General features: G+C 37.6%; 6 protein-coding genes and 1 long non-coding RNA gene across 7 annotated transcripts in view; 1 reads left to right on the forward strand and 6 right to left on the reverse strand.

Moving 5' to 3' along the window:
• Positions 1 to 4,480: 4,480 nt before the first annotated feature.
• On the reverse strand, positions 4,481 to 16,024 carry LOC140170686 (lactadherin-like). The gene is made up of 7 exons (XM_072193929.1): positions 15,909 to 16,024; positions 14,942 to 15,205; positions 12,374 to 12,727; positions 11,588 to 11,916; positions 7,925 to 8,120; positions 7,264 to 7,517; positions 4,481 to 4,652 (listed from the first exon to the last, which is right to left on the reverse strand). The coding sequence occupies exons 1-7, from the start codon at positions 15,949 to 15,951 to the stop codon at positions 4,500 to 4,502; spliced, it is 1,593 nt and encodes a 530-aa protein (XP_072050030.1). The 5' UTR covers positions 15,952 to 16,024; the 3' UTR covers positions 4,481 to 4,499.
• A 7,707-nt stretch (positions 16,025 to 23,731) lies between these two features.
• On the reverse strand, positions 23,732 to 28,463 carry LOC140172023 (lactadherin-like). Its single transcript, XM_072195370.1, has 5 exons — positions 28,106 to 28,463; positions 27,626 to 27,954; positions 27,048 to 27,249; positions 24,411 to 24,691; positions 23,732 to 23,893 (listed from the first exon to the last, which is right to left on the reverse strand). Exons 1-5 carry the CDS (start codon positions 28,461 to 28,463, stop codon positions 23,732 to 23,734), a joined length of 1,332 nt encoding a protein of 443 aa, XP_072051471.1.
• A 26,267-nt stretch (positions 28,464 to 54,730) lies between these two features.
• On the reverse strand, positions 54,731 to 75,561 carry LOC140172024 (uncharacterized). Its single transcript, XM_072195371.1, has 7 exons — positions 75,474 to 75,561; positions 62,130 to 62,354; positions 61,011 to 61,523; positions 60,577 to 60,902; positions 60,105 to 60,300; positions 57,316 to 57,569; positions 54,731 to 54,883 (listed from the first exon to the last, which is right to left on the reverse strand). The coding sequence occupies exons 1-7, from the start codon at positions 75,559 to 75,561 to the stop codon at positions 54,731 to 54,733; spliced, it is 1,755 nt and encodes a 584-aa protein (XP_072051472.1).
• An 8,668-nt stretch (positions 75,562 to 84,229) lies between these two features.
• LOC140172025 (lactadherin-like) lies at positions 84,230 to 91,487 on the reverse strand. Its single transcript, XM_072195372.1, has 6 exons — positions 91,155 to 91,487; positions 87,744 to 87,882; positions 87,289 to 87,611; positions 86,716 to 86,914; positions 84,709 to 84,971; positions 84,230 to 84,391 (listed from the first exon to the last, which is right to left on the reverse strand). Exons 1-6 carry the CDS (start codon positions 91,284 to 91,286, stop codon positions 84,230 to 84,232), a joined length of 1,218 nt encoding a protein of 405 aa, XP_072051473.1. The 5' UTR covers positions 91,287 to 91,487.
• Positions 91,488 to 91,891: 404 nt separating this feature from the next.
• Positions 91,892 to 93,445, reverse strand: LOC140170688 (uncharacterized). The gene is made up of 3 exons (XR_011861569.1): positions 93,230 to 93,445; positions 92,404 to 92,499; positions 91,892 to 91,975 (listed from the first exon to the last, which is right to left on the reverse strand). It is a non-coding gene; the product is annotated as an uncharacterized lncRNA (long non-coding RNA).
• An 18,410-nt stretch (positions 93,446 to 111,855) lies between these two features.
• LOC140171932 (uncharacterized) lies at positions 111,856 to 129,970 on the forward strand. Its single transcript, XM_072195278.1, has 9 exons — positions 111,856 to 112,033; positions 115,893 to 116,141; positions 116,754 to 116,928; positions 121,341 to 121,459; positions 122,132 to 122,419; positions 123,320 to 123,550; positions 124,388 to 124,571; positions 125,744 to 125,865; positions 126,931 to 129,970. The coding sequence occupies exons 1-9, from the start codon at positions 111,961 to 111,963 to the stop codon at positions 127,185 to 127,187; spliced, it is 1,698 nt and encodes a 565-aa protein (XP_072051379.1). The 5' UTR covers positions 111,856 to 111,960; the 3' UTR covers positions 127,188 to 129,970.
• A 13,111-nt stretch (positions 129,971 to 143,081) lies between these two features.
• The window catches only part of LOC140170689 (uncharacterized), a 1,111-nt gene continuing 13 nt past the window's right edge, over positions 143,082 to 144,179 (reverse strand). The window contains exons 1-2 of the mRNA XM_072193930.1: positions 143,799 to 144,179; positions 143,082 to 143,709 (exon numbers count right to left, since the gene is read on the reverse strand). The exon at positions 143,799 to 144,179 is cut by the window's right edge and continues 13 nt beyond it. Of these exons, the coding sequence (XP_072050031.1) occupies positions 143,374 to 143,709; positions 143,799 to 144,179 (717 nt within the window). The 3' untranslated portion in view covers positions 143,082 to 143,373. The remainder of the gene's footprint in view (positions 143,710 to 143,798) is intronic.

The following is a 144,179-nucleotide window of genomic DNA, read 5'->3' on the forward strand; positions in this document are numbered from 1 at the left end:
TTTATATTTTGTTACCTTTTTCCCCAATTCTAATACAATAATGTGAAAAAGAAGAAATTGACTGTAACATTATTTTTTGCTCTAAATAATAGAGGACATATGGATATTTCATACATGTGAACAGTGAACAAAAATCATATCATATTGTGGTGAAATTTGGGCTAAAACATGCTTTTTTCAAAAAGTTTCAAAATTTTTAAACCTAAATATGGCCATTTTTATTTTATATTTTTGGAGCGAAAATGTAATTTATTTGACATAGAAATGTATATCAACGTATTGAGCTGGATATGTTTGCATTAAAAAAGTTACAGAGACATATTTCTGTGACCCATAGGTTTTGACCTATGACCTGCAGAAAACCACAAGCCATTGAGGTATCACAATACGCAGAACAAAATTCTCCATCCATCCAGGGAAGTGCAAATCAAACACTTTCCTTGGTAAGTTAGTTTTAGTGTCGTTCAAAAATTGCTTTTGTTTTAAGTTTTTTGAGCTCAGCATACTATAAAAGTAAAATGATTTAATTTCGCGTAGGTTGGCATTTTACGAATAATTTGAAATAAAGCTTTTAGGGTACTGAATTCTGTATAGATGACTTCATGATAACAAATCTAATTGATGTATTGTTACTTTCTATATGAAAACAGTTTCAAAATCATGCAAGCTTCTGTCACAAATAAATATATTAAATTGAGTACATACCAATTATGGTGATAACGGTAGAAAACATTCGTCTGCAAAACATATTCATTCGCTTTTGAACTTCTGTAGATATAGATGATGCTGAGAGCTAAATAAAGATTCCAGAAAGACCAGATGTCGATATCCGATGTAGATAATAGACAATGCTATGTTACATCATTGTTAGTTGGTTTAAAATGGCTAAGCAGTATCAAGATTATCACCTATACAAGCAACTGCAACGATGACGTCAAATTAATTCCGATGAATAATAAAACTTTTTAGTTAAAACAGTTTGTTTTCAGTAAAACTGTACAAAATCGCGACTCTCAAACGCAGTACGCAGGTATGATATGGAATATACACATACCTTGCCTCCGTATGATTCATTGGTTTACATATTGCGTCAAGGGAATAGCGGCACAGTGTTATGCAAGATTGGGCTGACGATTTTTCTATCATAGAAGTAAACGAATACGACGCAATGTGGGTGTCTTCCTGCCTTGCTTGTCGGGTTTTATTTTTGTATGTAGAAACCAATGGATACGATACGAATTGGGCGTATTTTAAGAATTTTTTGTCAGTGACCATGGTGACATATAGTACTCGTCTCGCATATTCACATTGATAAAGGAAATGTAATAGGCTTACCTCAAACCGTCTGACCTATTTTGTACCATTAATGTCGTTTTATTAGTTGATCATTATGGATGATTAATTTGACGCATTGAAATTTGTGCCATTTATATCGTTTTATTAATTGATCATTACGGATGATTAATTTGAGGCATTGAAATTCTTTCAGAAATGACAATGACATAATGTAGGCTGAACAAGTAATCTATTACACAGCACCCAAGTAATCTATTACACAGCACCCCCATGGACAAAACCTGATGAAAGTGCAATAGGTCATGTGTCATAAACTGGGGTACCTTAGTGTTACAAAGTACAAAATGAAATGTTTCAAAATTAAAAATTGGGGGTACAACACCTCCACCCTTCGCAGTCCGTGTTACAAAATATGGGTCAGTAGTTTTAGTTTCGCTTTGCCGGTGTGCTATGAATATAAAAAACACTTCTAAAAGACATACTATGTATACATCAATAAAATTTCTGAAAAGAGGATTTAATTCATAATAAAAAAAATATATAAAAACGACCTATCCCACATTTGGGTTATTTTGAGAAAATAGGCCTTTTTGTGCGAATTTTCAATACAATACATAACAATTTCACATCTTAAAACACTGATTCATGTTTGTAATAATGACCTTTGGTGACAGCAGCGCCCTCTATTTTTACCAAAATGTGGGATAGGTCGTTCTTATATTGAGCCCCTCAATTAAGAAGACTGTTACACGAAGTAACCGTACCTTGAGGTTGATTGATAAACTAAGACTCTTCCAGATCTTTGACATACTCTGAGTTGTTGTCCTTGCCATAGCTAATCTCAGATGTGCTATCACCTTTGTTGCCTATCATTGAACCCAGGTATTCAAATTGTTTAACCTTCTCGATATTTTTACCATCTATCAAAAAGTCCTCTCAAGTTCCAGCAGTTCTTCTCTACTGCTGGATATTGGGGTGGTATCATCAGTATAGCGTAGATTTGTGATACTGCTACCGCCAAATTTGACTCCACCAGTAAACCCGTCCAAAGCTTCTCTCATGATGTCTTCTGAATAAACGTTAAACAGGTTTGGTGACAATATGCAGCCCTGTCTCAGCCCTCTTCCAATCTTGAACCATTCGGTATCTCTATTACTTGTCCTGACTGCAGATTCCTGGTCCTCATATTGTTGACTAATAAGATCAATAATGTAACCAGGGAATCCCATCCTTCTCATTAGTATGCAAAATTCAAAAATTGCTAGGGTGTTGGTGAAAATATTGTGGAATAAAGCAAAGTCGCTCAATAACAATAAGGTTACATACGAGTTCAAAATAAAATTCATATTAAACTAAACGTGACTTCTCTCTAGTCCGAATGGTCGCTGTCCGAAGGTTCTCTAGTCCGAAGAGTCGCTAGTCCGAAAACCAAATTAAGTTCGCTAATCCGAAGGTTCTCTAGTCCGAATATAGAATAAGAGTTAGGGTTAGGGTAAGTGTTAGTGTTAGGCTTAGCAAGCTTTATTCTATATTCGGGCTAGAGAACCTTATTTATTATTTGGACTAGCGAACCCGATATTCCGACTGGTGAACCCTTTTCAGAGTTCGGACTAGCGAATGGTAAATTACGTTTTCGGACTAGCGAACCTTCGGACTAAGGAGCCTTCGGACTAGGGAAACTTCGGACTAGAGAGTTGTCCCCAAACTAAACCCGATTTGCAAACTATGCAAAATCTTTCTTCCCGAGACACACCTTCGTTCCTACCAACCTCAATTTTTATATTCAACATGCCAAGCATTAATTTTGACAGAATTATTTTTAACAAGCAATCTTCTTTAAATAATAGCAATCGATGTGCGAATGGCAAATAAACACTTTTTGCTCATGAACACCTGAATACGTCAAACACTTCTGAGGGCAAGGCAAGCAATGATCATGACTGACGAACTACGGGAGCTTAATCCCCTTGCCCGTTGAATTTGTTTATAAACTTCATTTCGCAAACTGAACTTTTGTACGCCATGAGCACACATAAATAAATATAAGCTTAAAAATTATTTTAACCTAATTCAGTCATTAATTTTCAACAACATATGGGGTGTTTTGTTCCCAAACCAGACTTATTGGTAAATAATTGCACCAATTGCTCGTTCCGACCGGTAACGATGCGCAATACCATATTAACCGTAAGTTAAGTGTTATTATTTGAGTACTCTTCCAATGATCATACTTGATAGACCTACTGCCAAGCGATAACTAAGGATGCATTTTAAGGGCTTCTTTTCTATCAAACTTGCAATCTTATCCTCGCAATCGATGCCAATCCCCATTTTCCTGTTAAATGTCGTGACATTGCCACCATTTGCCATCTTTTTGGTACAAGATATCCAGCTTACTGGGTCTTTCTTAAAATCCCTAAAAACTTTTTGCAAGTTTACTCTTACAATGAACTCTTTTTACCATTGTCGCCCATGAACACCAAAATGGGGCATTCCAGTTGGTATCCACACACCCCCTATGCAATAGATGACCTTAATCGTCCACACAGTGAGTGTGAATTTCAAATGCAGTTACCTGAATAGGCGATTCCATTTGAAATCTACATTCCCCATATGGGAGATTAAGGTCATTTTTTTATAGGAGTGTATGGATTTAAACTGAAAATATCTATATAATGGGACTAGTGGAATTTCAAACTGTTCCTTAAACCGATGTTAAGCTCTCCAAAGAAAACTCACTTTTTCAGGTTGACAATTTTTCAGATTCATGTTTTCCTCATGTTTCTTGTTCCATATTTGCTCTCGTTTTTGTCAATTTTTGTTTTTGATATTTTAAACACTGGTTAGGTAATACATGTGTGCAAGTTGTGCCGTGTAATTTTGGAAGGAGTACTTTTTTTTAGTGAAAATGCATATTTTTGGCCATCGACCTTCGAATTGACCAACTTTGGTTAAAATCTAACAAATCATATGGCTATAATGGCTCATTATGTGATTGACAGAATAAAAACTGCAGAGAAACAGACCCTTAAATGCTACACCTTGACTAAGGAAAAAATATCAAATTAACATTTACAATATTCTATTTTACACACCTTACACTATGTCGTATCCTTTTTAAAACTCTCTTGTTATATTTACATGACCATCTTTACAAATAAATACATTTTCTACTTGTGTGACTTTAATGTAAAGGCACACAGTTATCCTGACATGCATGGTCCTAGTATTTCCATTCTCAATTTGCAATAGTTACCAGGGCAAACAGTGGGTGTTACTATGATGTAGCTGGTTTCCACCGGTTCTTCAAAGATAATGCTGACAGGTGCGTCCCCATCAAAGTTGGCTTCAAACTCCTATATACAACAAACATGACAAGGAAAAAATCACGTAGTTTACAACTATTATCTAAAGGGTTCAAAAGAAATAACTCCCCCTAAAATTACAAAACATTTCTTTGCATAACTTGACATACATTTGGTCAATTTAAAAGATTTAAAAACCTGTGAATAGAAGAATAATTTTGCTACCCTCTCAATTTTCTTTTTTTTAAAAATCATTTTTGTTGGTTAAAATTCATCACATTCTCCAAAAATGATGCTTTCAGAAAAAGTTGCACTTTTCAACATCCTATACATGTAATGTACAAAAACGTTCTCGATATCAATGTGATCAATGTTTTGATTGATTTAATTGTTAGTTTATTTTCTTAAATTTTATGTATCCGATTACTCAGTCACCCGTGCAATCATCTTTCAGCATAAAACAATGATTCATTGACATTAATTTTGACATAAATGGAGTTTTCAGTCGGTGTTTCAAAAATGGTAAAATCACTATAGGAGTAGAAATAACGTTTGTAGATGATGCTTATTTCTTTCGTTGGCTAGAAGAGATGAAAAATTTACTTGCAAATGGTAGACTGAAACAGTTGCAAAGGTCTATAACAACGGCTCTCTTGAATAACGCGTACATGACAAAGAAGAAATGGCCAACAGATATTGGAGGTTGGAGGTCAGCATCCAGCCATTTAACTGCATGCAGCCAATCGCTTGTGGCCACGTCATGAGTGTTAAACCTTTATCCAAGAAATCCACCATTTTAAATCAAAATGCATCTGCTGCAACCGACTCAATACAGGTACATGTTCACCCTTTTGGTCAAATGTATGCGTGGAGAGCTTATTTCTCATTCCTAGTGATTTTATCATTTTGAAACCACTGCTGATTAAAAGTTTCGAAGAAAATCTCATTTTACGTGAAAATTAAGTTCAACAAATCTTTGTTTTGCACAGAATGATGGGTGCATGGGTGCCTGACTGATCAGAGACAGAAAGGTGAAGGAAAAAACTAAGAATTAAATCAACCTTAACATTAATATCGAGAACGTTTTGCACATAATGTGGTAAAGCATCATTTTTGGAAAATGTGATTATTTTTGACCAAAAATATTGTTTTTGCAAATGAAACAACTTTGGGAGGGTTGCAAAACGATTCCTCTATTCATAGCTTTTTGAATTTTTCAAATCAACAAAATGTACGTCAAGTTGTGCAAAGAAATGTTTTGTACTTTTAGGGGGGGGGGGAGTTATTTCTTTTGAACCCTGTATTTACTCAATACACTCACCATGATCAGCTAGTAATAGGTGGGACTTGATGGGACAATGGTACATTGATATAGAATGTAGTACACACAGCTGCGCGCAGCACTTTTGCGCTTTGCGTATTGCGTGACTGACGCTCGCTTTTGTGAATTCACGCAGATTACAAAAACTTTACGAAAAGCCTCAATGTTCCTTCGGATGCGTGTTAGATATTGTAAATTAAAGATTTGAATCAATCTATAATTAAAGACAGAGATACAAACAATTTATCGCGTCTGATGTCACTGTCAATTACGATCCTTGATTGGTTTACACAGGTTAATCAGCGCGTAAAAGGAAGACCGATCTATCTGGTGCTGATCGGAGAAAAGGAATAGCAGCAAATGGCGAAAAATACGTACTTTTACAAGGCAAAAAGCAGCTTTTCTAGGCATTGTGTACATGGTGCCTTCGCCAAAAAAAAAAAGTTTTCCACTATAAAGGCCTAACTTTTGAGATGGTTTGAATGTTTCAAGGTGCAAAATTAACAATACGGCGCCCGGTTATAAATCCGCGTTCAGTAAGTCATCATCACGACACTTGTAAACAAACCGTGTTCGAGTTTGATTGACAGATGACGTCAGACGCGATAAATTGTCTTTATCTTTGTCTTTCATTATAATGCCAATGCCTATGGGCGAAACGAATCCCCTCACTCAAGTGTAGCAGGTGTGCGGATTGAGTAAAAAGATAATTATCAAAGGATGAGGGGGGGGGGGGATACAAATTGGACAGAATCTATGACCAGATTATTTCAAAATGGCAACTTACAGATGTAGCAACGTCATCACAGCCACCAAGGACTGCCGACATCTAGAAACAGTACAGTCATTGCAGAGTGAACAAGGTTCCTGACAGCGGCGTAGCTGGGTTTTTTTACAAGGCTTATTGATAAGCTACGCCACTGGTTCCTGATAGGAATTGAAATGTATCGAGTTAACGCAACCAGGATCAGCTCCCCGAGTTCCGTACGGGTTACAACGAGACTATTAGCAGTAAGTTCCTTGTCCAGGGGAATTTCACGCTAACTCAAATTTTCCACGAGAGCGTACTAGGCACCGCCAGGGTTCGAACCCGCAACCTCTAGCACCATAGTCGAACGCCTTAACGATTGAGCTAACTTGACTTGAATTGATATGTTTAGATACATTTCAAACCAATTCGCAAAGCAATATTATCTGCTTTCGTGAGAGTTGTTTTTAATGCTTTCAGCTGAGCGCAAAAATGAGAATTGATTTAAAACTCATTCACATACTAGTAGCTTCTCCTCAATTTTCATTCATAATGGTTTCACGTCTACAATCGCGTTTGTAAATCCTATATACCTGTGATCCAAACATGGGTGAGCTGTCCGCCTCAATGATGCAACGTTCTACCCACTGGTCACCGCTGCCTTGTATAATGATGCCAGAAATGTTGACTTTCTGGTTCCAAGTAACTCCTATCGAATTTGAAGGCGGTGCATCCCAATAACTTCCATTATGAAGTCTTGCAAAATTCTTGGAGGCAATGTTATAAGAGACGAAGATCTGTCCCTCATAAATTTGTTGACTTTCCATTCCGAGCGGTTTGACGCAACCTGTGACATTCAGAAATATATATACTCATTGGTGAGATTGCAAATATGAATCTACATTATTCAAAATGACGGCCTATAAATTATTCGGCCTAGCAAGGTGTAAGGGTGAGATGAAATAAAGCATAAATTTTATTATTCGTCATTTATGTTAAGGGGTGTTTGTGAAGTCTGATGGTGTCAGATGCAACGTAGCAAGTTTTAATAAAAGTAAGTTCCAGAAACGATCTAATTCCCACGCCCTGCAAAATATGTGAATCGTCATCTTAATTTTTTTGTACTTGGCCGCTGAAGCACTACTGGTATTAAGCAGTCTCAACTTTAATGGGGACCTGCACAGTGAAGTCACATCCGTATCTTAACTAAACGTCCCAAGTGTGAATTTATAGCTGCTTTTATGTATCACTTACCGCACTCTTGAGTATTCTCGCATCCTAGTATTTCCATTCTCAGAGCACAGTCTGAGATCGTTATCTGATTACCATTAGCCAGGTCCTTTGTTATTTCCATACAATCTTGTGGTTGTACACGTATAACACTTGTAATCACTGGTCTCTCAAACATGAGCGTCGTGTGTGATTCGGGATCGTCAATCCAAGCAGATTCCTATAGTGAATAAATGTATTAAGAGTGAATTTACTTATGAGGCGATCATAGGAAATTTTATTTAAAAGGGCCTCATTCAGGTGGACAGTGCATACCTGTGTATATATAATGACAAGAAGAAACACTTCGACGTTTTCTTTACTTAGAAATCACCAAGAATAATTATATTAGTCATTCTTCAGATTATTAGTTGCTGTTTTGAGCAAGAAATAATAAACATGTTGGTTAATTTCTTAATTGGTTAATACTTCAGAAGATACAATTCCTCTCGTTTGTAGGGCGCTATGCATCATTTCGACGATATCGAAGCCTTCTTCTTCTTCTTCAGATTACGGCTCAACACTCCAGGTGGAGAAAAGCGAGTCGGATATTGTGTGTGCGCTAGTGCTTGATACTTGCTACTGGAAGTGGTTCTGTAGCTGTTGTTTACATGCTTTTGGATCTTCTATGCTGATGATTTGTTGTGGTAAATTATTCCAGTCTATGAGAGTCCTAGGTATGAATGAGTATTTAAAACAGTCTTTTGAGGAGTATAGTTCTATAAATGACTTGGTATGTGACCTCCTGGTGGCGCGCTTGACCGGGTGCAGCAGCTTTCGAACTGGTATGGATAAGTAACCCTCGTAGGCCTTTTGGAAGACAGTCAGACGAGCGATCTTTCTTCTCTCCGCTAGTGTTCTCCAGTTTAAAGTTCGTAATCATGACAGATACACTGCTGCTGCTTTTCTCTCATGACAGATACACTGCTGCGCCTATCGTAATCTCTCTTGACAAAGCGGGCTGCTCGTTTTTGTACGGCTTCTATCTGGTGGATTTGGGCTGCTGTGTGTGGATCCCATACTGCTGCACAATACTCAAGTGTTGAACGATAAGCCAGATCTTTAATGTCTTCAGTGCACCCGTGTAAATTTCTTTTTGTAAAGCCCAATGATCTGTTCCCCCTTGCTGTCATGTGGTCAATGTGTTTGTTCCATTTCATATTATTTGTAATTTCGACACCCAAATATGAGTGCGAGTCTGTTTCCTGGAGGGTGGCTCCATCCAGTAAATATGTATGAGTTCTCGGGGTATGTGAATGTGTTATTTTCAAGGTAAAACATTTTTCACAATTAAATTTTATTTGCCATGTGTGCTCCCACTCAACTAGTCGGTCAAGGTCAGTCTGTAAGAGGTATGCGTCTTTGTCACCAGAAATGGTTCTGTAGATCACGCAATCGTCTGCGAATAATCGTACATTGGAGGTGAGATTGTCAGGTAGATCGTTGATGTACAGTAAAAATAGCAACGGACCAAGCACAGTGCCTTGCGGAACGCCGGATTTGACACTGGTCCAGTCCGAGCATTCACCTCCTATAACTACCCTCTGCTTCCGGAGCATCAGGAAGTTAGAAATCCAGTCGTAAGTCGGTCCTCGTATTCAGTAATGGTCAAGTTTCAGCATAAGTCTTTTGTGTGGCACCACATCAAAAGCTTTGCTGAAATCCATAATCACAACGTCCGTCTGTCCTTTTTTGTCCAAAGTTTTCACAAAGTCGTAGGTCGTAAGTATCAGCTGGGACTCGCACGAACGATTACGGCGAAAGCCATGTTGAAAGTCAGTCAAAATCTCGTGCTTGTCTAAATGGAGCATGATGTTCGAATGAAGTACATGCTCCATTACCTTGCAGCAAATAGACGTCAGAGAAACCGGTCTATAGTTGGAAGGCTTCGTGCGGTCCCCTTTCTTGAAGATGTTCGCGCAGATTGCCTGTCTCAAGAGAATGTCTAAAGATGGGGGTCAAGGCTGGAGCGATTTCAACAGCCCCCATCTTTATTATGCGTGCCGGCACGCCGTCGGGTCCTGTCGCTTTCCCGGGGTCAAGGTCGGTCAACAACTTCACCACACCTTTAACAGTGATGTTTATATCTGGCATACGAGTTACATTTTGTTTGTTTATCTTTGGCATGTTGGTAATATTCTCCTGTGTGAATACTGATTCAAACTGCTGGTTCAATATGTTGGCTTTTTTGTTGTTATCCGACACCAACTGACCATTTAATTTCAGGGTTGAAATACCAAAAGAGTCAGTTTTTAGACTCTTTATAAAAGCCCAGAATTTCTTGTTGGAAACAGCACATAATATAATTTCGGAACTTACCACGTGTCAGACGGTTCACAAACTTCCTTAGGGAACGAAATGTTTCCCAATATTCGGAAGAGTCTGACTCCTTAGCACGATTGTAGGCTTTGTGCTTTTTCCTAAGGGCACTTTTGGTCTTACGATGAAGCCATGGTATGTTCTTTAACTAGAAGACATCATCTTCGAGGGAATATTTGCATCCATTAAAGCAGTTATCCTATTTTTTGAAATCAGTCCATAGCTCATCCACAGATACAAGGTCATGAGCAATATCTTCAAAATCATTACTGATTTCACAGAGGTCATTTTTGATTGCCTCCCAATTAGCCTTGTTGTAAAGAAACACTTTTCTAGGCTTACTTCTGTTGATGATGGGATTTGTGTTGATGGTAATCAGGGAAATGCCATCATAATCACTCATGCCCGGTAATACCGAGACTTTCTCTACCAGGGTAGGGTTTGAAGCAAAAACAGGTCCAAAATATTTGCTCCACGTGTGGGCTTTCTAACCATTGGTCTAGCCCAAATTCATTTGAAATATCAATCAGACTACGGCATAAGCCAGGTTTCGGGCACTTGGGCAATATGGCCTGGTTTTCCCAATCGATATGGGATAAATTAAAATCGCTCCCAGTCATATGTTGTGCCCCTTTGTCAAATCGATTTTTGACAATGATGTTTGTAGGCGTTCAAGGACCTCGCTACCTGGCTTATAAAAGGCTCCGACAAGGATAGACTTAGACCCAACAATTTCTAATTGAGCCCAAAGGATCTCACATTGTTCATCCAAGTCCACCCGATGTGAGGCTATGAGATCACTCTTCATGGCGATAAAAACACCGCCATGAGACCTGTCATTATCGCCTAGTGGCCTATCTTTTCTAATGACAGTGTATCCCGTTGGGACGATCTCACTATTACTCACACCTTCAAATAACCAAGATTCCGTGCCGATTAGGGTATCTGGTTGATGAGTGTCAAGGCATATGGCTAGTTCGGCCACTTTGTTTTTTACGCTTTGGAAATTTATTACCATCACCTTCATCTGCTTGGATTTTTTAGGACAGTTTGGACGTGATTTGTCAGACCATTTGGTACGTTTTCCACCTGTATGCGTACTATCGGAACATTTTGTATTTATGGGCGACGATGTTGCAAGAGGTGGATTGGCAGCAATTGGGGTTTTGATGTCCTCTTCACTACTGATAGAAGACAGTGTGCCAACTTTAGCCTACTTTATTTTATATTCTTAAACCGGGAATGTTCAATGTTATTTGATTACCGGAGGAGTGAGCCTAAGGTAGAAACAATCGAAGCAACGAATCCGTGGATCCCATACAAACTCACCAGACTAGAATTGACGCTCTCGAAGTTTCGTCCATTAATCTGCACTTTGATAAAGTCGTGGTGTATCCAATGTTGCTTAAATCCTTGTATTATGATCCCTGACACTCTCTTCCCAAACCCAACATACACCTGTACCCAAGGGTTGGTATCGCTACTATCAGGCACCCAATATCGACCATGGTCTAGCCTGACTCTTTGTGCGCTATGTTTTTGTTCAATTGTATTGGTATTCGAGTTGATGATTTTATAGGTTCCACGAGATGAAACTGCAATTCTTCTATCCTTGATATCATGGCTTTCCATTCCAAGCGCATGCGGAGTTGTACATCCTAGTAGAATGAAACAAAAATAAATCATTTCGAAAATTATTCTGAACTATATAGCTTTGGAACCGAAACTCAGAAGATTTCACATATATATTTGCAAATATGGGAAGCACGGTGGCCCAATGGTTAGGGCGCAAGCTTCATAATCGAAAGGCTGCGGGTTCGAGCCCTACCACAGCCAGTGTGTTGCGTCCTTGAGCAAGATAGCTTAATTCCCAATTGCTTCACTCCACCCAGGTGTAAAATGGGGAGCTGCTGGGGTACACAATCTAAGTCGCTGCGAGTACCTGCGCATCAGTTGCTGACTTGGTGAAGCGGAAACGATTCTGATATATCCTAATGGCAGAGGAATAATTGTTGAAGTGTGCTGATAATTAGGCCATGCCTAGCTGAAGCGCACGTTAAATCAAACAACATTTATTTATTTATTTTAAGTAATGCATTTTGTTACTTTTCTCACCTGCGATCTGCCCACTAGAACATCTAGTGTGTTGTGTAACAGTCACCTTTTCAGTTATCGCTGAGTCCGATGTCTCGACGGTGGTCATATTGTTTGTTTTAGGGCTAGTTGTTGTCATGGTGATAGTATTATGGCTAGTTGCTGTCTTAGTGGTAGTCCTAGGGCTAGTTGCGGTCATGGTGGCAGTCTTAGGGCTAGTTGTGGTGTTAGTGGTAGTCTTAGAGCTAATTGCGGTGTTAATGGTAGTCTTACGGATAGTTGCGGTCATGGTGGTAGTCTTGGGGCTAGTTACGGTGTTAGTGGTAGTCTTAGGGCTAGCTGCGGTATTGTTGGTAGTCTTAGAGCTAGTTACATCTGAAATCAATTATTATACGACACTTATTAGAATGTGAACAAATATCTTTGTGTTTCCGCATACCGACGAATGGCATATTACTATAAACCAGCACTTACAGGATGCATCAAAATGATTGGTACCAATCAGTTTCGGTGGTTATTGAAAATAGAAAGATTCGAGCCAGGTTTACCAACTTGGTGTGGGGAACAAGACAAAGACAAGATAAAAACTAATGCAGTAAAAACCATGAATGTACACTGTTGCTGCACTAGTAAAAATCCAAAACCACAGGGATAGTAGACAAACATAAATACAAATACAACCGACGTTTCAAGCAGATAAACTGCCCTTCCTCAGGGACAAACAACAAAAAATATATACAGCGAATAATTGAATCTAGTTACAAGTGATAGCAAGCATAAAAAATAATAAAATCATAGCAAATAATTAAACCAAGGTAGCAAGTAAAAAGAAAGAGAGCAAGGTATACCAACTTGATGTGGGGAAACAAAATACAGACTAGACGGTATGCAGAGGGGGACAAAAACAACAAAAGTAGGCATTGGCATAGAAATTACCAATTCCAAGGCCTACAGAAGTGTTAGACCTGCAAAAACAACACGGATCAATAGGAACACAAAAGTGCACTGGAACAAGTGATGAAAATCACTATGCGCATAAACAGACATAGAGAACCAAACAACCAATGTAGGTACAGGCAAAGTTCGATGACCAAAAATTGCCAATTAGCCCACAGAAGTGTCAGGAAAACAGTACAAAAGTGTACAATGATGAAAATCACTGTGCACATAAGCAGACCAAACAGACAACAACAAAAAAACGACGTTTCGAGCAGATAAACTGCTCTTCTTCAGGGACAGACAACAAAATATAAAATCAAACAGCGAAAACTACATGCTGTAGTTTAAAAACAAATTCAAGTCAAAAACTGAAGGCAAGTTCGAATAGAAGGTAGCAAACACGACAACAAGCTCAGAGGAAAATAAGCTGTGTCTTTACTCTATGAAGGCAAGTTCACTACGTTCCACTGCACTTTGGTATTCCTATTGATCCGTGTTGTTTTTGCAGGTCTAACACTTCTGTAGGCCTTGGAATTGGTATTTTTTGGGTATCGAACTTTACCTACTTCTATGCCTACTTTTGTTATTTTTGTCCCCTCTGCATACCGTCTAGTCTGTATTTTGTTTCCCCACATCAAGTTGGTATACCTTGCTCATTCAAGGTATCCTCTTGCATCAGTTATTGATCCTTGATGTGTTTTGTGTCCTCGTCCGTTGGATTCACCATTACCCACTTTTTCAAGGTAGCAAGCAAAATATCACAGAGCCAAAAATACAGCGTCTCTACAGAAAGAGAGATGGCAAGTGTCTCTGCTCGAATTTTTGTTTAAGTTTGTCTACTATCCCTGTGGTTTGGGAGTTTTACTAGTGCAGCAACAGTACTCATGGTTTACATACTGCATTAGTTTTTATCTTGTCTTTATCTTGCTCCCCACACCAAGTTGGTATACCTGGCTCGAATATTTCTATTTTTATATATTCTAGGTATCCTCTTGTATCATCCTTTGATCCTTGGTGTGTTTTGTACCTTGTCCCTTGGAGGCGCCATTACCTACTTTGTGGTTATTGAAAAGCCTGCTTCTTCCAAATGTAACATAAAGTATTCATGAAATTACCATAATTTCTTGTTATATGACTGTTTTTGACATTAATCATCTAATTATGAGAATCCTATATTGCAATTTGATTTAGCAGTTATGTCTATTATCACTCAAAACTGCTTGGTACCAACCATTTTGTACAGCCTGCATTACCCGTGCCTGACCGCGACAAAAACGGTTTTGCACGGCAACATCATAACATCATCGCCCTCTACAGACGGTATAATACAAAGGGATTATTATTGTAATTATTGTAGCAATATGAACTTATATTTGTTCGTACCAGAAATCGAGAAAGTATCAGAATATACAGACAAGAGCCTGTTTGTTGTAAAAATCAAATAAACTCAAAATTTACTCAATAGAAAACGTTAACAAACACATTCATGTCGAAGCGTCTAATATTGAAGTAAACCTATGTAAAAGCACTTGAACCTTACGGAAACGAATCTCAAACAATCACATTGTTAACTTAAACAATGCACCTTAAAAATGAAGAATTGCAAAACGAATAAAAGCAAACAAACAAATACGGTTATAAATAACTTACATTCATCTTTACAATCCAATAATTGTCTTAAACTGTCTGGATCATCATTGTTAACGAATTGCAATGGATTGTCGATATAAAAACGCTTTTCCAATCCCTCCTTTGATACGGTATTTTGTCCCCCAAATAGTATCTTGGTACAAGTACACCGGTCATTGAGGGTATCCGATAAGAACCACCGTAGCTTGTTGCCGCGATTGGGATCTGGTTGTTTGCTTATGAAACACGTAATTGCGTTAGATGTGTAGAGCACAAGACTAAACACTGGAAAATTGAAAATGAAAAAAAATACAGTATTCAAAAACTGAAGAAGAAGCAAAAGTTGTGAATTGTAATTACAACCTGGACTTTATTTTATATTTTGATGTTGCTGCAGCTTACTCCTGTTGCATGGTCGAATATGTGTTTGTTCTTTTTTTCTAAATAAATGAATACAGTATTAGTAATAAATAGAGATTATCAACGCAAGGAAACAAGGCATATGCACTTTTTGAAGAAAAACCAATGGTATTTAAATCTGTATATTATTACACGAATTCGGAGCCATGCATACTGTTATCACTGATGAGGAATGTGCCTTCGAAAAAAACTAAAGGTAGAAAACATAATGTGGTAAAATTGGTTTGCTCAACTTTAATGCCTGGAAATTAATTGCATAAATTCCCATGTACGTTTGTATGATACGTTTTAAAAGCATGTCAGTCAGAGCATAAATAAAATCATTATACATACCAATTGCAGTGACGAGGGTATAAACTGCATGCAAGGCAAGACATTGTAATTCACTTGTTTTACATTAAGATATTGGTAAAAATTTGTCGCTGGTATAAATGGAATTATAATACATACCAATTACAGTGACCAGGGTAGAAACTGCATGCTGGCAAAACATTGTAAATACTTGACGTTTTATATTCAGATATTGGTAAAAAATTGTCGCTGGTATAAATAAAATCATTATACATACCAATGGCAGTGACGAGGGTGGAAACTGCATGCCGGCAAGACATTGTAGTTCACTTGTTTTACATTCAGATATTGGTAAAAATTTGTCGCTGGTTACTAGAAATTTATAATTGCAACCAAAAGGTAGCACATATGCTTGACAACATCATTGGATAAATTAATGCAGCAAAATGGAATGATTGTGTTGAACATTGAGAAACTGAGGATAACACTGCGCCCAAAATGTTAATTCGGGTGTAATCCTTCCTGATTGTGATGCCTTTCAGATTTGTCTCTCATCTGTGAAACATAAATTGGGCGACTTGTCAAAGTCATCCTTTTCCTTAATTATGACAAAATCGAGACGCCTTGCCACTTAACAGTCCTCATCGACAGATTGCTATGGATACGCAATAACAAAAGCAATACCAAACTCTTACAACTCAATTAAAACATGCACTAAGATTCAAGATGAATTAACAATAAATATATGACTTCCATACAATCATCTACACTTCATAGCATTCTTATACTTAGTGAAAATGTCATTAAGTAATTAGGTCTACTTCTGCATACATTACAGGCAAGTACCTTAACCATTATGCCACTCTCTCTTTAAGCTAAACACGAATCAATATGTTGTCTATTAGGCAGCATTTTGAGACCTTGACCCTCAAACAGACCCCCGAAATGATCGTATAGGGGATACAAATTAGTTTTATTCCAATAACACTTTCACATTATTCGACTGGCCCCACGGATAGTAAAAATCCCTTGAACTTGAGGTACAATTTGCATTTTATTACATCCCTGTACAAAAGTCAAATTAAGCTGTTGAGCTTCATAACTTGGTAATTATTATTATATGTCGTATGCGCACATAATGTTTCATTTTTGTGATCCTGACAAATAATTTGATATGTTCTTTAGCGAATTTGGAACATGTTTAATTTTTGCCCTCTATATGATCATGTAGGAGTATTTTGGGTGGCATTTTTAGGGTCACGGAGTTCCAATACAGCTTAGCAGATAAAATAGTTTAATTCAGCATTCCCGAATGAACAAAAATAATTTGGTTGCCAGCTTTTACGAGAACTTGCCGCTTGACGATTAAATAAGCATACATATTTCCAAACTAGAACCAGTGTAGAATAATGTTATTGTTGTGGTATATTTATATTGTTTAAGCGAAATAAAATATAAGGCTTTTAAAAAAGCTTCAGAGTTTTAAATGTTTCATGAGAAACCGTTTCCAGAAAAGAATATATCGATTCAATTCAATTCAATTTTATCATAAAATGACAAATTGCATAATATATTACAATATGATATAAACAAATATTGCAAAAGCACATTTCATTTGTCATTTACCCATGTGCATGATTTTTCTCAAGAGATAACGCCTCAAGAACCTCAAGACCTTTGGAAATATAAATGCAATTTTTTGCTTCCATGTTGATATTTATATAATATTGAATGGCTTTGAGTGTGATACAAGAATATATGTTTCTATCGAGTGCAATATATTCTTGTATCACACGAAAATAAGCCATTTAATATTATTATTATTAAATATATCAGGCTTTCTCTCCGCGGTAAGTGAAAATGTAAGCTTACCTAGCCACCGGGCCTAACCAATGCGTAGCCCTTGTAATTAATGTAAGCTTACCTTTTGACCTTGTTTTTTGCTCTTTCCTTCCCCAAAGACAAATTCAAAAAATATACAGGTTTATTTGTAGACGGGGATTATATTTGCTAAGTAATTCATCATCCAGAATTGCTGCAAAATAAGTTTTTAGTTTTACTTGTAACTGAGGATAACACTGCGCCCAAAATGTTAATTCGGGTGTAATCCTTCCTGATTGTGATGCCTTTCAGATTTGTCTCTCATCTGTGAAACATAAATTGGGCGACTTGTCAAAGTCATCCTTTTCCTTAATTATGACAAAATCGAGACGCCTAGCCACTTAACAGTCCTCATCGACAGATTGCTATGGATACGCAATAACCAAAGCAATACCAAACTCTTACAACTCAATTAAAACATGCACTAAGATTCAAGATGAATTAACAATAAATATATGACTTCCATACAATCATCTACACTTCATAGCATTCTTATACTTAGTGGAAATGTCATTAAGTAATTAGGTCTACTTCTGCATACATTAAAGGCAAGTACCTTAACCATTATGCCACTCTCTCTTTAAGCTAAACACGAATCAATATGTTGTCTATTAGGCAGCATTTTGAGACCTTGACCCTCAAAAAGTCCCCCGAAATGATCGTATAGGGGATAAAAATTAGTTTTATTCCAATAACACTTTCAAATTATTCGCCTGGCCCCACGGATAGTAAAAATCCCTTGAACTTGAGGTACAATTTGCATTTTATTACATCCCTGTACAAAAGTCAAATTAAGCTGTTGAGCTTCATAACTTGGTAATTATTATTATATGTCGTATGCGCACATAATGTTTCATTTTTGTGATCCTGACAAATAATTTGATATGTTCTTTAGCGAATTTGGAACATGTTTAATTTTTGCCCTCTATATGATCATGTAGGAGTATTTTGGGTGGCATTTTTAGGGTCACGGAGTTCCAATACAGCTTAGCAGATAAAATAGTTTAATTCAGCATTCCCGAATGAACAAAAATAATTTGGTTGCCAGCTTTTACGAGAACTTGCCGCTTGACGATTAAATAAGCATACATATTTCCAAACTAGAACCAGTGTAGAATAATGTTATTGTTGTGGTATATTTATATTGTTTAAGCGAAATAAAATATAAGGCTTTTAAAAAAGCTTCAGAGTTTTAAATGTTTCATGAGAAACCGTTTCCAGAAAAGAATATATCGATTCAATTCAATTCAATTTTATCATAAAATGACAAATTGCATAATATATTACAATATGATATAAACAAATATTGCAAAAGCACATTTCATTTGTCATTTACCCATGTGCATGATTTTTCTCAAGAGATAACGCCTCAAGAACCTCAAGACCTTTGGAAATATAAATGCAATTTTTTGCTTCCATGTTGATATTTATATAATATTGAATGGCTTTGAGTGTGATACAAGAATATATATGTTTCTATCGAGTGCAATATATTCTTGTATCACACGAAAATAAGCCATTTAATATTATTATTATTAAATATATCAGGCTTGCTCTCCGCGGTAAGTGAAAATGTAAGCTTACCTAGCCACCGGGCCTAACCAATGCGTAGCCCTTGTAATTAATGTAAGCTTACCTTTTGACCTTGTTTTCTGCTCTTTCCTTCCCCAAAGACAAATTCAAAAAATATACAGGTTTATTTGTAGACGTGGATTATATTTGCTAAGTAATTCATCATCCAGAATTGCTGCAAATTAAGTTTTTAGTTTTACTTGTTTATAAAATCTCCTGTGAGCCGGTAAGACCTTACGGTGGCCTGTTGTTGTGTTGTTGTATTGTGATGCATGTTGGTGCTGTCAGGTGCCGCGACCATGGTGACGCGCGATGGCGTACGCGATACGCGTATGGACGATGCACAATATTATTTTTGAATCGCACAATATCATTTTTAATATTGTTCACATCGGGGTACTCTTGTTGGATAATAACAAATACGTGTTTTTATTATATCGATAAAAAGCCTTAAATGAAAATAATAATAATAAATATCATACTTTGCTAAATGGATCAAACTGTAAAACCGGACAAATTGTGGCGCCTGTCATTCTACTCGCCTCAAAGCACAAACCACTGAAAGAAAGGTTTTATTCCATGCATCCAAACCATTCATTCATTCTCTCACAATCTCACCCAAACAGAAAAAAACCCACCAAAAAACAAACACGAGCTCAAATGCAGACTAGCCTTACATACATAAACACATACACCCTCACACACAATTATAAAGTAGTCACCAACACAACGCTCACCGTCACATGTTTATAAGTTAGTAAGTTAAGTAAGTTCCAGCAATAGCTTATGTACATATTTAATTGATTAAAGTTGACAGCTAGGAACATGTGACAAACCTCAAATTAATGTATGTGGGGTAATCCGGGTATGTACAGGTTGGGGGTGTGTTTGGTGTGAGTGTGCGATTGTGGTGTGGGGTGTGACGTATGGAGTAGTGGGGAATGTGTGTGCGGGGTGTTGTATAGGGGTTTCATACACTCTTATATCAAAGCAGCCAATCAGAAAAGCTGTTAGAAAAGTACGAAACATGCATTGATTGTGTATATTGTGCACTCCGCGTACTACGCCCAGTGTTTCTCGCGCGTTCACGTCGCGTAGGATTGATTCATTTTTCGGGCGGGTTGAGGCATTTAGATTTGGTTCTGTTTTCCAACATTTTTAGTGATAATTTGTTATATAAAAAAAGTAAAAATCACGTGTTTTTTCTTCTCGTGTATGAAATAGATTAATAAACTTGTATTACTTATTGCTCGAGAAATTAGACAAAATAATGCTCTTGTGCTGATGTTGATGCGTCTAATGCACTCCCCCCTTCGGGGCTCGTGCATTAGACGCATCAACATCAGCACGCGTGCATTATTTTGTCTAATTTCTCTCCCAATAAGTAATACGCGTTCATTAACCTATAATTCTATGTAACAATGTGTACGGTGTTATTATAAACTTATTTTTGTGCGGACATCCAACGACATGAAAACGTCTGTTCTTGTTTTCCTTTGCCTACTGCATAGTATTACGAGATTTTTGAACTGATGTTCGCACACACATTTGGGGTAGGTTTGTGAGTATAGGAGTTGATGGGGGGAGGGTGCGTATGTGAGTGTCCATGCGTATAATGTTGATGTGAATGCCCAGATGAAACATTATATCACTGGAAACATAATCTGTTCAAAAAAGTTGTTATAAACGCTATATCAGTGATCCTAGCGAAAGTGTAACTTGTAGGATTGGCTTAACAGTGACAGATACGTCAATCAAATTGTTATTAGGTATTTTGGTCTTGGCTAAAAAGAAGAGGGCGAGATGACCGAGTGGTTAAGGCGTTGCGCTGCCGGCCGGGAGATACGATCGACGAGGGTTCGAGCCTTGGGCTTGCCTTAGGTGAAAATTCTCTTCCCTCCCAAAAAGTTCCTATATGGTCGGGAATCCTTCAATTAAGTTCAGTAGTTTAATTTCAGAATTTAATTGAAGAATTTCTTCTCGCCCCATACACCGCCTAGCACGTGCAGATATAGGTAGTGTATGTGCTTCGTCCGTGATTCGGAAGTCATGTAAAGCCTTTGGTCCCGTGTTCAGGAGGATTCATCCCTGTGCACGTAAAAGTGTCGGAGCTATTCGAAAAGAGTAGGGGGATCATCCCCGGTTCTGATATCTGCACTCAACCCTCTAGGTTTAAGAGGACAAGATGGGCGCGATACAACTGTACATAGGTTGTCTACCCATAAAATCCTGTAGAATGTAGAAAAGAAAATTGCGGGGTTGATAATTATTTCTAAGCTCCATTCAATTGCATGTAGCTCCGTACGGACTAACTCCCCAAACGCTGACCAAAATTTAACATTTTACTTTTATAATCATTTGCAGGGAATGTTATGGACACGTTCTCTTTACCAAATTGCCAAAATCAGATTCTTTTGATGATTTTTATGTTTAGCAGCTTTAGCTTTAGCTAATCACTGATAGACAATATAAGTTACTCTTTTCACTGGTCACCTTGACAATGCCTAATTAACTCTATGCTTCTCGAAATCACCACAAACCACATCCAGAACAAAATCTCTGAACTGTAAAACGCTTGATCCCCATACAAGCTCTATCTTGATTTTACCAAAATAATATTCCTTTTACTCATGTTTATCCAAATAGTAGAAGTACTTTGAAATGACAAAGTGCTGCTTCCTGTAAAACCGCCATCGAGAAATATTCTATATTTGTGTCAAGACTATACAATTTTTACCTAGGACTTCCCCCTTTTCCAAACATTAGCCACGGTTGTTTGATGGCATGTAAAACTGAGTAATTTTTAAGAAAAGTTGAACAAAGATGTCGCTATTTATCTTGTTTGCATCTTTGTTACCTATATGATATGATGATGGTGAAATAAAACTTGAACTTGAACTTGTTTGCATCTTTACAAAGGGTATAAAAACTTGTAAAATGGTATTAGAACATCAGCAAACAGACGACAAGTCAGATGACAAGAAAATTTTCAAAAAAAAATTGATCATGAAATGTAAGGTATAACTCATATTATTTGGCTAATTTAAATTTAAAATATATGTACATAGCGCCCTCAAGTTGCACACACATGTACAGTTTATTATAGCCTAGAATTAAAATTACCTCAAAAAGCAGAAAGAGATGAATAATTTGATATAGAAACAAAATCTATGTTAAATTTTTTTTTAAATTGCTACAAAATATTTATGTATATGTGACGTGTCATGTCAAAAGGAGACACTTTTGGGCAGGTTATCAATTTTGAGGTTTTTACATATCTTAAATATAGAGATATTTTGCTCCACAGCGCCATTTTCCCCAATGAAATCAGACATTCCTTAGCGAAGATATTGAGTTCGTAAGTTATGGTATTATGAAATTGGAAATTGAGATATCGGCCTTTAAAAATATTATTGACAATGTTGAGAGTAGGAGTTACCTGGCAAAATGTCTCAAAAATACAAGATGCCAGTTATATTCCGGTCTGCAACTATCAGACAATATTTTAAACATTAATAACATCACAAATTCGCAACAAACCCAAATTGTGAAAAAATCACCCCGGGTAGATTTTTGGCTATTTCTCCATTTACGATTTGACATGACACGTCCCATATACAGTTTATTCGTGTGATAGCTGTTGGTATTATTCAGGTCTAGATTATTGAACATTATAATAATGTTTTGTTAGAAAAATTAATAAATGATCACATCAAACAACCGTGTAGCCAAGTATTATCTATGCCCGTGCAACGGAGCATAGATATTGTATTTGTTGTGTTTAGTCTTCTGGTTCTCCTCCTAGAGGTCATACCTGGTATAATGGTGGTCCATGACCTCAAGTTGTAACCTATGGTAGCCACGACCCCAGAGGTCTAAGCTCATAGTCTAAATGAACGAATATGTGTACCACTTTAAATACAAGAATTCTCTTTTCATCATCACCATTCTACATAACGCAATAGGAGATGCGTGTATTCCTATGTACTTTAAATCCGGCCACAATCAATATTGATAAAATTCCCTGAAAAGGAAATGGTGTGGGCGGCATGGAGTATACAAGATTCCTTTGTGTTAACCGCTGAAAGGGACACCTCGTTTTGGGCTTATTTGTTAAATAATATTTTGTATGGAACATATTAATTGCATTATTTCTCAAGCGTTTACACAGCAAATGCAATTAAAGGGGTATTCCTTGATTTTTAATTAAGTTTTTTTATATTTTAGTCTGTATACTGATAGCCCCTTTAGCATTAAGCATATTACGGGGTGTCAGGATGGATTAAGGGGGTTAATCGCTTAAAGGGACACTTCGTTTTGGGCTTAAAGGGGTAATCAACAAATTATACGCAGATTTACATAGATTTACTAGATAAACAGCGTGTCCCGTGGGTAGTTTGTCAACTTCAAACAAACAAATCATCTCCAAAATAAGGCCTTATCAATAGAAAAATATAGTCTTTTAAATTCTGTCTGCAATTATACATATGAATCAACCTCCGTTTACGCGCTAATAATAAACCAATCACCGGCTATGGGGAGTTTGACGGACAGAATCGTCAGATGCGAACGTATATCTTCCTCCTCACTATATCCCTCTCATAAGTGTATCGTGGCAAACACAGTCACACTAATGTTAGAAAGAAATTAAGGCGAAGAGTTATTATGACAAGGTCCTAGTATTTCCATTCTCACTCTGCATAAACCATTATGACAATCATTGGGTATAACTTTAATGTAGCCGGATTCCAGTGGCTCCTCAAAGATAATAGTGACGGGTGTATACCAATCAAAGTTAGCTGCATAACCCTGCAACAAAACAAATGATTTCACATTGTTTGTTAGGTTTAGTGAAATAGTGATCGTGCTTGGAAAAAGTTATAAATTTTGATGGTGGTATCAAAGGGACACATTCCGCCACAAAATCTTACTTATTACCTGACTCTGACTTATGTAAATCTGCGTATAATTTGTTTATTTGTTTTAGAATTGAAGAGCTTATTTCCAAACCGTGTTAAGTCCACAACCATATGTTTCCCAATTACTTGTGTGATACAATCACAATCACTTTGACAAGTTTGATATTAGCAACAATGAGTTGTACCATCAACAGGCCATTAGTTACCCCAACCATGCTGGTTAACAATATGCAGACTATTGTTCTCATTTGGGAATCAAAGGCCTCACACAGTATTGTTACTGTGCATTCAGCCACTCTTTGCTTTGTAGTGGTGCATCCAACTGAAATTGTAATACCTGTAGCATCACAACTCATTGTGGACTTAACATGGTTTGGTAATAAGCTCATCAATTGATGAAAGCTTACTTGTGGCTGAATGGCCATCGGGGAAGCATTATCCACCTCAATGGTACAGTGTTTCACCCAAGAAGAGCTACCATTAGCTACTCTATTGCCTTGCATGATGATGCCAAAGATGTTGACCCTTTTGTTAAAATTGATTTGTATCCAAGGACTTGGACTAAGATAGGCAAACCAATGACTACTATGATGAAGCCTTGAATTATTTCGGTAGTTAGCGTTAGTAGATACGAAAATTTGACTTTCTTTAATCCCGCCATTCTCCATACCAAGTGGTTTTAAACAACCTGTAAGATTTAAAAGTATCGATTCAGATATTTAAACTGTTTTCATCCCCTTCTTGGCAGAGCACTAAAAATGTTTAAAATACTATAAATTATTCTATTCTAATTCAAAATCTAAAAGAATGCAATAATTTAAAGGCATTGTAGAAACAAGGGAAGAGGCTTACGCATCATACAGTGGAACTTGGAAACATTCAAACATTAGCCTTTTTGAAGCATGACGTACACAATAGGAGGGCAGTATTCAATATGGGTAAAACCCGTCAAAATCAAAAGCCTTTAACCAATTTGTGCAGCGCCATCCTATTGTGTCCGTCATAACTCTAAAAGGCTAATTACAAACTAGCGCACGAGATCAAATTAATGATGCTAAATCGTTATTCTTAATATTTATATCAATGTACAGGGGAAAGAAGAATTACACATCGCAAACAAACATAATTAAACATTAGGCTGGCGGGTAAGCATTATTAATTAATGATCTCGTACACTGGTATATATAATGTGTTACCCTGACTGCCCATATCCATAAATACCAGACTTGAGTTATGTTTATTAGGGACAGTCTGTGTGTGTAGCTCAGGGGTTAGAGCGCTGGCCCGACAAGTGAGAGGTCTGGGTGTTCAGGTCCCCGCACAGGCAGGTATGTCCGGAGTTTTTACTATGGTATATCTGCCTGTGCATGTCATGTTTCCATTTGTAAATTCATGTTTAATTATGCTAGTGTGCAATGCGTAATCCCATGTACATTGTAGAATTGTAGAATGCTTATTCAAGAGACAAATACGTCCTTAACAATAACAACTATAGAACAGTAGATGGCTAAAATATTATGGCTCATTCGGAAAGATGTTTATATTTCAGCGTATTACAGAGAACATTAACCGTCAAATTTATATCAATTCAATTCAAAAATTCGTTCAGCTGATAAGATTATTTAACTATTTCTTCTTATTCATATACATGTATAACTCGGTCAACATAATATGTCTCCAATTGTTCAACTCCACGCGTTACAGACCAAAGTGCACATTTCCGGGCGTTTTTCCATCATGAGGATATTATTATACAATACTAATGTTCCATATTTGGTACAATCCTGGAATGAATATATGATCTAATTGTAGCACCACGTGTCACATGTCTGACCACTTATCGATAAGACAGGGAGTCTAATACGTGCATACGTGTCCATGGAGGGTGAAAGTGGGGTTTGCTTACTTGCGACCACTCAAACACACCTTTGGGATGCGCGACAATAATCGTTTCAATGGGTACCAATTTCGGAGTAGGCACATATAATAACTTTTGATAACTTATTCATAACCGCATGAATATAAGCGAAGCATGTGATCCAATCAAAAGAAATCTATTTCCTGACCGCACACTTATTACGCGGTCATTTAAAACTCACAATGTCTCCTGCAACACGGTGTTCGTCACAGATACGCGCTACAATGACTTCTGCACGCGCGTGCATGTATACGCTAAGCGTTATGGCAACGCACATATTTAGCCGCTAAAACACTAGAGGTAATGCAAACTCAATTTAATTGGGACTTAACTAAACGTAGCACAGCGTCTACAGCAGGTAAATAATAATTTTTTTTCTGCAATGAATCACGTGGAATTGTAATAACACCATCATGTAACACTATAAAAATAAGCTGAGCTATAGGCCTATTACTCCATTGGAGAGCGACGGGCGATTGGTATTTCACCAATAAGGTAGCACGCTTTTCCGAACGCAAGAAAAGGGGTCATATCTGATTGGCTAGAAACCAATCGCTAGATCGCAGAGTCATGTAGTACAAACTCAGATGTTGAGATGTATTCAATTCCATTTAAATCAATATTCTATTATTGACGCAGATAAAGGAAGTTATATAGTGTTTCACTATGCTTCAATGTACTTAAGAATTGACAACCTTGTATATTCGATAGCCAGAGAAACAGTTGAATATACACATTATTATCGGTCGATTTAAAAACGTTTCGGTGGAATTGCAGTTAAATATATGTGTTAAAAGAATATGATAATCGTATCTTAGTTAATTGAACTTCCAGTGAGTTAATTGAAAACAAAACAACCAAAAAAAAGACAACAAATCGAATTTTCTTGTGTTAGCAGATGTGTCATTTCAGCTAATGAATGGAAACTCTGCGGTATCTCATATCGTTCAAATGATGTGCTTAGCCTGACTCGCTCGGCCTGTCTCGAACAAAATCGCCATACGTAGCTGTTGAAGTACTAGTGGATTCGCCGTACTATCACGGCAATTTTTGACCCGAAGATATAGGGAGGATGACGCTGTGCGTCGCAAATGTGAATTTCTGGCTGATTTCATGTATCACTTACTACATGCTTGAGTATTCTCGCATCCCAGTATTTCCATTTTTAGAGCACAGTCTGAGATCTGTGTCTGAATCTGATTACCAATAGTCAGATCCTTTGTTATTTCCAAACAATCTCGTGGTTGTAGACGTATAACACTCGTAACTACTGGACTGCCAAACATGAGCGTCGAGTGTGCTTCAGGATCGTCAGTCCAGGCAGATTCCTATAGTGAGTAAATGTATTAAGAGCGCATTTTCTTAGTAGGTAACTATATTAAATTTTATCTGAAAGGGCCCAATTCTGGTGGACAGTACAATCATTTGAATATCCTATATATATAATGAAAAGTAAAACTATGTTGATGTTTTCTCTATTAACCAATCACCAAGAATAATTATATCGGTAATTCTTCCAATAATTACATTAGTTGCTGTCTCCTCTTGTTTACAGCGCACTATGCTGAAAAGCATCATTTTGACGATATCGAAGCCTAGCCTACTATATTTTATATTCATAACTTGGGAATTTTAAATTCAATTTGATTCCCGGAGGAGTGAACCTCAGGTAAAAACAAATTATTGGTTCCCACACAAACTTACCAGACTAGCATTGATGTTCTCGAAGTTGTGTCCATTAACCTGCACTTTGATAAAGTCGTGACGTGTCCAGTGTTGCTTAAATCCTTGTATTATGATCCCTGACACTATCTTCCCTAAACCAACATACACCTGTACCCAAGGGCTGGGATCATCATTACGAGGCACCCAATAGAGAAAATGATCTAGTCTAGCTCTTTGTGCGCTATCATGCTGTTTATTAACACCTCCGGAGTAGGCGATTCTATAAGTTCCACGAGATGAAACCACGATTCTTCTGTCAGTGATATTGTGGCTTTCCATTCCAAGCGCGCGCGTGGTTGTACATGATTCTAGCAGAAGGAAACAAACAATAACTTTATAAAACGGAGGTTATAGATGGACCGCATGTATGTCTGCAATTTATGTAGAATCGAAAGTCAAAAGAGGTCATCTGTGTACATCGTTTATTAGAGTAATGTATAGATTTGTTTCTTTTCTCACCTCCGATCTGCTCACATCTAGTATGTTGTATTGTAGCAGTCACTTCTTCAGTTATCGTTAAGTCAGATTTCTCGAGTGTGTACATAGTGGTAGTCTTACTCCGGCTCGTTGCGGTCATGGTGGTAGTCTTAGGGCTATTTTCTGTCATGGTGGTAGTCTTTGGGCTAGTTGCGGTCTTGGTGGTAATCTTAGGGCTAGTTTCTGTCATGGTGGTAGTCTTAGGGCTAGTTGCGGTCATGGTGGTAGTCTTAGGGCTAGTTGTGGTCATGGTGGTAGTCTTAGGGCTAGTTGTGGTCATGGTGGCAGTCTTAGGGCTTGTTGCGGTCATTGTGGTAGTTTTAGGGTTAGTTGCGGCCATGGTGGCAGTCTTTGGGCTAGTTGTGGTTTTAGTGATAATCTTAGAGCTAGTTACATCTGAAAATAGATATATATATATTATACGACAATGATTAGAATGTGAACAAATATCGTTGTATTTCCGCGTACTGTCGAATGTCAGATATAAAGTATAGACCATCACCAACAGGCGGTATCAAAATGATTGGTACCAAATAAACACAGCCAAATTAAAAAGTCGCCACTAGTTCCATCTCTATTTATGAGTCTGATGAGTTTATGGCAAAATAATTTATACAATAATTTTCTATACACTTTCCTTCGAAGGTTGATACCAAATTTGATATCAAAAGTTTAATCATCGTGAGCATAGGAACCAATGTTTGGAAATTCTTGCAATTTTAAAAATGACAAATTACGAATTGACCACGCAAAAGTCAATGCATGGTATCAGCTTATTATGTGGCCCGAACCTACCCGTACAGGAATCATTGTACACTTGCTGCGCACAATTAATCAGCGGGGTATTTGATTGCATTTTGACATGCATGGGTAAAACTTTAATGACAATGAAATTAGGCCTCTCAAATGCGTGTAGATGTGTAGATGTTGATTAACCTGCCGGCCTATTTAGGCGACGTAATTCGTGGCACTCACGCTAGCTGCGTGATACAACTCCCTATGTCATTTTTAAAATGGCACGAATTTCCAAACAACGGTTCCTATGCTCACGATGATTAATCTTTTGATATCAAATTTGGTATCAACCTTCGACGGAAAGTGTATAAACTCATCAGACTCTGATTAAATGGGGATGGAACTAGTGGCGACTTTTTAATTTGGCTGTGTTTAGCTTTGGTGGTTATTGAAAAGGCTGCTTCTTCCAAATGCAACATAGGACCTTCATGAAATTACCAAAATTGTATTCTACAAATCATATACTTTGAAAACTTGCTTGATTTATTGTTTTTAATAAGTTATGTACGTTTATAAAAGTGTTGTTTTTTTAGTCCTCTTTGCAATATACCTCAAGAACCACATGACCTATAAAAGTTTATCTGTGATATTTGAATTATTCTACACACTCGCTATGAAATGATCAATGCAATGTTTGCCAACGCTCACTACCATTCGCACGATGCTGTGAACTACCAAATCGCAATAGTTTAAAATAGTTGCTAACCTTAATCAACAACTTATGCGGATTCTATGTTGCATTTTGATGTGGCAGTCACTAGAACTGAAGGGTACCAACCATTTTGTACAGCCTATATTACCCGTGCCTTACGTGATACGTCTTAATATATATATACAGCGACCGCGACGAAAACGGTTTTGCATGGCAACATTACAACAATGTCGCCCTCTACAGACGGTATAAAACAAAGGGATTATTGATACTATCTCGATTCGTCCGTATGCAATAACCACAATGCATAATCTACGATATAACCAGGCGGATGATAGGGCGAATGGCGAAACGACATAACATTATATTTGTCAACATATTACCAAACAAGGCATACTGCAGTTACTGTCCGTTTTCCAATACACAATACACAGTGCTCTCACCATTGACGCGCGACCTTTACAAATAATGTATGTTAGAAGTATAGGCATTTGCCTAGTTAGCATCTCTGTGTGAAAAATAACCGGCCAATATTTAAAGTATTCTCCAAACATCCAGCAAATATATTTCTCTAACATGACCTAAAATTACAGCTAGGTTAGATGTTTAGAAATATTCGCACTTTGGTAAAATATGAGTGAGGGAAAGGCATAGCTAGCCAACTCCCCGTGTTAATTGAATGGAGATTTGACCGAAAATATTGGTAACGGACCGCTCACTTCTGAAGGATGCCACAAAAAAACCTAGCTAATTTAGATGTTTGGAAGTATTCGCACTTTTGTGTTTTAGGAAGGATATGTAAACGACAGATAACACCAAAAATATGAAGAAATAATTTCCAAACCGTGTTAAATCAACAATCATTATGTTGCTCATTTTCAAGAATGCTGGTTAACAATAAGCAGACTATTGTCTCATTTCGTGAACAAAGGCCCACATACCATTGTTACCTTACGTTTCCTTTATAATCGGTTACCCAACTGAAACTATAATACCAGCTTATTGCAATACCGCACAGGTAAAACAGAAACATGTGTACAACCAGAGAAGATCTGATTTAATCAGTTGGGCTGTATTCAATGAGTGTTATCTTGGTTTAATAGCTTTTAATGGGGTTTAAGTCCTGCAAAGGTCGTGGTGAATTCTACTGTAGACATGACTGCATCATGGTATACAAACATTATTACAATGGAAAAGGATTATTAGATAGACTTATAATGTTGTACAGTATAACCGGGGCGGACTGGCTTTTTGAATCGGACGTGGCGTATTGATTCATATGGTTTCTCTCGTGTGTCAGCTTTACTTGTCTCGATATTTGAGTGCAAACACCGCTAGGTCATGCTTCTCCACGTTTCGTCTTAAAGTTACGTCAGGAAACGAGAAACAAAATCATATCTAATATTGAAGTAGGACATAATGTTAAAACACTTGAACCTTAATGAAATTTGAAACAATCAATCGCTTTCTTAAACTTCTAACTAAAAGTGAAAAGGGAATAATTGCCAAAACAAGTACCAAACAGACAAACAAACAAACAATACTATTGTAAATATATATATATATATATATATATTTTAAATGTATATTAAAGAAAGCTGGAAAGCACATTTGAAAAATAAAACTTACTTTCATCTTTACAAGCCAATACTTGTCTTAAAACGTCTGGATCATCATTGTTGACGAATTGCAATGGATTATCGGTATAGAAACGATTTTCCAACCCCTCCTTTGATACGGTATTTATTCCCCCTAACCTTATCTTGGTACAAGTACACAGGTCATCGCGGTTGTTCACTAAGACCCATCGTAGTTTGTTGCCTTGGTGGGGATCTGGTTGTCGGCTAATGTAGCATGCAATTGCGTTACATGTGTAGAGCAGCAGACTAAAAACTGGCAAATGTAGAATGAAAAAAAAAGGTATCAAAAAGAAAGAAAGAAAAAAAAGACGAAGAAAAAAACAAAAACAAAAACAAAAACAATAACACCGATCAACAAAGCATTTGTAATTATAATGTGGACTTATATGTTTTGTTGTGTTATTCATGTACATGCCCTATTATTACATAGTCAAAACGAATTAGAAACCATGGATATGTAAGTAAAAAGCGCTTACGCAAATGACTAAAGGTGGGTACCCCAATTGACAGCTTGGGATGGTATGAAAAATGAAATTAGATGAGTGATGTATCACCGGAAGTACCATATTAGTCACTGTTATACACACTGTTGCTTCTAATTTTAACACAACTGGAGCAATTAAACTCAAAAACATGCAATAAGAATGTTTGAGTGCAAGGTTTCCATATGTTAAGGTAGAAAACAGAATATTATGGTAAATCGGTCCGCCCAACTTTAACGCCGGGGTATATAAATTCCCATGTACGTTTGCATGAGAAGTTTTGATATCTGGTTTAGTCAGAGTATAAATAATAAAATCATTATACATACCAATTGCAGTGACTAGAGTAGAAAATGCTCGCCTGCAATACATGGTAACTCACAGATATTGGTAAAAAGTTGTCGCTGGTTATTAGAAATTTATAATTACAATCAAAATGGAAAGGAAGTGCTGAACAATAAGAAACTGAATAAAACACTGCGCCCAAACTGTTGATTCGGGTGTAATCCTTCCTGTTTGTTATGCATTTCAGAGTTGTCTCTTATCTATGAAATATAAATTGGGCGCAATATCTAAGTCATCCTGTGCTCCGTCTGAATGAGTTTTTCATTAGTTTTAATAAAATTGAGAGGCCATGCGACACATCACTTAACAGCAGAAAATATTACCAGCACCAGAACACTAATTGACTCGGATCCAAACGTTGCGTCTATCCATAGTATAGCCTAATGAAATTGTCCTTATCGATAGATTGCTATGGATACGCAATAACAACAGCTATATCAATCTCTTAAAACTCAATTAAAGCATGCACTAAGATTCCAGATGATACAGGCTGTATCACAATGATTGGTACCCCCATCAGTAATGATGGTTATTGAAAAGCATATTTCTTCCCAATACATTGTCGGATCTTCTTGAAATGACCATTATTGTTAATTACAGCAATCAACAAATTATGTTGATCCTATGTTTGCATATTGATGTGGCAGTTGTTTACACATCACTGAAAACTGATGGGTACCAATCATTTTGATACAGCTTGTAGGACTTCATACAATCATCTACACTTCATAGCATTCTTATACTTAGTGGAAATGCCATTAAGTAATTAGGTCTACTTTTACATCCATTTAGGAAATTTAAATAAAGAACAGAATAGACTGGTTCTGTTGGGGAAAAAAGGATCGTATAGGGGGTAAAAAGTGTTATTCCAATAACACTTTCAAATTATTCACCTGGCCCACGTATCCCAGAAATGTTAAGTTTGAAAGCGTACGATCTACAGTTAAGATGTTATGGGGCACAGAAGGTGTAAGGTCGATTTACTGTGCATAGGTCGAATGTCAAAGTTGTTCCAAAATAGTGTAGTGATTTCAGTACTTTAGCATACAGGGTGTATCAAAATGATTGGTACCCATCAATTTTGATATTTACTGAAAATCCTGTCTCTTCCAAATACAACATTGGATACTCTTGAGATGTCCAAAATGTATAGTTTATGACTTTTTTTACAATTACTCTACAAATTTTCTCGATCTTATGTTGAATTTTGAGGTGTCAGGCTCATCCATTACCAATGAAAACTGACGGGTACCAATCATTTTGATACAGCTTGTATAACACGGTAAGTAGATAAATATAAGTAGGATTCAATAGGATTCTATGGCATTTGTGTTTATTCATCATCTAGGCCTATATTCTAAACTTCACATCGCAGATAGTAAAAGCCATTCTAGAACTAGAACCAGTATAGAAAAATGTTATTGTTGCGGTTATTTATATTGTTTAAGCGAAATAAAATATATAAGGCTTGTTAAAAGCTTCAAAGCTTTGAACGTTTCATGAGAAACCTTTTCCAGTAAAGAATATATCGATTCAATGCTAACTTGAACTTATTGGCTTCCATGTTAATATTTATATAATATTGAATGTCTTTGAGTGTCATACAAGAATATATTTTTCTATCGAGTGCAATATATTCTTGTATCACACGAAAATAAGCCATTCAATATTATTATTATTATTATTTATATCAGGCTTTCTCTCCGCGGTAAAGTGAAAATTTAAGCTTACCTTTTGACCTTCTTGTTTTCTGCTCTTTCCTTCCCCAAAGACAAATTCGGAAAATATAGAGGTTTATTTGGATTATATTTCCTAGGTAATTCATCATCCAGAATTGCCGCAAATCAAGTTTTTAGTTTTACTTGTTTATAAAATCTCCTGTGAGCCGGTAAGGCCTTACTAGACTAGGAGCCCAGACAATTTATTCAGCTGAGAAGACACAAAAGGTTTGATGGCCTGATTATGTTAGTATGGGCTAAGATTCAATATTCCATATTGCTGCCGGGTCACAGCCGCAGCCTGTACGTTCAGCCTGGGGGTTACAAAATAGGGGGCCAAAAAAAAAAAGCATTTATTCAGCTCAAGAGACACATAGACAAAACTTGTTGAATGGATCAACATGGATGAATCTTTTTGCATAGGAACTATTATACATTGGGGTGCACAAAAATAACAATGACAGCAACTTTTTCCTGTACGGGGGCCCAGACAGTAGCCTCAAAGGGCCCGATGTCCCATAACTGATTTATTCAGCTAAAGAGACACATGGATGAATCTTTTTGCATTGTGACTATTACCTATTGGGGTTTACAAAATACCAATGACAGCAACTTTTTTTTCCTGTACAGGGGCCCAGACAGTAGCCTCAAAGGGCCCGATATCCCATAACTGGTTATTCAGCTGAAGAGACACATGGATGAATCTTTTTGCATTGTAACTATTACCCATTGGGGTTTTCACATATACTAATGACAGCAAATTTTTCCTGTACGGGGGCCCATACAGTAGCCTCAAAGGGCCCGATGTCCCATAACTGATTTATTCAGCTAAAGAGACACATGGATGAATCTTTTTGCATTGTGACTAGGCCTATTACCCATTGGAGTTTACAAAAATACCAATGACAGCAACTTTTTCCTGTACGGGGGCCCAAACAGTAGCCTCAAAGGGCCCGATATCCCATAACTGGTTATTCAGGTGAAGAGACACATGGATGAATCGTTTTGCATTGTAACTATTACCCATCGGGGTTTACAAAAATACCAATGACAGCAACTTTTTCCTGTACGGGGGCCCAGACAGTAGCCTCAAAGGGCCCGATGTCCCATAACTGGTTATTCATGTGAAGAGACACATGGATGAATCTTTTTGCATTGTAACTATTACCCATTGGGGTTTACAAAAATACCAATGACAGCAACTTTTTCCTGTACGGGGGCTCAGACAGTAGCCTCAAAGGCGCCGATGTCCCATAAGTAATTAATCCAGCTGAAGAGACACATGGATGAAGCTTTTTGCATTGGAACTATTACCCATTGGGGTTTACAAAAATACCAATGACACCAACTTTTTCCTGTACGGGGGCTCGGACAGTAGCCTCAAAGGCCCCAATGTCCCATGTTAACACCCTGTTTTGTAAGTCCACCAGAGTTAAATTGATGTACCAGTGCTGAAGGCTAGGCGTCAAGTCTACACTACATCAAAAAGTCAAAGATTCTAGGAAGCTTCTTAGGAATCTGCAACCAGATACACGCGCATATGTTTTTGCAAGCGCTCATTATCTTGCATAACTTGCAAGACCACTCAGCCTGCTGTTTGAGCTTTGCTTCTCCAAGGGAGTTTTCCCAAGCCAATGGAAGACTGCATCTGTCATCCCTATTCACAACAGAGGTTTGAAGTCTAATCCACCTATGTACCGCCCCATCTCTGTTCTGCATCATTAGCAAGATCGTGGAGGCTGTTGTACAGAATCCACTTCAGAAGTATCTCCTTGGAAATCAACTGATATCAGATAGACAGTTTCGATTTAGACCACAGCACAGCACACATTCTGACCCAAGTGTGGTCCAACTCCCTGTACCGAGGCAACAAGCTGCGTCTGGTTGCCCTGGATATCAAAGGAGCATTTGACAATGTCTGACCATTATGGCCTTTGCTCGAAACTCATAGCAAAAGGAGTATCCGGCAAGCTGCTCAGCTGGATTAGGAACTACCTGATAGATCGTTCCATCAAAGTTGTCTTATCTGACCAGTCATCAAGTACTTCCTCCATCAATGCATCAGTGTCCCAGGGGTTAATACTGGGCCCACTTCTGTTCCCTGTCTTCATTGATGACCTGGGTGATGAGAGTAAAATCCAACTCTACCTCTACGCAGATGATTCTACCTTGTTTTGTGAGATTACATCTAGAGACAACATAATATAACACAACATTATACATAATAGACATTTATGGAGCGTCCACAAGAGAATATATGGTACATGGACCAGAGACATAAACTAATACAAACAATACAAAGCATAATACATGTCAAGACAATTTTGATAGGAGCATGAAAAAACTACTTGAACAGGTATGTTTTCAGATTTGCTTTGATTGGCTTCCCTGATGTCACGAGGTAGGAAATTCCATATCCGGGGTGCACATGATTCAAATGAATGATCACCAGTACGTGGATTGGTTTTGGTTGAGATAGAAGTGTTTTGTCCTTTGACGAATTAACGAGTGGCATACACAGATGTTTGAACCGAAATCAGATCTTGGACTATGCATTGAGGGAGGCAGTTGAAGGCAAAGAAGAGCAGCTTGGATTCCAGCTGGAGAAGAGAAGAAGTAGACGGATCTGAAGTGCTAACAGATTTAGATTTTGCAGACGATATCGCCCTATTGTCTGAGGAAATCCACCAAGCACAAGAGCTACTGCAAAGGGTTGAATCATCTGTTGGAAAAGTAGGCCTCAAAATGAACGCTTCAAAAACTAAATTCATGTCTTTCAACCAACATCAACAGATATCTATCCAGACAAACAATGGCACCAAACTAGAAGAGGTGAGCGACTTCAAGTATCTGGGTGCACTGGATAGCACTGAAAAAGATGTAAAACACGCAATGCAGCTGCATGGAGAGCATGTAACAGCCTCAACAAAATCTGGAGGTCAACTCTCCCAAAGAAATTCAAGATCCGTTTATTTGCTGCTACCGTCGAATCCGTTCTAACATATGGATGTGAAGCATGGACTATGTCTCCCAGACTATGTAAAGAACTTGATGGTTGCTACACAAGAATGCTTAGAAAAGTATACAACATCAATTGGAAGCAGCACATCACGAACAAAGAGCTGTATGGTGACCTACCGAAACTTTCACAGAAGATCAGAGAGAGGAGGACACGTTTCGCTGGACACGCGTACAGAAGCAAAAATGAACCTGTAGCTAAGCTGATCCATTGGACACCAAAACATGGAAACAGAAAACCTGGTAGACCCCCTCTATCATACGTGGATGTATTGAAACAGGACACTGGACTGGATTTTATGGATTTGGGAACGGCCATGCAGGACAGAAGGGTTTGGCGTGCTGTTGTAGTTCGAGGACACCACTCATCTTAAGCAAGTAAGCAAGATCTTGACGATATGATGGAGATTGTAAATGGAGGCATTTGAACACGTAGACCAGTAGTTTAAACTTGATACGTTAACGAATTGGCAGCCAATGAAGGAGACGTAGTAAAGGAGCACGGGGCACACCGACACCGCCTGGCTAATAATTATTTGGTGCAGAAGGGACACTAAAATGAATACACGGGTTCGATACACGTGAATTGCTATGCACGATTTTGATATCAGACGAAAATCTTCTGATACCGGGTTAGAAAATGATGAATATCTCCCGTCATGATTTTTTCTCAAGAAACCAGATTTGGTCTCATAAACTTGGAAATACGTGTTGAACAGATATGATAGTCGCTAGAATGCGCTTTGAAAATTGGCCGTGCGCTTTGAACTCAAAATTTGACCATTTTATATTGCGTTGGTCCTGTTATGGACTACAGCGTGCAGCGTGTAGTACAGCTGCACTCACTGTAGGCAGTATAAAAGTCGATGACCATTGACCTCAATGGGGTATACAAGCTTAATCACGCACAACCAAGATCGATTACCCGGCTATTGTGAGTAGCCTTAGTTATGTCCCTCGACTAATTATTAGTTTAAAAGAGCTTTAAAGGTTTGAACCAAATGGCTAATCGTGGCTGTGGATTTAACCTACCATGGCGATTCCTGCCATGAAGATATAGGGTCGAAGACACTGTGCGGGGAGGGTCTCGGCCAACAAGCATAATCAATCTGGCGGTCCTATTCCGAATGCGTTTTAAACGCGTTAAGTCACCTTCATTGGCACCATAGAGCAAAACATTACCATACATGTAGTCAATCCGGGAGATAATGAGCGACCGAACAGCAAGTTTACAAGCATCTTGTATTAAGTAACGGGGGATGCTAACACATTTAATGATGGAAGACATTTTGGACTTTCATCAAATATGTTGCTAAGGTTCCGCAAAGACTTAGTAGGTGTTATTGTTACATTACCAAGAGTCAGAGTGATATTATTAAGTCGGGCAGGGAACCCCGAAGAAACAGCAACGAAGACTTCGGTTTTAGCCTCGTTTAACTGCAATTTGTACAAAGTCACCCACTGCTTGATTTCAGAAATGCAGGATTGTAGGTTCTTCAAGGCAAGTTGACACGCTTCATCTATTCTCAGATCAAAGCTTATGTAAATGTGCGTGTCGTCGGCGTAAATGTGAAAGTAGACACCATTTGCACGAAGAGGTTTTCCAATCAGGTGAGTGTAAGCACTGTATAAAAACAACCCTGAGGTCGTTACTGCTAGCCTGAACAGAGACCTGGAAAAAATGAGGATCTGGGCAGACAGATGGAAGGTGACCTTTGAGCCATTGAAATGTAAGGCAATGACAACATCAATAAATAGGAATCCAACCAAGTTAGATCTTCTGTTTGGACCGCCAAACTTGCTGAGAAGGAGGAGCTGGAGATCCTGAGAGTCACAGTCGACAGCAAGCTGACCTGGACGAGGCAAATTTCTAACATCTCATCCAGAGCAGGACAGAAGCTGGGCGCTCTGAGGAGAGTTGCAAATAAACTTGATGTCAGAGGCAGAGCAACTGTTTACAAGGCTCAAGTTCACAGTGTGATGGAATACACCTCACTGTCTCGGATGAGTGCCAGCGCCACCACTCTAGGATTACAAGACTCTATCCAGAGATGGGCCCTTCGAATCATAGACGTGAGTTAATGAAGTACAAAGCTGAACATCACATATCTCCATCAAAGACGTCAAGTGGCTGCAGCAACAGTCCTCTACAAAATGCACATCAGTTTTTGCCCACCAGATCTGAAGGCACTGCTACCAAAGCCATTTGTAGTCAGAAGAGCTACCCATAAGCGGGGAGGGGTGGATTACGGGCCCGGGGTTAAAATGAACGCACATGCTCCCTTTGATCAGCGATGACATGCAGGTCTTTATAAGTGTGTGTGAGCGGGCGGGGGGGCATGTTAATAACAATAGTGGCGTAAATTTCTTTGTGACATTGGGGATGGAAGTTGGTGTAAAATCCTTGAAAACATGTTGAAGCGGAGCGAAAGTAGCATGTTTAGATGCAACATGATATTAAGTTTCTTGAACGAATTCTGTGATTTGACAATTTCAAGCTCAAATAATCAAAACATGAACATTGAAAGGGACAAATGCACGTGAAGCGCGCACAAATATGTAACCTTCATAAATACCAATGTCCACAGTAGACGTACAGCTACTTCATCAATACCAATATCAGCAGTAGATAGCTACTTCATTAACAACAATATCAGAAGTAGGTAACTACTTCACCAATACCACTATCAGCAGTAGTATAGACAGCTTCTTCATCAATTCCAATATCAGCAGAACCTAGTTACTTCATCAATACCAATATCAGCAATAGATATCTCCTTCGTAGCGTATTTTAACGCCTCATTCAGCACACTGCGACTTTATTCCCGCATCTTATACCAATTTGAAAGGGAAAGGAGAGCATTTCAAAATTGACACATTTGGGATATATTTTTCCTTCAGGGCCATTCCCACTGCATTTTAAACGGCTCGCTACATCTGGCTGAATAACAAGTTATGGGACATCGGGCCTTTTGAGGCCACTGTCTGGGCCCCCGTACAGGAAAAAGTTGCTGTCATTGGTATTTTTGTAAACCCCAGTGGGTAATAGTTCCACTGTAAAAAGATTTATCCATGTGTCTCTTCAGCTGAATAACCAGTTATAGGACATCGGACCCTTTGAGGCTGCTGTCTGGGCCCCCGTACAGGAAAAAGTTGCTGTCATTGGTATTTTTGTAAACACCAGTGAGTAATACATGTAGTTCAACTGCAAAAAGATTAATCCATGTGTCTCTTCACCTGAATAACCAGTTATGGGACATCGAGCCCTTTGAGGCTACTGTCTGGCCCCCGTACAGGAAACAGTTGCTGTCATTGGTATTTTTGTAAACCCCAATGGGTAATAGTCACAATGCAAAAAGATTCATCCATGTGTCTCTTCAGCTGAATAACCAGTTATGGGACATCGGGCCCTTTGAGGCTACTGTCTGGGCCCCTGTACAGGAAAAAGTTGCTGTCATTGGTATTTTTGTAAACCCCAATGGGTAATAGTCACAATGCAAACAGATTCATCCATGTGTCTCTTCAGCTGAATAAATCAGTTATGGGACATCGGGCCCTTTGAGGCTACTGTCTGGGCCCCCTGTACAGGAAAAGTTGCTGTCATTGGTATTTTTGTAAACCCCGATGGGTAATAGTTCCAATGCAAAAAGATTCATCCATGTGTCTCTTCAGCTGAATAACACCATATGGGCGGGCCCCTTTGGGGCTGTCTGGGCCCCCGTACAGGCCCAAATTGCTGTCATTGTAATAGGCATAAAAAGTATCCTCCTGGGAGTGATATCCAACAAGTTTTGTCCATGTGTCTCTTGAGCTGAATAAATGCTTTTTTGGCCCCCTATTTTGTAACCCCCAGGCTGAACGTACAGGCTGTGACCCGGCAGCAATATGGAATATTGAATCTTGGCCCTATATACTAACATAACCAGGTCATCAAAACTTTTGTGTCTTCTCAGCTGAATAAATTGTCTGGGCTCCTAGTCTATACGGTGGCCTGTTGTTGTGTTGTTGTATTGTGATGCGTATTGGTGTTGTCAGGTGCCGTGACTATGGTGACGCGCGATGGCGTACGCGATACGCGTATGGACGATGTACAATATTATTTTTGAATCGCACAATATCATTTTTAATATTGTTCAAATCGGGGTACTCTTGTTGGATAATAACAAATACGTGTTTTTATTGTATCGATAAAAGCCTTAAATGAAAATAATAATAATAAATATCATACTTTGCTAAATGGATCAAACTGGAAAACCGGAAAAATTGTGGCGCCTGTCATTCTACTCGCCTCAAAGCACATACCACTAAAAGAAAGGTTTTATTCCATGCATCCAAACCATTCATTCATTCTCTCACAATCTCACCCAAACAAAAAAACACCACCAAAAACAAACACAAGCTCTAATGCAGACTAGCCTTACATGCATAAACATATACACCCTCACACACAATTACAAAGGAAAGTAGTCAACAACACAACGGCCACCGTCACATGTTTATACACACTCCACTTTTCATAGCCCCATCACACCCCACCAGTTCGCTGCCGTGTACACCCATACTTGGCAACTCACTAACTGCTCACAACCTCCCCCACCCCATTGTCACCGGTGCGTGTGAGCTAATGTGTAATTTCCAGCAATAGCTTGTGGGGTACAATTTAATTGATTAAAGTTGACAGCTACGAACATGTGACAAACCTCAAATTAATGTATATGGGGTGTGTTTGGTGTGAGTGTGCCATTGTGGTGTGGGGTGTAACGTATGGAGTAGTGGGGAATGTGTGTGCGGGGTATTGTATAGGGGTTTCTATGTAACATTGTGTACGGTGGAATACAAAGTTCGTTTTTCAAAACCAATTAAATACTGTTTTTACTGACCTGACAGTTTCGAGTGTTAGCTTTCAGACTGTTTTCTAGTCTGACGGGTGTAGTTCTTTTTTAAACCCGTAACTGTGTCCGTTTCTTTCGTGTGTTCACATAGTCTCGTGGAAAATCGTCGCCCCGTTTCACCCACATACGACTGATCGCAAATAGAACAAGGGATTTCATATACACAGTCTGTTGTAGAGTCCGGATCCCTCTTGTCCTTGGGGTGGACGAGCATTGGCCTTCTCCGATAATCCGCTGACATAAGGTATAACTACCAGTCCTTTGGATTTCTCGCTGTTTTCACTTTTCTCAGATGTTTTCATAGTCTTTTTATTTGCAATCTGTTGTTTCACCTTCTTAAAGCACCAATTTGGATAGCCACAGAGACTAAGTGCTGTTTTGATCTTTTCTGCTTCTTGTTGTTTGTCATCCTCGTCCGAAACTATATTATTCATCCTGTCCATTAAAGTTCGGACAACGCCCAGCTTGTGGTGAACTGGATGATGAGACTAAAAATTCAGATATTGGTATGTGTGCGAAGCTTTGCGGTAAATGAGCAATTTCACTTAAACGTCTGGCTTTCTGACTATGAGTGTGTCGAGGAATGGTATTTTACCGTCATGTTCTTTTTCGTAAGTGAATTTTATGCTGTCCGTGGGGTCTGTGCTGTTGAGGTGATCAGTAAGGTTGTCAACTTGATCAGATTTTACAATCTCCAAAACATCATCCACGTACCTTTTCCACATACGCGGTTTACACTCAAGGGGGACGGACGCGATAGCTTTTTCTTCCAAAAACTCAATGACTGTATAAATTGGCCACCACCGGGGAAACGGGGCTGCCCATGGCCGCGCCAAATCTTTGTTTGAAAATGTTGCCCCAAAACAGAAAGTATGTGGTTGTGAGGACGAAACGCAAAAGTTCAATGACATCGTCCACTGAAAGTAGGGTGCGGTCTTTCAACGTAGTGTCTTGCTGAAGTCTGTTCTTTATTACTTCCAGCGACTCAGTGATGGGCGTGTTGGTAAACAATGAAACAACGTCATGAGAGTTGAATATCTCACCTTCCTCAATGAAAACTTCTGCCATATCCTCAGCGAGATTTTTTTGAATTTAACACATGATGTTCTGTTGTGCCGACTAACGGTGCCAGTATGTCAGCCAAGGCTCGGGAAGTTTGATATGCAATGGAACCAGTATAGTCAACAATTGGTCTGACTATACTGGTTCCATGAAATGAAATGAAATGAAATGAAATGAAATGAAATGACTTTGTTGCCTTCTTTGTTAATTTTAGGCGTGGCGTAAATTCTGGGGATATTCTCCGCATTGGGGTAAAGATAGTCATACTGTGCTCTGGCGATCTTATTCTCAGTTTTAAATCTAGTTAGAATAGAAACCAACTCACATTTGTATATGGCAGTAGGATCTTTTGTTAGCGCTTCGTATGTCTTTTCATTACTGAGCATGTTGTTAAGCTTCTGTTTATATTCCTCAGTGTCCTTAACCACAGTGGCCTTGCCTTTATCCGCAGGCAAAATAAGGATTGATTCATCTTTTTAAGATCGTAAATCGCTTGACGTCCCTCCTTGGAAATGTTTGACTTCGGTGGTTTTGCAATACGAAGCGCGTTGGCCATCTCCGATCTGAGCACAGTCGCTTCATTTTGCGGTAGTTTGTAACATGCAAGCTCCGTAGCAACAATATACTCATCGTAGGGGATTTTGTTCGGTGATGGAGCAAAATTCAAGCCCTTGGCGAGAACACGTTTTTGTGGATCAGTAAGCTTATGCTTCGACAGGTTCACGACCCATTTTTTGAGTTGTTCACCTCCTAATTCCGGATTTTCAAACATATTCCTTCTCTTTGAAGACTGTTGTAATCGCTCCAATTTTTGTTGATGTCGCCATTTTGTCTTTCGGAACTCGCTCTCTGATTTCCGCGTCACGTGATCGGTCACCTGTTGTTTTGTGTTTTCCGATACCCACAAAAAATAAGTCATCCTCGATTTGCGATTTCTTGCACTTAACGTCCGTAATTTTGTTATTGATTACCCGGATACGTTCCCGAATTAGCTGGGTTTGTGCCTTTTTGACAATAAAATTTTCCACGAGACTATGTGAACACATGAAAGAAACGGACAAAGTTACGGGTTTAAAAAAGAACTTCTAAAAGACATATTATCTACCCATCAAGTTTTATTACACCTCTTAATAAAGATCAATGTGTGGGGATGGGGAAAACATAACTTTTATTCGCCCATGGACACCTGCATATTGCAGGCACTATCCTGACTGAAGAACTCGTACCTATAAGTAGTAGTACTCGCTTCGATTACTCCAATACGCTACACGAACAGAAACTTATTATTATCAAACAGGATGCCATTCTTTGTTATATTCCTTAACTTGTTTTCAGTGACCTTGTCAATGCCTAATTCACTCTATGCTTCAGAACGGTAAACTGTATATCCGTCTTACACGCTTTTTCAATGGGAAATGAACTTTGCAGCTTGGATGATGTCACGAGAGATTAGCATTTATTCCGTATTGCAAAGCCTGTAATGACGGATATGCAGTCGACCGGCCTCGCTTCTCGAAATCCCCATAAACCACATCCAGAACAAAATCTCTGAACCGTAACACTCTTTCACCAAAATAATATTCCTTTTACTCATGTTCACCCTAAGTACTTTACAATGACAAAGTGTTGCTTTCTTTAAAACCGCCATCAAGAAATATTCTATATTTGTGTCAAGACTACACAATTTATACCTATGACTTCCCTTTTTCCAAGCATTAGCCACGTATTAACATTTGTATTAAAAATCAACGGAACTTTCGTACCATATGTTACCAGTTTACCTTCAATATACCAAACATCGTTGACCTATGAACATTTTTCATCATAGCGCCCTCTTGAAAGGTCTGACACATAACAAACTATATAGTTTTGGAGTCCTCATGACCACACGAGTAATTAAGTAATTAGATATATTACTTGACATAATTGGAGCATTCTGAAAATTTGACCCCATGTAACTTTGATTGACCCCTCCCCGGAATGCCCGGAAGTTTCAGGAGGTGAGCCCAAGCTAAATTAATTCAGAATCAATCAAAGATCCCAAAATAACTTTCAAATCTTTGTTCTATGAATTGGTCACGAACTCTACACTACGGTCTTCTACTATACAAACCCAAACAACATGAACGATGCCTGCCCCCTCATTTATTATGTTTGGCACCACTTGCCCCCCCCCCCCAAATGAAAATATCTAGTTACGCCACTACCTCCCCCACTGCATCCGTATCATGGTAAACACAATCACGGTAATGTTATAAAGAAATTAAGGCGCAGCTTTATCATGACATGGCCCTAGTATTTCCATTCTCACTCTGCAGAAACCATAATGGCAATCAGTGGGTATTACTTTAATGTAGCTGGATTCCAATGATTCCTCAAAGACAATAGTGACGGGTGTATGCCAATCAAAATTGGCTGCATATCCCTGAAACAAAACAAATTGTTTCACATTGTTTGTTAGCTTTAGTGAAATAGTAATCGTGCTGGGAAAAGGTTATACATTTTGACGGTGGTATCAAAGGGACACATTCCGCCACAAAATCTTACTTATTACCTGACTTATTTAAATCTGCGTATTTGTTTATTTGTTTTAGAATTGAAGAGCTTATTTCCAAACCGTGTTAAGTCCACAACCTTATTTTTCTCAATTACTTGTGTGATACAATCACAATTACTTTGACAAGTTTGATATTAGCAACAATGAGTTGTACCATTAACAAGCCATTGTTTACCCCAACAATGCTGGTTAACAATATGCAGACTATTGTTCTCATTTGGGAAGGCCTCACACAGTATTGTTACTGTGCATCCATCCACTGTTTGCTTTGTAGTAGTGCATCCAACTGGAATTATATTACCTGTAGCATCACAACATTGTGGACTTACCATGGTTTGGTAATAAGCTCATGAATTGATGAAAGCTTACTTGTGGCTGAATGGCCATCGGCGAAGCATTATCCACCTCAATGGTACAGTGTTTCACCCAATAAGAGTAACCACTTGCTTTATTGCCTTGTATGATGATGCCAGAGATGTTAACCCTTTTGTTAAAATTGATTTGTATCCAAGGACTTGAAATAAGGTTGGCAAACCAATGACTACTATGATGAAGCCTTGACTTATTTCGGAGGTGATGGAAAGAAGAGACGGAGATCTCGCTTTCCACAATCCCGCCATTCTCCATACCAAGTGGTTTTAAACAACCTGTAAGATTTAAAATTTAAGTATCATTTTCACTGTTTTTATTCCCTTCTTGGTGAAACACTAAAATTTGTAAGATTTAAAATTTAAAAGTATCATTTCAACTGTTTTTATTCCCTTCTTGGCGAAACACTAAAATTTGTTAAAATGATACAATAAGTCGAAATCTAAAAGAATGCAATTTTATTCGACAGCATAAGGCGTATTCAGAGGACCAATTATGCGACCATAACTATTAACAACTATGAAAATGGGTTACTTTAATTAAAATGTCCATGGAGGGTCAAAGTGTGTTTTGTTTACTTGCGATCGCTCAATCACACCTTTGGGATGCGCGACAATAATCGTGTCAATAAGTACCAATTTCGAAGTAGATGCTTCAATACACATAAAATAACTTTTGATACACTCGTATAAAGCGGTCACAGGTTCGTAACCCGATCGACAGCATCACCCTTTCCACGATTTTTCTCATTGTTGATGTATTTTTGGTATCATATCATAGATCATATTCATATTTTTCTCTACCATCCTAAAAGGTGTCGCTCCAAATCGATGTACTAGTATTTAGGAAAAACAGACGACTTGTGGTGAACAGTTTTAGCAAACTTTTACACCCTAGGGAATCTGGGTAAGCAAGGGATGAAACCTCGAGTCATTTCACTCCGATACCAGTTCGCTCGGAAAAATAGATACAAATATCAGGGCTCGACTTTTACACACGCCCATACGCCAATGGCGTGTACTTTTGCTTTCGGGCGTGTAACTTTAAAAGTGCACGTCCGACTGGCGTGTGGAATTTTGACACTCATAGGTATTTGGTAATTTAGCCTAAACATCGCCAATTTGGCTCACAATTTTTAGTTTCAATATGGCAAAAAAATTTCGCGCGCATTAGTACTATAAACTGGATTTGTCACCAAAAGGTGATGGATTCACTGTACTTCCAGAAAGGTTTTCAAACTCCCCCATGTCAAAAAGAAATCTACGCCAATGTTAATGAAGAACAAGTCACAAACAGGGCTCACATCTAAATTGTTACATGCTACTTTGTATTAACAATTATGGTACTATGTATTAACAATTACTAGACTATCGTCTTCTATTTCGCATTTATTGTAACATTATTTCCTTCAAAAATTCGGTCTTGTAAAATTTCTGTCGGGCGTGTAACTTTTTAGAGTTACACGCCCGACGGGCTAGTGCCAAAATAGGTTAATGTCGAACCCTAAAAAATATAAAGGGTTATGGTTAGTGTTAGCGATAGGTCAGAGCTAGGGTTAGAGTCGGGCTCATAATTAGGGTTATTGTTACGGCTCAGATTACGGCTAATGTTATAGGTTAATCTAAATGTGAAGTTTATGGTTATCTGAGGATTAAATAAATTAATGCCACTTCGCGCCGCATCGCGCGCTACAGATGTTTCGCCATTGATCTCGCGTATATCATACGCGGCCGCCACTATCTCGAGGCGGAATGAGGTCATTCTGCCTCGAGACATGCATTATATGCGTCATATTTATATGTGAAGTGTCATCTTTTTATTGTATTTAGCCGCTGATACACTAGAGCTAAAACAAACTCAATTTAAAAGGGACTTGTAAACAACAAAAAACGTCATCTGCACAGAGCATCCACATCAATATCATAAATAAGCATCGCAAATGTTAATTTTTGGCTGACTTCATGTATCACTTACCACATTCTTGAGTATTCTCGCATCCCAGTATTTCCATTTTTAGAGCACAGTCTGAGATCTGTGTCTGAATCTGATTACCAATAGTCAGGTCCTTTGTTATTTCCATACACTCTTGTGGTTGTACACGTATAACATTCGTAAGTACTGGACTGTCAAACATGAGCGTCGCGTGTGCTTCAGGATCGTCAGTCCAAGCAGATACCTACAGTGAGTAAAATGTATTGACATGATTTAGAGCGCATTTTCTTATGAGGTAATCATATTACATGTTAACATTCTGGTGGACACTACAATCCTTTGCATTATATCCTATAATAAAAGCAAAACTATATTGATATTATCTCTAGTATAACCAATCACCAAAAATATCTGTAATTCTTCCGATAATTAGTTGATGTTTCGAGCAATAAATAATAAAGTTAGTTAATTCGTTAAATTCGTCATAAAATACCATTCCTCTCATTTGCAGTGCGCTATGCTGAAAAGCATCATTTTGCCGAAATAGAAGACTAGTCTACTATATACATTTTATATTCATACATTTGGCATTGTCAAATCAATTTGATTTCCGGAGGAGTGAACCTAGGATAAAAAAAGCATGGGTTCCCACACAAACTTACCAGACTAGCATTGATGCTCTTTAAGTTGCGTCCATTAACCTGTACTTTGACAAAGTCGTGACGTGTCCAATGTTGCTTAAATCCTTGTATTATGACCCCTGACACAATCTTCCCTAAACCAACATACACTTGTACCCAAGGGCTGGGATCATCATTACGAGGCACCCAATAGAGAAAATGATCTAGTCTAGCTCTTTGTGCGCTATCATACTGCTCATTAACGCCGCTAGAGTAGGTGATACTATAAGTTCCACGAGATGAAACCACAATTCTTCTGTTAGTGATATTGTGGCTTTTCATTCCAAGCGCTCGCGTGGTTGTACATAATTCTAGCAAAATGAAACAAAAATAAAATGATCCGAAAACGGAGGTTATAGATTTTTGTAGAATCGATTTCACGTATATTGTGTACATCTGTTATAAAAGTAATGCATGGATATGTTTCCTTTCTCACCTCCGATCTGTTCACATCTAGTATGTTGTATTGTAGCAGTCACTTCTTCAGTTATCGTTAAGTCAGATGTCTCGAGTGTGTTCATAGTGGTAGTCTTACTCCGGCTAGTTGCGGTCATGTTGTTGGTCTTGGGGCTAGTTTCTGTCATGGTGGTAGTCTTTGGGCTAGTTGCTGTCATGTTGGTAGTCTTAGGGTTAGTTTCTGTCCTGGTGGTAGTCTTTGGGTTAGTTGCGATCTTATTGGTAGTCTTGGAGCTCGTTTCTGTCATGGTGGTAGTCTTAGGGCTAGTTGTATCTGAAATTAAATATTATACGACACTTGTGAAAAATATCTTTGTGTTTTTGCATACCGACGAGTAGCATATTACTATAAACCTTACTATATTATACCGCAACAAAAACGGTTTTGCATGGGAAAATTGCAAAATGACGCTCCATCTGACATGGAAGTGATGATGTAACATCTAACTACCATAGCAATATGGTCAAACAATTTTGGAATATATCGCCCTGCACTACCTGTATATCCGCAATGATAGATTGAATACAATACCACTCTCTTCAAAGATACTAATGTTACAGGTGCGAGTGATCGGCATGATATGAATATTCTATAGAATTACGGTCCAGTTCCTTGAGTCGTCGTCCTAAAAGAATACGATCTCCGAAAAGTTTTTCGATTAATGCATTTTAAAATTTCTCAAAAAGTAAAAATAGTAGTTTAACAAATAACGGTTAAAATGAAAGCCATTATTGGGGGCATAATTATCGTATCGTTATTAAAGACCTGACACCAATGTAAATATTTGTTTCGATGACCCAAGTTCATAGTCATTTACGCTAACGCTCCTTTCTACAGATCGCCTGGAATTGCATATTTAGGTTTCAACGATTTCCCGAAAAAAGGTGGTGTGTTCTTGAAAAGCATTTCCACTTGGAATGTTGATAGTTTATGTTGATATTACTGTTCGCGATTTTAATGTATGCACTCTGAAAATTTTCATTGCATTTTACATGCTAGAAATGTCGCTTGTATAAATACCGATATTTTTGACAGTATCGGAATTTGTAACCAATATATCAAACCGCATTTAATCCACATTATTTCCCAAGACTTTGAAGAAAGCATTGATACCATATCAGACTGCTGGTGGTGAACAGATTTTAAACTAGAATTAAAAGACCAGTTTGTTATTTACAGGTTGTTTATTATCGACAAAGAATACGTATTTTCTGCTTGAGTTTCTCGTGTAAGGGCCAATAATATATCAAAAATATTTTTTTTTGAGTGTTTTCCCACTACAGATAAAAGTCATGCACATGGGGAAAAGACGCTTCTTATATCAAACCTTGAGATCTCCTCTATTTGCCGTTGAATTGATGATGTAACAGGATTAGCAATATATCACCCTTCACTACAAGTAGGTTGCACTCATTACCTGTGCATGTCTGCAATGGATTGAATACAGTACTGCTCTTTTCAAACATATTAATCTTACGAGTGCGAGTAGGTCTTTATACCTGTTCTTTGACATCTATGGTTCAATGCAGAGTTACCGCGAGAACGTACGTATGCAGGACAAAACATTCAAACATTGTTTTAACCTATTGGTATGGTAGTTAATTCTGTTACATCATCACTTCTAAGGCGAATAGAACTCATAACATTTTCCTTATGTGCCATCTTTATTTGTCTCGATATTTGAGTGCAAACACTGCATGACTTCCCTCCGTTTCGCCTTTAAGCTACCGTACTCAATATAGAAAACTCATGTCTATTATTGAAGTGAGAGTTGGAGTGTTAAAACACTTGGACCATATAGAAACAAATTTCAAACAATCACATTCTTAAACTTCTAACTTAAGTAATGCAATGCACCATAAAAGAATTGCAAAGCAAATAAACAAATACACAAGTACAATAAAGAAATAAATATTTTAAATTTAAAAAAGAAAGCTGGCAAGTGCATTTGGAAAAATAAAACTTACTTTCATCTTTACAACCCAACAATTGTCTAAAAATGTCTAGATCATCATTGTTCACCAATCCCTCCTCCTTTGATTCGGCATTTTGTCCCCCAAACCGTATCTCGGTACAAGAACATCCGTCGTCACGGGTGTCCGCTAAGACCCACCGTAGCTCGTTGCCGCGATCAGTATCTGATTGTTGGCTTATGTAGCATGCCATTGCGTTACTTGTGTAGAGCACCAGACTAAACACTGGAAATGGAAACAATAGAGTATTCATTAAGATATTCTATTTTTTATTGTCAATATTGAATTGCTTGGTTATATAAACAAATCATATTTGCCAAAATATGTATTTAAATGTAGTTTCTATCAAACTATGGGTCAAATTTTGGCCCAACTCCTGTATCTCAGATTCGGCAAATGCCAACGCCGATAGGCTTGTGCTTCATACTTATCATCTCGACACACGGGCGTCAAAATCACATCACGATGAGTCGGGGCCTCCAAAGTTTGGCCTGGCCCAAGGCCTTAATAAAGGTAAATTATTATAAAGGTAAATTCGGCTCTGCGTCGACAGCCAGCGTGAACTGTTATTTACATAATTTACATAATCTGTGAACATGGTTTGAAATGTGTTGCTTGTCGTTTTTTAGAATTGTTGTTAAAAAACAGTGATTATCCTTATTTTACCTATGAAAATTGAGAGTTGCAGAAAGCAGTTATTTTTCTCACATTATATATCTCAGTGAAATTCTAGGCTCAGGATGTTATGAAATAAGGAAATTTGATGAGTGGTATGTCACCACAAATACAATCCATGTATACTGCTAGTTACACATTGTTTTGCTTCTAATTTTAACAATACTGAAGCAATTGAACTCAAAATCATGCGATAATAATGTTTGAGTCAAAAGCCTCAATATGTCAAGGCAAAAAACATAATGTGGTAAGATCGGTCCGGGTAACTTTATACCGGGACAATTACAATAAATTCCCATGTATGTTTGTATGAGAAGTTTTGAAATCAGGTCAGAGTATAATTAAAATCATTATACATACCAATTGCAGTGATCAGAGCAGAAACTGCACGCCGGCAAGCCATGGTAATTCACTTAACATTAAGATATTGTTAAAAACTGGTTGCTGGTTACTAGAAATTTATTATTACAATCAAAATGTAGCACAATTACTTGACAACATCATCGTTTGAATTGATGCAGATAAATGAGAAGATTGCGCAGAACATTGAGAAATTGTATACAACACTGCGTCCAAAATATTGATTCAGGTGTAATCCGTCCTGTTTGCATTTCAGATTGGTCTCTTATCTATGAAACCTAAATTTGGCACCTTGTCAACGTCATTTTTTGCTGCGCCTTGATGAGCTATCCCTAATTGTAATAAAACCAAGACACATTGCCACGCCATTTAACAGCCAGAGGAATTGTCAATACTGTATTAAAATTTGACTCGGACCCAAACGTTGCGTCTATAGTTAGTACAGTAACCTTATGAAATTGTCTTCATCTGCAGATTTCTATGGATACGCAATGAAAAAAGCTATATCAATTAGAATTCAATTAAAGATGCATCAGCATTTAATGTAGGAGATCATGCATTAATCTATATATAATTCATAAGCATTCTTGTACTTCTTAATCCAGTGGAAATGTCATTAAGTAATTAAGACTACATCTATATCCATTAAGACAATTTACAAAAGACCAGTAGATGTTAATGTGGTACATTTCTGTTGTTTAATCGAAATGAAACGTATAAGGCTTTTTAAAAGCGTTAACTTTTTTTAAAAGTATTTTATTCGAATTATTTGCTTCTAAAAAATTGTATAATTCTAAAATATGAATTTGAAAAAAGGTTATCGAAGCAGACCAATAATAATCCATTTTGGAATTATGGTCATTTATTAAGGGTGTAATTCCTTTTTTTATGTGTACTTCTTCCTGTGCGTTAATGTTATTAGCCATCTTGCAAAAAACAATTTTACAATGTTTGAATATCACCGAATTGCAAACCCGGATGTAGAATGACTGGATTTCGAACAGAATATGTCGAAGATTTTATGGCAAGACGCAAATGGGTGTACAGGGATATAAGATTGACCAATCGGAGACGTCGCTCTCTTTCAAGCACGTGGCCAGACGGTTTGTTTAGTGGCAAAGGAGCACGAACCGCCTGAATATTCCGACGAGTAGGACCTTTTTTTTTTCTAAGTTTAATACCAGACAATACTCAGCTCAGATTAGCACCATCTCACATATGGCGCAAGAAAGACGAATCGCGAAAGTCCAGTCCGCCCGCGGTCACTGGATTTTTGTGGTAAATATTTCCTGAGTGATCAGAGTGTCTCATATCCCTGATCAAAGTCAGAGTATAGTTGGTAACTAAGAAAAAACAGGTCCTACTCGTAGGACTAGCCTGGAACCGAGACTTCTTGAAATCTTTACAAACAAATCTTAATGTGTGAAAGCAAAAGTACGTTATTCTAAAATCCACTGTAAGTATGCTGTTCTTCAATATGTCACCAAAAGCACATACCAGTAACCCATAGGTATCGGTTACTGGTGCACACCAGTAGCCGATAGCTATCGAGATAGCACTATATGGCAGTAACTGATAGGTATCGTGTATATTGCATTTAATGCACAGCAAAAATAGTGCCCTCTGTTGGACCAGCGCGGTTCCCGCACCATAGCTGAACCACGGGGTTCAGCTATCAATCGTTAATAAAACGTTTATATTTCACATAATAGAATATAGAAAGTAGTATTTTTATCAATTAAAAACCGAAGTGAGGTATGGGACTGGTTATGGGTGGCTACGGGGCGTTCAAACAATAAACACTAACCGCGAAATGTTGATATCAAACTAGTTTACTAAACGCGAAATATGGATATCCAACAAGATGAAACTATAAATTAGCCCCCGATAGAGGGCAGGGCCTGAAGCATGAGGGAAATTATGGGGTAAAAAGTAAGAAAAAGCTAAAAATGTTAAAGGGGTGACAGGCTGTCTATACTGACGGTAGAGACAGCAATGAGTTACCTTAATGTAACCTCACACAAAAATAATATAATAACAAACATTTATATAGCGCAATATGTCTGCGATCCCAGAGCGCTTTACAAAACAAATCAACTAATATTCACACTCTAAAAATACCTTAAATGTACACAAAAATATAATGCAAAATATGAGTCAAATAGGTGAAACGAGGCAATTTACATGAAACCCCTATAAAATCTACACCCTAGAAATACCTTAAATCTACACAACAATTAATATAATGCAAAACATGAGAAAAATAGGTGGAACGGGGCAATTTACATGACACCATGACACGGGATTCATATCAAAAGTCCCCGAAAATCCAAGTAGTGGAACAGTGTCTAATTTGCATTAATCCAAATTGACCGCTTATGCAGGGGTAAAATTATAGAGTTTATAGTATAGTTTGACCTATTTCCGAAGTACATTTCTTGATTATAGGGGAAAAGTTCAAATGTCAAAATTTGGAAAACATTGAAATACCAAACAAATTTTGTCTGATTCTTGGTGTTCATGTTTCTTGTTCCATGTTTTTTCTAATTTTTTTAACGTTTTTGCCCCTTTAATTTTAAACACTGGCTATAAGCAGTGAATGTGTGTAAGTAATGTCATTGTGCCGTGTAATTTGTGGTGGGAGTACCATTTTTAGTGGAAAATCATATTTTTGGTCATCGACGCTCAAATCGAGTTTTTCACGTAAGATTTGTGGTACCGCAACGGTCATTATGGTCCACTTTGGTCAAAATCCAACAAATCATATGGCTATAGTGGCTCATTATGTGATTGACAGAATAAGAACTGCCGAGAAACAGACCCTCAGCAAATGCTATGCATTGACTAAGTAAAGATATCAAATTAACATTTACAATATTCTATATTTTTACACACTTTTCAGTATATTATAATTCTTAAAATGTCGTTTTATATATACATGACCATCTTTACAAATGGATCAATGTTCTCCTTTTGTGACTTTAATGTGAAGGCGCAGAATTATCCTGACATGCACGGTCCTAGTATTTCCATTCTCAATTTGCAATAGCCATTATAACAAACAGTAGGTTTCACTCTGATGTTGCGGGTTTCCACCGGTTCTTCAAAGATAATGCTGACAGGTGCGTACCCATCAAAGTTGGCTTCAAACTCCTATATGCAACAAACACGATAAAGAAAAAAAACACGCAGCCTGTTAGTTTACAATTGAAGAGCTTGTTTCCGAACCATGTTAAGTCCACAAACACATGTTTCTGATTTACCGTGCGATATCTCAATGGATTGTGATGTATAGATAGTAATAATTTCAATCGGATGCACCATTACAAAGCAAACAGTGGATGGGTACACAGTAACAATACTATGTGAGGCCTTTGATTCCCAAATGAGAACAATAGTCTGCATATTATTTGTTAAGCTGCATTGTTGTGGTAAATAGTGGCTTGTTGATGGTACAACTCATTGTTGCCAATGTCAAACTTGTCAAAGTAATTGTAATTGTACCACACAAGTAAATGAGAAACATGTGGTTGTGGACTTGACATGGTTTGGAATCAAGCTCTTAAGCTTGTATCTATTTGCTTGATACTTCTACTTGAGTGATAGAAGTGTCGAGCCATCACAACCCCCTCCCCTCCCCACACACACAAATGCACAATAGTTTGACCCAAGTGTTTGATTTAGTGTTCTTTTTGGTTTTTGTCATTTGTCATTTCATTGAATGTACTTTGTGGTGCACCCGAAACACACATATTATGTACACGAAACACAATGGATATGCTGTATTACAGCATACGTATGGGCACGGTGTACCCTGTTGTCAAAATACGTAGTACGTATTTTAAATTTGTAACATAATTAATAAATAACATTAACCCTAAACCCTAAACCTAACCCTAACCCTAAACCCTAACCCTAAACTCTAATCCCTAACCCTAAACCCTAACCCTAAACCCTAAACCCTAATCCTAATCCTAACCCTAAACCCTAAACCCTAACCCTAACCCTAACCCTAACCCTAACCCTAACCCTAACCCTAAACCCTAACCCTAAACCCATATCCTAACCCTAAACCCTAACCCTAAACTCTAACCCTAATCCCTAACCATAACTCTACCTTTTTCTTTTACTTTTTACCCCATAATTTCCCTTCACGGTTAGTGCTTCTTTGTAGCCCTGCGGGGCAAACTAGTTGGATATCCACATTTCGCGGTTAGTGGTTCTTTTTAAAGTCGCGTAGCCACCCCCAACCGACCCCATACCTCACTTCGATTATTAACTAATAAAAATAATAGTTTCCATATTCTATGTTGTCAACATTTAAAAATACTTACTAAAGTGAACTTTAACAACAGAGGGCGCTACAATCTGATTAACCATTAGTGTGTGCTATTTAGAATAACAAAACATTTGGACGACACCTCTTACGTAGACCATTTCAACAGTAGACCATTTCAACGTAGACCATTTCAACAGTCATCCATGTTGATGTCAATTTACTAATTTGTAAAAGACCCACTCGTTACAACAAATGCATATCGTTAGATATGAATGGATTATTTGGTATTTCGTCATAATTATAACTCATATTCTGAAAGCTAAATAATTAAGGTTTCAGGTAAGGGGAGATATGATTGAAGACTCATTCAATTAGTCTCTCGGTAGGCCTACTCAATATAGTAGTGATGTCATTGCTTTTTCGCTTTGCGCGGTTAACATTACGCGAGAGATTCAATACTGCGAGCAGCGAAATACGCTTCTACGTCACTACCGAACTTGCGTCGAACCAATGTGAAGTGGTTTCGCTCAACAGGAAAAAGGAGTATTGAATTGGAAAAAGTTAATCTTCATTGAATTTTGCTAATCGTTTGGCTAATCGGTAATAATAATAATAAAAAACAACAACATAAATAAAATATAAAATAAATAAATAAATAAATATAAATAAATAAATAAATAAATAAATAAATAAATAAATAAATAAATAAATAAATAAATAAATAAATAAATAAATAAATAAATAAATAAATAAATAAATAAATAAATAAATAAATAAATAAATAAATAAATTTCGGAATTTATATAGCGCTTTTTCCAGAGGATTCAAAGCGCTGTAATTTCGCTGCGTGGTGAATCATCACAATCAGATTGCATCAAGTAGGCTAGTTGCAGCCGAACCCAGCGCAAACCTATCCGTACTTAGATTGTAACATCCACCCATTTTCTGCACGCTCCCCAAAATCCATTGGGTGAAGGAAGTTTTTGATAACGAAATAACTAATCGCCGATTTTGAAAGCAGGAGGAAACCGGAGATCCCGGAGAAAACCTGCGAGAGTGAGCCGGGATCGGGATAAACCAAATGCACATGAGTCCTTGGGCCGCGCCGGGGCTTGAACCCGGGACCTCCCAAACACAACAAACACATACGCTACAACATAATGACATTACCGGGGAAAATGAACTTTCACAATCAACCACAACTTGCACGATGATTTGTCAATTTGTCTAGGGTGGGGGAGGGAAGCAACGATTTTCTCGTGCCATGCAGTCGGTACGCCTCCACAATTTTCTTTCTAAATCCTACCTGTGATCCAAACATAGCTGAGCTGTCCGCCTCTATAATGCAACGTTCTACCCAATGGTCACCGCTACCCTGTATTACAATGCCAGAAATGTTGAATTTCTGGTTCAAAATAACTTTTATCCAATTCGAAGGCGAGGCAGGCCAAAATTGCCCATTATGAAGTCTTGCGTAATTCTTTTTCGAATCATTCGAGGAGACGAAGATCTGCGGCTCATGAATTTGATGACTTTCCATTCCAAGTGGTTTGACACAGCCTGTGAGATTACAGATATGAAATTAGATCATGTGTCAAAACGACGGCGTAGCAGGTGTCCAGGTAAGATGACACAAAACTTGAAATGTTCTTATTCTTAGTAGGCCTATCTATTAGGGTGTATTTGTTTCAGGCCGTGTGGTCTCTTGAGCATCTCCTCATTTAAATTGTGCTTTGTTGTTACACAGCCGTATATGCATATATGGTATTTTTTATTTGGGTTCATTAAGGTCATTAAGGGGTCATTTCCGGTATAAAACGAAATACCTTTAAAATTCATCTTCTCCCACAAATTACGTAGGACAGTAATGCCACTTGCACACATGCATTGTTATTACCCAGTGTCTATGTAGTGTACACAGATTTGGGGTCAAAGGTCATTAAGGGGTCACTTCTGGTATAAAACGAAATAACTTCAAACATTTTATCAGCCAAGAAAAATATAGCACAGAGACGGTACATTCACACATGAATCGATGTTACTAAGTGTATACGTGGTATTTTTTTATTTGGGGTAAAAGGTCATTAAGGGGTCACTTCCGGTCTGAGACAAAAAACCTCCAAAATGTCCCCTCTGCCACAAATAACATGGCAAAGTGATGCCACGTGCACACATACATTGACATTAGCCAAGATGCAATCTTAGACGTCTAAGATGCATTCTTAGGCGTCTAAGATGCAATCTTAGGCGTCTAAGAATTTCGCGGTGCCATTTTCAAAATATTGCTCTATGTTTTCAAAAGCTTGAATGGACTGGCACCAGATTATTTATCATCTTGTCTCACATTGTACAGTCAATCTCGTCCTGGACTTCGCTCATCATCAGATAGCACACGTCTCACAGAGCCCACATTTTCTCACAAATCTCTCAACTCTGCCGCTGATAAATGTTTTTCGCTCGCAGCACCAGGTTTATGGAATAAATTACCCATCAGTAACCGAACTTCCAGCTCATTACACAGTTTTAAAAAAGGTCTCAAAACACATCTCTTTCAATAGTAACCTTTTCACTCAGATTATTGATAATTGTTTTTGCTTGTAAATCTTATGTTGTTGTTGTATTATTATGAGCTGTGGTCTAAATGAAATGGCGCAATATAAAAGCCCAGTGTATGTATGTATGTATAATCTTCTTGATGACCAGATCCCATGCGTTAGGCAAGTTGTGTCTCAGTCCTCCTACTGGTAAAACAATCACAAATTTAATGGGGATGTGTAAAAAAGCCATATCCGTATCTTAACTAAACGTATCAAGTGTGAATTTCTAGCTGGACGCTAACACCCCGCCGCCAACGGCCAATACGCGTAGCGAACAAGGAACAAAGTCGGGTAATCCTGATGATATATGGCAGTGTACAGAGAATTTCCCGTATGACTTTGTCATGAGATAGCAAGATAACGGGCGGTCATTAGCTCAAATAAACGGATATACATGAAGATAGATCATTAAAGTATGAATTTCTGCAGTTCATTCTTGTATTGGACTGTTATTGAGTTTAAGGGCCAATTAAAAAAAAAAATATAAAGAAGCCGTGACGTCACACCATTGTTTAAAATATTATTATTTGCCCCTGGGGGACCCACTCAGATATATAGGAGCTACGTATACGTTTTGGGAATCAGGGGTTTCACCCCTGTAAATCGCCTCATTATAATTTGTATAATGCTACATGTGACTTTGTATATATCGTAGCTGGAAAGAGCAGAACCAGACGCTGCTGAAGAGACTGCAATTATTTGACTTGAATATATCATTTCTAAAATTCCCGTATTTGTTCAAATGTTTTCGTGGTTCAGTGGTAGAATTCTCGCCTGCCACGCGGTAATTTTTTTCACGTCCATTTTAACTCCAAAATTATTTGTTTTTATGTGAAAATGTATACATTACATTGGGAAATATATTTTGTGCACTTTTTTTCTGTAACGGGGCCAATAAAGGGGCGAAATAAATACAAAACAAGACCTTATCTTCTCAAGCATGATACGAGGAACATGAAAACTCATTTTTTTTAGTTTACAAAAATCATAAAATAAATGAAACATGTTTTTAAACATTAAAATGTACATAATGATATACACAATTAAAAAAAAAAATCAGGGTCGAATTAAAACAAAAAGAATGAGATATATTATCAAGAATGATGGGCGTAGTGGTATGGCGACCGGAATACGGCAACGGTGCTGCATGTTTCTGGATGCCGGACCATAATGCAATTCACACAATGAGTGGCTTGCTGATTGTGCTAATTATTCACATTTACGCTGAAAATATTCTCGTTTTCTCACATAGATGCATAAATGGGACGATATTTGATATTGTATGTAAGTTTGAAGACAATCCATATCCTAAACCAGTTAAGGTAACCCCCTTTAAATGATCGGCCACCGTTGTCTGCCAAACCCTTGAACATTGGCGCCATGGCTACAAAGCGCATAGCTCTGTAGCCATGGGGCACCTATACATCCTAATCCGAAACCACCGCTGCTCACCACAACCCCAAAAACCATTGTTCATCTGGTTTCACGTATCACTTACCGCAGTCTTGAGTATTCTTGCATCCCAGTATTTCCATTCTCAGAGCACAATCTGATATATGTATCTGATTACCATTAGCCAGGTTCTTTGTTATTGGCAAACAATCTTGCGGTTGTATACGTATAACACTCGTAATCACTGGATCCTCAAACATGAGCGTCGTGTGTGATTCGGGATCGTAAATCCAGGCAGATTCCTACAGTGAATAAATATATTACGTGCTCGGAAATCAACGTTTGCACAGTATTTTTCTGGGACATGAGTGCACACCAGACATATCGAATTGCATTCTGAATACGAGGACTGTCCTGATATCAAGTAATTTTGATTTTGTGGTACTTTTGAAGCCTAGCATACTTTATTTTATATTCTTAAACCTGGAATGTTCAATTTTATTTGATTACTGGAGGAGTGAACCTAAGGTAGAAACAATGGAAGCAACGAATCCGTGAAGATCACACACACAACTCACCGGACTAGCATTGACGCTCTCGAAGTTTCGTCCATTAACCTGCACTTTGATAAAGTCGGGGCGTGTCCAGTGTTGCTTAAATCCTTGTATAATGATCCCTGACACCATCTTCCCTAAACCAACATACACCTGCACCCAAGGATTGGGATCGTCATTACGAGGCGCCCAATATAGAAGATGGTCTATTCTGGCTCTTTGTGCGCTATCATACTGTTCATTAGCGCCGCTAGAGTAGGCGATAGTATAAGTTCCACGAGATGAAACTACGATTCTTCTGTCAGTGATATTGTGGGTATACATTCCTAGGGCATGCGGAGTTGTGCAGGCTAGAAGGAAACGAAAATAAATTATTAAGAAAAAATATTTTCAACTAGCTTTGGAACCGAATTATACATGTTTTATAAAGTAATACATGGATTTGTTACTTTTCTCACCTACGATCTGCCCACTGGTACAGCTACTTTGTTGTTGTGTAACAGTCACTTTTTCCGTTATTGGTGTGTCAGATGTTTCGACTACGGTCTTAGTGGTAGTACTAGGGCTGGTTTCTTTCATGGTGCTAGCCTTAGAGCTCGTTGCGGTCAAGATGGTAGTCTTGGTAGTAGTCTCAGGGCTAGTTGCGGCCGTGGTGGTAGTTTTAGGGCTAGTTGCTGTCATGGTTGTAGTCTTAGGGGTAGTTGCGGTCACGGTGACAGTCTTAGGACTAGTTGTGGTTTTAGTGGTAGTCGTAGGGCTAGTTGCGGTCATGGTAGTAGTCGTAGGGCTAGTTGTGGTCATGGTGGTAGTCCTAGGGCTAGTTGCGGTCTTAGTGGTAGTCCTAGTGCTAGTTGCGGTCTTAGTGGTAGTCCTAGGGCTAGTTGTGGTCGTAGTCCTAGGGCTATTTGCGGTCTTAGTGGTAGTCCTAGGGCTAGTTGCTTTCTTGGTGGTAGTCTTAGAGCCAGTTACAACTGAAATCAATTATTATAAGACACTTATTAGAATGTGAAAAAAATATATCAAAGTGTAAGTTACGAACGATTTTGAGACTATAACTAATCACATGGTCCAATAATTTAGCAATCAGACGCGTAATATACAATGCATTCTATAAGTGAACGAAATTACCCCTATGCCAATTTGGAACCTGAATATGGACTTTCTACTTGTGGGGCTCGTATAGAGGCCAATAATATACCAAAATTAAGTTTTGAGTGGTTTCCCCCTCCCGATAGAAATCATGCACATGGGGGAAATGACACCGTTTAGATCAAGCGTCGGGATCTCATAGGTTATGCTTCTCTCCGTTCCGCCTTAAAGTTAAGTCGTACCGTACTCGATATAGAAAACGGCAGAAAACGACAAACAAGTAAGACATACAATAAATGTGTGTTAAAAAACTTGAACCTTATTGAAATTTCAAACAATCAATCAATTTTCTTGAACTTCTTACTTAAGTCAAGAACCTCAAAAGTCAAAATGGAAGAATTGCCAAAACAAACAAACAATACGATTGTAAATAAATAAATATTTTAAATTTAGTAAATAAAGCAGGAATAATACTAAATAACACTTACTTTCATCTTTACAAGCCAATTGCAATGGAATGTCGGTATGGAAACGCTTTTCTAACCCCTCCTTTGATATGGTATTTATTCCCCCAAACCGTATTTTGGTACAAGTACACTGGTCATCGCAGGTGTCCACTAAGACCCATCGTAGTTTGTTGTTATGGTTAGGATCTGATTGTTGGCTTATGTAGCATGCAATTGCGTTACATGTGCAGAGAATCAGACTAAACACTGGCAAATGTAGAATGAAAATAAATAGTATCAATAAAAGAAAGGAAAAAAAGAAGCAAAACAACAAACCACAACAACACCGATCAACAAAGTATTTGTAATTACAATGTGGACTTATCTTATATTTTGTTGTTATACATGCACATACCCCCCCAGCGGCTTCCTTCTGCTACAGGGTTGAATATGCATTTGTCTTTTTTTTTTATATAATCATAAATACGGTGTTCGTAGTAAACAGGGATTATTCTTAATCGTACCAACGCAAGGAAACAGGACATTATGCACTTTTTAAAGACAAAATTGTAACTAAATGAAATCTGTATATTATTACATAGTAAAAGCGAATTTGAAACCATGCATATCTTTACAACTGTAATATCACTGATATGTAAATGAAAAGCGTCTATGCAAATGACCAAAGGTGGGTGCCCCAATTGACAGCCTCATCCCTTTATGTACAAAATCGAGTTTTGGCACCAGAATAAAGCTCTTTTTTCTCATATTACCTAAGTGAGAAATTCTAAGATGAGTGGTGTATGACCCAGATACCACATTAGTCACTGTTATACACATTGTTGCTTCTAATATTAACATATCTGTGGAAATTGAACTCATAAACATGCAATAAAAAATTTCGAGTGTAAGGCCTCCATTATGTTAAGGTGGACAACAGAACTTTAATGCCTGGATAATTACTAGCGTAAACTCGTTTGTACGTTTTTATGGGAAGTTTTTATACCAGGTTAGTCAGAGTATAAATAAAATCATTATACATACCAATTGCAGAGACTATAGTAGAAAACGCTCGCCGGTAAGACATGGTAACTCACAATCAAAATGGAAAGGAAGTGCTGAACAATAAGAAACTGTATATAACACTGCGCCCAAACTGTTGATTCGGGTGTAATCCTTCCTGTTTGTTATGCATTTCAGAGTTGTCTCTCATCTATGAAGCAAAAAAGTGGGCGCCTTGTCAAAGTCATCCTTTGTTCCGTCTGGATGAGTTTTTCATCAATTTTAATAAAATTGAGAGGCCTTGCCACACATCACTTAACAGCGGGAAATAAATATTACCAACACCAAAACACTAATTGACACCGATCCAAACGTCGCGTCTATCGATGTATAGTCTAATGGAATTTTTCTCATCGACAAATTGCTATGGATACGCAATGACAACAGCTATACCAATCTCTTAGAAACTCAATTAAAGCATGCACTAAGATTCAAGATGCATCAGCATGAAATATAGGACTTCAATTTATTTATTATAATTTATTCTTATTATTATTATCTAGTGAAAATGCCACTAAGTAATTAACTCTACTTCGGATCCATTAAGATAATTACCAAAAGAATATTAGATGCTATTGTAGTGATAATATTCAACAACATGCAGCACACCATTCACTCCTCTCACAAACTCACCCCTACAGAACATTTACTCAGTAAACCAAAACCCAACCAAAAACACAAACGCTCATGCAAACTGGTCTTACAACATTATAAACATATTATACACTCACTCATTTCAAAGTAGTAACCAACTCAACACTCATAGATGGTCCCGTGTCACAACCTGGGGTACCTTTGTGTTACATAGTAAAAAAAATGAAATGTTTCAAACATTTTACCTACACGTCTCATTTGAAGTGGTTCATCCTCCTGAGCATTTTGACACCTTTTTTTTATGGAAATCGGTTAAAAATGAGAGAGTGCGGGCAAAAACTAATCACAAAGTAGGTGGGATTTAACCCCACCTCTTTTTCCCCATTTACAATAATTCTGAGCAAGTATTAATTTTTTAAATGACCTTCTGTATTTATTTACTTGGTTTAGATGTCTGGGAGTTCATTCAGACATTTTTTACTAGATTCAATTTTTTAATGGGGGTTTTAGATCAAATTTACGATACGAATCCCTCCTAATCCTCCTCCTTCTAAGCATCAACCACCCTTTGCACTTTTCATGCCAAACGTCATAAGAAAATATATATATATTATTATTTTAAAACAGGATAAAAACATGAGTAATATAGAATAAATTACCTTCAATTTAAGACCTACTTGGATCTTCTAAGTGAAGGAATACTCAAGCGACACTGTTTTGAAGTCCAAGCTGCACATCAAAATGTAACAAAACCACCTTTTTGGGTACCCCAGTATATGACACAGGATCAGATACAGGTTCATACACTACTCCACTGTCACAGTCACACCTCACCAAACCACCACCAGTCACCCTTATGGAAAGGTTTGACTACAAAACGATTATCTTATAAACGCATCTATGCACAGTTTCTACCTCGATACACCTGAGCACACAATTCATCCAGGCACAGAGAATCTAGCAATGCAATGTCTCTACACTGCATAGTCTGGTTTACACTACACGGTTCAGTGCATAGTATCATAAGAGCTATGGAGCTTCTAGCTGGTGACTAGTGGAAAATACGGCATCTGTGATTGGTAATGTTTGACAAGTGTGTCCAGAGGAATTTTAAGCTTATCAATTTTTCAACGAGAGCGTAATGGGCACCGCCTGGGTTCGAACCCGCAAGCTCTTGCACCATAGTCGAACGCCTTATCAGTTGAGCCAACTTGACTGCAATATTCTTCACATATCAACATTGCCAAGAGATAACAAGGGGCGCAAACCACCAAATAAATCATTTGCTTTCGCTACCAATGTTTTATTAATTGAAAAATTTCACAAGAGTGCTTATTACCAATTACAATAGTGAATCTATACACAGATTCTACACCTACAGTTTGTAAAAAGTGCAATCAAACACATTATAAAATTACAGATTTAATTTATCATTACCACGAAATACCACAAAAATGCAGTGCGCTGTAAATGTTACTAAATTTCAATAATTGTGTATTTACAATGTCGTTTACAATAGTAGACTTTAAAATATTACATTCATAATACTTAGACCCCAAGACCGACAGGGCAAAAGTCACATCTACTTTATAATAAAATGTTGCATGATTTCGCTACATTAACGGGTTATGCCATTTTAAATCGACTTTCGAAAAGTTTTTTGATACATTCATTGATTTCTCAAAAAGTAAAAATCGCAGTTTAACAAATAACGGTTCAAATGAAAGCCATTATTGGGGGCTAATTGTTGTATCACTATGATAGGCCTGACACCAATATAAACACTTGTTTCGGTGACCCAAGTTCATGGTCATTTCTGCTCACGCACTTTTTTACAGATGGCCTGGAATTTCATATTTCGGTTTCAGCGATTGCCCGAAAGAGGTGGTATGTTTTTGAAAAGCGTTTCCGCTTGGAATGTAGATAGTTATTGTTGCTATTACTCTTCGCGATTTTAATTTATACCCTCTTTAGCCGACAATTTTCAATGCATTTTACACAATAGATACGTCGCTTGCATAAATACCTCTATTTTTAACAGTATCTTTTTTGTCAACCAACATAACATCAAAAAGAGTTCTCAAGACTTTGATGAGACCATAGATACCAAATCGGACTACATGTGATGAACAGATTTTACACTAGAATCAAAAGAACCAGCGTAGGCCCTCTCAAAATGTACTTTTTTAAATATCGCGTTGTGATAAAAATGACTGCCTTTTCCTTGTTTTGTATAACAAGGAAAAGCTTTACTTACCTCAAACTTCAAACGTAGTGCTGTCTCAGTGTCCGTTACTGGTTAGTATTATTCCGATTAAGCGATTTTCATGATTTAGGCCTACTTAGCCTACATTTGAGCAACTATTTGCCCACACTGTGTACGAATATATTCCAAATATGGCGCTGCATTCAGTATCACACTAAACGACAAGGTTATACTAAGATGTGTAAGACTTTCTGACACTATATTCACGGTTGTTCTAATGGCTATTCAAACTTATGACAAATTTGGCTGCTTTGCGTTGTTCAATACCATTTCACCTAGTCTTGGTACCAGCCGGTTTGTGCTCCTCCGTCACTAACGGTGACGGAGGAGCACAAACTCGGCTGGTACCGAGACTACATTCACAGACGCCGACAAAATATCACTGCGTGTCCCGTCATTAGTTTTTCACCATTAAGTCTATAAAATGTATACAAAGTAAGGTTTCAATAGCAGGAAACTTTTTTGGCTGAGGACACCATGTCCGTAAGGCATAAATATGTTGTTTTTTTCTCCCGATAGGTATTAGTGATCGCGGCGCCATTATCGTGATTATTGGGGATTCCTTTTTGTGATGAAGGCACCAGCCGAAATGTCAGTAATCAAGAATAAAAAGAACATAACTCTGAACTCCCCCGGGGAGATGATGTAGTTTGCGACACTCATACCCCCTGGAATAGTGCATGATGGGAAAGAGGGAAAAAGGTCTATTGAAGCAGGCCTCAGTTTAGCGAACTTTGTGTAGTTTAATGCGATGCGAGTGCAAGCGCCGCTCAGACTGTGAAGGTTTCTGGATACCGAATATGGGTTTAGATTAGGCCTATATCATGTCCTCTAGGCCATATAATTTATTTTTGGAAAGGAAAGTCTAATCTCGGAGCCTATTCAATTGAGAAGGGACTGGATTTTGTCATAATAATATAAAAATTAATACTTAATGCCTCGCGATTTTTTGATATCCAGCCATAGTATTTTAATTGATTAAACTGAACATAAAGCTATATCTTTACTAGCTTCATGCACTAATTTGCAGACCCTTGCCCGGCCTTCTACATGTAGTGAGTACCACATTAGATTGTGTTTACAAGAAATAATAAGCGCTGCCTCCTCGAAATTTCTTATGCCATCAGCTTTGATGATTAAATATTATCTACAACTCGGCACCTGTGTTCAAGGCCTTTCTTTTATCTATTGACCTCAAAAGAAAGGATTAGAATGATCAGAATGCCGTCCCTGACCCCTTTCCACACATTAATAATGAGTCGGTAAGGGAACGTGCTACCGTTATACTTCAATGAGTACGTATGGCTACTACGCAGTTCAATGGCCTTATTGTGATCTGGCGGGAGTTTTAAAAGCACGGTCCCTGACTGCGTGGGCATATTTCCGGACAAGGAACAATAGAGACCAATTGCCTGGCAATGACGTCACATGTAATCCCAGTCTATAGTGTGATTAGTACGATCAGTACGAAAAGTCCAATGCGATTATTAATGTATTTTCTAAAATTAAAAGAACCACTTTTTAGCGGGAATTTTTGTAAGTTACACAGCTGAAGTTGTGAAAGGGTTGAAAGACTACAATATTACGGCTTAAACAAGAATTTCTTTGTTTGGTCGTTATTCCTATAGACGCATCCCTTAAAAAGAGAACAGTAACAGGTGTGTTGTCATCAAAGTTGGCGCGTTATGCTGTAACAAATGACAAACAAACAAACGAACACACAAACAAACAAACAAACAAACAAATAAACAAACAAACAAACAAGCAAACAAACAAAATTTTCGTTAGATCAAGATTATACTTGACGTGGACAAGACAAATCATTGACTGTGCTCTTACAAGAATGTTTTTACTTTTAAACAATTTTATTGGAAAGGGAGGGACACAATGTAGAGTCGATGTGGTAGTACATAATTATAGCTTGTAATCAAAGCCCTTAAGATATATTCATAACCTCTTAAATATAAGCAATGTCTGTGATCAAACAATTATTTCATTATTTGAAAACACGCGGAACCAAACGTAAGTATTAAATTTATATCTCACAGTTGGCCGCTAAGTACGTAATTGTATAAGATAAATAACCAGAAAAAAAAAATTGTTTCGACCGCCGATGCTGCTTCGATGCTTGTTATTTATAAACTGACATCTACATAATCAGGTTTAATTTTTAGGCCGTTAAATTGCAAATATTGCCCCGGTATTAAGGGAACAAATCAAAAGTTTGATGGCGTCATGTAAACGAAAATCTTTTTGTTAAGAAGCTGAGCCTCTCCCTCAAGCCTTGTAATGGTAAAATGTTGGATATTTCAACTCGGAAGGTCAACTTTGACCGATATTTTACGTAATCGGACTTTATAACCCCCTCCCCATAACGAAAGGACTTTCGTTTATAGGACGTTATCGAACGTTTGGTTTGTTCCCTAACTTATACGATTGGGAATAATTCCTATTTAGTTTTAATACAAATCACGACTACTGGTGATATGAATAATTTTTTCCATAAAACTTTTTGTGTGTGTGCTGAGAAAATGCATGCATTTCTTGGTAGCAAAATAACCACTTTTCATAACCATCATTGATGGTTGTATACATTTTAAGTACATAACAAAAGTATTATAACGGCTTACCTGGTCCAAAGCTTTTCACAAAACCCGGTGTAAAGTTCAATTACCTTTTCCCGCCAAAATCTAGTACGATTCAATTGCAGTCAGTATTTTTGTGTAGCGCATGATGTCAACTACCTATAGAAAAAGTACACCTTTGCTCCCCCAGGTGGTACCTCCCAACCCCCGCTATACTATAACTTAATAATATTAAACAACGTGCAGTGCATTTTTTGCCAAAAATAGCTCATGTTATGAGCAGGGACAAGTGATTTGCGCGGAACCTTTTCCGCGCAATTGCCTATTTTTTCCTATGGGCAGGGATACATGATTTGCACTGAAAAAAAGTTCCGCGCAATTGACTATTTTTTTCCGCGCAAATCACTTGTCCCTGGTTATAAGTGTACATAATTCAATGTATTCGCCATATTTGGAACGTTCGACTAGCATCTTCGGCAGATTGTGATCCTATGATGATATCTTGTCTACAATCGGGATATCGCTCACTCATGACGTCATATGATTGACACGATCAGTTATCCCTTACAGCTGATTTGGAACTGCCAGCGGTGGATTTGTGTTCACTGATCCTTTTCTCGAGTTTCCTGGCTGATTCGCCTATATAACTAGCATCGCAATGAGCGAAAGTGATCTCGTACACAATTCCAGACTGTTTAATGGGTTCTGTCTTGTTTTTAGGGGCTACTATTAAAGCACTCCTAAGCGTATTTTTAGGTTTGAAGCTGGTAGATACTGCGGTCCTAAACACTCGGCTTCCCAGAAAGACCTTCTATGTAAGGCACAGCATCACCATCTGCTGAAGACGCTAGTCGAACTAGTGAAAACGTTCCAGTTCCACTCATATAATGTTTTACCTTTACAACCGAGGAGTTCAAAACGCATGCTGATGTATGTGTACCAGGCGATAGGGACTAGTCTGATATAAGCTGATGTAACTTGTGAAGGAAAAATATTGGTGACAATCGTAGTTTGGTCGGTATTTCCATTAAATATCTGTAACAGAGTACTAGATTTCAATCTCAAAAATAACAAAATGCAATTCACATTATGTTCTTGTAAACAAATCAAAATAAATGTTAGGGAACTGGTGTTAAACATACTTTAATACATACATCGTACCACTTCCTCAAATCGAATATCCAATTCTTCCATCAGCTTCTTGTTGGAGCTTGACGCTGGTGGCGATTGCAGTGGCAATGAGGGAAATCAATTCATCACTTTTTACTACATATTTATGACCCCAAACCAACGCCGCCAGCGTCAAGTTCCAACAAAAAGTAGACACGGAGGATCGAGAGAATTGGTCATTCAATTTGAGAAAGTGCAACAATGTATCACGAAACTCTCATTGAGGTATGTTTAACATACTTATTTACTCAATATTTCTTTCGATTTGTTTACATGCACTTGATTTATATAACGCGTACAACTCATGAATTAATAACGTGTGACACCAATAATTATTATGATATTATGTTATCATGTAGTGGTCCAGGTTAGATGGATCTTATACTACATTCTTGTTACAGAAATAGCTCAAATTGTAAAAAAAAATCATTATTTCTGTTTTGTATTCGCTTTAAGGTGGTACTACACCCCTTGATAAATTAGTGACTATTTTTGCATTTTTCTCAAAAATTATAACACACTGGTTACAAAAGTTACGTATATTATAGGGGCAAGGATTCCAGTTACTAAACTGGAATTTTAGTGACTCAAGACAAGCGGTACGTTATTTATGATAATAAAAGAGGTACCGCTAGAATGTACCTCATTTCTTAACATATATAATGAACCACTTATCTTGAATCACTGAAATTTCAGTGAAGTAATTAGATTCCTTGCTCCTATAATATACATAACTTTTGTTACCAGTGTGTAGTTATTTTTTGAGAAAAATGCAAAATTAGTCACACAATTTGTCATGGGTGTAATACCACGTTAATACTAAAGAAGAATACGACACTCATTATTTTAAAATACAGGTGAAGATAAAAGCTAACCACATCGTCCTGATCGTTGGTGTGCTGAACAAACGTCAAGAGATAGCATCATTACTGTATTGAATTTTGAATTGGGTCACCCATTGGGCTCTCTCTGCTCTTCCTTGAATCTTTACGCCAGTAACCAACATTGAATCGCCAAGCTCTACCTGGATCCATTGGTGGGCATCGTTAGATAAGGCACTCCATGCTCCAGTAGTACCGCTTTGTGCAGGGCGATTTAGACGAGCATTGCTGCTTACTAGCGACTGAAAAATATAAAAGTTGACAGTCGGTCATTTCAAATGTTGAGTTTTAGTTTTGGTTTTGGTTTTGGTCACGTGATTTCCTGTTATCCTGCCTAACCACTTCAAGATATTGGATTCTTTGTTTCTACCTTTTGTTAAAAACTTAACATTTGTATCATGCAGATTCTGTTTTCGTTTCAGTTTCTTATATGTGGTGTGAAGAAGAATATTATTTGGTTTGAAGTTACCTGATCTAAGTATACAAAAGAAATGTTTAACTTTCGCAGTGCAATATTCGCGAGGAGAGAACGAGCATGGCAATCTACATTGAAAGACGTGGTTTACAAAATCGAATAAGCCATGGCTATTTTAGCTGTGAAAATAATTATATAGACCATCGAAATATTTGCATTCGACATTACAAAAGGGGCGACCATTGTAATTGTAGGTGTTATAAACAAAATCGATTCATGTCCTTAATCCCATGTACCAGAATCGATGGAAGGCCATTATATGACTTCCAATAAGCTAATGACTTTTACTGAAGCATTTTTTTAGGAGAGCTCGAGATAGAGGATATATCGAATGTAGGGGGAGGGGGGGGAAGGAGACACTTAGGGAAGAGGTGGTTATATAGCGTCACCCTCATGACCAAAGTGCTTAAGTCATTATTACATGTTTATCATTTGCAATTTTGATTTTCTGAGTAATAAACCCATAATTAATCAAATTATCATGTATGATCCAGTGTGCATGTTTATCTCTTTCAATAGTTTAATGATTAGAAAGTTCCATGAAAGAAGTCTTAGATATTTTTATATAGTCCAAATATTTAATAAAATTATGCATTTAATTAATTATAAATTATATCATTAATGATGACAATAATATGATTCTGCTATAAATCTAAATAATTTGGGATGTGTAGCATATATGACAGATCACAGATTTGACAGCCCCCAATTAATGGCCAAATAAGTGAAGTCAACAAATTTGAAATCTATTTTGACATTTTTCACATTTTACATGTATTTAATATTTGACTGGACTCGGACCGGACTCGGCTTCGAGTCCGAGTCCTTTTGTGTCCGAGTCCGAGCCGAGCCGAGTCTTTTGTGTCCGAGTCCGAGCCAAGTCCGAGTCCAACAAAAAGTGGACTCGAGTCCGGACTCGAGTCCGAGTCCGGACTCGAACGTCCGGACTTGGTCGGTATTTCCATTAAATATCTGTAACAGAGTACTAGATTTCAATCTCAAAAATAACAAAATGCAATTCACATTATGTTCTTGTAAACAAATCAAAATAAATGTTAGGGAACTGGTGTTAAACATACTTTAATACATACATCGTACCACTTCCTCAAATCGAATATCCAATTCTTCCATCAGCTTCTTGTTGGCCAAGTCCGAGTCCAACAAAAAGTGGACTCGAGTCCGGACTCGAGTCCGAGTCCGGACTCGAACGATACACCTCTGATATTGTCAGTACCATAAACACTGTTACCGTCGTTTGTCACGTGACCAATCAGATGCCTGATGAAGTTCGGAGTCACCGGACGCAACTGTCGCATGTAAGTTGCAAATTTTATTTCCAGAATTCGATTTAACTTTACCTTATACTGTTACCTTACCTTCGCCATGTTCACTAGTTCTATAAAGTTGTTCAGAAACAGTCGTTTTTTCGGTATAGTCATATGTCGCCAATGTGGTACTCTTTTAAAATTAATGTAAACATAGCAATATGCTTTGTTAATACTCTGTCAATACCTAGAGTAGAAATCGCAAATAAAAGAATGTATCTCCTTAATGTTATATATACGAAGAGATGTTTTGCAAAAGGGCTTACATCCACTTTTTGACTTTTTGAGAAAAACGTGTTTTTTTATTGTGTACACGGTTGTTTGATGGTACCATATATAAGTTTTTCAAACAAAACATCATGTACAACCAAATTTTAGGCTTAAACAGCTAAATGTGATATCATGCTAATACAGAAGCTTTTGAGTCATTCTCAACTTTGATTTCCACTCTTTTACAAAAATTATTCACTTTTATAGCATTTTTATAGCTTTTTCGGATATAAAATGGATCTATTAATGACAAAATTGGTGGCGCTATTTAGTTACTGGAAATTACTTTTTCAAGCTTTTAATACAGATAATTGCTTTTATTGTTTGATGAAATATGTTTATAAAATTTCCTTGTTGCTTGTTTCAGCTATTCCAGCTGTTTTAATGGTAGTATTAATCACCTACCCCTTGCAAAATAAAGAAATATGATTTAGGATAAATAGCGCCATCTATAGTTTGCATTTAGTTAATAATGAAGCCAATTCTATATACATCAAACAACCGTGTGTAATTATTACTTGTGCGATATGGTTCGTTTGTGTTTTGGATAAAGTGTCGATGGATAGGACTAAAATAATGGGTTTGGCCTTCATGTTTTTTTTTTAATTATTATTTCTTATTATCATGCCTGGTGTGGATGTAAGGCTTTTTGCATAACAACAGATTTACCGCTATTCTAGTAACCACTAATTTAATCCCATCTTCTAGCATTACTTTATGCATCTTGACTAATGCTTTAAAAATCAAAACATAGTGACGCAAAAGCAGTTTATTTTGGTTTTAAAAGTTACAGAACATTGAATGCTACAATAAAACATTCAAAAAATCCTGAGATTTTTCAAGAAATTCCCAAAGATTTCCGAAAGAGAAGATTTACGATATCTCGTGAAGTGAAGGTGGTATGAAAGTCAAACAAGCACTGAGAACGTTCCTCCAATCTTATTGGTTCTTACCCAGCTTTACCCGTGTGATATGACACGATATGACACGGGACAGCGCGTGTGCGTCGACGCGATACGCGTACTCGCTAGTTGGACCAATCGGAGGCGCACAGCAACAACGGGACTGATCGATTTTAAGCCCAAGGTAATTCCTTGCAAAATGTAGGATTTAATTTGATTAAAATTTGTATGATATTTTTATTTGAAGAATGAGAATAAAGGTATTGTTTTTAGCCGCTATATGAGACGATAGATGCACGACAGCGGCTAAAAACAATACCTTTATTCTCTAAATGTCAATAACTCAATTTCGGTCATAGGTGGATTTAAGGTCAGCTCTTCATAATACAAACTGTATCAGAATGATTGGAGCCGGGATTTGTGACAATTTAAAAAAAAAAGTTAAAAATATAAAATCGCTAACAATTGTAATTTTTGTGCTACTAAATGGAAAGGGCATATGTGTTACTTAATGTTCTGATAATCTGAAGCCAATAGGTTGTTGCATCTGGGAGCTTCTGTACACTGAAGATCAATGTATTTATAGTTTTATACACACAACACAAGATGTATAGTTTCCTTTAAGAGCATGTACCTCACTGAACGGAATGTGTTATCTTCTTGCACAAAACTTCTTTAAAAATTAAAAAGAAAGTGAACCAAAATTGGTACATAAGATATTGAAAAAAAAATGACAAGTCGTCGTCGGTTCCAATTATTTTGATACAGTTTGTAGTGAGAACAGTGAGAACAGTGAAATCGTGATATTAAATAATATTTCGTCGATCGCAACACATAGTGGCGTACGGTGCTTTTGGTCATTTTTATTAAATTCATTTAAATATCAAGCTCTTCAAGTACACCAAGTAAAAAGCTCAACTATACTTAATTAATAAATAAAGTTAATCAATTAATTGACCTATGTTAGCAATCCCGCAAAAATCCAATATCTTCTGCGTCACAAACTGGCATACGATCAACTTACGCCACTATGTGAAACGGCGAAAATCAGGTTTGATGAAATTTAGGCACATCACCCGTCAATAATGTGGCGTATGCTTAAGAAACGAGCCGAAAACCTCAAATCTTTCGTTTCATATAATGACGGATGATCTGGCGTAAGGCACAAAAACACACTGAAAGTCCGATATGCTCCGTTTCACATAGTGGCGTACGTGCGACTTACGCTTCAAAAACCTGCTGAAACCCCATAATCTTCCGTTTCACATTGTGGCGTATAAGTTTAGAGCTAGATATATCCTGTAAAAATTATTCCTTTTTAACTATTTCAGTTACAGTTTAATAGTTTAATTATTTAACTTCAATTTCAAATGTAATCGGTCACTGAGAGATAATATTCGAGGAGTACTGACTATGTTATTAGTAGTATAACTTCAAACGCGTTTTCCCTGAAATGTATTTTGCATTTGTCCTGCACGTACGCCACTATGGGTTGCGACCGACGATTTCATAAACTATTTAACTATAAGGATCGGTCATGTATCGACAGTCGGTCGAAAGATCGAACATTATTTGATTCCATTGCCTAACACAGACAGTATTTGCTCACCTTCGCTCTGCTCACTAGTTGTATAAAGCTGTTCAGAAAGAGTAGTTTCTTCGGTAAAGTTGTTGTCATATGTCTCCGTTGAGGTACACTCTTAAAATTAAGGTAGAAATAGCAGTACGCTTTATTAATTACTATAGTCTGTCAAGCACTATGACGTAACTACTAAATAGAAGAATGTATCTCCTGATAGTATGTATATAGAAAGAAATCATGATTTAATAACCATTTAATAAAATCATTAACTTACCTGTCTCTTTATCGCAGCCCATTAATTTCTTCAAACTTGCTAGTTCCATTTCTATCTCAATCGGTTCTGTATTAACATCTCTATACATTATCTTAGTACAAGTACGCAGGTCATCGCCCGTGTCCGACAAGACCCACCGTATTTTGTTCCCATTGTTAGGACCTGGTTGTTGGCCAATGTAACACACAACTGCGTTGCATGTATAAAGCACCAGATTAAATACTGGAAAATAGGAACGAACGGGTTCAATTATATAACGCTGAATATCTTGACCAAAAACGTTTCAAAAATAAGAACACAAAGCTACAATTAAGACAGTGTACAAGTATAGTGTACAGTATAGTATCAGTCCGGGGACACCGTGAATTCAGACTACTGAGAGTTAACATACCCGTCTGAGTCTGAGTCTGGGATATCACATGTTTTGTCATCACTTATTTCAATTTAATAAAGCATTATGTTACTCGAGCGTTTTTGCTTCAAATTCATTGGTCATTTTGAGCAAAATGAAGCTCTACATGATTGTGCAGGTTTCTCTCTCTCTCTCACATTGCATACACGTGCAGGTGTGGTTCGTATGATAGTATGCCATCGAATGTGGTCAGCGGCAGCCCTAGTAGCCACAGTGATGCTCAGGCCTGTGATAATTTTGATGTAGTCAAGCCAGCTCGCTGCAGGTCTGCCTCTCCTGCACCCTTGTCTCACACCTCTGACAATTTGGAACCACTCTGAGTCACCTCTACTCGTACTGACTGAAGATTCCTGAACCTGGTAAAGCGTACTGATGAGCTTTACCACGTGACCGGGGAATCCCATATCCCCATGATGTTCCATATGTCTGGATGGTTGACACAGTCAAATACCTTGCTGTAATCGATGAAAGGTAGAGTGGAATGGAATATCCTCTGCATTTTTCAATGATATTTCGCATATTGACAATTTGATCCCTGGTGGCTCTTCCTGCTCTAAACCCGGCCTGTTCGTCTGCTACCTCAGTCTCGAGCCTCTGTCTCATTCTGTTGTTGATGATCTTGAGAAGAATCTTGCTGGCTGACTGATCAGGCTGATGGTTCGGTGGTTTGAGCACCTTTTTATATTTCCTTTCTTTGGTATCGAGATACTGCTTTCTTCCAGTCCTTGGGCCATTCCATATCCCTCCAGATTTTGTCACATAGCTTCCAAATGATGATTACACCTTGCTCACCAGATGTCTTCCACCGTTCACATGGAATCTCATCATAGCCTGGTGATTTCCCATTTTATCTCTTTCATTGATTTACGAACTTCATCCATTAGGGGTGGTGGTTCAGGGTCAATTTCACCTAAATCATTGATAGTGGATTCCTCCTCTGCTTTCTGTTCATAAAGCTCAGTGCAGTATTCTGGCCATCGGGTCTTGATGTCTTCGCTCTCTGTAAGCGTGGTGCCGTTTCATTTATGACATTCATTTATACTGAAGTTTTCTGAGTCAGTTCATTTACAAAAGTTTGGAGTCGTTTCCTGCTTTTTCCATATCCTCACATTTCCTCTCGACAAAGTTTCGTTGATCAGCTAGCTCTGACTGCTTTTGTTACTTCTCTGTGTTGTTTCCTCCTCTCCTCTCCTCTCTTTCTGGCATCCTGTCTCTTATCAGCAAGCTCTAGTGTCTTATTAGATATCCAGGGCTGCTTCTTTTTCATCTTCTTTGTGATGTTCTCCTCTGCTGCACTTAGCACTGCTTCCTTCATTTCTTCCCACAATTCGTTTGGAGAGAGTTCTTTCTCATCCGTTCGAAGAAGCGCCTCAGATCGGTTCCCCCACTAACTGTGTATTGCTCTGGGATTTTGTGAATTTGAGTTTCAACTTCATATGTGCGACAAATAGCTGGTGGTCACTGCCGCAGTCAGCACCTGGTCCGGTCCGTACACTGAACAATGAAGAGCGCCATTTTCTTTTAAGCAAAAACAAGTCCACAGTCTGTGACGGTGCTGCTGGAAGAAGGTGTTTCCAACAATCAGATCGTTTGCCTGACAAAACTCTTCCAAACTGTCTCCACGATCATTTCTTTCTCCCAATCCAAACTTTCCAATTGACCTTGATTTGATGTCAAACTTGCCAACTTTTGCATTCCAGTCTCCCAAGATGGCGGGTTTCTACATTGATTACGACCTCTCATATAAACTAAATGCAGTGGGTGGCCGGGTCCTTCTGCATTAATTGTGTTGCTGAATGGCCGCCGATGGCTCGCCAGAGTCGTATAGAAATGTATAAAAGACGTATAAAGTTGTTCTCTAAAATAGAGTTTACTCAGTAATCAAATATCGCAGCGAGTGAAATGTTGGTGCATTGGATGTAGCTTAACATTTGTTTGTGTGTTTATACAAATTTTTAGAATAAATTTGAAAATCCTTCGATTAAAGCCTTTTTACGCACCATGTTTACAAGATTAAAAATGCGTTCCCCAATATTGGGATTGAGCACTTTATTCAAAAGATAGTCTAACTATGAGTAAAATGTTGTTATTACGCTCCTGTTTTGCAGTTGAGCACTTTCTGACCATCTCCGATAGACAGACTGACTCTGGGATAGACTTTGGCTGTGTTGACACCATGGAATGTATATTCATTCACATTCCTAAGAGATGGTTGTCCACCCAAAGCATTTCATCGTGTCGTCTGACGATTGCCTTCTAGGCATGCAACTCAGAGTAACGACTACCTATTCTGGAAGTGTCGTGATGATATGAGTTGCTGAATGCGGCGGTAAAACCCGGCACCTTATCGTTAATGTTGCACCTTAAAACATACAAACCATTGCAAAAGTTAGGTCTTTATAGTAGGAATCTTTTTTTCGCGAGGGCACCATGTCAACAATGGCTAGAAAAATTGCTTTTTGCCTTGTAAAAGTACGTAATTATTCGGCATTCCTGCTATTCCTTTCTCCGATCGACACCAGATAATTCGGCCTTCCTTTTACGTGCTATATAAATTTATTAACCAATCAAGGATCGTAGGGAATTATATTATTGTTGTTAAATTATAGTCACTTATGTAAGTAATAAAATGGTTACAATTACAAACGTATTTTCATTTTTTTTTTAAATTTTAGAAGGAACACAGACTCGATGATATCTATATGAGTCGGGTACGTTTGGAGCAAAAGTAATAAGAACAATGGGAAAACGAAATGTCGTTTTATCACTCCTTAAAGAATTAGAAGTACCATGTACTTACGGATTGCAGTGACTACGGAAGACGACAGACGTCCAAAGTTCATCCTGATTCACCTCTTTAGTCTCAGAAAGTGATATTGTTGATATTCCAAACGTTGTATGCATTACATTTGTTAAATGTGTATTAAATGTTAGTTGTATTATCATGATTACATCAAGATTGCGCAGAAATGTCAAAATAAAGCTGACTAATTTGAAAATGTAAAAAAAGACAATGCAGTCATGAGTATCAGTGCTGTTGCAGCTATTAATGCCTTCACACATGATTTGTCAACAAACATTATGCCACACGTCTCTTCATTGATACTAGCTACGCACCTAATCCGCAAAATAATGAAGTTATTTTTGGCGAGTTTCTGCCATAATAGATTATTATCATACATCTTGAAATAAAGCCATGTCGAAAGATATTTTGTAGCAATGGATTCTGAAATATGCTACTTAAGAATCTTATAATTATCTATTTTCTGTACTTTATTTATAACTCGGAAATCAGCATCTCGAAGCTGTGAGAAGTGGCTTGGAAGTGCCGTAGCACCGCGAGCAATAAAGTAGTACAAAGACTACGCATAATAAAGTAGTGCAATAATATCACAGATTCCAACTTGATTGAGAGGTCCTTTGATTCCTAAACCAACCATGTACCACGTGCATTGAATACGGAACAAAGCACAGCCAAAGGATTTCAACGATTATTGATTTTTCCAATATGAATCTTTTAATTTGATTAGAATATGGAACATAATGTCTAAAAGATGAAACAATAATTTGTATTCTCTTTTGCTTATTCTCATGGTGCCGGCCAATATTTTTCATTGTAATGGGACTTCAGTATTCGGTAGTACAAGCGTTCTGTTGCCTGAACACTACTGAATGAAATTACACTCATCTAATTTACAACGTTAACGCCGTTTTTGAAAATAATCTAAGACATAAGTCTGATCCCGTTATTTTTTTTTGCTGGACAAACGACTTATGTTTTCTTCTCAATTCCAGCTTGGAGCTGTAGACCTATATATTGTTACGAGTCGTTCGTGAGTCAAAGCCAAAACACCTTTTTCCCAAGTGCACTTCAGAATGCACAACAAAACACACTGTTTAATTAAGTTAACAATATCTGAGTTTTTTAATCAAAAGTGAAGTGTGATTTATACCGATCTGATACATAAACATAAATACATGCAATCAAATACATCTTCATAATATTACTTAGCCAGCAGCATTCTTGTTGTTGATCTCAAAGTTCTCTTTGTCAATGTTATTAATGTATATCCTGATTCACTTGTCCTGAGAAAATCACTGTTCAGCGAAGTCCACTGAAGACTTTTATATCCTTTGCATAAAATCCTCGTACTGTTGACTATCTCCAAAACGGTGCTCTTTTTACCTTCCACGCAATTTCTAATGGAAAACAGACCTGCATTGCGTTGCAGTTGTCCGCCTGTTCCCACTTACATCGACAAATGTGTTATTTCATAAACCAGACTTCAGCAAGTCGACAGAAGAATACATTCCTTACTTGGAAGAGGTACGCACTTCTGACGTATTCTAGATCTTTTCCAGTATCACTGCTTATAGTAGTACATTGACTACATAAAATATTTCTGGTTCGAAATTTCCTTTCTTTGAAGGAAGTGGACTGTAAGCGCACTGTTACTAGCCCACGACAACACCGTACTGTCACAATAATAAAGGCTATTACAGCCTGTAAGATAAAGTCTATAAAGCCAAAATCAATCCTCAGTAGACTCATGTCTTACTTTAGTCCATTTTCGTAGCTTCGAAATAATAACCATAATTTCAGCCTGTCACACCGGCATCCGCGCTTCTGGCGTGACCCACAAAACCATGGCATCCTCGCTCGGCGAGATCCATCCAATTCTTCTTCGCTCAAAGGTCGAACTTGTAGCACTGTAGGAATTCTTCATTGCCACACTTTGTAATACTCACTGAGTATCCAGTTTAATTATCATTGTTCTCATTTTTGAGAGGTAATTACATCTACCACACATCACAATCACATTGATACAGGTCTGCCTAAAAACTTTATTAACATGATGTTTCATAACAAACTACCTTTCACATTACATCACTTCCTGTGGGTTTTCCCAACATGACGCCATATTCACTTTACAATCTTGTGGTTTTCCCAATTGTGTAACACAATGAATATTCTAGAAATAGGGATTCCCAACTATCCAAAATTAGAAATGATACAATTTGTTTTTGATCAACTTGATGAGTAAACAAAGATAAGTAATTAAATTAAATTACCCAGGGCACATCACAACATATACGCATATTTAGTACACAATACTATGGAACTCCTTGACGTGGCAATTTAAACTCACAAAATTATACTTGATGTTCGCACTTGTTTAGGCTCAATATTTGCATATTCTGATCAGCATTTTAAGATGATTGGATTTTTGGCACTTTAGAAAAGTAAAATAGTGAAATGAATCAACTAATGAGCCTTATCCTCTTAAGTATAAAGTATCCTCTTTACCATGGATCCATGTTACATTGGACGCTTCGATGATAATGTTTAAATGAAAATGGGTGTAGCCAGGCGAAGAACTAAACAATGTTGAAAGACTTTCCGTTTGTAAGATTTAAAAAAATAATGAAAAAATTGACAGAAGAAAAATATGAAAAGAGGAAGAATTATATAAACTAACGTTGACATAACACTTAATTTTTCATTAAAATTGAAAAAAATATCAACAACATTTAATCCTTCATGCAGACAGTGGTATGCTTATTTTCAACTTTTATATTCTTTTTGGTCTTAAATCACTTTTTTTCTTGGTGTGTGTCGGGAAGTGAGGAATTATACAAATTTGGTATGGTATCAATCGCCATACTATACTTCTATTTACTCAGTAAGCGGGAGTCCGCTAGACAGGAAATAAGCTAACAAAAATTGACGTGGATAAATCAGATGACAGTTTATAGCCAAAACTTTATAGCTGTTGGTTGATCTTTATGCCTATGTAGAATAAAATCAAGGATCGAAATTATAACTTTAGGGGTTGATTAAAAACAAAAACAAGAAACGTTTTGTATGTTGTCACCTCCATTAAACTACCATGGCATAATGGATTATCAAACCCTTAATTAATGTAATACTCGCGACTTCGGAACTAAACGATCTCGTCCCACTTAACAAGAACCGCGAGAGTACGATCGAGTAATCAAAATTTCATCAAATGCGGCAGTTAGTAATTCTCACGGAGAAAAATGTAAACAAATCTATAGAATGTTCAGAGCCGGAACTTAATACCGTAACGCAGTTGAAGAAATGGGTGCTGAATCTTCCGAAATATAAATTAAGTAAGCCTGATAACAGTATCCTTGTTAAATGTCTTAATAATCTATTCAAAATCATTCCTGTGACCGAGAGAGGTCGCGTATTTAACCAGTATTTCGAAGATTCTGCAAGCACGAAATGAACTAGCCGGCCTCTTTTCATCGTCTCCCAAATTGGGGCACTCACATTCCCCAACTATACGGGTATGTGCCGCGGCGATGACCCCCTTTTTCAGAGCCGCTAGCCGTTCCTTAGACCCACCGAATTCATTGATTGCCGCATTTGAAGCCCCAAGATTTTTCTAGCCGTTCCATAGACTCTCAGATCACCGATCTCCACTCTCATTGGCATTTTGATTGGCGTTTTTCTGTCCTACTATTTCAAGCCCAAAAGCTACTTTTGCGAGCCCAAAAGCTTCAAAGGGAATTTTCCATCAATTTCTTCCCCATTGAAACACATTGTAAGGAATAAGGTGGATTTTGGGTGGGATTTTGGGCTCCTTGTAGTAGTGGCAACACTGGTTGGTTGTTTGTAAACAGTGATTGCAGCACTGCCGCGAGTGCCGAGGCCTTCAACTGATAAACGTTTTGCTGGAAATAAATGATTTTGAGATCTCTTTTGGGAATAAAATTGCCAAATATAAGGAAAAGTACCTCAAATAATTATGTACACGTCCTTGCAGCTGGCCATAACAGTGAATTAAAAGGTAATTTATGATCTACTGGATTAGTGCCAATAGTGGAATGGTTGTCAAATTCTGCATACTTCACTTAATCGTCTCATGTATGCATGACAGTTCAATGTAGCCTAAATGTTTTTCTTTAGTTACGGCACTGAAAAATATCTTCGTGGGTTTGTTTTTATGGTGGGCCTTTATGTAATGCTGCTCGATGCTGCTATAATTATCAGTAGGCTATAGGTAGGTCTGCAGGGTCTAGTAATTTTGATCCGAATGCTGTTTTGCTTTGCTGAGATTTCCATCGTAGACGTAGGCCACCCCAGACCAATTTTGCATTAATGGTTTTCTTGATTTAGGCCTAATAATTTAATGTACAATTCAAAGTGAAATCGATTCCTTCAAAAATCTGTGGCAAAAACGCCACGAAATTGAGCCCTGGTTTGGCCTGCATAGTGCATGGTTTAGTTCCGAGACCCCCATTTTCAGATTTTGGCGGCTGATCAGTTCCCAAGACCCCCCTTTTTGGCTGGTTAATTAGTTCATTTCTTCCATATGGGCAACTGTCAAGAGAGACGTGGGTGCCATCAACTGCAAATGTAAGGGAAACCGCAAAGGGTGTAAAAATTCCACTGTTTTTAAACTATATTTCTGCTGGTCATGGTCATCCTTCATCCCCCCGTGGCGCCGCCACTGTACCAAACACTCTAAATTGACAAAGATTGTTACTAGTATTTGAAAACTGCTGGACTTGCAAAATTCTCATCTCTCATCCATGCGTTTCCAATTAATAATTGAATAACCCGCGTATTGTACCGGCACTTGGGATAGTCGGCAGGGGCCAATCGCGCCCAGGCAAGCAAGCTTGACGACCACGCTTAACAATTACGACCGCGTGCATCGTTTTGATTTGCAACTTTTGAAAATCCACCAGTGTTCATATACCGGTATTAATCTGTGTCAATTTAGAGGGTTTGGTAGCAAATTTGGCATAAATTTAGAGCTAATAAGATTCTTCACACGACCTTATCAATCAAATTGTTACACCACTACGGACTTTTTGTATTTGAGGGGTTTAGTTAAAAATTATCAGATTTTGTAATTTTTGAAATAAAGAGTTGAAACGTGCTGGTTATGAATTAGATAATAACTTTGCATCTGTTGTTTTTGGGTATTTAAAAACCTCTAATCAATGAGTTCCGCACGTGGCATAGCGAGGGATTGTGCAGTACAATTACATCCGCGTGCGTTCATCCTTTGTGCCGGAACATTTCACCCGCGCTACCGTATTTGCCCACGGCGTGATTGTACACTCCTGTAATTGGTTAGTCCGTATTAGCCTGTTCTATTTATTTTGTTAAAAGGAAGAAATGTAAGTTGTGATTAAAATTGTTTATTTCAACAAATGTCAGAGAATAAAATCTTGAGATTTTGTTAAATGTGCAGTCAGGTAACACCATTTGAAATTCAGAGAATAAGGTCATGTCTTCCATAGTGGGTGTTTGGATTTCAACTGAAATAGCCCAAGATATGCCTCTGTCTAATGTGAGTAAATATTATGGATTCGAGTTATCATCACATATACCAAGTATTTCCATTCTCACTCCGCAATATCCATTGTGGCAAGCAGTGGGTGTGACTTTGATGTAGGTGGTGTGCACTAGCTTCTCAAAGAGAACAGTAACAGGCGTGTACCCATCAAAGTTGGCTGCATACTCCTGTAACAAGTGATAAAAAAAACAAATACATAAAAATGTTATCGTATACGCGGTTGTTGGAAACAAAATATAATATAATATAATACAATACAATACAATACAATACAATACAATACAATACAATACAATATAATACAATACAGTACAGTACAGTACAGTACAATATAATATAATATAATATAATATAATATAATATAATATAATATAATATAATATAATATAATATAATATAATACAATACAATACAATACAATACAATACAATACAATATAATATAATATAATATAATATAATATAATATAATAGGTAAAACATACCTGTGTGCCAATCGTTGGGTTATTCATCTCCTCGATGACGAAGAGTTCCACCCAATAGACTTCGTAGCCCTGTATAACGATACCAGATATGTTGACTACATAGCCAAAATACACCATTATCCAACGGTTTATATTGGGACTGCTCCCTCCCCAATAACCTCGATAATTAAGTCTTGATTCATTGCTTTGGTGATGGTTATAGCTGACCCTTATCTGGGTCCCCTGAATGTCGCCGGTTTCCATACCAAGTGGTTTGACACAACCTGTGGGATAAAAAATAATGGTATTACTGTACTGTTTCTTGAGGTCTGACTTATGACTTCCAAAGACAGATCCTTCGAAATTACTTACAGACATTATCAGTAAGTTCATAATAAGTAGGCTAATTGAAGATATAGAAGTATGCACGTTACAGGAAATTTACAGGCGATTGTGTTATCCGGCAACACTTTAATATAACTGCTGAGGCATTTCATTAGACAATCCAATATAGTGCTTATAAAATAATGTAGACATTTCCTCAAGTTTTACTAAAAAAAGGAAAGTTTCCTATTTGCATCATTAGGTTTTGGCTCATGCACCAATGCAAGTGAGACGATGAGATGAGATGATGGTGTCATTAAGTATAACTTGGAAATAGTAAATTTAAATACACACATCTGCTGTGATCATACAAGAGTAGCTCCAGTAAGAGAAACAGCCACTACTCGATCCACAAGCAATATGAGCAAGTCAGAGCAAACTGAATCAATCAGATCAATTCGCGTCTTGCTGCTGGTGCTGCGAGCCTCTGCTCGCGTTGAAGTGTACCGACTGTTCAGGCATCACGACCCAAGAGACTGATGCAAGAGGCCCACGATTTTCACAATATTCTTCTATATCATTTTTCAACCTGGCTTGACAGTGACGTCAATGCGCATATTATTGTGCGACGCTTCAAATCGTGAGCGTTCGCTCAAATTGATGGCGTACATGCACCCTTTAAAGATGCCGCACATAGAAACGCGCGAGTAACAGCTGCTTGAACGCATCGACGTTATTGCCAAGCCAGAGTAAAAATGGTACAGAGTGATTTGGTATTATTGATCTTGAACTACACTATGCAGTGCTGATTTAATCCATTATGGATTATTTGCGACACCCCAGTTACTTTGAGCATACAATTTTATTTGAAAAGTGCAAATAATGATTCATTCAGTCATCCACAGAATTAAAGGTTTCCGTGATTGTATATGAACAGCAGCGTATGGTGTGAATTAGATTATTAAAATGTTACACGCCAACTAAGGTAGATTCATAAATGTAACTAATTGAAAATTAAATCCCCTTCCCAAACAACATCAACAATACACAAAGTTTTGAATTAAATCAAATACTGGAACTTACATTTTTTGCAACTTGCTACGTTGCGTCTGAAACCATCAGACTTCATCAGGCAACTGACCCGCTGGGCTGGTCATGTGACACTTTGAGACGGCTAGGGATCGTCTTGATGGCCCGGTCCCATGCGTGAGATAAGTTGTGTCTCAGTCCCCCTTTCTTGTTAAGTGACGGCTGCTCTACTCTTTCCCAGATGGCTTCCTTGATGCCTCTCCTATGCCACTGTTCCTCCTTATCGAGAATCACTGTGTCCTCGGTGTCAATATTATGACCAGTGTCTTAAGGTGAAGGTACACGGCGGAGTTCTGGGCCTCGTTTGAACTGGGTCTCCTATGTTGATTGAGTCTAGCTTTCAAGGCTTGTTTTGTTTCGCCAACATAGGCAGCAGAACAATCAGCGTCACCGCACACTAATCCATACACTAAGGAGGTCAGTTGCGGGTCAGTTGCCTGATGAAGTCTGATGGTTTCAGACGCAACGTAGCAAGTTGCAAAAAAATGTAAGTTCCAGTATTTGATTTAATTCAAAACTTTGTGATTTTAACGACTGGATGACTGAGAATATTCACTATTTTAACATCAACAATACAACACACATAGAAACCCCTTAGCTTCATACATCACTTACCGTGCTCCGGTATATTCCCACAACCTAGTAATTCCATCCGTAGAGCACAATCTAAAATCACTATTTGATTACCATTAGTCAGTTTTCTTGTAGTTTCTGAACAATCATTTGGTTCAACACGTACAACACTTGTAACCACTGGTTTCTCAAACATAAGGGTTGCGTGTGATGCGGGATGATCGTGTGTCCAAGTAGATTCCTGTGGTGAGTATAAAATATTTACAGATATTTGTAAATTAAAAGAAAAAAACACGCTCTTATCCGAGCAATAGGCACATATGTACTTACTCAACGTTGGGTAAAGTCGTAAAATGTATTCATCGTTTTTATAATGTACCATACCTACCACCTACATTTTGAAGCTTTTTTTTACGAATTTTTACCGTACTTACTCAACGTTAGGTAAAGTCGTAAAATGTATTAATCGTTTTTATGATGTACCATACCTACCACCTACATTTTGAAGCTTTTCATTTTTAAATCAACTCCTTGCGGAAGTTTGATTTTGTTTTGGCGACAATAGGAGTAACAACAGGAGAACTGGTAATCATTAAAGGTATTTGATCAACTCACCAGATTGGCATTGATGCTTTCGAAGATGCTTCCGTTCACTTGTACTTTAATAAAGTCATGACGTGTCCAGTGTTGCTTAAATCCCTGTATTATGATCCCTGACACTATTTTCCCTAAGCCAACATACACCTGTACCCAAGGGTTGATATCGTCATTATCAGGCACCCAATAATGAAAACGGTCTAGCCTGGCATGACTGCCGCCTTTATGATGTGTACTCGTATTGTCATTAGAATTTATGATATAATATTCTCCTCGCGAGGAAACCTTGATTCTTGTGGCAGGGATATCCCTGTTTTTCATACCAAGCGGCGTCTTGCATTCTAGTAATGAAACGAGAGTATGTTTATGGTAAATGGAGCCGTATATTCAAACGCAACTATTAGACTACGGTGACCAATGTGACTTATTATCTATTCTTCATATTTGGAGGCAGCTAGAACAACATATTTTACCTTTACAACCGAGGATTTCAAAACGCATGCTGATGTGTATGTGCCAGGCGGTAGGGACTAGTCTGATATAAGCTGCTGTAACTTGTGCAGGGAAAATGTTGGTGCTAATCGTAGATCGGTCGGTGTTTCCATCAAATATCTGTAAGAGTATGGAATGATTTGAATATCAAAAGAACAAAATGCAATCCATAAAAGTTCTTGTAAACAAAACCAAATAGATATTGGGGAAATTATGCTAAACATAACTCAGTACCTACATGGTACCACTTTCTCAAATTGAATGTCAATTACACCTGCCCTCCTCGTCTGCTTCCTGGTTAAACTTGATGTAAGTAATCACGGTGGCGATGAAAGAAAAAAAAACAATTAATCATTTTCTTTCACATATTCATGACCCAAAACAGTGCCACCAGCGTCAGGTTCCAAGCAGACATGGAGGAGAGAGAGATAATTGGTCATTCAATTTGAGCAAGTGCAACGATGTAGCACGAAACCGTCATTGAGGTACGTTTAACATCATTACTCAATATAATATATTTGGATTTGTTTACAAGAACTTGAATTATATTTATTTACTTGAACAGAATATCAAATGCCCTGACATGTCTATTGTCTATAACGCGTACAATTCCTTAAAGAGCATATCTATTGCAAAAACAAGTTTAACTTGAGAATAATTATTACATTGCTGCAATTTTTTATGCGTATTTCTCCTGAAAAAAGAGAAATTGTGTTGGTAAAGTTCGGGCTCGTACAAATCCTTCTCCCGTTCGAAGCGAAATTAATGTTCAAGGCAGCGGGCTGATGACGTAAGAAAAGGAAGAAGACACTATAAGGGAGAGTGGGTTATTCCCGAACATCTTTTCGTTCAAGCCTATTACTACACATCAAAACAACGTAAGATAGAATAAACCATACCAATATCAAGAGTGGGATTGTCCGCCCTTCCCCTATGATCACAATAACACCTGAGCTATGGAACTCTTTTTATGTTCATTCATGCGTTGATAATCTAAATGATCTATGATTCATGTGTAAATGAGCGACCTACAAATGTCAACAAAGGTTAGCTACTGTCTCATTGAAATTGTTTATTTGCATAATAAATACAATATTGCTCACTGAGACTAGTATACCTGAATAGAGTCTCAGATTGATCACGCTGAAATTCTCAGCTCAAAATATTATTTTTATTTTTTATTCCAAATATTTCTCATGTTGTTGATATACATATGAATTGCAATATCACAATTTACTAATATATACAAAAGAAGCGGCTGATTTTATCCATGTGTTTAAAAACCATTAATTTTTTTTTTCTGAGAACAACAAAACTTATACGTTCTGTGCACTGAAGCGTTTATAGTCCCTTCTCTCAAAGCAGGCACATCTCATTTCATGACGTCAACTGTTTTCTAGGTCAAATCTGTCTTGTTCTTATTTTCTCCAAAAAGAGTCATTTTCATTGTCCTAATAATATTAGCTTGCCAATGATATGATGTTGTCCGAGCAATATATATGACCTTCAATGAATAACTGGTGATACCAGTATTTGCCGTAGAGTAGTGATGTAACAGGATTAATTACCATAGCGATATGTGAAAACATTGTTGAATGCATTTGCCTCTACTATTCGCCGTAGAAGTGATGATGTAACAGGATTAACTACCATAGCAATAGGTTAAAACAAGTTTTGAATATATCGCCCTGAACTACAAGCAGGTTGAACTCATCACCTGTGTATGTCTGCAATCATAGATTGAATATAATACCGCTCTTTTCAAAGATACTAATCTTAAAGGTTAAAACAAGTTTTGAATATATCGCCCTGCACTACAAGCAGGTTGCACTCATCACCTGTGTATGTCTAGTCTGCAATCATAGATTGAATAGACGACCGCTCTTTTCAAAGATACTAATCTTACAGGTGTGAGGGATCATCATGACATGAATATTCTATAACATTACGATCCAGGTCTTTATCCCTGTTATTTGTCATACATGGTGCTGTGCAGAGGTACCGCGTGAACGTACTAGTGTAGTGCGATATCATAAAAATTGTTTTAACCTATCGCTATGGTAGTTAATCCTGTTACATCATCACTTCTACGTAGGGTATGATGTTTTCACCACCTGTAATACCTGTGTATGCGTGCAATCATTAAATACAATACCGTTCATTTCAAAGACAATAATTGTACAGGTACGAGTGAAACGTACATGGACTCTCCATAGAATTACTATCCAGGTCTTATGCCTCTTCTTTGATAATCAATACAGGGCTATTCACCGTAGAAGTGACGCAATAATCGGATTAACTACCATAGCAATAGAGGAATACAATTTTGTGTAGATCGCCCTGCACTACAAGCAGATTGCACTAATCACCTGTGTATGTCAGCAAACATATATTTAATACAATACAGCTCTTTTCAAAGATACTTATAATAGAGGTGCTAGTGATCAACCTTTCTTTAAAATCTATGGTTCAATGCATAGGTACCGCGTGAATGTTGTAGTGCAGGGCGATATATTCAAAATTTTCAAATTAATCCGATTAATTACGTCACTTCTACGGCGAATACATTCAAAAACTAGTTTTCCTCTATCGCTATGGGAATTAATCCTGTTACATCACTACCTTCTACAGTGAATAGTCACATGATGTTATTATATAATTCGTCGTCTGTATTCCATAGTGGCGTATAGTGGGGCGCCGCGAATAAACAACTTTTCGTGAAAATCGGGTTTGAAGAAATGCCAATGTAAACTAAATAGATTTTATTGTTATATATTTTTCAAAAGAAATAAATACATACTATTGCTGGCAAACTGAAAATAAAACTATACGTCACTATGGAAAACAAACAAAACGAAATACCCTAACCAAACGTTAACCGTACGCCACCTCGGCCGCCTTGTAATCCATATGGCGTTACTTTTCGTCGTTCGTATTCCATAGTGGCGTATAGGTCCGATACGTGTACGCCACTATGACATACGATGTTTTTCATTTTGCCGATATTTCATAATTATAAAATGTGTATAAAAAGTGGCGTATGGTCGATACGCCACTATGGAATACAAAAAATGTCACTTTGTAACTATACGCCACATTTAATTAATTAATTACTAATTAATTAGCTAATTATGACTGATGAGACTTAGAAAAATGAAAGAGAACATCATTAAAAACATATGTGCCAATTTTCAAAAAATGACCAAAAATCACTATACGCCACTATGGAATACAGCCGACGAATTGTCCAGGTAAGATGATTGTTTTGCTGCTTTTTGTTACCGAAATAGCTCAAATTATAAAAACATATTATTTCTCTTCTGTATTCGCATTAATAATAACGAAGAATACGACGCACGTAATTTTAAGTAGAGATGAAGATCAAAGCTCACCATATCGCTCTGATTGTTGGTGTGCTGAACAAACGTCCAAGAGTTACCGTCATTACTGTACTGAACTTTGAATTGGGTCACCCATTGGGCTTCATCTGCTCTTCCTTGAATCTTTACGCCAGTAACCAACATTGAATCACCAAGCTCTACCTGGATCCATTGGTTGGCATTGTTAAATGAGGCACTCCATGCTCCAGTAGTACCGCTTTGTGCAGGGCGATTCAGGCGAGCATTGCTGGCTCCGTAGTATAGTGTGGATACATATTCGGTGGAAGCTGTGATTTGGCTGTCGCTTATCCGACTATCCTCTACGCCGAGAGGTTCTTGGCAAGTAACGGCTGAAAGATACAAACGTTGACTTTTACATGCAGCGCCACTTTACAACAAGCAGGTTTTCACAACAGCGCCACTTCACAACAAGCAGCGTCACTTCACAACATGTCGCGCCAGGGCGATATGTGACATTACCTCCCAAATCGTTGCTTTTTCTCCCCACCTTTTGCTAATACAAAACAACAATCAATGTACAAAGTCCATTACTTTGGGTGAAAGTAAAGATCCTGGATTCCTTTGATGAAAGTTACTAAATATTCTGTCAGAGAACAGGAAAATCATAATATCATGATATAAGGATATTTCATAAATTATAAGAATCGGTCATGTATCGACGATCGGACGAAATGTCGAACATTATTTAGTTCAATTGCCTAACATAAACAATGTTTGCTAACCTTCGCTCTGCTCACTAGTTGTATAAAGTTGTTCAGAAAGAGTCGTTTCTTCAGCATGGTCGTTGTCATATCTCTCCGTTGTGGTGCTCTCTTGTAATTAAGGTAGAAATAGCAATACGCTTTGTTTATAACTATAGTCTGTGAAGTACTATGACATAATTAATAAATAGAAGAATATATCTCCTGATATTATGTATATAGAGAAATCATGATTTAATAACCATTAAAATCATTGACTTACCTGCCGCTTTAATTTATTTTGTTTTCCTGGTGATTTATAAAATTAAGTTATATAAAACAAATATTGAATGTTTTATTCGTTAAATGGAAAGAATATTTTTATTCGGTGAAATACGAACAGTCCATATTTCGTCTCATGAAAATGTTCTTACCATTGTACTCATAAACATTTAATATTTGTATAGGCCAAATATTTAAGTATTTAACTATAAAGATCGGTCATGTATCGACGATCGGAATAAAAGTCGAACATCATTTCGTTCCAATATTTTGCTCACCTTTGCTCTGCACACTAGTTGTATAAAATTGTTCAGAAAGAATCGTTTCTTCGGTAGGGACGTAGTCTTTTTCATATGCCTTTATTGACGTACTCTCTTAAAATTAAGGTAAAAATGGCAAAATGGTTTCTTCTTCTTCATCCTTATTAGTGGCTCCCCCATATGTATGAGTATTATCGAACTGCGTACAGACAAGCTGTACTTATTGTTTTACTCTGGAACCTAGAGTAGATGATTGTATTTTTGAAGTACAGTCAACAACAGTACCGGGATGAATAGCCTGTGACATTCTTTAATGTGCACACTGCATTAATGTCAGAAATACATGTACACGTGACCAGGTGGTAGTCGCCGTGCATTCTCTAAATTCAGTAAATGTTCATCGTCAACCGTGTAATTGAATGGGATTATTTTGAAATTTTAAAACGCTTGAAATATCACAAACAAATAGCATACGTTAATAAATAATATAAATGCAAACCTAAACCGTTGGGGTTCGATAATGAACTCCACAAAACTAACCGAGTATATGGAAAATGCCATACGGCCGGGCGGTTTCACAGGTTGCCAGCTCGATCATGCCACTCGCCGCCTGCACGGGACTGACGGCTTAAAGAGCCCTCAAAAGCACTAAGCAAGTAGAGGGGAGTTCCTTGCTCAAGAACACAAAGAGCCAGTCGAGCTCAGGCGGACCTCGGCGGACCTAGGCTATTGTCTGTCAAAAACTATGTCAGAACTAATGAATAGAAGATTGTATACTTTATCTTGATATTATGTATATATAGAGAGAAATCATGATTTAATAACCATTAAATCATTGACCTACCCGCCTTTTTATCGCAGCCCATTAATTTCTTCAAACTTGCCAGTTCCATTCTTATCTCAATCGGTTCTGAATTAACACCTCTATACATTATCTTAGTACAAGTCCACAGATCATCGCTCGTGTCCGATAATATCCACCGTATTTTGTTCCCGTTGTTAGAACCTGGGTGTTGGCTAATGTAACACACAACTGCGTTGCATGTATAAAGCACCAGGCCAAATACTGGAAAATTGGAACGAAACTCGTTAAATTATAGCGCTGATTAGTATTACCAACAAAGCTACAAGTATACGAACATAAAGCTAACAATAACATTGATCAATTCAATTTACAAAATTATTACATTGAAATCGCATCACAGTGCAGTTTTGCACAATTGTAATGCCAGTGTCAGTCCACGGGCAATGTGAACTCAGGCTCCTGAAAATGAATATGTTACCCGTCTGTGAAATCACATACCCCGTACTTTGTCACGTAATAAAGAATGTTAATACTCGGGCGTTCTTGCTGCAAATATATTCATTCTGAGCATATTGATATTCTACCTGTGACATTCTGTAGCAGAGCAAAATGCCACAATAAGTTGAATTGTCCTAATAAATTCCCAGCATATTAAATTTTATTCATTTTTTTTTTTCAAGGCGTTATGTTGTTGTAGCACATGTTAAAACCTCAACAATCTAAAGAACTAAATGTAAGTTCCTTGCAAACAAAACCAGCTAAAATAGTATGTGAGTTCTGTCAATTCAGAGAAGTCTGTAAATTCCAATCTCTTAAGAGAATTCACAGCTCCCAAACTTTTTTTGGACAACAAACATATGAAATCACATTCAATATTTCATACGTATGTACAACACGTCATAACATTTAGCTTCCTTTAACTTTTTATTTTATTTTAGAAGTAAAACGAATTGAAAACGGATGGACACGTTTGAAATATATAAGCGAAAGTAACAGGAACAATAGGAAACTTACGGATTGCATTGACCAAGGTAGAAGACAGACGTCCAAAATTCATCCTGATTCCTCTCTTAGTCTCAAAAAGGTATATTGTTGATGCTCAAAAGATTGTATTCTTTTCATTTGTTAAATGTTACAAAAATTTGCATTAACCAGTTGTATTAACATGATTACATGATGAATGTCATATCATGTACTAAAACGTCAAAATAAAACCGACCAATTTGAAAATACAGCTGTCCAAATGTAGTCATAGTTGTGAAACATTCGTACTCATGCTTTGTGATATACGTGCCTTCTTGTGATTGCCAACAAACAGTGTGCCACAAATCTTTGTAATTGATTCTAGCTATAGCTCTAGTACCTAATCCGCATAATAATAAAGTTATTTTTTGCGAGTTTCTCCCATAATAGAATATTATTATTGGGATACAATTGGAACTCAGGGCTTCATTAATGATTCTGCTAATAGTGAAGCAAAGTTGGGTCATTTCGCATGTTCCATCCAATATCAATAAATGTATTTCTAACTCGTATTGTAAAGTTCCGAACTTGCTAGACCGGTTCCATTGCAGAGCTCGATTGTATTATTTCGAGATTCGAAATACGATACCTCGCAAGCGGTTGCTCTTATCAGTCATTGTTGACCTCCAGGATTGACATCGCCGTTGCAGCCACCATCGGATTTTCACGTGAGTGTGATAATGGTAATTATTGAAAACAGTTCCAGAAAGCTGTCCGTGTGATATAGATCTTCTATAATTATTGTAAGCTGCTGTTTTAGAGTGCATTTGCTTGTAACATCATTTTTATTGACTTTTAAATACACAATGACATTATGTTCCTGTGTTGTATTCGAATTACGCGGGCTTTTTGATGGTCGATATTTTCCCAATCTGCACTATGGGCTAAATCGCTCTGGACATGTCGGCTGCTGGTTGTGAATCGGGAGGAATTATGATTAGCTAACTGAACAAATGTCATGTCGAAAGATATTTTGTAAGACCGAAGTCTAAATAGTTTGGACCTGTCAATCAAATTAGTTGGTACATAATTATACTTTATACCCTAATTGACACTCAGAGCCAATATCGAGCAAATGTGTTCGATATGGCAACAGCTGTTAAATTCATTGCCCGTTTCAACCCTCCAAAGCACTCTCAATCTTCAAAATAGGGTGTAGGCCTACACATTGCTAAAAGACTGTAGATAAGTTTTATAATGATATTTTTGAACCTTTGACTAGCATTGGCTTCTGTGCTGTACTCTGATACCTGTATGATGATTTCCCCTCGATACGCTCGGTGCTCGCTCCGCTCGCTATTCGAGAGGCGTCGCGGTTTGTGGAATGGGGCTAGTTCTACATTTGACACTGGGTATGAGGCTGGGGAAATACCTTTCTATTTTTGCACTCATCAGCGTCACCTGCCATTTTTCTTCTGATGTGAAAAGATACGATCGTCGAACTTGGCAAGTTTTGACCCAATTTACAGTTTCATATATACTTGTGCATCATATTATATATCATACTATATTGGAGTTTTTGGAGAAGGTTAAAGGTCATTTTAACCTCGACAATTGTCCAAAGTAGGTAACTGAATGGAATATAAATTATTGATCTCCTCCTAACTGCATAATGTGAAGTCAATGAGCACGTTACTTGATAGTAAAAAAAATAAAAGTTACTCCAAATTCTTGTGGAATATATAATAAACATCTCAAAAAAGTAACTAACCCCCCTTAAATAATGACCATTATTCAAAAACGGGTCATTGTATTACAAATCTGTAAAATGAGTTGGAAGCAGAATTTATTTCTGCAAATTTTGACACCTCGTTTATAGCAATTGACTAAATATTGACGTCACGGCGTACATTTAAATCAATGTAGCCCAAAATGTGTAAGTGGAATGGAAGGAAATCTGTGTAATGATATTTGAGTGTTTTTGTATTGTAAATTTGTATGTAAGTGTAACTTTCAAATCTGGACCTCACTACATTAAATTGACCGGTGTTTTATTGTTTTCTAGGCTATCGTATCAAATGAGATGTCAAAATGCGCAGAAATAAATTCTGCTTCCAACACAATTTACAGATTTGAAATACAATAGCCTCTTTTTGAACAATGGTCATTATTTAAGGGGTTAGTTACTTTTTTGAGATGTTTATTACACAATACTATAGAACTCCTTGACGTGACAATGTAAACTCACAAAATTATACTTGATGTCTAAGAAAAACTGAAAACTCGTTTATGTTCAATATTTTGCATATTCTGAGCACATTAGACATTTTCGTAAGTCGTAAAAGGTATGTTGTAAATTAGAGAACGTAATTAGTAAATTAGTGACATAAATGAGCCTTATCCTCTTAGATATAATATAGCAGTGTGCTTACTAATGGATCAGTGTATTACTTGTAGTACTTTTGTCACGGTAACTATGGACGCTCCAGTGATAATGTTTATATAATATAATGTTCATTTAAAGATGGGCGTAGCAACCATATCTTCAATGTCTGATGGTATCAGACGCAAACCATCAGACGCAACGTAGCGAGTTGTAAAAGTAAGTTCAGTAAAAGATTAAATTCAAAACTTTGATCATATCTTCCACTTATCTTCAACTAACCCAACGGGAGTAATAAGTAAATGATGTAGATAGTAGATGCTTTGTTATATAAGGTCATGTCAAAAGACATGCCGCATTTCTCAATTTTTTTTTTTTGTTATAGAAGATTAGATTACCATAAAAACGAAACAGTAATCTTTGGCGAGGTCTAATGTAATTTTACATAGAATTTTCAACGTTTTTTCTATCCTTATTCTTGCTCAATTAAAAAATATTTTTTTGCGTATATAAAATTGAAATAAAATTCTCTGCTTCTTAAACGACATCAAATGTGCCACAATTGGGAATCACGAATCGTTATATATGATGGGCAGTACATATTCATATATTCTTTTTATACATAGGATGCTTCAATTTTGACACACAAAAAACCACATTGAAAACCCTCTCACTCGGCTATTTACAAAGGTAACCACGCTTCCCTACAATGTGCAATAAATTAGCATTTTAAAGTTTTCTTATTTTAGCAGCATTCCAAAAACACTTGTCGTTTGGCGAAAAGAGGAGTACGTTCATATTATGTCGCAATCGCTTTACGATGAGGTGCGTTGCCGATATATCGATTACTTTTTGCCGCAAATCAACGCAACCCATCGCATTTCCAAGTTAATGTATTTAACTTTATTGCCATACCACAATGTAGTATCTGCGGTACAATGCAGTGCGGCAACGCATCACATCGCATTGCAATTAACGGCGTAGTATGAACGGACATTTACACATGAAATGTCCCCGAAAACACACACCCCTTCGCACACCCCTACGTATCAGACAGTCACCATGGTCATAGCCACGTTCAATTTGAAATAATCATGTTATCATGTTATATCAGGCAATAAATGCACAGGTCTCAATTCGAATGCATCTAAGCCTCCCTGAAATGAATTTAATCAAAATTCTGATTAGACGAGAAAATTCAATAACTATGGTAAACTACATTTCAAACAATGTTATGGTATCAATACATTTTACTTATTCTCGCGAGATTTAAAAACAAAATCATAAACCCTCCATCTCTGGGTATTGGAATCTGTTCTTTGACATTCTCTTTGACGTTCTTTTATGATACTTTGTATGAAATTGGGCCAACATCGTATGTTTCGTGCAGTAGTATAAAGAAACCAACGGAGAAACATCATACCTGTATGTGTGAACTGGTGCCTAACAGCGTTAATGTAGTGAATATGTTTCCATTTAGAATGCTACTAATGCAGCTTTATGTAGTAACTATTAAGTAAATGTCCTAAATATTGCACGATATGCTTTTACGACGGCATTCATGGTAAAAATAGAGGGTATCATCTAGTTTGCCATCGGACAAGTATTATAATAGTATAAAATTGTCAAGCTTTTCTTTAGGATTAGCTCCGACTTCTTCAGGACAAATCTATACATGAGTATCATTGTGGGCTGCCTCTTGTTGAATGATATAATATCTACTACCAGCCATGAAAGGTCAGATTAATCTGCCCAATAAAAGGTTGGTGACTCTGAAAAGAGCCGTTTATAGTAGTTTTCTCCTTCCTACTTAAGATTTGGTGGTTATGAAAAGAGTCACTGAAAACTTTGATAAACAATCACGTTGATTTGCTAATCAACAATCATGAAAAAAGATGACTGCCCATTGTTTGATGGTGATCATGAAGCTCGAACAGGGCGCATACAAGGGGCGAAAGATTCGACTCTTCTATCAGCTTGATTATCACCATCGCAAAACCAAAACAATCAGGACATTTCACTAGGAGAGAAATATCTGTGATCGGTTGAAAAATCCGTGAAAAATCTGTAATCCAATTCAGATTTTTCAACCAGTTACAGATTTTGACAACAAAATGTATCTTAGTGTGTATAGAAACCACTACAATGAATACCGTAAAATGGGGTAACTTTGGGCACTTTTCAGAGTTTTTAAACCACTTCTTCTAAACAAAACCAATATTATTTCTAATTATCTCTTTTTCATGACATTAGGGTGCCCTTCTATACCTTGAAGTTGAAAAAGATTTTTTAATAATTTTGTAAGGGTGCCCTACGGGTTAAAAATAGCCTGACCAAAGTTACCCCGCATTTGGGGCAACTTTGGACAGAGTATTACACTCCATAAAGAAAAAGAATTAAAAAAAAATTGATCTTCGCTGTATATGGGCAAGTTGTTGTTTTTTGTGACATTTGACCCCTTGCAAAATTAATCAAGCACACATTCTTGCTCACAAATGTTGATTTTTATTTTTCTGAAAAAAATATTTAAAAAATGCTCACTTTTGGTCAAAAATCATGATTTTTTTGTAAATTTCGAGGAAATTGGACATAAGCTGCTATTATTTCTTCCATATATATTTCTTAACAAATTGACACCAAATATGACTAAAAAGAATATTGCTGTACGAAAATATGACCATTTAAAAAAATATATTTGACCGACCAAGGTTACCCCGCTGACCGAAGTTACCCCATTTTACGGTAAGCTTTTGAAACTACGTTTTTGTGTTAAGGGAGACAAACTAGTGTACTGTTTAACAAATGAATCTGTTCAATCAAACTAGTGTACTTTGGGTTAAAGGACTTACGTGCGAAGTTAAAATGAATTTCGTCGTATACATATCATGCTGATAGTACGCCATCTCGTGCATTATTGCCCTCGCTTTATATATTATTGAAATTCATCAACTGGTGGCGCACTGCATGTGAATGACTTTTTGTGAATATGAAGTCCAATGTTACAATTTTAGTCCATGTCTCGTAAATATTGAATCACGGAGCCCAAACATGATAGAATGTTGAATATTGTATTTGCACCCTAAAATTACTGTTCTTCCTTCATATCTTTTTGGACTGCTGTCTTTATTCAGAGTCTCTTAATATACTGCTACTTCATTGCATTCAACTTTTCAATTTTGCCATGGCAGAGGTTGGACTTGAATTGGACTCACGTGGAAAAAAAATTGCAACTTACAAGGAGATTAAAACAACGGTAGTGTCTTTAGCTATGGCTGTTAACTGGGTGCCACCTAGTTTGGCTATAAACGCATGTATCTTTATTGCCTTTACAAGTTACATCGTTTTTACCACACTTAGTTCCCATTGAAATAATGCTGTAACATGTTATTAAAATGTCTGAAACACCCCTTTGTCATAATAGAGTACAATTCATAAATCAAGTATTTAGATGCTGGTAATGCCATGGTTTTTCATTACTTTTCTCCTCCTCTTAAAATCAGCGATTATTTTACTTTGAAGCGTTATCCAGCATAATACTCACACAAGTTTTATCGTGATTATGAGAGGATGATGTATCTTACGCGCACCTGCAATGTGTTTTTGTCAAAAGCAACCTATAACACGAGTACTCTGTGCTGGAGCTACGACTGTAACGCGTCTTTAAGGATTTATAAAAATTCATTAGTTTTTTCCAATCCAAACACTCCAGCAAATCACATTTCATATAAATGCGGATAGATGCTTCATAGTATATCTTATATAGAATGCATATCAATATCCAGTTTCATTGTATATTCTAGGACAAAGTTAATATTTGTGTGTGATTCAACAAACTTGGCCAGTGCACTCAAATGTTGCGTTTAAGGGGGTACTACACCCATGTGGTAAATTTGTGACTATTTTTTTTAATATTTCTCAAAAAATAATTACACACTGGTAACAAAAGTTACGTATATTATTGGGGCAAGGAATCCAATTACTACACTGAAATCTCAGTGACTCAAGACAAGCAGTTCAGTATATATGATAGGAAATGAGGTACATCCTAGCGGTACCTTATTTCTGTTCATAAATAACAAACCGCTTGTCTTGGGTCACTGAAATTCCAGTGTAGTAATTGGATTCCTTGCCCCTATAATATACATAACTTTTGTTACCACTTTGTTATTAGTTTTTGAGAAAAATGCAAAAATAGACACAAATTTATCGAGGGGTATAATACCCTTTAAATAATCTCTTGAAAATGGAAGACGATTGTCAAGAACATGTTTTAATTCAATAAAAGGATACAAAAAATCTGGAAACCAGGAAACACCCCTTTAGGCTTCTAATTTTACCTTTCACGTGTGAATAGAATAAAAGATGTCGTGGAATGTGCTTGGAATTCTAACAACCAAATCTGTTAGAATATTTTATTCGGTTTGAGAGCATTACGGCGAAATCAAACTGTTGTGACACGTTTTTTCTTCATAAAACATTGAAAGCCTAATTCAGTTATATAGCAAAGAACAGAAATCACTCTTTTCATTAAAATGCTCACTTTGAGCAATATTTCCATTTACTGATGGTACTTACAAAACAGAAATAGTACCCAAGTTGACTTTTCGCGCCTTTGCAGTCGTCTACATTTTACGTCACATGTTCGCCACAATTAACGTTCGCCAAAAGTTCTCAGTGTAGTCTACTGTTTCGCTTTTATTTAGCACCATCAATCGAAATGTACAAAAGCTTACCCTTGAGCACATGACGGTTGACTTTCAATTCATACTCGTTTTATTTCTTTTTATTGCTAAGTTCTGTAGAAGTAACCATTTTAGTTATTGCGTTTTCGTACATAATTTTTACGAATATAACTTAATACCCTCTGAGTACGTGACAAAATGTAAGAATTTCATGTTATCAGCTGGATTCCAGTGCAATAATAAAAATATGTATTGATATTAATACAGACACAGACTATTTAGGAGCAAATATTGTTTTGACTTGTTCTCCTAAATTTCAGGTAAAAACGAAATTAAGAATTGTCTGCTGGCATAGTCAGTCCTAATATAATAAAGTGGTGTTTACTGATATTTCACTAATATTATAGTATATTTCCTGTTGCCATGACTTTGGTAAACGTTTGTCAATGCAACTTGTAAAGATAATATAAAGAGGGAGATGCATTCTTTTGCCAAATAGCAAACAGTTCAAAATTTATGACATTAATTTGCTAATCACTGCATGGCCTGGAAGGTTGTTTTCTGCTGTACGCTGAACAATCTTCCTCGCTGATTACCATCAAACCACCAAATCAGGCTTTGCGCAGTCAGATGAAGACCCGGTGAATAGGTCGATAGGTAATTGAAAGGTGTTGGTCCAATATGTTGATTCAACTTTGCTACTTATGTATGTTTCACATTGTTTCTTGTTCTTTTGTGCATAAATATGTAACGATCAAATAAAGATCTATTATTGGCGATGAAGGAAACACGCACTTAGACTAATACCGTATCTTATATGGACATGATGGATGTACGGGGATGGAGATTGTTGTGACCCCGCGCAAATATTGTTATATATCAATCGTCATAATTATACTGTTATATTTGGAGCCGATGTATAGTACTAGTAGCTAGTTATGGATCTCCTGTAAAGTATATCCCCATCGCAGGAACATGTAATGCGCTTAGGCTATTCCAGTTGTAGACTGCTCTCAAGTATTTGGGTCCTTTAGGAAAAAATACATCACAAAAATATTTATATCTTCAATGCGAAAGGTTATCATTTTCAAATGATGGTCTGTCTTTCCACTTTTAGTACATATCATTCGATTTATAATGTTTACTTCGAAAACTGTTAGATCGCGAATTTCAAACAAATCTAAACAATTTGATATCAGAAGGACATTCCTTGTATTCAGAATGAAATTTGGTGTGTCTGATGTGCTCTCAAGTTCTGTTTAGCGAACTTTGACCGTTTAATGCGAGTGCAAGCGCCCCCCCCCCGAATTGTGAAGGTTTCCACATACCGAATGCGGGTTTCTATCATGACCTCTATGATTTAATTTTTGTGAAAAAAAACTAATCCATTGAGAAGGGAATTTTGTTACAATAATATTGAAATTGATACTTGTCGCCCATAACAAGAATGAATGCATCATGATTTTATGATAAGCAGTTATAGTATTTAATTTGATTTCACTGTAGACACGACCATCCACATGTAGTGAGCGCTCCTAGATTGTGTGTTTCCTCGTGTGATAATTACTACAGCACATCTTAGAATAACAATTACAAGAAATATTCATAAAATAAATAAAATAAAATACATTCTAGATTTATATAACACTGTAATATCGCTGCCACTGGTCAATCATCAGAAGCAGATCTCATCAACTAGGCGGGTTGCAGCCGAGCCCGGCGCTAGCCTATCCGCACATAGATTGTAAAATCCTTCTCATCTAAGATATTCCCCAAATTCTTGTGGGTGAAGGAAGTTTTTGATAACCAAACAACTTATCGCCGAGTTTGAAAGCAGGAGGAAACCGGAGATCACGGATTGTCATACAATTTCGAATTTGCCAAATAATACAATTGCATACAAATACAATATTATAAGTACAGAATGATAAAAGAAAGCACATCAACATGGTAAAATGAGAGGATAAATTACCAGCCCTTGCACTCAGCAAGATAAAACGTGCCGTACAACAGCATTGATGAAAAGTTGAGAGCTATGAATTAGCAGGTGCCGCCCCATAAAATGTTCATGGTAGCAGGTTTGACGATAAAATCTTATCCAGAGCAAGTTAGTGTGTTCAAGACCTCTCTATTGACCTCAAACAAAGAATTTATGACATTCGGCCGAAGCCAGGCTAAACCCAATAATAATAGGCGCAAAGGGACTGGCCTAATGATATGTTTCAGCGAACTGCATACGACCTATACTGTTCAATGGCCTTATTGTGATCATGGCGGGAGTTTAAAAAGCACGGCCCTGAACACAACATGATGCCTGGGCGTATTTCTGGGCAAGGACCAATCATACTGATTGCCTGGCAATGACGTCACATGTCAACACAATTTATAGTGTGATCAGAACATTATAGTCTGGTGAACACTAGACTATGCCATAGCCGATATTTGATAAATAAAACATGTCATTAATCATGATGAAAGGATTCAGTTGAACTCGAAATTATACTGATATTTATTACATCAAAATACTAGTATAAAATTATGAAAAAGTTTATATAATTATATTAGTGAGAGTAAAAGTAAAGTATACGTAGGCTTATATTATTGAATGCAACATATCATAATGTCATAATTATATTGGCACTTCAACATTGAACAATTCTGATTTTAGAATCAACCAGTTTATTAATCGCGAAAGTACGGGTTAAAAGTCGACCTAACACACACACTGTCAATCATACTTGTTTATCAATCCAATTTAACCGCACGCACAAAGTTTGGAAGTACAAGCATGGTACAAGACGCGCTCATACACCTACTTGGAGTTTAATGTTCCCGCCAACACAAAGGCCGCATAGTTGTGTACCATGTAGTTATTAATGGTAATGGTTATTTAAACCATAACGAGATATGGGCGACCAATCACAAGCCAGATCCATTTAAAGATGCATTACATCATGTCCAATTTTAGTAGGCCAGAAATCCGACAATCTCATCCATAGACAGTCGTGTTAAGCATGCAAACTGCAATCCAAAGTCAGTAGTCCACTTGGGAAGCTAACAAACAGAGGGGGTACGGTGACTGAAAAGGTCAGTTGTGAAAATCTATCAATTGTGCGCAAATTAATTAAATCGGAGTTTTAAGCTGAAATAACCAGAGTATGTACAATGGACAAGTGGACTACGGAGTAGTCTAGGTGAACACCTATAGTATAACCAGTACGAAAAGTACAGAGCGATTAAAAAGAAATTAAAATTAAAAGAACCACCGGTTTATATTATAGCGGAAATATTTAAGTTACACAGCTGAAGTTGCGAAATGGTTGACATGCTGCAATATTATGGCATAAACAAGAATAATGTTCGTTTGGTCTTTATTCATATAAGCTATACCCTTAAGGGATCTAAAATGAGCGTTTATTGCGTTTCGACAGTATTTTTGTGGGACATGAGAGCACCTCAGACCTATCGAATTGCATTCTGAATACGAAGCATGTCTTTCTGATATCAAATAATTTTCATTTTTGAAAATCACAATATAATACAAATTTTATGACAAATTATAAAAATTTGATATTTTTCAAATGTTTGATATATAACAGTCCTCGAAGTAAATTATATAAATCTAATGATATATTCTTAAAGTGTATGTAGCTGGGAGGAAAAGCCGACGGTCAATTGAAAATTTTGACCTTTCATATTGAAGATATGGATTTTTTTCCCAAAAGACCTAATTTTTTTTTGGTGTTTTGGGAAAAAAAATCCATATCTTCAATACGAAAGGTCAAAATTTTCAATTGATCGTCGGTTTTTCATCCCACCTACATACACTTTAAGTATAAATCATCAGATTTATAAAGTTTACTTCAAGTACTGTTAAATATCAAAATATCAATTTTAATGATTTGCCATAAAATGTGTATTACATTGCGAATTTCAAAAATCAAAATTATTGCTATAATGTCCCACAATAAATACTGTCCAAACGTTCATACCCCACCCCTTAATGCAGTTCATTGTTGTTCAATTTTATTTGCTGTGTTATGATTTGTCCTTTTGTTTAAAAAGTGATTTATTACGTGGTGGTTTACAAACATTACTAAAATTCTTTTCCTTTGTTAGTTTTCAAAGTATTTTTCTTTCTTACATTTCACCATGGTTCATTAGTTAGGGTTGCCGCACTTACATATACAACCTAGAATATATTTTGAGTAAATTTCAATTGTGTTAAATTCAGGACTTTGCCAGAATAGGAGGAACTTTTTGACAGCAAAAAGCCGTTGTTTTATTTGTTTTTCCTTTTTTTAAAATTTTTTCTTCATCTTCTATCATGTCTATATGCTTGCTTTATTGAAATAAGAGCTACCGTTGCGACAGACGCCTGAAATCAAACCACGGCTACCATCAGTTTCACATAAACGGAAAACAGCAGAATTCGTTTAAGGGACCTGGAATGAGCGTTTTGAGCGTTTCGACAGTATTTTTATGGGACATGAGAGCACACCAGACATATCGAATTGCATTCTGAATACGAATAATGTCTTTCTGATATCAAATAATTTTCATTTTTTGAAATTCACGATATAATACAAATTTATGACAAATTATTAAAATTCGATATTTTCACATTTTTGATATATAACAGTCCTCGAAGTAAATTTTATAAATCTAATGATATATTCTTAAAGTGTATGTAGCTGGGAGGAAAAAGCCGACGATCAATTTAAAATTTTGACCTTTCATAATGAAGATATGGATTTTTTCCCCAAAAAGACCTAATTTTTTTTGGTGTTTTGGGGAAAAAAAATCAATATCTTCAAAACGAAAGGTCAAAATTTTCAATTGATCGTCGGCTTTTCATCCCACCTACATACACTTTAAGTATAAATCATCAGATTTATAAAGTTTACTTCGAGTACTGTTAAATATAAAAATATCAATTTTAATCATTTGCCATAAAATGTGTATTACATTGCGAATTTCAAAAATCAAAATTATTTGATATCAGAAAGACATTCTACGTATTCAGAATGCAATTCGATATGTCTGATGTGCTCTAATGTCCCACAATAAATAATGTCCAAACGTTCATACCCCATCCGTTAATTTATCATTCCTCGTAAATGTCGATTGTATTTTTACAATATTGTTTCATTATAACAATCATGTTTGTTCCAAATCAGCCAAAATCTTAATTTTGAATAATTAAGTGTGTTCTACTTTAGCAAATCAGTGATCGTCCCTTTAAGTCAAAGTAAAATATTCCCAACCAAATACATTTAGTAGGTGCTTAATCTGGGCACGTAGCATAACAAAGGTGTTTACCTCGTGAGACTCTGTGTCAGCCAATTACTAGATATATTGTATTGAATTTTGAAAAATAGACCTATGTGTCTTATTTTGAAAAACAAAATTATTCGGTCACAATGTTTTTATCTATGTTTTTAACAGATTTTTTCATTGACATATGCAGGGTGTCCCAATAAAATCAGAACCCTAATCGCGCCCTCCTTTTCTCCTATTTCTGAAAAGTTGATCATTGAGTGTTTTGGAAAAGAAACCTTAAATCGTTAGCTTTAATAAAGCAAAACAATTATTTCAATCGGCTCGTAATTTTTGAAGATACAGGGTGTCCCAAAAAGTTTTACAAAAGTGTTGTTGTTTCAGCCCTCGATACAACATAACTCAAGAACCACAGCACCTACAAAAGTATATCTGTGAAATTTGAATTCTTCTACACGCTCGCTATGAAATGATCAATGTAATTTTGCCAAAGCTCACTACCTTTCGCAAGATGCTATGAACTACTAAATCGCAACAGTTTTAAAATAGTTGCTAACTTTAAATGTCTGGGGTAATTATGTTGGCTCTCGTTTATCAGGGCAAATAATTATGTAATAGTGCTTTGCCACTTTAAGCTGATTTTGTGTTACCCCAGAAATTTGGTGCTATTTTGCAGACCTTTTCGTAGACAACTACAAGTGGGGGTTCATATCAGAAACAGAGCAACAGGTAGTTTTTTACATTTGGTATAGGCGTTGTTGAATTTGAAAGTAGGTCAGCCGTTCTTACCTAGAACACTCAATGACATAATTATTCAAAGAATCTGGGTTCTTAGTAAGACTTCAAAGTTGAAATTTGAATTTCACTTTCCAAATCTTTGTTTGATAATAAGTATAATGAACCTTCCAAATTTAGTGTTTTGAGAAAAAAGTGTGTATCCTGTTGGTTGGTGAATATGTCTCTATCTATCACTCTTACTCCCCAGACTGAAATCTTGCATTGGAGTGTGTAGGTTTTGGTCATTTTTCTGGTTTGACACAGTGGATTAAGGGAAGGGGTATGAACGTTGGACAGCATTTATTGTGGGACATTAGAGCACATCAGACATATCGAATTGCATTATGAATACGAAGAATGGCCTTCTGATATCAAATAATTTTCAATGATTTTTTGAAATTCGCAATGTAATACACATTTTATGGCAAATCATTAAAAATGATATTTTGATATTTAACAGTACTCAAGTAAACTTTATAAATCTGATGATTTCTACCTAAAGTGTATGTAGGTGGGATGAAAAGCCGACGATCAATTGAAAATTTTGACCTTTCGTATTGAAGATATGGATTTTTTCCCAAAACACCAAAAAAAATAGGTCTTTTGGGAAAAAATCCATAACTTCAATATGAAAGGTCAAAATGTTCAATTGATCGTCGGCTTTTCCTCCCAGCTACATACACTTTAAGACTATATCATTAAATTTATAAAATTTACTTCGAGGACTGTTATATCTCCAAAATGTGAAAAATATCAAATGTTAATAATTTGTCATAAAATGTGTATTATATCGTGAATTTCATAAAATGAAAATTATTTGATATCAGAAAGACATTATTCGTATTCAGAATACAATTCGATAGGTCTGATGTGCTCTCATGTCCCACAAAAAATGCTGTCGAAACGCTCAAAACGCTCATTCCACTTCCCTTAACATTTTCTTGAGCATAAATTGAGAGAATATCAAAATGCACATATTACATTATTCAACAACAGCAATCTTTCATTTCAGTGTTCAGAGGGAGGTTTCGGAATAGCCAAATTATTAACAATACAATAGAATAGCCGGGAATGAATATGCCCCGAGGTAAACTTGGCAAAGTTTTGCAAAGTTACGCTAGATTGAATCGAGTTGAAAAAAGCGATCAATAGGGCAGTCATAATGGCATGGTCCAATTGAGTTCATATTGTTTCTGTAAAAATGTAGCCACATGCAGTTGGTGTAAACTCTGGAATTATTGAAACTTTTGGGCCTTATTACAACTAAATTATTGGTATATAATATTTAAAAGTATACGTATTTAGAATGAAAAAAAAAACATGGCAAACCAACTGTGACTATAGATTTATGTAAAAATGCTCAGTTTGGGAGAAAAACATAAAAAAGCATGATTTTGACCGAAAATATTAAAACAAATTTTTCAACCCAAGGGGTAAAAACAAAATTGTTATATTGATTGCTCGGAGTGGCTTTCTTCGCTTCTTTCTATTTGTTGCTATTTTTTTCTTCGTTTTTTTATCAATACAGTTAATGAGCTTGAAAGTGCTCATAAATAGTTCTCATAAATAACTTTTTTATTAGAATATTGTTTTCAAACTTGGTCAAAGTGATTCTAATGACTTCCAGATAATTTATGCATAATTAACCAGCTAGCCGCCCTAATTTGCATCATAAATTAGCATTTATGCAAATGAGCTCATTAATTTTACAAATACGCAAATTAGGGGCTGCTTTACTATATAATACATTAGAACATTATTAGAAACACTTTGACCAAGTTTCAGGGCAAAAGTATGCAAAATAAAGTACCATGAACATTTATGCATCGATTTTTAGCAAAACATTGGCAAAAATGACATATTAATGAGCCTTATAGCTCATTAACATATTGATTATTGATAAAAACAATATGATTTGTCCGATTTTCTTCAAACAAAAGGCATATTGATCAGCGTACTTTAGCCTATTCAACAGTGTACTTCGGTTATATATAATTATATAAATGCTCTTTTATTAATGCGCACGTATAACCACTTTCGCGCTGCCATAAACAGCTTATAGACAGTAAGTCTCGAAATGACCTTCTATATACGGTTGAATGCAAAGGCGAAACAACATGAAACAGCGGTGCAGCATAATTGTCTATTTTGTTCAACTTTGTGATTATATTGTAAACGTTTCCGTCGTTGATTTTTTTTTCGTCGTCAAATATTTAAATAAAATGTTGTTTTTGATAAAATATTACAAATTCGGAATTGAAAAATGTTATATAATTTTGCAATTCAAATAATACTTAAATTTGATGATATTTATTTTATACAGACCACCTATCACTTTCTGTATAGTGGTCAATGCACGAGGATTTGGTCACGCTTACTGGTTTTGGTATGTCGTGCCCATGGGTCACGTGCGTATTTATAAAAGCGCATTTATAGATATAACCGAAGTACACTGCTCAATTAATCTGTTTAGGGTACGGCACGGGACCCTTTTAAGGCAGCCCATGGAGGGACAGTGAGTCATCCCTCCCCTTTCCATAGACTTGGGGGACAGTGCCCTTCATCTTCTTCTTTGACGATACTCCGCAATGCTCCAAGATTTGGAACCACACGCAGAGGAATAGGTTGTGCGCAATTAGATGATATTAGTTGCTTGAGTTCCTTTTTTGCTTGTAGTGCGTTGACAGTGCTTCTTTTAGAGTTTCCGTGTTTGCTATGTTGATGAGGTTTTCAGGTAGTATGTTCCAGTCCGCGATTGACCGCGGAAAAGAATGTGTTTTTGTAGCAGTCTTTGATATCTTTGAAATGCTTTACTGTTGTCCCAGCAAACACAAAAACGTTTTATATAAGTTATATTTTGGCTTTTGGTTTAGGTAAAAACGTTTTAATAACATTAAAATGTCGGGTTATATAAAGGTCTTGATAACATTTTAAAACGTTTTGTATAAAGACACACTACAACAATATTTTTAAATGTTTTCAATAAATGTTATTGTAAACTATTTTTGCAAACATTTTTGCCAAATATCGTGTCAATACTTAAATAACATTATGTTAAAATGTATGAACCCAGCAAACGCAGAAATGTTCTTAAAATGTTTTTATCAAAACCTTTTAATAACATTTAAATGTCGGGTTATATAAAGGTCATGAAAACGTTTTTAAAACGTTATTGAAAATATTTTGGGCAAACATTTTTCACAAAATATTTTTTCAACCCCAAAATAACATTATGTTTAGAATGTTTTGTATCAAGTTTTCAAGAATGTTTTTGGAATGTTATTAAAACGTTTTATACCCTTTATATAACCCGACATTTAAACGTTTGCTGTAAAACATTTTTGTTTGCTGAGCAGTAGATTATCAAAAAATGTTTTTTAAGGTTATGAACACGTTTTATACTCATATGAGGGCCTGCTTGCTTAACAGTTTAAGCCGAAATAATAAGACTGTATGTTGGTGTATAAAGGTCAAAGAAGGTGTATGAATTCAAGGCTGACATTTTCTTTTTGGAACCATTTTCGTTTCTTTTGTACCATTTGATTTCTCATGAACTACAAGCTTATCCGTGGCCTTACATTTCTATTGAAAAAAATATATAAAAATAAAAGGCATGTTCTGAAAGAATAAGAAACATACAAATCTTCTTGGAATATATGAAGTAAACAGTTCTCAAGAAAATAATTGTCAGCATTATGTTCAGGGTCAAATTGTATTCATTTAAAATTGAAAGAATAATTTTGAAGCCAGAAATATGGTTGATTTGAATGATATGGTAAGTACTTTTAAGTATCAGTGACAATATATCGGTACCCATTCAAGCAGTCAGCATTATGATTAAGTTGTGAATTATAGGCATATTTATCACCTCAAAAAGGAAAACTTAATAATGCTGCAAAATGGTGCCGCATATCAAACATATTGTGTTTTTTTCCGGAAAAGCACAGAAATTGACACAGATATAGCTTTTTATATGTTTAAAAAATTTGGTATAAGGTCCAAGTTAATTTATTTAAAAGATGATTGTTGTTAAAAACAATAGAAATTGAGGAACTTTTTTTGTTTATGAAATAGGTTTTTAATTACAGACTCCTTGTTGCTCGACAGATGGCACTTTTGTTGAATGTTGATACAATTAACCAATGTTGGTCCAATGAATTCCCTTGCGGGGCTCGTGCATTTGGACGCATCAATTTATCAGCGCGCGTGCATTTATCAAGTCCAATTTCTCTCTCAAAAAGTGAAACGCATTTATTACCATGCTTGTTTAAAGAAATTCCCACATCTGAATTTGATGAATTTTTAATCAGATGTTTGGTTCAAGTTACTGAATCTGCCAAACAACAAACTGTGTTCATTACCAACCGAAAGTAAAACTTTAAAAAACTTGAAAAGCCAACAATTAAATCAACCCACACAAAGGAAACAAAGAAATAAGAAGAACGTTTCTTTTTCCAGGAACACATTAGTGTTAAAAGAGAAAATAAAAGTAAAATATGAATATCAAAAGAAACAAAGGCGATAAAGTGTATAAATATAGACATGGTTGCTTACTTCATCATTCTGTCTTTTGGCAGCTAGTCACCAAGTTTTAACTTTGATAATTGACTACATTTCTGTTGAACCCAACAACAAACCACTACGTTACAAGCTTCTGTTACGCTAGCTGGTAGTCTACCTGCAGCATGGCACTCAACTTAGGTTTCGTCTTAGTATGCTTCATTGTGGCTGCTGAGTTTACAACATCTCTTAGTCAAGGTAAGTGTAATCATTATCTAACAGCATTTCTGATTGGTTGATAACTTGAAATGCTTATTTTAATTACCAATTATGCAAGTATTAATACCCTCTTTGATTGGTTCAAAATTGGACACAATATTTATTTTGGTCAATCGGCAGGTAGTTCTCAGGGAGTTAAATCGCTCGTGGAGTTTCAATTGTATAAGAAATTGTTGTGGGATTTGTACAATTTGTGAAATCCTGCTACAATCCTGGAAAAAAGTTCTTGGAATACTTGGCACACTTTGTCGAAATTCCCTGCCAAGTTTGTGCAAGTGGTGTAAACATTGTAAGAACCCTGGGTGCAGAATCATGCAGGAAGGCCAACAACTGTTTGAGTGTCTATGAGTACCCAGGGGAAGACTGGGTATAAGCTGGATTTAAAATAAAAACACCTGTAGTTACTTCTCAACATGTAACCGCCAATGAAACTTAATTGCAATTGCCCAAAAAGCCATAGGTGTGACTACAGTGATACTATCATGTGTAACAACATTCATTTGTCGTATATTTTACTAAATGTATCAGAATTCAAGTGAGAAAAATAGATATTTACTAATTTGTAAAATTCTACGCTGCACAATATTCCCTATACTGTTAGTGTAACTGAAAGACTGATTGATGAAATAAGTAATTGATGGAAAAGTAAAAGTAAAAAAAAATCTGAAAAAGTTGGTCAGTCTAAGAAAACCTAATTATCTCTTCGTTTTGGGGCGGGGGGGGGGGGGTAAGAATGTAAAATACATAATGATTATAATTATTGACTCCATTCAAAAATTGTAACTGGTATTGAATCAGTGATGTATAACTTGGTAGGGGGTAGCAGGACCAGAGGTCAATTTGGTTAGATATTTAGCGCAAAATATGGTTATAAGCATTTTCCATTTTGGGGTTGCATTTTTTCCAAGTTATTTTTCAATTTGTTATGAAGTGTTTCAATTACTTGCTTTAATTTTAAGCAAAATTATACCGCACCAACAATTTGTTGGGAAGACCAACGCTATATTAATTGCTGACAAAGTTTAGGAAATATCACCTCAAAAATCCCAATAAATTTGATAATAACAGACCAATGTTGCATAAAGTCCGAAATTGTGTCCCCCACAAAGCTCAAAGTCAGCCTTCTAAATTCCACCATTTTAGGCAAATGCACTACATTATGAGAACCATAATGAGAACCATAATGTAAAATGTAAACTGTAGACAAGGGGCAGTCTTCAGTGAACGGCTCTCAGAGCCACCAAAACCTATTAAATCAGCAGATAGGCGAGATCTGCTTGTTTTTGTAGACAAGGGGCAGTCTTCAGCAAACGGCTCTTTTCAGAGCCACCAAAACTTATTAAATCAGCAGATAGGCGAGATCTGCTAGTTCTCTGTAGACAAGGGGCAGTCTTCATTGAACGGCTCTTTTCAGAGCCACCAAAACCTTTATATTAGCAGATAGGCGAGATCTGCTTGTTCTCTGTTGACAAGGGGCAGTCTTCAGTGAACGACTCTTGTTAGAGTCATCAGTAGACAAGGGGCGGTCTACATGTCTCATTCTTAGGTACTTTGTCCTGAAGAAGTCAGAGCTACTCCTGACGAAAGCTTGACAGTTCTAAACTTGTCCGACGGCGAACCCGCTAAAAACCCACTAATTATAATGTAAACTCATGGAAAGCAAATTGTCTATCAAAAATTATTTGACACCGTCTCCTGACACACGCCAATAAATAATACCCATGCGGTTTATGAAGACCCCTATTAGTCTTGACACTTCGTGAAGAAATATTGCTAAAATTTCAAAAATTTGAAAAATTTGACCACTGTGTTGACCTTGAATATGGCCGAAATTTCTCAATAATTTCAGGTAAAAACGTGGCCTACTGAGCTGTAATTTGGCAGAGTTGCCAGTAATACCTCTATCATACCCTCTATAAAAAGGTTAAAAAATTGAACAAGTAGATCTTGAGTTACAAATTAAATCACCAGCTTCCCTTTGGAATTTCCATACTCCTTTCGAATCATGCTAAGAAGACACCTTTCTGAACATAAATGTGAAGTTTCGTGCCCATTTGATGTATTTTTTACCTGATTTCAACCCTAAACGTTTTCTTATATTTAGGCCTATACCATATACAACTTGCTGCTGGCTATACCTTGTTTAGAACTTTCAAAAGAAGTACCTGAATGTGCAACCATAACTGTTTCAAAATAGCCCGCGAAAGTCATGCAGGTAACTCCGAGGTCATGTATTGAATTGTTTTGAATGAGGAATACTATGGGTACCAGCACCTTTTGTTAGAAGTCACACATGAGCATGATGAGTGAAGTGGATAACCTCTATTGTTGTGAATGAGCCAATGACCTTCAATGACACTTAAGATTTAATTTGCATACACCTACTAATTGGTCATATTAAACCCAATAACATTGACATTTTTGGTTGTGAAAAAAAAATGTTTACCTGGACTTTGATTTTGCAATTTTGATTTTGTGCCATATCGGCCATCTTGGATGATTTTTGGCAAAATGTTCTCTAAATGCATGATTTCAATGCCTCGGTTTGAAAAAATAATTTATGCCATTGACTAGTAAAGTGCCATTTCGTAAGAAACCCCTTTGATACTTTCACAATATGCTTGTTTCATGTTTGCATACATGTTAAAATAAAGAAATATATAAAGGTAAATATAATGCTTATGCCAATTTTGCTCTCAATTGATATTTTTGGACCTTGTCATTTTATTTCGTTCCAATGACCGGTCAGAATGGGAAACTTTGAAAATTCATAATTCCAAAAGTTTTTGACCGATTTTGACAATTTAACCACCAAAATACTTCTATTGATGAGTTCTATCCAGAAAACAATATTTTGTAGCAATAGGGGCAACATGAAATTTTGATGGTTATCCCTACATTTAGTGCAATATATAATTGTTATTGGTAGAGTTTAAACCGTTAAACACAACTAATTTGTTCACTTGCGTAAGCTTTCGACTCTGTGTCTTTTTCAAACTGATGGAGGTTGGTTGATTAAATAAATTGGTGCCATGAAAAACGATATTGCAGCCTATAGCCTAGTGGGGGGGGGGGCAATGATGGTGTGCGAAAGAGTGTTCTTGTATCGTTCTCTTTTTACTCCAATGGAAAAATGAAATAAGCTAGGCTCACTTGTGTATTGTTTTACACAGTTGAGTGCATAAACTGCTAATTATAACTGCCTGTATTAAATAGAGACTTTCCCTATTATAGTTCAATTGAAATAGCAATGTAATTATTCATATCTTTGATCATTTCATTCAGTATTAACATAAAAATGTGTGTCAACAGGTGAGGAAACATAAAAACAATATCTGTTCCAAAGAACTGGACAGTTTGAGAAAATTCAAGGGGGAGAGCGTGGCGCAATGGTTAGGGTACTTGCCTTTAGTGCATGAGGTCCCGGGTTCGATTCCCGGCGGTGGCGATTTGCTGGGATATTGACTTGGAAAAAAACAGTCTGAAATTAATTGGCAACTTCTGTAGATTAAATTCAGACTTCCGCTCTCCCCATGGTTCATTTAGAATTGGGTAAATGAATCATGAACGTACTCCGGAGGGGACGTTAAGCCGTCGGTCCCGTGTACAGAGAGCCATACCTGTACATGTATCTCGCAGCCAGTTTCGAAAAGAGTAGGGTGTTAACCCCTGACTGTTCCCAATCCGTCCCGGTGTTCAAATGGACCCCAATGGAAATAAGCTTCAATAGAGGCTTTCTTGGGTTATCCAGGGTTGTCAAAACCCGAACAAATCAAATCAAAAAAAAATTTAAGACCTGTAATTGTGTGACTGTTTCAAATATTTGTGTCTTTTACAGAAGATAATTTTGCCATCATTGGCGACAGTATTTTTCCACATGGTGCGATATACACTCGTCCAATGAGTTCTTCAACTCTTACTAATCTGAACCTGGTGAACATTGGGGAGCTAAAGGATGTAGATTATGACCCATCAACTGACCAAATCTACTGGGCATCAACCACTCAGATCGGTAGATGCGATTCTGATGGAAACAACCAGCAAACAGTGATGCAAAATCCGACACACAATGGCCAGATTTGTAACGGTAAGTTCACTGTGATATGTCTAATAATTATTGGAGGCAGATATAAGCATGTCAGTCACTTGGTTTAGGTTTGGTCATTTAGCTATGATACTGGAGTGGCTTAGGAAGATTTTCAACATGGGGCGGGGGCTGTCAAATCCCGGTTTCCAAGTCTGTGTACAGTGTCTTTTTTAACCGGCCAATTTTTGAGTTATATTTGATCAAGTTCCTAACTGAAAGTCATAGCAACACTGAATTCACTGAACCATTGGATGGTAAGCAGGTTATGAAGCCTGGTGAAGGGCAACTGAAGGGCAACTCTCAATTTTTACAGCCATAATGCCACATATTGCATTATTCCTCATTTCCCAGGTAAATGGTCAGAAGTAACATGAGTAGGTATACATTTCGCCTTGAACACCCAATATGCCCTGGTCAGGTTTTTTAAGTGATGCCTTTAAATATGGCTTTATTATATTGATTTGCCGTTTGATTGGTTTATAAAACACATTTTGCTTTTTCTTACAATGCCACAAATCATCCTTTTAAAATGTATTTGGGTTTAATATTAAAAGATGACACAATGTACGTATAGTTTTATTTATCATTTCATTTCATTGTTGGGTTTTGTAGGTTTTTACAGCATTCAACTTAACCTTGCTACACGTTCAATCTACTGGGTAACATGGTGTCCTAGTGCTACTCTACAGAAAGCTAACATGGATGGCACTCCAACAGTTACTACACTAGGGCAGAAATCTAACTCTGATGAAGAATTGTCAGAAATATCGTTAGATCATGATACTGGGTAAGTCGTACATATAATTTGTTTCATTAAACGGCCATGTACCTATAGTGTCAACCCAGTGACTTTTTATTGTGGGATACCGTAAAGATTCGCCTAATGGCGCAATGGGCTGTCTTGACCTTACTGGAATTGTAGGCACAATCTAAAAGTGCCCTCCCACCAGTGTCAATTTCTGCATGAATTGCAACTTGTTTATCTTATTTCGGTATTGCGATACTTTTTATGCACACCGGTTATGCACAGTTGATGTTGATTTTACGGTCATTTTGATACTTGAATCGTATCTGTTATTGTATTTTAACATTGATTTCCACAACATAAATAGCATTAGATCTCTGTGACAAGTGTGTAAATCTAACAACTTTGCATTTTTGTATTCAATAAACAGGGACATCTACTGGTCAGTGTATTCAGGTGATGTCTACAAAGTGACACCATCTGGTACCATAACAACCGTCATCGATAAAGGATCCACTAATGGGGCATCAATGGTATTCAGTAGTCCAAGTAAGTTATCCATTTTTCCATACATTGTGCATGCATTTTGACCTTGACATCTACAGGACGGCAAAATTATGTCGCAGCAACAAAACGTTGAGATTAAGAAAAAATATGAAATCCCGGAGCAAAGATAATCATTATTTTGAACATCGTATAATAATTGTATTGCACTATTGGTTACTGGTCTCCACTCCTTTCATACAGTGTCAGCTTTCAGATGGCAGAATATTTTAGGGGAGGGGGTCGGCCAAATGAGGGCATTTTAAAATTGTTTTGGAGGGCATTTTGTATCTTCTAGTAGAATTTTATTAAACGAACAAAAACATTACTTTTTGTTATAGATACCCTGTTTTGGACACAAGACTCCCCGTCTTACAGCATATTTACTGCTGACAATAATGGGCAGAATGAGGCAACGTTTTACACTACGACTTATAACCAAGCAGACCCGGAGCAGTTGATTTTGTACCAAGATGAGATCTACTTCATACTGACTGGCGCTTCAGGACGTCAGATATATCATATGAAATCAGATGGAAGCCAGTCAACTCCCGTTCAAGACATAACTCTAACATTTACTCCGTCCTGTGTTCACATCTATGCAAAGCCTAGTAAGTCCTCATTAAAATTGTTAGCAGCAACAATCATTGTGTTAAAATGATTTCAATAGAATTTAATGAGATTTGTTAGTTCAAAACCTGGTCAAAACACTTTGCAAATGGATTATGTATTCTACCAAGCAAAGTCTGTAACAATCTACCGCATTTTTTTACCCCAATGTATAGCCTACACATCATTGTTTTGTGCAAGAAATATCACGATAATAACATTAAAAACAGCCTCTGATCAATTTCCTCGTTTGAGATATGTGATAAAGTTTACTACAAGTACTTAAATGTATGCAACATCCATTCAGTTCACAATTAGACTGGCTTCTACTGGTGTAAGGGCATGTCCACTTTCAATAGGCACACATTATAATTCTCAGTGCGTCTGCTTTCGTGGTGGCCGATTATGATGTATTATGTCGCGATCACGCGTATGTATGGAGCGGGGTGTAATAATTATGCCATGAATACTGCCCTGCTTATTTTATCGCACTTAACCTGATAATATAAACAGTAAATATAAACATGCATTATCATAACATGTTTCCAAAACCTTATTATCAGTATCATTTGTTCTATATCGCATAATACATCCTTTTTGATACACCAAAAGTGGTAATTCTTTAAAAGAAAAGAAATTTCATACTTTATGTACAGATATCGATGAGTGTGCTTTGGGTACTGATAACTGTGACACGAATGCTGCTTGCACCGATACCTATGGCTCCTTCACATGTGCATGTAATGTTGGTTACAGTGGAGATGGAGCAACATGCATAGGTTAGTGGTATTTTGTAATATGTCGCCATTTTAGGGCGGGTTAGTGTAGTGGTCTTCTCACTCGCTTCTCACCACTGTGGCCCGGGTTCAATTCCCCGCGGCGCCACATGTGAGTTTGGTTGCCGATCCATGCTCGTCCTCGCAGGTTTTTCTCCGGGTGCTCCGGTTTTCCTCCTGCATCTAAAATCGGACCTCTTCCCATATCCCTGTCCCGTCATATCCGGATGGCGTCCCTTAAATTTAGTAGCCTCTGAGCACTATTGGGATTAGCCTGGCTTCGGCCGAATGTTATATAAATAAATATAAATAAATTTTATTTATTTTAGATAACCATTGTCACCTATATGCAAGTCAAAAAGACAAACTACCTTTTGAAACTGATGCATTTTAATTCCTGTAACAATTTTCTGCTATTATTGCTTTTTTGTTTTCAAAATAAATTCATTTCAGTAATAATTGTGATGTGACCAATCAAAAGTAATAATTATGTTGTCAAGCCAAGCCAATTTATTCGCACGTTATTGAGTTTCAATTGTATACTGTTTCAGAGTGCAAGAAACATTCTAACTTTCCTTTTGATTATACCTCAATATCTGGTTGTTTTTTACATAATAATTTACGACTTATTTTACCGCACATTACTGACAATATTTCCAAAACATTAACACTGGCAGTGTCATTTGTTCTGTATCTAACACACATAATATTTGACAACATAAAGTGTAATAGTCGCATTAAAAAAAGCATTTCAAAAATGTTTGTACAGATATTGATGAATGTACTTCGGGTTCTGATAACTGTGACGCAAATGCTGCTTGCACCAATACCGATGGTTCCTTCGCATGTGCATGTAATGCCGGCTACAGTGGAGATGGAGTAACATGCACAGGTGAGTCTATTTTGTACCATAATTGATCGTCTTTCTATTTATTTCTAATTATTGCCACCTAAAATACCTTTGGGAAATGGTGCATTCATATTGAAAGACCAAATTTGTTTCAGTGCCATAGGAGCAATCAAATATTTTTCATTACGGTATCAAGCAATGGCTATTTATCGGGTTATTTATTCAAATGTTATTGAGTTTTCACGAGTTTCAGAGTACAAAAAACATTGGTCACTCCTTCAAATTAAGCGCCTGATAACGCGATATATCTTTTGATTAAAGCGAGTATATGGGTGTCCATCTTCGCACCATAGATACATCTCAAGTAGGCGGTGGTTGAGTTTGGAAGACGATGACGCCCTCTGAATCAATTTGTCATGTACGTGACTCAGTTGGTAGGCCCCCTCGTCGCCGTTCATTAGGTTCTCTTTCATACTTGGCTGTGATTTCCTCCTAATCCAGATCGACTCCCTTATTGACCCATTACTCAAAAATGCAATTTGGCAAAAATGCTATGTATATATTTTGGTTATCATTTTAAAGCTTTTTGTACCTTGTTGGTTATCATTTTAAAGCTTTTTGTACCTGGTTTTGTCGGAGCGGGTCACATTATTTGTCTCATTAACCGCCCGTGTCCCTATAACGCTCATTCAGTGACTTTTTATTGTGGGATACCGTAAAGATTCGCCTAATTGCGCTATGGGCTCCCTTTGACCTAACTGGAATTTTAAGCACAATCTAAAAGCGCCCTCCCTAACATTCCCGCCAGCAAATAAGGGCACGACTTGTTGGGATTTTCAGAGGAGGGCGCTCTCTTTGTGTACATTATCCGCCCTATAGCGCTAAACCAGTGACCTTTTATTGTGGGATATTATTAAACGTCCACTTGATTAATTCCAGTTTTTATTACATTCTGGTTATGGTCATTCAGCAGGAAATAATACCGAAACTCTCAGCTGCTAAAAAATACCAACAATGCTGTTGTATATAGGTGATTCAATTATCATTTTGTGGACATGCCCTTTTTTACCCCCCGAATAGCCAGTATCGCGGGTAATAAATCTTATTTTCACATAATTATTATCACTGTCAGCAGGGGAGAAGGGCAAGGGTTGTTACACATGGCTAGGCTTGAGTTCTCCCCTGCTGACAATATAGTATGTGAAAATAAGATCAGTTAAAGAAAATTTATAACCCCCCCTCCCCAATACTGGCTAGGGGGGGGCAGTTTGTAATGACATGTCCACATGATGTGGAGAGCATCTTTAGGTGCTAATATGCAATAATCACGAGCCACGTGGGATGCTAAAACTACAAGAAAAGAACGGGTTGACAAGCCAAAAAAGTGGAGGGAAGGGGATTTTGGTATTGTGCAACTGGGGAATAACTACAGCACCTTTTAAATAAAACGCGAAATGTTAAAAAATGACTATCATATATCTAGATCATTTAAAATTGGCATGTGCAAGAAGATTTTGGGGCAGGCTGTAGGGGGGGGGGTAAGCAATTTATGGCAGGCAGAGGGGGGAAGTAATTTTGGCATGCCGTTTAGAAAATTCATTCCAAGTTCATAATTATTGAAAATTCTCTTAACTTATTCTAATTTAAAGATTTTCATTTTTGTATTTGATAAACAGTGACATCTACTGGTCAGTGTATGCAGGTGATGTCTACAAAGTGACACCATCTGGTACCATAACAACCGTCGTTGATAAAGGATCGACTAATGGGGCATCTATGGTATTCAGTAGTCCAAGTAAGTTATCCATTGTTTGCATATCTTTTTCACATTGGCGTCGGAAGCATTAAAATGGGGGAGGGGGATCAGGGGACGAGCACAGATGCACAGGGGAATTATTGCTTTCTGTTTTCCCCCGTACCCGCCTATGATTTTGCATGTATTTTGCATGCAACCAACAAAACGTCAAAATTATGTCGTAGCAACAAAACTTTGAAAGGAACACAGCCCAGAACAAAACTATTCATTTATTAAAGTGACCTAGGGGGCCCTGGTGATTTATCATCATGTAAAAAGCGTAATTTTTAAGATCAAAGCACTGTAAAAAGGTAATGTGAATATGGTATCTATAACAAACAAATTTGAGCAAAAGGGTTAACTGACCTTGTTTAATAAGTGTTTCTCCAGCTGTATAATCTGGGAATTGTGTCTCAAATAACTGGCATAGAGTTGAGGAAATTGATACTTTACTACTTAGGGTGTAAGATATTGAGCTCTTCCAGCCAGAAATTAACGGTCCCCTAAAAGTGGAAAACATATTTTTACAGAAAATACTGGGAAATTTGCCTAATAGGAACTCTAAAAAGGGCTTTTCTCAGCGGCACGGCAAAATCCCAGCGACAAGGTAAAACTCACAAGTTTTCTATATCATGGACACAAACTGAGGAAGTTTTTAATTATTTTTTATAGACACCCTACTTTGGACACAAGACTCCCCGTCTTACAGCATATTTACTGCTGACAATAATGGGCAGAATGAGGCAACGTTTTACACTACGACTTATAACCAAGCAGACCCGGAGCAGTTGATTTTGTACCAAGATGAGATCTACTTCATACTGACTGGAGCTTCAGGACGTCAGATATATCATATGAAATCAGATGGAAGTCAGTCAACTCCTATTCAGGACATTACTCTAACGTTTACTCCGTCCTGTCTTCACACCTATGCCGAACCTATCACACCTGTAAAACCTGGTAAGGCCACATTAACATATACGCAAAAAACTTCATGCATTCTAAATGTGGCTGTGGGTGGCATTTTGAAGAAATTCGGTACAATGAAATACCGAACTTAAAAAAAATTATTTTACGGCAGCCTCTAATATTCTCAATAGTCCGGAAACCACTGTGTTTCATGCAGAAGTTATACATATAGCCCATCTGCACTCATGCGCAGGGCAACAATGTTTGGATTAGAGCATTTTAAACAGTGGTGTATCTTGCATTTTGAATTTGTTTCATTTTTGACACCATAGACTGTTCCCCGGACCGTTCCCTTCTAAAGTCTATGTTGTCATTAGCTAATGGGAAGTAACCAATAAAAATTACCAACTGAAAAAAGGGAGCAAATACCTACTGAACATACTGGGGTCTAAATTAAACAGGCTACGTGGCTAACAGCCATACAAGAATGTAATTTTGAAATATTAAAACCCCAGACTGTGGAGCCGGTGTCCCCGGGGAGGAGGGAGGGGCGGGGGACTCAAGTTTGGTTTGGGTAGGGAGGTGCCACTAAGAATTTGAAAGTGGACCCATTCATAAACCAATTTTCCATGAACTTTACACCTATTCCTATACCAAGACAAAATTTCTAGCCAAATTTCATGTAAATTGCCAAGGTTTTTACAACTATTCCCAATAATCTTTTTTGGCTACAGATAGGCAACATTAGGAAAATTGAAAAAAAAATGACCCATCCATTTTGTATTAGCCCAAAATTATGCCATATGACAGTAACTGCATAAAATTTATTTAAATGATTGAACAGTCTGAGAAAATGGAATGTGTTTATAATACATGGCTTTTATGACTGTTCCACAATTACACAACAACCAAACCAATAAACATTATTTTATTGTATTTCTTTTACCAAAGATTTAGTTATCATTGGCAAGTACAACTTTATTTATACACGTCCAATGGACTCTTCAAGCTATACGTCCCTTAATCTGGGGTACGTTGGCCGGGTACATAGTGTAGATTATGACCCATCAACTGACCAAATCTACTGGGCTGTCAACTCTAAGATCGGTAGATGTGACTCGGATGGAAGCAACTCACAAACGGTGATACAAAACCCGACATACAATGGCCAGAGTTGCAGTGGTAATTGCTACCTAAATTGTTATTGTTAAGCTGTGCTCAAAAACTCCAGCTACTTTTGTGTCTAATTGGCATATTCATTGTCATGATAATGAGCTAATTTGCATATTTGTGACCATCCACGACATATTTAAAGTCTGTCCGAATGCTGTAGTGTGTTTAGCTTTTAGGCTACATTTTATTTTAAATGCTAGGCATGTAAGGACGTGCAGCTCCAAATGAAATCACCTGGGTAAAATTATACGCCTCAAGGTGCAGGTATTACCATTATGATGTCATTCATCAATTGAATCAATTTTCACAAGACATTGTTCATTCACCATATTTTAAATATGTTAAAACCTGAAAGAACAGTTAGTTTGATACTTGGGTTTTTTTTTTATTCATAGGAGTTAGGGGTCATAGGTCATCTGGTATTATTTGGTGTCATTGTTACAATTACATCATTGTTAATGACAGTTGTTTCTCGACGCGATGCATGTTGTCCATGGATCTCCTTACTGGCACTGGCAGTAAACACTCAAATTACTTTTACAAACAACTTTAAAAAAAACTGCTCCACCAATGGATTGAATTAGGATAAAATGTATGTACCTACCTTCATTTTACCTCCTTGTTAAATGTAAGATTTTAGCTTTATTTGATTGATTTGATATTTGCCATTTTAATAGTTTATAAGCATATTCATATCTTATGCTGGTTCCAAAAATACCAAAATCTGACTCTGGTTTAGCAAAGCACAAATTGTCCTTTTAAAATCAAAACCAAATTGGTTTGAGAAAGTTGAGATACAACGTAGCTTTATTATATTAATGTTCATTTCGTTGTTGGGTCTTGCAGTTTTTTACAGCATTCAACTTAACCTTGCTGCACGTATAATCTACTGGGTGACAAAATGTCCTGGTTCTATGAGCACACTACAGAAAGCTAACATGGATGGCACTCCAACAGTTACTACACTGGGGCAGAGATATAATAGTGATGGATCTGTACGGACAGACCTAACATTAGACAAAGACACTGGGTAAGTCATGTATACTGAGCCAACGCATTGGTTAAGGATGTGTTTCCTCTGCATTGTTCTTCTTCTTTTTCTTCCCTTAGCAGTCAAGTTAGCTCAAACGATAAGGCATTCGACTATTGTGCGAGAGGTTGCGGGTTCGAACCCTGGCGGTGCCTAGTGCGCTCTTGTGGAAAATTTGAGTTAGCTTGAAATTCCCCTGGACAAGGAACTTGCTAATTGTCTCGTTGTAATGCGTACGTAACTCGGGGAGCTGATTCTTGTTGCGAAGGTTATTTGTGGAATGTCTAGGGTGTGCGTTCATGAAGCAGGAAAGTCCCAGAATTGTTGTTAAATGGTATAATGGATTGATGTGTGGCCATAGTGGTCGGCGGCAACCTGTAAAGTGTGCTGAGGCTTGTGGATCAACGTCTAGGCGTTGTGCCTTTGCGTAGCGCACTATAAATCATTGCGCTTTTTTTTTAATGCGCAGTAATAATGTTCGCTAAAGGATGTGCACATCGGCGTGGGATATAAAAATGTTCAGAACTAATTTCCCGTCAGTGATGCGTCAGTGACGCTGAGTGGTGTACTGGTTAGTGCATGCCACTACATGTAGCTGTTTTCTGTAACCAAGTGCATGTGCCGCATGACTCTGAACACCAGTGTTGTCTCTATTATTTTGTTCGTTGTTCAAAAATTGTATCCTATACAATGTATACTATATGTCAAGAGCAGCCACGCTCCCAAGTTGACTTTAGTGATTTGTCGCTGTCAAAGCGACAAGTGGCATGATATTCTGAAACCAGCATGACATTTTTTTATGTTCTTATTGCGTGTTGATTTATTTCTTCAATTGCATCTTGTTTATAACCATACATTTTATACAAAGTTGAGTTAATGTTTAATAAGCTCATTATGTATAAAAGTATATGTTATTTTTTTTTTATTATACGTTGACTTGGGTTTCCACAATCCTGGTAGTATCAGATGCGGGGGTGCGGCATCACCCCAAACAATTTCCAAAAAGGTCCACTTTGTGCTATTTCTTCCAATAAAAGATCCAAAAGTGAAATAAAACATTATAAAAGCCCAGTTTGGGTGAAAATGTTTTAAAAAGTCCACGATAGGGCAATTAATATTGGTTTTAATAATTCCCTAATAAAAAGATTCTCATTTTTGTATTTAATAAACAGTGACATCTACTGGTCAGTGTATGGCCAAGGTGATATCTACAAAGTGACACCATCTGATACCATAACAACCGTCATCGATAAAGGATTTAGTAATGGAGCATCGGTGGTATTCAGCAGTCCTAGTAAGTAAAGTAAAAAAAAATTTGTTTCTGTTCAAATTAGCACATTCATAAAATTGTGCAGAATTTTTTTGTTGTTGCCTTCACCTTCTCCAATCACATGTTTTTCTGGTCGCTGAGGCTGCATCACCAGGGATAGCCTACGCACACTAACAGCCATAGCAATTCACACTTATCATGCTTATGGAGGAAATTATGTGCAATGTTCATAAGTATTTATATGATTTATTCATAAGTATGTATTTTGTGATCAAGTTGGCCCATATCTAATTGTTGAAAAAAAAACCGTGGCCAGGGTACAATGTAAAAAAACCCGTTAAAAACCAGCCTTTTTGAAAAGGACAATTCACAAAATACATTTTGTTCTGAAATAACATTTAAATGGATAATTTTTTGACACAAAACGTGTGCCCCAATGAATCCTGGCTATAATGAAAGATAGAGCTAAAAAAGACTAGTTCGCGACAATTAGACAGAAAATGCCGTACTGCGCAGGTCGGCAACCAATCACGGCGAGCCTTTGCCCTGACGTCAGACACGACCTAGTCTATTTATCTTTGTCTTTCATTATACCGTGCCTGATTGTTGTCTGTAGAGAAAATCTCTGCAAATCCCTTTAAAGCAATAATGTACAATCTTAAATAATTATGAAATTGGTTTAACATTTTAAAACCTGATTTGTTGATATATTTGTAATTTTTACACGTCACAACTTAAACCTAAATAGAATCAGCCACATTTGTTGTGTTTGTAGGTGAAGAGAGCAATATTTCAGACATAATGTCATAATTCACACATTAAGCCCCCCAGTTAGAACTCCACGTCGGTTAAACGACCAAAATAGCCAGTGGGTAGTTTCTTTCAATTTACCTCATTATTTCGGCATTAAAAATGGTCAGAACCTCTCTGCTAATTTTGAGTAAAGAATAACAAAATTCAAATCGGACAGAAATCGTACATTATGGCTTTAAGTGTATGTTGGCTGCATAGGGGGTATTTATAGTAAAATATTAGAAGATAAACAAAAACTAAAAATAGTAATAAGGAAGTGTTAATTTTATTTTATAGACACCTTGTTCTGGACACTATACTCTCAAGGCATACTTACTGCTAACAACAATGGCCAGAATGAGGCTCCCTTCTACACCCAGACTGGGTATTACGGGGCAGAACAGCTGACTTTGTACAGGGATGAGATTTACTTTATCCAGTATGGACCGTCAGGGCGTAGGATATATCACACGAAAAAAGATGGAAGCCAGTCGACTCCTGTTGTAGACACATCTGTATCATACCCATACTCTCTTCACTTCTATTACGGTTAAGGTTCTCCCTATCAAGATTGATATGACTGAAATCCTTTTATGTGTTTCAAATGACACTCTTTACATTGAAGCGGGATATAGCAGTATTAGTAAAGCATAAATGTAGCTGTATACCAATGTCAATTGGTCAAAGTCATTTCAAACTCTGAAACCAAAATAAAATTAGCTTTCAAAAGTGGACACACGTGGAATCGATCCGGAGACCTCAGTACTTCAAACACCAATCCCTAACCACTAGACTAAAGAGGGCAGTGTTGCGATGGTTGCCTTTCTAATAATACATAATAAGCTTTCAGTTATATAATTTATCATACATGTATATATTTAATTAAAAACTTCGGGATTTAGGAATAAATGAACTTAATGTAATTAAGTAAATATTAGGGCAAACACGGGACACGCGTATTTGATATAGTGTATTGTGAAATTCGCCCATGTAGACAATCCCCATGGATGCCACAAAAGTTCACATTGATATGGATTTAGGAAGAGCCGCATTGATGCAGATTGAGTATCCTGTGTGGATTGCACCTGTGAAGATAGTAGATATTTTATAGAATTGTAAATACTTTAATCTTTTTTTTCTTCAGATATTTATTCAGAGAGCTCGGTAAAACTGTCGTTTATTAATCAATTTTAATAATATAAAACAGTTTAACATTTTAAAATGGTAAACAAATATGAATAAATTCGGGTAATTTTGTTATAGCACTGTTGGATAGTAATGCATTACGTAGGCCTAAATGGTTTTTTAAAGGAGTGAATTCTCAGAAATGCATTAACCCTAACACTCCCAGGTACTACAAAATACAATAAGCCCAAAAAATTAAAGGTACTAGTTGTGTTCACCCCTGTATCCTATATAAAGGCAAAATGTCAATACATGTACTCTTTAGCTGCGAGTTAAGACCTTATTTGTTGAAATGGTTGAGAATTAAAGAATCGGTGATCTAAAACGTAACTAAGAAACGAACTCAAAAGTTGCACTTTTGCGTTTCATTCAAGGAAAGCACGTCCCTAGTTTTAATGTGCTATTCAATGGAAGCATGGCACTAGTTCCCTTGTTCACGAACGCTTTGTGTACAAATCAATAGGGCATGCATTTGCATCTTCCTTGGATTTTTGGATCGTCGTGTCTTTATTTCTTGAACAATTTCAACGAATGAGGTCTTAATAAAAGATACAGCTATTGGCTGTTGGTTCCAATTATGACATATCTGTCTTTGGTTAGGATTTACAGGGGTAAACATAACCGGTACCCTAATTTTTTTTTTTACTGTATATGCACTACGCGTACATGCATCCTACGTGATGTGATGATGCAATGACCCTACATAATATATACACACGGTTTCATTGGCCGGACCAGCGAAACACCCATGGCTACCGGTCGCCGACCTATTTGTAAGCCTACTAGACACGCAAGGGGTATCGGGTTCGGACGCCGACCCAAACAAACAACTTCTTTGCTTGATATCTCTTTTTATTCCTTCATTCTTTCCCTACAGTTGCCATAAAAACTTGGGGCGTTAGGGTTAAATAAAAGTGCTGTAACTTCTTAATTATTCATGCAAGATAAATGTATACAATATAAGAAGAAACAAAAATCTAAATTTGCTTTTGTATGTTTTTTGTAATATACACAATCCATTCCATGAATGATTTTTCGGTTTATGGATTGGCTTTATTTTTAAAATATTGCCCAAATAAGGCCAAAAAGTGTCTTTTTTAAAACGAATTTTCAGTCAAATATTTGTCGTATTTGGTCAATGATTTTTTTGAAAAGCATCAATTTCAGAAGTGCTTTTCCAGACCGTAATTTTCATTCTCCCAATATATAAATTGCTTACATATTGCACACTAAGATACCCTCGACACATGCACCCCTGATCACAACACTCTCACACATACCCCTGCTTGTATATTGCTTTAATATACCAATATGCTTTTAATAATGGGCACGCATGTCCAGCAACTTATATTTACTTTAGTAGTGCAAGGTACTTTGAGTCGGTGGTATACTTTCTTTACGATCGCATTATGTTTCTGTGCACTCACTAAGGACGATATTATGGAACCAAACAATCACTTAAATGATCGAGGCTAACAATTAATGCAAACAAAATTATTAAGGGATTATTAACGTTTCAACAGTCAAGTTTTTTTAGCGAACACTTATCTGTATGGTGTGAGCACTTTATAATCCCATTTTATTTCATTAAGAAGTGCTTTGGTCTGATACATGATAGCCACTTTTTAAGGGCTCGGATGGCGACGTTTTCACGTATTTTATTGTGGGACCTGCGAGTAGGTCAGATATATCGAATTGCATTATAAATATGTCCTTCTGATATCAAATAATTTAGATTTTTTTAAATTCGCGATATAATGCACATTTTATGGCAAATGATTAAAAATTGATATATTTGAAATTTAACAGTCCTGGAAGTAATTGTATAAATCTAATGGTATGTACTTAAAGTAGCTGGGGTCAAAAGCCGTCCATCATATGACAATTTTGACCTTTCGTATTAAAGATATAGAATGTCCCCAAACACCTACAAAATGTAGGTCTTTTGGGGAAATATATCTGCAATATTAAAGGTCAAAGTTTTCAATTGATGGTCGGCTTTTCATCCCAGCTACATACACTTTAAGTCATATCATTAGATTTAGTTTACTTCGAGGACAGTTAATTTCTTAATTAACTGAGATTAAAAAAAAAGGACATTCTATTCAGAATACACTTTCATAAGCTCTCTGATGTGCTCTCAGGCCCCCCCCCCAAAAAATACTGTGCAAACGTCGCTATCCGATTCCTTAAATGCACAATCACATAGCAATAATTAGACCTGATAACCTGATCTGTTAGTGTAATTAACGTTAATACGTTCGAAAATTAAACTAAATTTCTTAACCATTTTTCATGTATACTAAAAGCATGTCGATATTCAAACATTAATAAACCATAGATCGTCATACCATAGATTGTCATAGAGCGTTTTTGTTTTTTATATATGAAATGCATAATAAATTTAGCAGACTTAGAAGTTTGCCGTGGAAGCCGTGGCATGCTTAGCAGTGATCCCCGATATGTCCGACGATAATTCACGTTTAATAGAGTGTTCAATATTTATTTTTATTCAAGAAAAACCGATGGAGACGATTCATTTTCATTTCGGGTAAAGCTAGCCTAAAATCCTTCCATAATTCGGTGTTCCTTTGTCGCCATTCGAAAGAAAGACTTGAACCTCTTATTCCCTCATCATACATTGCAAAATTCAAGCGTTTAGATTCTAAACACTTTTTGTAACACTTATGAAACACAGTATTTATTTTCTAAACATGTCACAATGTTTAGTTTTTATAACAGTCAGACATAATGTCATAATTCACACATTAAGCCTCCCCATATAGAACTCTACGTCGGTTAAACGACCAGAATAGCCAGTGGGTAGGCTTAAAATGGACAGAACCTCTCTTCCTGACAGTTATTACTAATATTATTTCAACATTTTGAGTAAAGAATAACAAAATTAAAATCAGACGGAAATCGTACATCATGGCTTTAAGCGTATGATGGCTGTGTGGGATATTTATATTGTAAAATTAACTCTCTTCACGCGGGTGTCGACTGCAGACGACAAGTTTCAATTTTTTTAAATACAAATTCAGAAATGTAAATTGTCATGACCATATTTGGAATTATCATGAAAAATGCATTAAAATGAGTACAAACACGCCTTGTATTGATTCAGTAGTTCTTAAGATAGCTCTTGATATTTTGAGAAAATATTTCAAAACTTGAACTTTTTCCATTGAAGCGCTTGGCTAGCATGCAGAGCATTAAGGTAGATCATAGATAAACAAAAATAGTACTAAGGACGTGTTAATTACATTTTATAGACACAAGTACTCTCCGTCTCCTCAAGCCATACTTACTGCTGACAACGATGGCCAGAATGAGGTTCCCTTCTACATACTGGGTATTCCTGGGCAGAACAGCTGACTTTGTACAGGGATGATATATACTTTATCCAGTATGGACCGTCAGGGCGTAGGATATATCACATGAAAAAGATGGAAACCAGTCGACTCCTGTTGTAGACACATCTGTAACACATCCATACTCTCTTTACTTCTATTACGGTTAAAGGCCCATTCAGTCATTTGCTCATCCGGACAATCGTAAAATCGTAAAAATGTTCAAAATTCAGATTTTGGTACCTTTGTTATTGTCATAGATGTGCTAACATAGCCTGCTATTGGTTCAGCCTAAAGCCGTATTTAAGACAAAATACTGGTAAGGCATTTACATGAAATCTGTAATGTATATACTGACAGTATATAAATTAGCTACATGTATTTGAATGGGGCCTCAACTTTGACAATACTGCCTTTTTCCTCATTTTTTTGCCATTTTTTTTATTTCAAAAATTATACCATTTTTTTTCAAAGTTTTTTCATAGTATAATTCCAAGAAAAAACCTCACGTTTTCCATACAGTTTCGGCAATCTAGTCTGTTGCCTTTCTCAATGGTGTCTGCCAATCGATCCTTTGTTGGATGGTATGACGTTATCAGAAGATGATGACGCCCTCAGGATCAATTGGTCGTAGACGTGACTCAGTTGGGAGGCCTTTGGAATTATACTATGAAAAACTTGAAATCTTGATAACATGAAATCTGAATATTGATGAATTTCTGATGAATCGCTTCAAAAAAACAACAACATAATGACAATTTTAATGACTTATTCTTTACATTTAGACAATATTTATAAACAATTTAAATATTTTTGCACTTTCGCTGGGATCACTGAAAAGATCGATATGGCTGAAATCCTTTTATGTGTTTCAAGTGGCACTCTTTACATTAAAGCGGGATTTAGCTGTATAGTGATGCATGAATGTAACTGTATACCCATGCAAATTGGTCAAAGTCATTTTCTACTCTGAAACCAATATAAAATTAGCTATCAAAAGTGGACACACGTGGAATCACCGGGGATCTCAGTATTTCAAACACTAATCTCTAACCACTAGACTAAAGAGGGCAGTGTTGCGATGGTTTCCATTCTAATATTACATATAAGCTTTCAGTCAAATTTTCATACATATGTAATTAAAAACTTCGGGATTTAGGAATAAATGAACTTGCTGTGATTTAAGTAAACATTGGGGCAAACATGGAACACACGTATTTAATATATAGTGCATGGCATCGAAACACTCAAGCTGTTACTTAATAATTTGCACGTGTAGACAATCCCCATGGATGCTATAAAAGTTCACATATGGATTTAGGAAGAGCCATATTGATGCAGATTGAGTATCCTGTGTGGACTGCCCTGTGAAGATAGCATATAGTATATAGAATAACTAAATTATAAATACTAGCTTTTGGTTTTTTAATACTTTTTTTTTCAGATAATTTTATTTATTCAGATAGTTCGGTAAAGTGTCATGTATCAATCAATTTTACCAAAATAAAAAGTTTGATATTTTAAAACTGTAAACAAAAATGAAAGAATTCGGGTAATTTATTATAGCACAGTTGGATAGTAATGCATTACGCAGACCTAAATGGGTTTTTAAAAAAGGACTGAACTCTCAGAAATGCATTAACCCTAACACCCCCAGGTACTACAAAATACAGTAAGCCAAAAAATTAAGGTACCAGTTGTGTTCACCCCTGTATATCCTAAATAAAGACAAAATGTCAAAATTAAAACAAGAAGCCAATTACCTATACTCTTTAGCTCCGATTTTTACCTTATTTGTTGAAATGGTTGAGAATTAAAGAAACGGTGATCTAAAACGTAACGAAGAAAGGAAATCAAAAGTTGCACTTTTGTGTTTCAATCACGGAAAGCACGTCCCCCCGCACGTCCCTAGTTTTAACGTGCTATTCAATGGAAGCATGGCACTAGTTCCCTTGTTCGCGAACGCTTTGTGTACACATCAATAGGGCATGCATGGAGCAACCTGCAACTTTTAAATTGGCATCTTCCTTGGGTTTTTGGATCGTCGTGTCTTTATTTCTTGAACAATTTCAACGAATGAGGTCTTAATAAAAGATGCAGCTATTGGCTGCTGGTTTCAATTATGACATATCTGTCTTTGGTTAGGATATACAGGCATGCGCGTATTGGTGGGGGGGGGCTTTGGGGCGCCAGCCCCCCGGGGTAAAAGCAGGGGGCGGCCAAAACGAAGGGGCGGCAAACGAAGGGGCGGCGGAAGAAGAAGGGGCGGCAAAAAGAATTAGTAAAGAAAAAAGGGCGGAAAAAATTTGAAAAAATTGTATTATAAATCAAAATGTGTTGTTTTTAGGGTTTAGGGCGGTTGCGCTTATAATCCTTTTTTTTTTTGCTCTTCACTTTTCCAAACCACCGAAAAAAAATTGGGTCAACCTTTTAGGGCTGTTGAGGAAGGGGCGGCAAAATTGAAATTTCTTCAGCCCCCCTGGGTATGAGCGGCCACGGTACGCCACTGACAGGGGTGAACATAACTGGTACCTTAATTTTTTGGCTTACTGTATACAGTGGCGTAGCCAGTGGGGGGCCAGGGGGCCGGTGTCCTCCCCCCCCCCGCTCGTCATGGCCGTCGGTTCTTGTAAGGCCGTCGGTAGAGGGACGGCGTTGGTGAAAAATATTTTTTACCCATGGTAACAAAAAAAAGGGGATAATTATAAAAGAATGATAAAAAAATGTGAATAAAACATTTGTGTTTTTATCTATTATCCTTTCTTTCTTTCCCTCCAGTTGCCAAAAAAACTTGGGGCGTTAGGGTTAATTAAAAGTGCTGTACATGCAAGATAAATTTATGCAATTTCTTTTATTTAGAAAATCACAAAAAATTGCATTAAACACACTATATAAGAAGAAGAAAAAATCTTAATTTGGCTTTTGTATGTTTTTTGTAATATACACAATCCATTCCATGAATGATTTTTCGGTTTATGAATTGGCTTTATTTTTTAAATATTGAGCAAATAAGGCCAAAAGTGTCTTTTTAAAATCGTTTTTTTTCTAAAAAAAAAAAAAGAATTTTTAGCCAAATATTTGTCGTATTTAGTCAATGATTTTTTGAAAAGCATCAATTTCAGGAGTGCTTTTCCAGACCATCATTTTCATTCTCCCAATTTATAAATTGCTTACATATTAAACACTAAGATACCCTCGACACATGCACCCCTGATCACAACACTCTCACACATACCCCTGCTTGTATATTGCTTTAATATACCAATATGCTTTTAATAATGGGCACGCATGTCCAGCAACTTATGTTTACTTTAGTAGTGCAAGGTACTTTGAATCGAGTGGTGTACTTTCTTTACGATCGCATTATGTTTCTGTGTACTCACTAAAAACGATATTATGGAATCAAACAATCACTTAAATAATCAAGGCTTGCAATTAATGCAATCAAAATCCAGATATATAAATTATTAAGGGATTATTAACGTTTCAACTGTCAAGTTTTTTTTTACCGAACACTTATCTGTATGGTGTGAGCACTTTATAATCCCATTTTATTTCATCAAGAAGTGCTCTGGTCTGATACATGATAGCCACTTTTTAAGGGCTCGGATAGCGACGTTTTCACGTATTTTATTGTGGGACCTGCGAGCACGTCAGACATATCGAATTGCATTTTGAATACGGGGAATGTCCTTCTGATATCAGATAATTTAGGTTTTTTGAAAATTGCGATATAATACACATTTTGTGACAAATGATTATAAATTAATTTATTTGAAATTTAACGGTCCTCGAAGTAAATTGAATAAATCTAATGATATGTACTTAAAGTTTATGTAGCTGGGTTCAAAAGCCGTCCATCATATGACAATTTTGACCTTTCGTATTAAAGATAAAGATTTTTCCCTCAAACCACCAACAAAATGTAGGTCTTTTTGGGAAATATATCTTCAATATGAAAGGTCAAAGTTTTCAACTGATGGTCGGCTTTTCATCCCAGCTACATACACTTTAAGTCATATCATTAAATTCTTAATTAAATGAGATTTAAAAAAAAATAGAATTATTTAAAGTAGTTAAGGTAGACTTTTTTCGAGTTGAGGTCAAAGGTCACGATGACGTCACTTCCGGGTCAAAGGTCAAGCGAGGTCAAAGGTCATGGGTCAAAGGTCACGATGACGTCACTTCCGGGTCAAAGGTCAACCGAGGTCAAAGGTCACGATGACGTCACTTCCGTCATCAGGGGTCAAAGATCGATTTGCATATTCATGAGCTGGGCGTGGCTAATTAGCGTATACGAATAATCATGAGCAGGGCGTGGCTAATTAGCATATATGAATAATCATGAGCTGGGCGTGGCTAATTAGCATATATGAATATTCACGAGATGCTAATTAGCACGAATATTCACGAGGTGGGCGTGGCGAAACGTGGCGTCACGAATATGATAGATATGATGAAAGGGTCGCTTTTATTTTATTTCATTTGAATTTATTTCATAACGATGTGTATATGTGCTAAAAAAATTTAAAAAAGCTCGCATGACGTCATGATCAAACTAATTTACATATTCATGAGGGGACGTGACGATGCATATTTAATGAGGGGCGTGTCGATGAATATTTAATGAGGGGTATGAATGTTTCTAAAATGTTCTTTTCGCGTTTTAAAAATATTAACGAGACGCGACGTTTCAAATACGTGAACGGAGTGTATAAATAGGAGCGATCGAGTCTCGTTAACATCACTTTTCCTGAGATTTCAAGAGGATCGGATCGCAAGCCACGCATGATTACGGAGATCAGAGTAACGACTATCAACTGACTAAAATGACTTCGGAATGGAAAGAGGAGAGTGCCTTAGGAAAAGATATTAAAGCGTGGCGTAAACGGGAAAAAGCATCGCCGTATAAGAAACCTCACCCCCTGGAACAACGCCCGATGAGACCAGCTGTATTATCCGACGAGATATTGAGGGTTCCCATTTCGGACAGCGATCGTTTCGTCGTCGTGCAATCATTTAAAGGTAAAGTGTACGTGAACATCCGCGATTACTCCAGAGACCCCGTTACCCAAGAATGGACGGCCGGATTTCGACGAAAAGGGATAAATCTGACCCTGGATCAGTGGACGGCTTTGAAAGATGCCTCGCCCCAGATTGACGATGCCATACGGGCAATGGAGGATAAAGAAGGAGATAATAACGAATTAGAAACGATTCTTTAATAAAATTTTTTTGAAAAATCAACACGGTTTTGTCTTCTTTGTTGTTTATTAACTAACTACAATGATTACACGCATGCAATTCTACTTTTTAAAAGGTCGTACAATTTGATTTACGATATAATCCCCGTCGAGTACGTGTTGATTATCATTGTACTGTAAATTCACAAACTCGTTGACCAGAACGTCGTTGATGTCCGCGTCTTTATGGAACATGCGGGTAATTTCGCGCATATCGTAACCGCGACATCGATGATATAGGTAAAAGAGGCAGAATTGTCCGCATACGGTACTGAAATCTCCTGCAATCTTTTATCGTTGTAAGAATAATTTTGACATTGTTTTTAGAAAATCCTCAAATTCCGCGGCTAACGATGGGGAGAATTACCGTAAGAGTCGAAAAAGTCCCCGTAATCTTCGTTTTGGAGGTAAAACGCCACCCAATGGCTACCCTCTTCTCGGCTACTGTCCGTATTGACGATGAAGGAGACGGGAAATGTTTCGATACGGTAGGGTAGTTTATCCCTGGGTAGGACCCCTCCGAAAGTTCGACGAACGACGTCGTCCGATTCGACGTTGCGAAGCAGCTCTACCGTATCCATCCTTAACGTTCAAAGTCGGCGATGACGTGTCTCGATTTGTTAATTTCCACCATGGAATCCCACTCGGCGTACACGATGAGATTGACGGTGTTGGGCAGCGGGTTCTGAAACTGTAGCTCTAGACGAATCGAACCGGTCTGTATAGGGTTCAAGTGAGCTCCGTCGGAAGCGTCGGGCGAAAGGTCGAAGGCGAACAAACTGTATCCGTCGGCAAACTCTTCACGATCGATAGGTACTCCGTGATCCTTGTGCAGGATGTTAGTACCCTGAAACAAGGTCTGGTACGCCATGATGTGATCCTTGGCGTTGGGAGTGTCGAAACGAAGTCTGAGAGGTTTCCAAGGGATCGTCTCGCCGTTGCAGTGCAATGCCGCGTAATTGAGGTCGAAATGTTTAAAGTGGTACGGGTTCTGGGGGTACGTTCCGTTGTAGGCGGTGTTATCGACCATACCGAAGACGATACTTCTCGGCAATTGTCCCGTAAAAAGGCTCTCTCTGACGAAAGACAAGTTCCCCTGAGGTATGGAAAAACTTTTGACATCTACCCTCCGTATAGGGTACTTGGCGGTGACTCCTCGCTCCAACTCTTTGGCGTGCTGCATCGTCAGGGTAGGATTAAGTTTGGCGGATCGAACCAGCAAGGTGGCGTCCATAATCTGAACCTTGTATTCGGGCTGGGCATCCAAGTCGTCGTCATTGGCGCGCAGGAGACAGAATGCGTTCTTGCTTCGGTGTAGTTTGAGTTTGAGTTCCACGCCGTTGAGCAGAAATTTTTCCTGACAGAAGATGTCGGCGTGCAGCATTCCGACCATGTCCACCACTCGACTTTGTTGAGTAAATTGGTATCGTTTCTTCAAACCCAAGTTGGCTTGATTATCGGCGGCGGTTGGATTTGCGACGTCCATCCGGCCAGAGGTGTCCTTGTAGAAGAGCGAGCTGGTCAGTTGAGATTTCATCGCGTCCGAACCGTACGTCAACAGCGTCTCGATCATGGCGCGGTAAGGGTACGTGTTGGAAGCGACGCTCACCATCCTATCGTTCAAGTAGACGTCCACTTGATTGAACAAAGAGTGGAGAAAAAGGTTGGCGGTCCGCACAGGGCATTGGCGGGTAGGTTGGTTCCATCGGGATTGACGATTTTCACTCGCAAGTACAGTTGAGTCTGGAAGAGATCCAAGTAGTTGTCCGGGGATCCGGGTACCGTAAATTCCAGGGGCCCATCGCTAGTCACGGCATTGAGGGGTTTAAATTCCACAAACTGACTACTCAAGATATCCGTCTGCGTGGGTGGCACGCTGAAGAGGTCCGTTTCGGACTTGGAACAAGGGCAAGAGTGATGATTAGCGACTGACATGTTGATTAACGGTCAAAGATATCCGGAGTTCTTTTAGATCTTTTTTCGCGATCCCGCCTCGCGAGGAAATGGTCGATTTTCCGTTCCGCTTGCGTTTTGTACCTTTTTGTCTCGATGGCTTCTTCCTGGCGATGTTCTTCACCGTTTCTAGACCTCGACGACGAGCCGCTTTTTTAAAATTCTGTCCTCTCAATACGTCTTGACCGATGTTCACGCTAGTACGTAGGGCTTCTTTTCCCAACGCTTTGGCCCCGCTCTTCAGGAAAGGAATGGCTGTACGGAACATACCGGAAAGGATGCTTCCTAATCCGTATCCTCTTTGCATCCTGGAGCCCCTAAACACCGGCATTTCGCTCGCTCCCCGAACGTAACCACCGTACTGTCTACCCACCATGTCACCTTTTAAAGTATTTGGTCTTGACGGGTCTGAAACAAAGTTTGGCGACGATCTTCCCGCGTTGAAACCGGATCTTCTCACCTGTATCTCGTCTGACGCGTACGGTAATAGTATCGAAATGTTTCATTCGAACTTTTACAAAATGCGGGGATTGGTAGGTTCGTGTGACGACGTCTCCGGAACCTTTTTTATCCATGTGAACGATGCGTAGAAGAGGCGCGAACGCGTCGCCAATGATCTGGTCTTCGATGATGTCCGTGTACAGGTAGAGGGAGTACATACCGGCGTTTAAATCGATCGGTAGATTGGCCTCGTGAGTACGTAGGAGACGAAATGACAGTAAACCGTGACCCTTCTCCACGAATCCTAGCATGGCCGCGAGTTCCGGGTGAAATTGTATGAAGGCGTTGTTTTTGAGTTTGACGCTGACTTTTTGAGTGTTCTTGTCCAAAACCAGTTTAATGTTGGATTTTCCGAGCGAATTTAAAAGTTCGTGCACCGCTAAGGACAACTCTTCCAGATCGTTGTAATAACCAGGCGGCACCCGTATCGTGTCGGAGTTTAATTCCGACCCATCCCCGCTGTAGAAGATTTCGTTGAAAGGTTCCGTGATGTTGTAGTAGGAAAGGGGAAAGCTGATTTCCGTCAAAGCTACTTCCCATTCGCCGGATAGATCGATGGGTTTGAATAGTTTGGTGGTAAAATCGCTGAGAGTGTTGGAGGGGTAATAGTCGAAGCTGCTGTTACTCGGCAACGTGACGTAAAACTCGTCGACCGCCATGTTCGCGTGATGAAACGTATTATTCAATGTCCTGAAGATCCACGACCCAACTGTTAAATTTATCCGGCCAGCCTAACCATTTGACGAAGTATTCGGTCGTTCCGTTCCGTTTTCTCTTTCTGAGAACTTTCTCCACCTTGAATAAATCGCCCTTGGCTTTGATTACTTTTTGAATCTCCCAGCCGTAAAATGTACCTTCGATTTCTTCCTCGTTAAAGTCTTTCAATACGTAAACGGGTATTCTTCTATCGATTCGTTCGGATACGACAAATAACTCTTCCGACCATTGAGGTAGATATCCTTTTCTGAAAGGAAGTTTCTCCGTGGAAATACGTACGATATCGTCGGGATTGAACAATTTCTCCTTTTTACGTCTTCTTCGAAGCAAGTGTCCGTACATGGTCTTCCATACGGCGCTTTCGTTGTCCTTGTTGACGCTGGCTGGGGCTCTTCGGATAGTTCTGTGATAGGCGTCGTTATACCCGCGCACCACATCTTGCAAGACGCGTTGATATTCGGATCCGTTCGTTTTCGTCAGGTGTCTAAAGATTCGACCTTTCAAAGTCCGATTGAACCTTTCCACGATGGAAGCTTTGGTATCTGGATTCTGAGTGGTGAAAAAATGTATTTTCTTTTCTTCGAACAATGCGCGCACGTGAGTGTTCAGGAATTCCTTCCCTTTATCGCTCTGAATTTGGGTGGGTTGTCTTCCGCGATCGAAAATTCTTTTCAACGCCGCGGCCACGGTCCGTCCTTTCTTGTCTTTCAGAGGTTCTACCCATGCGTATTTGGAAAACACGTCGATGCAGGTCAAAATGAATTTATAACCGCGATTAAATTTAGTCAGTCCGGGAAGCTCCACCAGATCCATCTGCCACGTCTGATCGATACCGTCCGAAAAGTAACTATTTCTAGGAAATCGTCTTCTCGCCGGCTTGTGTAAAGTGTACGCGTCTTGAGCGAGGAGCCATTTCTCGACGTCCTTACGCGTTAAACCGACGCCATCTTCTCTAACCTTTCTGTACAATCTATCGATGCCCCCCAAACTACCGGAACTCGACGGATCGTAGTATATTCGTTTCAAGTAGGCATCCATTGCGAATCGCTGAAAGACACATTTAAATTCTACTCTAGGGATTATCGCTAATCTTACTACTACTTTAAATAAATATCGATTAATAAAGTTCCCACAATTCCTCGTGAGGGAAAGTCTGACGACGCTTCTTGGATTTTCTTAGCTTCCGTTTCGGGGTGGTTTCTTCGACATGTTCGACGACCGATTCCCGTTCCCTCAAAAGCTCGCGTCGTTTGGTATTGGCGATTAAAGATTCGGGGACGTTGTTGAGCGCTATAGCTTCGTTGAACGATTTCCACCCTACGGGATCTTCGTATCCTTTACGACTTCTCAGGGAGTCGTGGATGAGATCGACCAAGTTGGAGCCCTCGACTTTACTTCCCGACGCGATGATTTCTCCCGAAGGGGTCCAATCCAGATAGCCTTTGGACCGATTTCGTTTGAGATTGTTCATGAGAGATTTGGCTTTGGTCTTGAAGGAGGCCGGGACGGTTTCCAAAAGTTCCCTTTCCATCGCTTCGTCGACGCTCTTTACAGCTTCTTCTTTAATCTCCCCTTCTTCTTCGTCCTTCATCGGTTTGACCGTAATGTTCAGAGGTTCTTTCGAGCGACGTTTATCTTTTTTAAGGAACCGTTGCAACGTCTGGTGGTAGAGTCGCATCATATCATGCGTAGAGAGATCGGTGCGGTCCAGTGTGCGCTTCATATCCTTTTCCGTATCCCCTATTTTTTCATCGTCGTTTTTTTGGACGCGGTCATTGACCCTCTCCAGTTCCCGCGGATCGATCAGAATCATTTTCTTGGAGTATTTTAAAGTTGACATTATTTGAGAAGCAGAGGTACGAGCGCTCTTAAAACGGGAGCGAGGAATGCTCCGACGAATCCTCCGTGTTGCGTAAGAATGCTCTTCTTCTTCTTGCGCGCGACCTTTTTATTAGTTAGAGCGCGCAGGCGTTTTTGTGCGACGAGAGTTTCTTCTTTGTTTCGGATTGAGTCGGACGTGTCCCTTCAGGAGATTCAACGCGCATTCGCACAAGGAATCGACGAGACTGTTGTCGGCGTGCTGTATGACGGCTTTCCTCTGACGAGGATTGCATATACTCAGAAACCGAAGAGCGTCGGCGTTTTGCTTCATTCTTTTCGACATGTTAATGCTCGAATGAATTATTCTAATCGCGATCATCACTTTTATACTCTCGGAATGTAGACAGTTTGTTTCAATCCTTCAAAAATGTCGGTACGTAGTCTCAAATCTTCGGGAGTCGTAGCTCTCAGATCGACCAGTAGATATCCGTACCGCTGTTTGGTAGCGTCCATGAAACTCTCCTGCACGTACTTGACGCGTCCGGGAAAGATCTGTTTGGCTAAGTGAATAATCTGCGAATTATCTCGGGGATTCTTGAAGAGAATCATGTAGTGGGCATTGAGAGAAATGGTGCGAAATTGCTTGGACGCTAAGAATAGATTCTGTACGATAAAGATGACGGACATGTTACGATGATGACTCGTCTTGGTAAACATGTTCATCACCCTGGTATCTCCGGACAATTCGGCCATGAGATCGTCGATGACGACTAGATTTCTGAAGTTAGGGTCGATCAGAGATTCCATATCGGAGGGAAATCCTTCTATAAATTGAATGTTCTCGAAAGATTTTCGCATGTCGTCGTACGCGGATTGGTATTCTCCGTAAAGCCATATAATTTTATCGGGCGGACCGTCTACCGTCCTATCCCCTTCCACGATGAGTCGTTTGACGAATTGAGTTTTCCCAGAACCCGTAGGTCCAGAGACGATGGCCGTATAGGGATGGGCGAGTCTCGCGTCCATGATAGTTTCTCGATAGCAGAGTCTACGAAGCTTACGTTCCTTTTCAACGCGTTCCACTGATCGATAGACAGGTAAATACCTCGTATAGTAGGAAGAATACCTTCCTTCTCCACGTCACCTACGAACCGTCTGATATCCACTCGCACACTGCCGCGGAAATGACACACGCTGAGGTATATATCTTCTCCAAGGTGAAGCGCGTGTTGAGGGAGACAGTGCGTCGACTCTTCTCGAAATTTAACTTTATCGACGTTAATCGATTCGGTTTGGTAAGACGCGAATGGTAGCGTCAAGTTGTGGCACAGATTAAAGGAAGTACCCTCTCGATGTTGAGTGACGGTCAATGCAGCGTTGGTGACGAGGAGTAGAGCCAGTCCGATCATAGGAAAGGTGGAGTATTTTTCAGAGAATCTTTGCAGAGACATTGTTGCGCGCGTACGTTCTCGACCTCCATCGTGACGCGAAACTAATCGCTTTTGACAGCCTCTTTATCTACCCCGTAACCGTAAGGTAAGGTGTCGAATCCGTCGGAGATCCACCTCTTGTCGAACACGACCCTGTAGTCTTTCTTGAAAACGCGACTCTCGATGTTCTTGGTCTTGACGTTACGCACGATCTTGCGAGGATCTGTCACAGTCACTCTCTCCCCTTCACCGTGTAACGTTAATCCTTTGACCATTCGTTCCAACGTCGAGGCGTTGACCAGTTTTGAATTTCGCGCGTTGAGGGTGATACCTCTCACTTTCATGGTTGTTTTACCCGTATCCGTGGTATAATAATAATTTTTACATCCGCCTGACACGAAAGCGGTAATATGGTTCCCGTCGTGCGGGGCGACCTCGTCCGTCAATTGACCGAGATAATCGCCGGTCGGTGGCTCCCAATCTCCGGGGCGACTGAGGAATACGACGCTATCTGAAATGACGAGAAAATGAGAATAGTTAAGAAAAATATAATTTGAAAATACGGATCATAAACAAAATAAAAACTAGGAACTTACCCGTATCTTGGTACATGGCGCGATCGCCCAATTTTTCCAGAACTTCGTACAATTTGAGTCTAGCGTGGCAGGTCGTAAAGGCCGCGATAACGACGTTTGTTTTAGGGTTGATCTTGGCGAATTCTCCTTCTTCTTTGTACGTCACTTCGACAACCTCTTCGTTGATAAGTCTGATATTATCGACCGTGATGGTATCGTCCGTCAACAACTTGTACACTTCGGAAGGATCGTCGTGTATAACCGTCTTACTCAGGTTGGATCTTTGGGCAAATTTTCCCTGTAAAAACAATGGAAGAAAATCTCGGTAAGAATTTGTTTTTATCTATTTAAAAAAAAGTCACATGCCTGATCAGCGATGATACTCACCCACATACTATTCAGACACAGCTTGGCCAGCGACCTCATGCCGGGATTCTTCGCGATGTTGTCGGGATCCAGTCGTATCCCTTCATTCTCGTAGTAGTCGTCGACGTAACGTCGTTTATCTTCCGGCGTCACGCACCAGTCGGGGTACCCGCTAGCTTCTTGTTTCAATCGGAGGAATCGGTCGATATACTCGGTAAACAAGCCCCCAGTCTTTGTCTCTTTATCGTACACGGCGCGTCGTTCCCAGTGCCACACCACCTCGGTACTCACGATCCGATAGCCCATCTCCACGGCCTTCTGGACTTCCAAGGTTACCCACGTTCCTCGGATGGTTCGCTCTTCGTCCGAATGAGGACAGTAGGCCCGACGTTTCTCTTCCAT

The sequence above is a fragment of the Amphiura filiformis genome, chromosome 15 (assembly GCF_039555335.1).
Source record: "Amphiura filiformis chromosome 15, Afil_fr2py, whole genome shotgun sequence".
Lineage (NCBI taxonomy): Eukaryota > Metazoa > Echinodermata > Ophiuroidea > Amphilepidida > Amphiuridae > Amphiura > Amphiura filiformis.

Coding starts and splice junctions, on each gene's coding strand:
- LOC140170686 (XM_072193929.1), bottom strand. CDS start 15,951: ATGTCTTGCCGGCATGCAGTTTCCACCCTCGTCACTGCCATTG. Junction 11,917..12,373: donor TTCTAGTGGGCAGATCGCAG/GTGAGAAAAGTA, acceptor TCATTCTACTAG/GATGTACAACTCCGCATGCG. Junction 4,653..7,263: donor CACCCATGTTTGGATCACAG/GTATATAGGATT, acceptor TGTTGTATATAG/GAGTTTGAAGCCAACTTTGA.
- LOC140172023 (XM_072195370.1), bottom strand. CDS start 28,463: ATGGCCGCAACTAACCCTAAAACTACCACAATGACCGCAACAAGCCCT. Junction 27,955..28,105: donor TAGATGTGAGCAGATCGGAG/GTGAGAAAAGAA, acceptor TCCTTCTGCTAG/AATCATGTACAACCACGCGC. Junction 24,692..27,047: donor CGAGAATACTCAAGCATGTA/GTAAGTGATACA, acceptor TAAATCTTACAG/GTTGTTTAAAACCACTTGGT.
- LOC140172024 (XM_072195371.1), bottom strand. CDS start 75,561: ATGTATAGAGATGTTAATACAGAACCGATTGAGATAGAAATGGAACTA. Junction 61,524..62,129: donor ATTGGCTTGTAAAGATGAAA/GTAAGTGTTATT, acceptor AATTGATTTCAG/TTGTAACTGGCTCTAAGACT. Junction 54,884..57,315: donor CAGCTATGTTTGGATCACAG/GTAGGATTTAGA, acceptor TGTTGCATATAG/GAGTTTGAAGCCAACTTTGA.
- LOC140172025 (XM_072195372.1), bottom strand. CDS start 91,286: ATGTTGGTTACTGGCGTAAAGATTCAAGGAAGAGCAGATGAAGCCCAA. Junction 84,972..86,715: donor TGGGAATATACCGGAGCACG/GTAAGTGATGTA, acceptor TTTATCCCACAG/GTTGTGTCAAACCACTTGGT. Junction 84,392..84,708: donor ACCCAACGATTGGCACACAG/GTATGTTTTACC, acceptor CACTTGTTACAG/GAGTATGCAGCCAACTTTGA.
- LOC140171932 (XM_072195278.1), top strand. CDS start 111,961: ATGGCACTCAACTTAGGTTTCGTCTTAGTATGCTTCATTGTGGCTGCT. Junction 122,420..123,319: donor TATCACACCTGTAAAACCTG/GTAAGGCCACAT, acceptor CTTTTACCAAAG/ATTTAGTTATCATTGGCAAG. Junction 123,551..124,387: donor CAATGGCCAGAGTTGCAGTG/GTAATTGCTACC, acceptor TGGGTCTTGCAG/TTTTTTACAGCATTCAACTT.